Consider the following 144,179-nt stretch of genomic DNA (forward strand, 5'->3'; position numbering starts at 1 on the left):
TACAAAGGTACAAGATCGTTTAAATTGGGTACAAAGTTATAAGATCGTTTAGACTGGGTATAAGGGTGCAAGATCGCCTAGATTTGGTACAAAATCATTTATATTGGATACAAGATCGTTTAGACTAGGTACATGAGTACAAAATCATTTATACTTGATACAAGGGTATAATATCGTTTAGACTTAAAACAAGGGTACAAGATCGTTTAGATTTGGTACAAAATCATTTAGACTGGGTATAAAATCGTTTTTTCACGTGTGTGTGGCCGACTAATCGCAAGGTATTTTTGTTATTTCACGTTGTAGATTCGTGAGTTTTTTTTAATTATTCTATACGAAGTAAATATTTTTAAGCTTTGTTTTATTTTTGAAAAACCTCAAAGATATAAAAAAAAAAAAGTGTATAAATAAAGTGAATAAGTTGTGTGGGTACGAATTTATTTAATATAAGATTCCAAAATGACTATTTATGGACTAAATTCGGTGTTGATAATCAACATGAAGTGGTTGACCGTTGGCTGAGTTAAAATACGTGTCCACTTTTTTGGACGACCACAAAAATCTTTTTTATTATATCTTTTTCTTTCTCAAATATCTAATTTCTTAATTAGACAAAATAGTCAATGTTAGACTTTATAAAACTTTCATGGATGTTTCCTTTTCTATTTCTTAAATTTGGAAAATTGCATCCTAATTCTCAACTTCCATATTGTTCAAGAAAATTAACTCGATATTCTTTTATTTTTTTGTGTCGGAGAATTTGAAACCTCACTTCTAAGATGGTAGATCATATCAATTAACGTTAAACTAAGTTCGTTTTCGTACGATTGATCTAATATTTTTATTTTGCTCAAAATCAATACTTTTGAACTTTGTATGTCCCGAGGAATGTGAAAGTTTTTCCCAACATATCGTGTATGGAATTTTAATTTCTCAAAGAAAACAAGGGTGATCATCTTACAAAAGCCTTCAACGGATTGAAAATTAAACAAATAAAATTGGATTGTTCTGTAGCAGTCTGAATTTGGTGGGTCAAAATTAGGCATTTTCAAGGAAGGTGAGCGAGTGACTTTGACTAGTGGCAATTTGACAACCAAGCAGCTATACTAAAGTTAAATGAAACCATTTAGAATCATTTCAGAAACCCAGCGACTAAAATATTTCTTTTGAGACTTTAAGTATCAAATAGGAAATCAACCCTAAATTTAAGGGACCAAAAGTGCTTTTTTTCCTTTAATTTAATTCATTCAAGTTTTAACATTACTGTCACCCCAAAATTTTCATAAAAATGGAACTTTTCAAATATGAAAATTTAAAATGGGGCATAATTGAAACCTATCTCAAAGAATATATATATATATATATATATATATATATAATATTTTCTTCCATTTTAATTATACTTTTTCTTTACGCTAAATTGCAAGTTTAATCCAAGAGTATCTTAGGACGGTGTTTAATACTAAGTGTTTGTTAAATCTTTAATTTTCTTATTTGTGTCTACTGGGTATTAATGTTTAGAACTAAGAAGTTTTTGAATTTTTCATTCTATTGTAAAAATAATCTTTTGGTGCATCCCAATATTTGAATTCGCTAAAACTTAGACATCTATTTTTGCCTCTTGCACAAGAAGGAACTAAATATACAATTGTTTTCAAATATAACAAAATGAACCAAGTTATTTCTAAAAATGAAATAAGAATTTGCCATATAGTTAGACAATTTGGTAAGCTAGACAAAAATAAATGATGTCAATAACGCATGCACTTATTTTTAATCTTTTGAACATAATCTTTCAATTTTGTGTCAATTAAGCCTATAAATTTTATAAAATGTCAAATTGACACAAACAATAAAGCTTCAAGACTTATTTAACATATAAATTCTAAAACTTACATATTAAATGATTTTCGTAAAACTCTGAATTTAGGAAGAGTACGTATGGATAAATCGATATCACATCTAAATAAGAGTGGTTACGAGGACATAAAAATAAGATCAAGAAATATATAAAAAAGAATTAAAAATTATTATTTATTAATCAATAAGGTGTAAAGTTTTTTTTTTTTTTTTTCCGATGACCAAATTGTAGGAACTTTAAGGATGAATAGGAGGGAGCAATTTAAGATATTTAGGATAAACAATTTCATCCCAATCTTCAAAATTAAGGTTGAAAGCAAACCGTCCAAATTATTTAAAATTGGAATCCGTACAAATCCCAGTTCTTCTATTAAATTAGTTAATTGAAAAAGAGAGAGAAGAGAAATAGAAAAAATAATAATAAATAGAAGAATGTCCCTTGGAGAGGTCAAAGGAGTAAACCTAGTGGGGTTTGGCAAATTTTATTTTTAAATTACACAAATTACTTTCTTTTACTTCCACAAAATTTGCATTTAATTAAAACATTAATTTCCTCAATTGTGATATTATTCTCTTTATGCTGGAAGCCAAAGTTTCAAAATAAATAGAAACAATTTTGACATTTTCTACTTTCTTTTACCCTAACATAAATATCTTAACATTATCATGACTCCAACTTCTAATCATTTAGTCTGCAGTACGTATTAGTACATAAATGCATCTGATCAATCCTGTTGTATTATCAATACTTTTATTTTTTATAGATCGTATTGTTACAATTTATTTTATTTTATGCATACATCAATCTCTTTTTTTTTTTCTTTTGATCTTTTCAACAAAACATTTTCCAATCTAATTAGCAAACATTAGAGAATGATGGTACATTAATTTCAGATAATATGTGTAATTTATAAGCATAAATTTTGAAGGATGTTTCCATTTAAATTCTAAACCAATAATCCTACTAGTTTTAATTTTCAAGTTATATATTATATGGATTAACTCAAAGAGTCTTTTAAAAAATATAACAAAGCGTCTAAATATTTAGACTGTATAAACAATTTTGTAAACGGAAAAAGTTCACAGGTCCACCGTGGAAAATACCAAAAATGTCATATCAATCACGCCGTCAACAACGCACGCATAATATATTTGGTACACGATCGTTTAGATTTGGCTATTATTTGATACACGATCGTTTAGATTTGGCTATTATTTGATACACGATCGTTTAATTTGGTTACACGATTCTTTAGGTTTGAACCCAAATCTAAACGATTTTATTTTTAAAATTTGGAACACGATCGTTTAGATTTGTCTACATGATGATTTATTTTTTTTACACGATCGTTTACATTTAGCTACTCCAATCTGAATATTTTTTTCAAGATTCTTTGTAAATGATTTATACATGATCTTTTAAATTTTGCTATTTTTTGTACACGATCGTTTAGATTTGGTAGCCAAATCTAAATGACGTTTTTTTCAAATCTCTTATATTGATATTTAGTACACTATCTTGTGAACAACCAAATAAAAGTTTGAAAAAAATAGATTTTTTTATATTTGATACAACCAAATAACAGTTTGGAAAAGAAGAAAGACGATGGAAAGAAAGACGATACAAATTCGTAAATGAAGAGGTGAAGAAAGACGATAAAAGGGAAAAGCAAACATAGAATATTTAAAAGATGGCTAACTATATAGGCTTTGTTACACAAATCGTAAATATTTTACCCGTTTATTATATTTATAAAAGTTTTCCTTTAACTTAAACTAGGTAATATTATATTTAAATAGTAATCATTTTGAAAAATAGCAAAATTCTTCCTTCCAAAATTTAAATAACAATTTTTGATTGACCAAAGTTTACAAAAAGAATTGCAAAAGTAAATTATTAGGTGACCTAAGTGAGAAAATTTTCTAATTACCCACTCCAAATTTCTATGAAGTTGGCAAAACTTTTTAGAGTGTTAAATTAATTTTTTTCAAAAGAAAAAACATTTAAACCTTATATTTTAATTAAGTAAAGTTAGGATTAACCTTCATTTAACTTAAATTTTAAAAGAAATTTTAATCTATCTTTTTTTATATATATAATAAAATGATTTTTTAATTATATTATAATGTGAAGGTGAGTATAGCTCAAATATTTTATTAAATTAAAAATAGGAAAAATCTACTCTTAATGAATTATCATAAATGATATATAATGCATGAAAAGATAAAATTGAAACTTGGAAGATATAGATCATGAAATTGTTGAAAATAAAAAAACTTAGGGGTAAACAGTTTTGAATAACAAGTGGGTGATGACATGATATTAGAATTAAATAATAAGGAAAAAAGATGATTTGATTATGTATAGAGAGAAGGAAATATCATGATATCAGATATGTACTCTGCCTACCCCTAAAGCCTCTGTTTTTCAGCATTAGGATAAACCCTAATCCAAATGATTATTAAAAATTGACTAAAAATCCAGAACTTCGTAAAGCTTCTTTTCTTGCTTTACCTAAAAGGCATTCAATTTTTAATAGAAACAGCTTCTAATGCTCAAGTTTATAAAGGTGTTCAATCACGTGATAAGCAAAAGTGACTCTAGCTTAACAATAATCGATAAATAATTATTTTTCAAATTTAAATGTTCAAATTTTTGTACTAAAAAATTGTACGAGATGGGTATACTTACATGCCGACGTAATTAAGTATATGATTCAATTGATTTAAACGTATAATTGGTTTTGAAGTTGGAGGTTCAAATTCGAATTTTATCCATTTCATGAGTTTGCTTCTTTTTTTTTCATATGAATTATTGTTAATTATTAAATGCAATGACTTGGGCGGTACCGTGTTTTGATTTTTCGTGGTTGTATTCTCACATTCTTATTGGATGTTTGTGTTTGAATTACGCATTAGAAACAATAGTAATATTAAGAACAATTGAATGACTCGATACTCTCATTTTTATTGCATGTCAATGTTAGTGTTATTTCATTGTGATCGGGCTCAAACGATTTGGAAGCTAACTATCTCATTTCGGCTTGGCATCAAATTTGGTACGTTGGTTATGGGACTTTCTTGTTAAGTTTGTTTGGTACGTTGGGGTCATTGGTCATGTATGTGGATGTTGAATGCATTTTACTTCATGAGTCGATGGAGGTAATTAAAACTGTAAAAATAGCTTGATCATATGGTTAAATATATATTATAGGGAGCCTTTTATGTCTCTTAATTTATACGAAAACTCTAGCCGTTTAATTAAGATGAGAATGAGATGTTGGTAGCTTAGTTCAAATGTGACTTCCATTGTTATTGTTTTCTCTTATTCTAAATTGTTAATAGATACGATTAATTGAATGATTTGAGTTCTATATGTAGCTGATTAATTATTACTTTTTCCATGCAAACATCTGGCACTTGAGAATCCATTTCCAATCTCTCTCTCTTCATTCATTCTTGTTTGTGTCGAAGATTGAACAAGATGGTTTACACAATTCAGCTCATATCAACTTTTATCATACGCCTCATTATCTTTTTGTGAATTTCTAATTTTCCTACCTAGGTAATTGGCTTCTAGTTGTAAACGTGATTTATGTATATATTGAAACTTTTTCTTTATATATTTTATAAATTAGTTGCAAGTACAATGAAGATATGACAACATGTTTTGCCTATAAATCATATATATATACATATATATATATATATATATATATATATATATATATATATAATTTGTTCCATACTCACAAATTGGATTGATTTTCTTGTGTGTGAAAAATATCATAAATTAAATAAAAGTTTATATAATTGAATACTGGTTGTGCTCTCATTTCGTTTAGAATTGGGAGATTAGATTTGCGTATCATGTCGTACTAAAAGATAATCAAATACATTTATTTTATAGATTTTTTTATTATATTTAACAAAATAAGTTTAAAAAATTAGGTTCATAACCTAAATTTATTATTTTTACAAAAATGGCAACAAAACAAGTTCAATTTATGAAAGTAAAAGAAGTACGAATACAACCGATACATCTGATACATTGTGTATTTGAGACACTTGATATCATTGATATACTTCCTACAATAAAAAGTGTCATATCTGCAAAATGAAAAGAAAAAAGTGTTTAACACACTTTAAATATCTTATTCTTAAATTGCAATCCACTATCATATTCTTTATTTGTTAATACTAACAAAATAGAAAAAGGCTAAAATGTCCAAAAATGACATACTATGTCAATTGGTCAAAGAAATCATGTTAGGGGTTTTTTTTCTTAGAACAAATGATATTAGTTTAATAAATATATGAAAGACTAGATGCAATGTTTTATATGATGATATTTTTCATAACTTTTAACCCTCCTTGACAGCAACGGTCAACTCCATTAGAAAAGTCTTCCAATAATGTCCAATTGGGCCACCCCATGTGATTTATGTTATAAACCTAACTTTAAATATTAATTAAAATATTTATACACATTAGTTGGTCCTTAATTAATCAAAAGTGCTTTTATTGTAACATATACATACATATGCATTTGCTTCAATAATATCAAACAATTGTGTATTAATATTCTTATGCATTGATTATATTACCATTAATTAATATTCTTGTTATAGAAAGAAGATGAAAAGGGTTACACTTAATGAAAACCACTAAGTTATTATTTTGATTTTTGGATTGATTAAATTTTGAGACAGTTCTAATCAATGCAATTATTAATTTTAAATTTTAACTAATACGACCCAAAATTGAAGAGTACTATATCTTCTTCCTTCCTTGTTATTTTCTTTTGTGAAAAATAAATATAATGGCAAATCAAGGAGAGATTTACCAGCTACTGGGTACGTTTACTTCCATTAATTGATGGTAATTAAAAAAAAAAAAATCAAAGTCAATCGAATATATACATCTTTTTAGTATAATAATGAAGATAGAGAGTTTGGACCTCCTACCGAAAAGTACGAGTGTAAGAATAACCCGAACAACCCGATAATCCGGACTATCCAACCCATATTATATGGATTGGGTTGGGTTAGTTTAAAATGTGGGTTGAGTTGAAAATTTTGGTTTTTTTCAGGCTGGGTTGGGTCTCGAGTTGGGAGTTGAAAAATTCGGATCAACCTAACCCAACCCGAATTAATAATTTATATATATATTTATTTATATTTATATTATAGATATTATATTACTTATCTAATATTTATAGATAATGTTTAAAATGTTGAACTTTTATAGATATTTGAAACTTTAAATTTATAGATGTTTGAAATTTTGGATATAAGTGTTTATTGACATTGTACAACAATTTTAAACCGTACAAACATCAAGAATGAAAAAATAATAATACAACCCGGCAACCCAACCCTTAAAATATGGGTTGGGTTAGGAATATAATATGGGTTATTCGGGTTGTCAACTCAACCAACCCGAAAATATGGGTTGGGTTCGAAATGTCCCTCAACCCAACCCAACCCAACTCAACCCAACCCAACCCGTTTACACCCCTACCGAAAAAATATAAGATCATATTAACTTACTGCTAAACTAAATTTAGTTGCTACAAAATTCAAATATTACTTTAGTCTCCTTTTAACTCCGATTCATTTTTGTCTTTGTAGTTTTAATTTTACTTTATTTTGATTCTTAAACTTTTAAAATTTGATCATTTTGATCCATTAACATTAAAATGAAGGAAAAATGAAGATGAATGAACTAAAATTGTCACTTTATAAAAGTATATGGGCCAAAATAAATATTTTAAAGGGATTTTCTCAATAATAAAACAACGGTAAAATATTTACGCTGTACAAAAAAAATTTAGAAATGAAAGAAGCCCACAGACCCACGAGTAAAACCCAAAAATATCCCAGTAAACACGCGATTAATCGGTCACGCATGTAAGTAATATTATTCTAAACAATTGTGTACTACAATAGTCTAAACAAATGATCTACGATCGTTTAGATCTAGACCTCTTATAATTATACGGGGTTCGACTATCCACTGACTTCGCTAGGCCCTTGTTCATTGAGGATTGAGAGTTGCCTCATGATACACAATTTTATAGTTCATTTTAAATAATATACTTTAATAATACACGATCAGCCACACTATCATTTACCATAACTATATTATCGTTTAAAGATATATTACAATGATAGACGATCCAGCTGTGAAATAATATATTGTACATGGTGACAATGGTAAACGATCGAGCTAATCATGGTAAATGATTATGTTGATTATGGTAAGCGATCGTGTAGCCCAATGTAAATAATCGTTAATAACTTCAAATCTAATGATCATGTTGATCATGGTAAACGATCATGTTAATAAATTAAAACGATATTTAAACCATGTCAAAAATGATGAAAGATAAAATAGGATATTCAAACAGAAGAGTATCATTTAAAAATAAAAGCAAGAAAATCTAGAAAATGAGATGAATAAATTACATAAAAAAAAAAAAAAAAAAAGTGAAAATCCATCCGCAATACTCAAGAACAATATTTATAAATACACCAATTTTAAAAGTAGAAGCGTGAAGTAAAAGCAAAAAGTATATAAACCAAATAAATATTTTGAATGGTGTCCAACATAGTCTCCCTCATAATTAATTGTTGTAAAAAAAAATCAACCAAATATAGTTTTGCTAACAATTTTATTTTGTAAATAAAAGATTACTTGATGCCAAAAAAATAATAAATAAATAAATAAAAGAATAATTGTACCAATATTATACTTCTAGATAAAACTTAGAAGTACAATAAATATACCATAATAGTTTAAGACCAATATTCCCAAACATATGCCCACGTTTTTTCTTTTCAAAATTGATAATTTAAATCTCCCTTAGAGTTCTGTACTAAAAAAAAAAAAAATATTAAATTAAGCTCAATTATATTCCATAAATATGTAAACCATTTTTGTAACATCTTTCTTATTTCCATGCCTTTTGTCTGATCACTATACAATCCTCAAACCTTTCTATCGAGTTCTTGATACTCTTCCCCTACGGTTTATCGTAGAAAAAAGAAATATAAGAGATGTGAAGTAAGCTGTTTATATTGGACTACACCATCCCCACATTTTTCTGTATCCACTCCAACATGACAACATCATCCACCCAACATAGAATTGTTCCAAACTAAACACACTTATTTAAAGTTCCTATGATCGAATCGTCGGAAAGGAAGGTGTAATTTGTTGGTATAGATAGTGATTTTTTATTTCTTTTATGTCTTTTTTAATATTACTTTCATGTGTCCTCAAAATTTCTCACTTAAATGTAATATCAGTTCATTTATATCTCCTTTTAAAACTCAAAATTGCAGTGATATTTATTTATACGTTTCGATTTTAATTCTTGTTTGGTTTAATTTTTTCTCCACCTTCTTCTTTTTTTTTTTTTTTCTTTTAATTTACTCCATTCAGAAACATTGGAAACTTTATAAACAAAGAAAATCAAATAGGAAAATACAGTAAGATATGATGGTCACATAATGAGTATATATAACAACAAAATATATGATTAGTAAGATTCTACCTAACTAATTATAATAAACAAAATTGAAACTAAAATGACTTTAAAATTGAAGAATTAAATCTTGGTAGTGTATGATTGTTGATTGAAACTGATTAAATTAAATCACAAAGAACACCATATCCATTTGAAGGAGATCAAAAGCAACAAAATTAAAAGAGAATCTTTTTTATTTTATTTTAATTTTATATACTAAAATATTTAAGGTTGATTTAACCCCCACAATATCTCATAATTTCAATCCTAATCAGAAATTGATCTAGAAGGACACAATTTAATGGAATACAAAATATATGTTAATATATATATATATATATATATATATATATATAAATGATGAAAAGAATTTGTAGGACATCTTCTTTTTAATTAATTATGCATAAAATCAATGCTTAGCTGTTAATCAACTTCAACTTCAATCTCAAATTCAAATTCAACTTTTATGCTAAGTTCTTTTGTATTCTTTTATTAGGAGCAAATCCTTTTGTTCTTCCCTTGTCCGTACTAAAAGTATGATCAAATCAATCATATATAATAATCCCCTTCTATGCAAATAATAAAAAATATATATATTTATATCTGTAATCTTCTAAAAAGAGATGATGATGGTCAATTTGTTCTATAAGTTTATTATATATTCCATATCTTTGGATGAGTTTTCCAAATTACAAATACACTAAAAAAAAAAAAGAAACATCAGCATAGCTGTCAACACAAACGTTGTTTCATACATAAAATTTTAAATATTAATTGCTGTGTTAAAGGTGGATGATGAGTTGATCTCTAACCTCACAATTTCTTACTCAAATATATATATACACAGATGAGCATAATTTAGTGGGTGATATAAAAACATGTACTTCTTGTTTTGATGTTGAAATTATAAATTTACATATATCACATTATTCATTCTCCTAAAGGGAATGAGAAGCAGTATCCTCAATTTCTCTAACAAATAACATCAATTGACGTACCAAGTGTCAAAACAAAACTCAATTGGCATACAAATGTCTTAGTAATCTAGAAGTATGTGACTTAAATCCTCCGACCCCTATTTATGCTTTAAGAAAAATATGTGACAACTAACTCAATAAACTTACCAAAATGACCTTAGCTCATTTGGAATACGAAGGTGCTAGTAACCATAAGGTTTATAGTTCGAACTACCTATTCCAGTTGTACTCTAGAAAAAGACAAAAGAAAAAACTTAAAACTAACTTAGTGACCGGTCCTTTCAAAACAATGGGAGTTTAGTAGATAAATTAACCATACATAGCTTTATTAATACAAAAAATTGAAATTCTTTCATTGGTGTAAATATCGATAACTCAAATTTATAAATATATCAATAGATACTTCAAGAAAAATCATGAATATCATAGAAATTAAATGCATATATATATATATATATATAGTGAAATTTTAGAACAAATTTATCTAAGTAATAAACTATAACTTTTAGCATATAAATTAATAATTAAAGTCAAATATGATGGATAGATAATAAAAATGATTATGAAATAAATCTTTGGTAAGTAAAGTCAATGAAGATTAAATAGTAAAAAAAGGAGGAAGTACTAATTCAACACTATTAGCATAATTATTTGGTAATAACAACATTCTTCCCAAGTTATGGTATATCTTAATTTTTATTTAAAAAAAAAAAGATCAAATTTAATAGCGGTAATTCTTGGATTAGAAATTGAAGGAACATTTTGGAATATAAATTAAAGGAAATAAATGATTTTGGAATTTAATAAAGCTAAGTCTTAAATTTAATAAATTAACTAAAATATATTGATATTTGGAGAAAAAAATTTATATTCAATTGGGAAGAAGATAATGATTTTAAAAAAGGAAAAAAAGTTTGGATATCAAATGAAATATCCGTTTAAAATTCATATAATACTCGCAATATTAGATTAATATATTTATGATACTTCGACGACACGATATTTCTCAGTATATTTACGTCTGTCAAATTCTTAAATTGTTAAACAATGTATATGATTTGAGTATTTTAATTAATACCATTTGAGTTGTGTTCATTTCGACTACCATTTTGATTTTTTGGAAAATTAATTTAACACATTATTTTCTTGACAAAATCTGAATTTGTATTTGTTTTCAAGGTTCTCCACGTACCCTTTTTGAGTATTGATCTTCATAAAGTGTTTGTAGATCATAACATAATCAAACAAGGACTTCTTAAATATATAACTGTTTGATTTAATTAATTAAACATTTATGTTAATGGAGGAAATCTAGGGCATATTAATATTAAAATAGATATGGTTGGTGAAATTCCATATAGTAATGATTTTGTGCATAACACGTTTGCTAGAAGACGATTTTTAAGCAACTCCAAAGGTGAAAATCACTTGGAATATTATTTTATCTCTTTCTTTTACTTACTTTTCCTTTTAATGAAGAAATTTAACATTTCTTTTTATTCAAAGCTAAGAGACCCTTTCAAGATTAGGAATTTGATTTTGGTGTGAGATATTTTGTCAGAAGTATGGCACAGTCAAATCTCTAAAAACCTTATCCGATAGTTAAAAAACGATTGGATGGAATTACCTATTGTAAATTCGAGCATTCTCATTTTATGTCGTTGTGAATAAAATTTTAATAAAATAAAAGAAGCACAAAGTTGATAATATAGTTTTAAAAATAGTCATTTTAAATATAGTAAAATTAATCAAAAATTTTATAAATATAACAAAAATATGAGAGAAATTTGTTATTTTGAAAAAATAAATATATTGTCTTTTTTGGGGGAAGTCCATGCAAAGACATTCTATCTCACATAGAGAAATAGGAAAGAGCCATGTGTCCAAATGACTTCATTTTAATGTCTCAAAATGGCATAAAAATATTCTATTTAAAAGAAGACATTATAGATGTTGTACATGTCATCTCTTCTTGAGCAAACAGGTGGCATAATTGCATTGGACTGCCAGTAATTTTCATATTAAAAAGTTCATCCACTCTCACATTTTTTTAATTACTCAAAATTTATTTTTTTTTAAGGAGAAGGGTTTACGTGGCCCTAAGAATTTTTTCCCCTTTTTATTAAAAATAGTTTCTTTTCAATTTGATTATTACAAGAATTATTATTGGAGTTTTCATGTCACCTAATACTTTGGCAACTCCAAGGTTTGTCATTTCCTTCATGTGTATTGTTGTGTATTATTATCGTCAATTCTTCATATGATATTTTGGATGTGGTTTTTCTTTTGGAACAAATAAATATCTTGATGTTTAAGAATGAGAGATAGCTTATGAGACGTCTCAAGTAAATACAAAAACAAAATACTAATAAAAAAAAATGGCTAGAATTTGAAGCATATAATGTTTGTATAACCTAAGTTAGCATACTAAGCTAACAAAAGCTGTGATGAGTCTTGACCCAGAAAGAATTTCAAATGTGAAAAAAGAATAATACAAGAAGTTTACATACTTTCATAGTTGATTTAACTTTTAGAACAAATAAAACAATTTTTCTTTATCATCGTAAACATGTAAATAATCCTTTCAAAGTATGATAAAATAACATTTTTTTGCAAAACATTCTAGAGTTTTTTGAAACATCGAGTTAAGTTCTAAAGTTTGGAGATAATATGTTGGAAGTTAGAAGTATATGTTTCAAGTGCAGGATTCTTTTAATCAAGTATTAGAAAACATTAGAGGAAGAGAAAAAGAGAGGAAGAAGAAATTCTCTGATAAACATGCAAACTTCAATAGTAAACACTCCTCGAATTGACAAAATTATTTAACACCGACTACGATGTGGTTGGGCTAAACACAACGTAAATATATTAGTAATATCATTTCTGTGCATAATGATGCTACTTCTAAATAAGTCATGTATATACATATATTTTGTAACACTCAAAGACAACTCTTAATTTAACTGACATTAAGTATATGCTATTGATCTATAGATTAGATGTTAAATTCTCCCATTTGCATATAGTAAAAAGAAAAACACTCTTATAGAATCTACTCAAGCCAAAGGTTGATGTGGAAACAATAACCTGCACTGAACCATTTTCTCATCTTGAAAAATCATAATGTGATTTCCTGATAAAGATATGCAATCTCAGTCTATTTAAAAGGCCAAAGAACCTTTTCTAGTTTAAAATTTGGAGAGGATCTACATATAATCTAGACAACTACAAGCTCATCACTTTATAATATTTTTCTAAAAGCAAGATGGAAAACTAGTTAAAATAATCAAATGGGTTAATTTTTTAATATGAAGAATAAGATTAGACAGTCCCAAAAAGGAGTTCCAAAAAAAGGGAAAAGAGCAATACATAATAAAATATTGTCAAGGACATACATGCCATTTTATAATCTTGTTTCAAAGATGATGATGATCACAATAACTTGAACAGTAAAAAGGTTCAGAAAAACTCTCAAATGATGAGTGACTATATAAATATGGAACAAACATTAACGCAATATGCCATAGAAATCTGCAAGAGAGAGAGAACATCAAAGATTCTTTGCATAATACTCAGAAGCATAAATTTGAAAGGCAGAGCTGGAGGATGATGATGATGATGGGTGAGCATTTTGGTTGGGGCAAAGTAGCAGCAGAAGGATGGAGAAAAGGGCCTTGGACTGCTGAAGAAGATAGGCTGCTTATGGAATATGTGAGAGTTCATGGTGAAGGAAGGTGGAACTCCGTGGCTCACCTTGCAGGTAAAACAGCCCCTTTTGTCTTAAATTTTCAGTACCGGAAAATTGGACCGACTTATCGAACATCAAATACATTAACATACATTCCTCCCAAAGTTGGTTCTTTTCGAGTATGGGAACTTTGTTACTCACTTTAAATTGAGTATCTGTTTCCCTCTTACTACAATTTTCTTCTTCAGAAATTTTTCTTGATTTGGAAGGTTATTTCATTCTACTCTGAGCTACAATCGAGTATCCATTCCCCCCTCCTTTGCCCTTCCTACGTTTTCCTTTGGCATTTTCCTTGATTTTGTCTTCTTTTCATTCATTGTCTTAAGCTTGTAATCCAAAATGCCTCTCTCTTATAAGTTATTTTGGTGCATTCAGGATTAAGAAGGAATGGGAAGAGTTGTAGGCTGCGATGGGTAAACTACCTGAGGCCGGACCTAAAGAGAGGACAGATAACCCCACATGAAGAGAGCATAATTCTAGAGCTTCATGCTAGATGGGGTAACAGGTAGCCCTCCCTTCTTTTTCCTAAGTTTAACAACAAAAATTTGGGGGCTACGGAGAACAAAAAATAGTAAAACAATAATATCTGGGTACGGTATGATTGTTAAAGATATGAAGAGGCCTCAACAAACATTTATCACCTATAGATTTTGTAAATTATGAAACAGCTAAAAAGAACTAAACATTTTATTTGTGACTACTACAGGTGGTCTACCATTGCTAGAAGTTTGCCAGGAAGAACTGATAACGAAATCAAGAACTATTGGAGGACCCATTTCAAGAAAAAAGCAAAAGTAACTTCCAGCCGCAACGAAAAGCCTAATGCTCGTTTTCTAAGAAAGCATCAATATCATCAACAGCAGCAGCAACAACAACAGTATTGGGAACTCTTACGACAACAACAACATCGAGAACTCCTAAGACAGCAGCAGCAACTGAACCGACAACCTGCTATGAAAGCTGAACCTATAAACAATTCTCAGCCTCAAATAAGGCAAGAATCTTGTACTTGCATAATCAGTAGCTTCAATCCCCAAATAGATCATGACCAGCCAGGAAGCCTCTTGTTGTCTCTGCCTGAGGCAATTTCGATGGAGGACCATCAATTATGGGATGGATTGCTGTGGAATTTTGAGGATTTTCACACCAATCTCACACCAAATTCTGCATTTGGCAAAGCTAATGTACACAATCTAGTCGCACCCTTTTGTTAAATATTTATAAAAAGATAATTATGTTAACTTCGTGGAGTCTTCACTGTAAAAGTGCTGGAACGTGGTCCAAATCTCACCTTAAAACTCTATTTTGTGAACTATTATATGCAAATACACGATAAGCTTAGTTATGATGTATGCTTCTGGGTAATAAATAGGGCGACATTTTTTTTTTATCTAATGAATAGGGGAATTGGATTCATTATCGTTCAAAGTTCATTTCAGACATTATTTTCCAGATGTTCTTTCTTTTTATTTTTTCAACGATGTAATGAGTAGAGAGACCATTTTTTTCTCTTTTTTAATGAGAAACCTTGTGTGTGCGTGTGTGTACGAGTAACCACCCAAAGGCCAGGGGAGAGAAAACCCTATCCCAAGGAAACTACTAACAAACAGCCTTCCAATCAAGAAGGATCCATGAGAAGGATCACTATACCAACTAGATTCTGCAAGTGATCACTGGTGACAATAAATGATACTACTAATCAACCAACATTTATTGTACGATCACAAGCACTGTGTTCAACATATTAGGATAATGCTAACTCTCTACCTATTCATCAAAATCTCAATTTTGATATAGTGCTCCACGAAGATCTGGTCCTAACAGTATCTCTAGTTTGATCACGATTGAATCAAAGAAAGAATTTTATTTTTTTCATATGCTCAATCTAAAAACTAGTACCAAGTTGTCCGGCAACTCAAGGATACAAAAGTCATGTCTTCAATGGAAACAGATATAATGGTACTTCTACACCCACTTAGTATTAGTTTATGTTATTGCTGTTTGTCCTTCTATTCCTTATCCACAGCACAAACAAATGATGCCTTGTTTTATATTTATATTTTAGTAAGATAACCATGGTTTAAGATAAGAAAGTGATAGATTCTCCATTGTCTCGTGATTTCATTATTGTATTGATTGTCTTTTCCTTTTTCTATCTATTCCACATTTGGACAATTTGTTTTACGGATAAGTCTCTTGTAACTCCGTTGACTAGGGCTATTGCCCTTCTTTAGTGAATTTCATACCCTAATGAAATTTATTTAAGAAAAATTATTATAATTTAAAAATTAATAAATGAATAAATAAATTAGAGAGAAATTCTCAACTTCCAGTTTTTCACCCAATATTATAGGGGATTTGCCACTAATAAACATGAATTTTTTAAAACTCCATTTTAAAAGGGGTATCGATCTCATATTATTATTCAAGTATGGGTAAAAATGATTTTTCCCAAAATAAAAACAAAAGGATATCGTCTAAAAATGTACTCACAATCAAACTTTTCAATTTCTACCGACAATGCAAATTTATTAAATTTGACCTAAACAGATGCACGGGAAACTTTCATTCTCCATCCTTATGATGCTTTAGAAGACTTCAAGTTTGCCAATATTAGCATTTGGTATTGAGAAAGTGTTATTTACTAAGAAAACAATTCTTAAGGCAACAATAACCAAACCCCATCAGAGGCAGGATCATCTGCCTCAGATGTCACCTAAAAACTATGCCTTTAACATTCCAACAGTTCTCCATCTACAGAAAATTGGCATAAAATTATAGCCAATGTAACCATCTCTGCAGAAAATTTTGATGTCCCCCTATAGATCACCAAAATTGGCAATCTTTTATGTTCATAATTACCAAAAAAAAAAATCAGACCTAAAAACTCAAATTAACACTAGAGCACTGTATCGTTATTCATTAGTTCTATGAACTTTAATGCTCAGTTTACCAGAATGATCAATTTTCTAAATCCTGCCTTTCATTTGTTTCCGTTTATTTCTCCGCTGATCCCGCAAGCCTGCGAAGAAAATAATTGTGAAATGAGGAACCTGAGAGCAGATTTCCAACGTTCTACAGTTCTTTAGAACTGGAAATTATAAAGATGACAATTTGAAAACCACCAAAGAGTCCCATTCAATATAAATATGGGTTATATTTATATTTTAATAAGATAATCGCATTATTTATGTGTCAGCGTTTCTGTTATCTCCATATTTTCCATCTCGTTTTTCTTTTAAAAGAATGTACTTTTTATGAGGCTGCTTGCATATGACATCTAGAATGTTTTGGTATTTTTGGTTTCTCATTGACCACTCATTTCTTGACATTACTTAGTTGAGAGGAAGAATTCTGAAAAAAAAAAGTCCCATTCAATAAAGATTTTAGTAGTTTACGTTTTTTCTCCTCTTTTTTCTTTCTCCTAACGTTCTCCATTTTCCTCCGTTTTTCAGCCATCTCTTTTGCATTCATATGTACCTGTCAAAGAAAGGATACTGTTAGGATCCTAACCAACAAGAGATACTCAAGAACACACAACAACTCAAGAACAATCAAATATGAAAAATATATTGGCATATAAGCTGTAATATCATAAGAACGAGTAACTCCTAGCCTTTCAAGAGGGCTAGACTCTCCCGAATTCCCACTCAAGAAAATTCCGGTACAAAATTCTTCATACCTTTTCCCAACCCCTCTCCTACTATTTATTACTAAAAAGCCCTAACCAACTTACTATCAAATTACTAATATGCCCATTCTAATAACCATACTAATAATCCTACTCTTATATAACTAGGGGTCTTGCAATACTCCATCCTTCAAAGACACCTTGTCCTCAAGGTATGTGATAGGAACCGAAATTCAAAGTGAAATTCCAGTAACCTTTTACTAATTGATTTGATGAAAGGATTGAATTGAGGAGATCTCAATTCAATTACAATGCTACAATCTCTCTTGCTTTCTTCTCTCAAGAAATGCAAGCCTAACTTCTACACTCAAAGTCTGCCTTTCTCTTATGCCTAAGACCCTTTATATAGACTCTTCTCCTTCTAACTGCTCAACTAACTAACAACTTCAACTAATTCTAACAACTTTCTTAACGGTGATCATCTTATTACCTTGATGCCCCTCTGTTTCTAATTCTTTCTTTTATTTTTTCTGCTATATTGAAACAATATTGGAGGTCTAACATTACTCCTCCCTTCCAAACTCACCTTGTCCTCAAGGTGGAAGTTCGAGTATTTGTTAGCAATATCATCATATTGTTCCCATGTTGCTTCATGATTTGACAATCCCTCCCAACGTATCATAACCTCTCATTCTTTTGCCTTGTTCCGCCGATAATCTAGAGCTTCCGCTGGGTGCGTTGTCCAAACAAGATTCTCATCCAGCTGTTGTACAGTTGGTTGTACGTCGATATGTTCTCCCACCAGCTTTTTTAATTGGGAAACATGGAAAATGGGATGGATTAATGTTCCCTCGGGTAATTCCAGCTTATATGCGACTGGTCCGATTCTTTCCAGAATTTTATAAGGGCCAAAGTATTTGGCTGATAGTTTTTCATTCCTCTTTCGTCTCAATGATAGTTGACGGTAAGGTCGTATCTTCAGAAAAACACGATCTCCCACCTCATACGCCACATCCCGTCTTTTTTTATCTGCATGTTTCTTCATTTGATCTTGGGCTAATCGCAGATGTTCCCTTAATGATAGTATCATTTCATCTCTTTCTCTCAATTGTTCATCTAGGGTAGCATTAGAAGTGACTTGTGTTCCATAAGATAATAAGGGGGGAGGTTTCCGTCCATAAACAACTTGGAATGGTGTCATTCCTAATGCTCTCTGGAATGTGGTATTGTACCAATATTCAGCCCACGCTATCCACTTAATCCACTCTTTGTGTTTATCATTACAGAGGCATCTCAAGTACATCTCAACTCCTCTATTCACTACTTCGGTTTGTCCATCGGACTGTGGGTGATATGCTGAGCTTCTATTTAGTTTCGTACCGGCTAAGCGGAACATTTCTTTCCAGAAGTTGCTAAGGAACACCCGATCCCTATCCGATACAATGGAGGTAGGAAACCCGTGTAACCGAACTACCTCCTTGACAAATAAGTCTGCTACTATTTTTGCTGAATATGGGTGTTTGAGTGGTAAGAAATGGGCATATTTACTCAATCGATCTACTACCACGAAAATAACTTCGAAACCCGCTGCTTTAGGTAAACCTTCCACAAAGTCTATAGATATATCATTCCATATTAGCGTAGGGATGCTTAACAGAAGTAGTAGGCCTGCTGGTGATAGACATAGTGTTTTATTCCGTTGACATATCAAGCATTTGGCACAATATTTCTTAATAACAATCTTCATCCCTTTCCAATGTAATTCCCCCGCAATACGTTTGTATGTGCGAAGAAAACCTGAGTGCCCTCCCACTGCTGAATCATGATAACTATGCAACACTTGAGGTATCAATTTAGATGATTGTGATATTACCAACCGATCTTTGTACTTCAACATTCCATTGCATATGTTGAACTTGCTGTCTTGTTGGTTGTCGTTGCTGTTTAGTTCAGCTATGATTTTCATCAGCCTTGCATCTTTTTCCACTTCTTCCTTAATAATTTGCAAGTCAAGGGAGACTGGGGTTGTTACGGTGTGTGTCTGAATAGTGGGTGTTACTCTTGACAATGCATCAGCCGCTTTATTCTCAACTCCCGGTTTGTATTCCACGTCGAAGGTATAGCCCAACAACTTAGCTAACCATCTTTGATATTGTGGTTGTACCACTCGTTGTTCTAATAAGAATTTCAATGATTTTTGATCCGTTCGCACCACAAATCGATTGCCCAACAGATAAGGGCGCCAACGCTGCACAGCTAATACCACAGTCATCAACTCCCGTTCATATACTGGTCTGCCTCTGTCTCTGTTGGCTAACGTATGGCTGTAAAACGCGATGGGGCGTTTATTTTGTATTAAGACAGCTCCTACTTCATATCCTGAAGCGTCCGTTTCGATTTCGAATGGTTTATCAAACATGGGTAAGGCTAATATTGGCAAGGCTATCATTGCTTCCTTGAGTTTCTCAGAAGCCTGTTCTGCTTCAGCATTCCATTTAAACCCTCCCTTCTTTAGTAGATGGGTTAGTGGGGCTGCTAAAGTGCCATAATGATGTACGAATTTTCTATAGTATCCAGTCAACCCAAGGAAACCTCGAGTTTCTCGTACATTTGTTGGTTTAGGCCACTTAGTTATGGCTTTAATTTTCTCTGGATCTACTTCTACACCCTTGTTTGAGATGAGGTGCCCCAGGTACTCTACTTTAGCTAGTCCAAAACTGCATTTCTTTCGGTTTGCAAACAACTCGTGTTTTCACAGCACCAAGAAAACAATCTCCATATGTTTTAAATGATCTTCCCAATTTCGGCTGTAGATTAGTATGTCATCGAAGAAAACGAGGACAAATTTTCTCAAGTATGGTCTGAAGATCGAGTTCATCAAGGATTGGAAAGTAGCTGGTGCGTTAGTGAGTCCGAAGGGCATTACTAGGAATTCATAATGTCCTTCGTGTGTTCGGAATGCTGTCTTCTCAATATCCCCGTCTACCATTCGGATTTGATGATATCCTGCTTTCAAATCGATCTTAGTAAACAGTGAAGCTCCTCCCAATTCATCAAATAACTCTTCCACTACTGGGATCGGAAATTTATCTGGGACAGTGACGTTGTTCAGGGCTCGGTAATCGACACAGAATCTCCAGCTCCCGTCCTTTTTTTTTACTAACAACACTGGGCTTGAGTAGGGACTCGCGCTTGGTCTTATGATCCCTGAAACTAGCATTTCGTTAACTAGTTTTTCCATCTCTTCTTTCTAATGATATGCATACCAGTATGGTCTGACATTCACTGGGTTGGTACCTTCTTTGAGATGTATTTGGTGTTCTATGCTTCTTCTTGGTGGTAATTTCTCGGGCCATTCAAATACATCACTAAACTGATTTAATATTGGGATCAGTTTTTCTTCTTTATGGGAGGTTTTCAGTTCAGCCACTTCAATGGATCTGCATTCAATCAAGTAGCCGTGATCATGTTCTTCCCAAGTTTTCACTAGATTTTTCAAGCTTACTCTTGCTTTAGTGAGACTTGGGTCTCCCTTTATGCAAATCTGCTTTTCATTGTCATAGAATGTTAGTGTCAGATTTTTCCAATCACATGTTGTTACTCCTAATGAATACAACCATTGCATTCCAAGAATCACATCGACTCCTCCAAGTTCTAGTGGCAGAAAATCTTCCTTTACTGTCCAGTTCTTCATTTGAATTTCCACTGATTCACAGATTCCCTTCCCTTGTATCGCTGCTCCGGATCCGAGGATTACTCCATAATGGGCTGTTTCTTTAATTGGTAATTGTAATGAAGTGACTAACTTTTCAGACACAAAATTATGTGTAGCACCGCAGTCAATCAATACCACAACTTCCTTGCCTTGTAATGATCCTCTGACCTTCATCGTTCCCGGATCATTCAATCCTACCACTGAATAAATTGACAACTCTATGCAGGTTGTCGCGTGTGGCTGTACTTCTGCAACTTTCAACTCAGCGTTTTCAGCTTCTGTTTCTTCAACGATTTCTAACTCCTCATTATTATTTTTTACTACAAACATTCTAAGCTCCCTCTGTTCTCTCATTTTACACTTATGATCAGCAGAGTACTTCTCATTACATTTGAAACAAAGCCCTTTTTCTTTTCTCAATTGGAATTCTGCATCTGGTAATCTTTTTTAGGCTCCTTCCTTCCGTATTTCTCCAGGATTTGGGCTTTTCAATGTAATTGTTCTTATCGGAAATGAGGCATTGGTCTTATTTTCTTTATTTTGCTGATAATAAGAGTGTTTCGTACCTGTTGATAAGGTCGCTGATTGTTTCCCGCCGATATAGCTATTCAAATTTGCCGCGTTTCTCAAAATTTCTCTATCTTCCACCAGTTGAGCAGTGAGCATCATTTCTGCCAATCCCTTTGGTCTGCAGAGAATGACTTCAGCTCTAATCCAAGGAAATAGACCAGTCATAAACGTTTCTTCCACGACTCGATCTTCTAAATCGGATAGAGGTGCGACTAATTTATCGAATCGGTTCCGATACTCCTCCACCGTCGTTTCTTGCAGGATTCTCAAAAATCGGCCGCAGACAGTGCCTTCTCTGGTCGATTGAAAGCGTACCATCAATCTTTCTTTCAAATTCGTCCAACTCACGAATTTCTCCCTTTCTTCCTGTGATCGGTACCAGTTCAGTGCTGGTCCGTCGAAGCAAATCGTCGATACAAGCATTTTTTCCGATTCCGTCAACTTATGAATCTGGAAATATCTCTCTGCTCGGAATAACCACGACTCCGGGTCTTCTCCGGTGAATACCGGCATCTCTACTTTCTTGAATTTACTTCGATCACTAGTGTTTTCATCCGAATCGGCTTTTCTTTCCGCACTGGTCTCCCCGATATCGTGACTGGAAGACACCTTGCCATCCTTCGATTTCGTCGCCAGCGAGTTCTGAATATCCGATTCGTTCATTCGTTCTCCGGCCATCGCCCTCTCTTTCGCATTCGCTTCCATGTATGACAGAATTGCTTGCTGTTGTTTTTCGGACTGTAAACGCATCATCTCCATGTTTTTCGTTATTTCGATCAGCGTCGATTCGATCACCGGCATCTTCATCAATTCTTTCTTGATTCTGACTATTTCTTGTTCAAAGGATTCCATTCTTTCTTCAATTATGGTCTGCACCATTCTTCCTCTGTTTTATGGACCATTTTGGCTCTGATACAAATTTGATAGTAGCCGAAATTCAAAGTGAAATTCCAGTAACCTTTTACTAATTGATTTGATGAAAGGATTGAATTGAGGAGATCTCAATTCAATTACAATGCTACAATCTCTCTTGCTTTCTTCTCTCAAGAAATGCAAGCCTAACTTCTACACTCAAAATCTGCCTTTCTCTTATGCCTAAGACCCTTTATATAGACTCTTCTCCTTCTAACTGCTCAACTAACTAACAACTTCAACTAATTCTAACAACTTTCTTAACGGTGATCATCTTATTACCCTGATGCCCCTCTGTTTCTAATTCTTTCTTTTATTTTTTCTGCTATATTGAAACAATATTGGAGGTCTAACAGTATGACTACAAAACACAATCACAAAATTGAGCTACTTCTCTTTTTTTTTTTTTTTTCAATTATATATAAACTAAACAGACCACCTGCCCCATTGTCACCCTCTTCAGCTTTGGGAACATTTGAGCTTCAATCAATTCACTTGGATTCGGCTCAATAAGCACCCAAGGACTCCACAATATTTCCACGAGCCTATCTCCACCCCATTGGAAGTGTTGTTTAAATAAGATATTCTTCCCTAATGGACTAGGCCTATAACCCATTGGTTGCTCTAAAATCAAGTCAATCTTTTGGGCCCATACTCCTTTTTCTTTGAAAGTAGCAATGAGCTTTAAACAATTTGATGGAGCCCTGAAATTGTAATAGAACACAGAGATAGAGATAGAATGTTCTTATTCAACGGTAAAGATGAATGTATTACAAGTTCGAATTGATGAAGGAATCAATTCAAGAAACTGTGAAATGGAAATTCAAAGGAAACTCTCTCTCACTTTCTGTTATCCTTTCTCTCAAGGATGAAACAGAGTTCTCACAAAAATACCCTCACTCCTACTGAAATTCTACTTATAACAGACACAAAGACTAACTGCCTTAGGTCCCACTGTGGTCCCCCTTCTCATTGTCTAAGCTTCCCTTAACACATGTTATTCCTTTCTTTCTCTTTCTTCTATACTGTAGAATAATAGGTGGTCTAACATTACTTTCCCTCTCCAAATCCACCTTGTCCTCAAGATGAAAGTCTGGAAATTGCTGCTGGAATTCATCACAAACTTCCCATGTAGCTTCATGCCTCGGTAAGCCTTTCCAACTTATCAGCACTTCCAACACTCCAAATGCATTCTTTTTATAGCCAAATACTTCTTCTGGTACTGCTTTCCATTCATGGGTTGGACTATCTATTGCACTTCAGTATGCCCCTCTAACATCTTCTTGAGTTGAGATACATGAAACACTGGGTGTATTGCTGCTGTAGTTGGTAATTCTAACTTATAAGCAACTGGTCCAATACTCTCAATGATTCTGTATGGACCGAAAAACTTCGGAGACAGTTTTTCATTTCTTCTCTTCCTTAGAGATACCTACCTATATGGACAGATCTTTAGGAAAACCATTTCTCTCACCAGAATCTCTAACATGGCTTCTTTTTAAATCTGCACATTTTTTCATCTTCTCTTGGGCCACAATGAGGTGCTCTTTCAATGCACCTAACATTACATCCCTCTCTTTCAACTCTTCATCAAACGTAGAATTGGGTGTTTCCCTATTTCTATAGTAAATCAGTGGTGGTAGTGAGCGGCCATAAACAACTTGGATTAGAGTCACTCCTAATGACCTTTGATACGTGGTATTATACTAGTACTCTGCCCAGTGCAACCATTTAACCCACTCCTTCAGTTTTTACCCCAAAAGCAGCACAGATAAATCTCCACTCCTCGGTTTACTACCTCTGTTTGTCCATCTATCTGTGGATGGTGAGTTGATCTTCTGTTCAATCTTGTTCCAGCTAATGGAAACATTTCCTTTCAGAAGTTACTCAAAAACAATTTATCTCAATGTGATACAATTGAGGTAGGAGAGCCATGCAGTCTCACTACTTGTTTCACAAAAGTATCAACTACTATCTTGGCGGTATATGGATGTTTAAGAGCTAAAAAATGTGCATATTTGCTCAATCTGTCTAACACTACTAGGATTACTTCAAAGCCAGCAGCCTTAGGTAACCCTTCAATGAAATCCATTGAGATGTCACTCCATATGTTGTTTAGAACTTCCGGTGGCCATAATAGCCCTGCAGGAGATAACGCTAACGACTTGTTACGTTGGCAAACTAGACATTCTTCACCATATTTCTTGACGTCTTGTTTCATTCTCTCCCAATACAGCTCCCCTGTCAATCTTTTATAAGTTAGAAAACCGAACTATCCCCCAAAGGCTGAATCACGATACATATGCAGGATGGTAGTATTAGTGTTGAAGATTTCGATATTACCAGCCTTCCCTTGTATCTTAGAATTCCATGCTGCATAGATAATTACACTCCATCTTTTTCCAACTTGGCAATTATTTCTCTTAAGTGAGTGATGCAGAACATCTTAGATTCTTAATGTTTCTTTAGGTTCTTGATATTTTTTTAACTATTTCTTAAGTTTCTTGGATTTAGTTTAGGTTTATTATTCTTGTTTCTTGAGTTAGTTCAAAAATAACAAACACTTAACATAGTTAATTTACAAAATAACTGACTCTTAACAACAAAGTTAGTTCACAAAATAACTAACTCATAACTAATTCTTGTTTAGCTTTCAGCCTATAAAAGGCTCCCATATTCATTAATAAAATCATATCTCGAGGTATTATCATAAGAACTTTTCATGCTTTGCATCGATTGGTATCAGAGGGCTCGATCCTAGCTCACTTCCTTCCAAAATTTGAATCTTCGCCATTCCGAACCATGGATGCAGAAGCCTCCGTAAACCAACGCTTGCAGTTGGTGGAACAAGCCATTGAAGAAATCCGAAAGGGACAATCAGATACATAACAATCAATAGTCAATTTGACTAACCTGATCACTCGAGTTCATGTGCAACCCTTAAAAGAAGTAGCACCAATTCAACCTCCAAGAAACCAGGCTGCGGCAAATCAAGAACGGCAAGAAGGTAGATCTTCCTACTTCAACAGCCGAATGGACGTGGAAAAAATTCTTGATTAGATCAAGAATGTAGAAATTTTTTTTGACTATGCCAATACCCCATAATACATGAAAGTCTGATTGGTGACCTTCAAGCTCCAAGGTGGCACTAGTGCGTGGTGGGATCGACTATAAAATAACAGGTGGGTATTCCGTAAATATCCTATTAGAAGCTGGCCAAAGATGCTAAGGCTCATGAAAAAACAATTTTTTCAGATCAACCACCAACAACTACTCTACAGTCAATATCAACAATGTCACCAAAGTTCTCGAAATATCATGGACTACACAGAAGAGTTCTATAGACTAGGCGCTCGCAACAATCTTCATGAAACTAAACACCAACAAATTTCTAGACTTGTTCACAGTTTGCACGATGAAATTAAAGACATTGTCAACTTACATCCACTTACTTTTCTTTCGAATGCTATTTCCTTGGCATCAAATATTGAAAAGAATGACAAGATCAAGAAAATCAAGACTTATCAAAGAAAGAACAATGGGGCAAACAGCAACAAAGAACTAATCCCACTAACTCATTTAGAAATTTTCAACAAGGAAGCTCATCAACACCTTCACGGCCCATCAAGAAGAATGACATTCCACCCAAAAATCCAATCACCGGGTTCCATAAAAGCAGGTGAAAGCTCTAGTAAAAATAAAGTTGATAACATCTATAATCGTCCTACTTTAGATAAATGCTTCAAGTGTGGTCAACAAGGACATCTCTCTAACGAGTGCCCGCAAAGAAGAGCTTTGACAATTGAAGAAGAGCAAAAAGACGATTATTCAGATGACAATAACTATCAAGTTTCAACCCCGGATGAGAGAGATCAACTACCTTGTGTTATTCAAAGAATCCTTCTCACTCCAAGAGCTGATCGCATACCTCAAAGAAACTCTCTTTCTAGAACAAGATGCACAATTAATGGTAAAGTGTGTCAAGTTATTATTGATGGTGGTAGCAGCGAAAATCTAGTATCTAAAAAGCTCGTTATTGCCCTAAATTTAAAAATTGAACCCCACTCAAACCCTTATAAGGTTAATTGGATAAAAAATGGGAGAGAAGCTATTGTTAGTGAGGTTTGCATTGTTTCTTTATCAATAAGACAACACTATGAAAACCAAATTATATGCGATGTTCTGGAAATGGATGCTTTCCATATTCTTTTAGGACGTCCTTGGCAGTATGACACAGATTATGTACATAGGGGTAAAGCTAACACCATTGAGTTTGATTGGATGAGTAGACGAGTAATTCTTTTACCTATAGGCAGCTCTCCCAAAACAAAAATTAGCTCTAATAAAGGCAAACAACTTTTCACAATTCATAAAGGTAAAGATTTCTTGCCGTCAGATACCACACCTCTTTTAGCCTTTGTCATTGAAGGAACCAACATTACATCCACAGAAACTAACCTACCTATTCAGATTACTCACCTTCTAGCCGAATTCCCAAAAATCACATAATCAATCAATTCTTTGCCACCCCTTAGGAATATACAACACATAATAGACTTAATGCCCAATACCATATTACCTAATCTGCCACACTACCGAATGAACCCTAGGGAGTACCAAACTCTTTATGAACAAATAGAAGAACTCCTTAGCAAAGGTCATATCCAACCAAGCTTAAGTCCTCGTGCTGTCCCAGCCTTGTTTGCATCGAAAATAATGGTAGTTGGAGACTTTGTGTTGACAGTAGAGCCATAAACAAAATCACAATCAAATACAGGTTCCCTATCCCTTGTTTATCCGATCTCCTTGACCAATTAGGTAACGTCTCTATCTTTTCTAAAGAAGATCTTAGAGCGGCTACCACCAAATTCGAATTAAACCAAGGATGAGTGGAAAACAACATTTAAAACCAATGAAGGGTTGTTTGAATGGTTAATTATGCCTTTTGGTCTCTCAAATGCCCCTAGCACTTTTATTCGTCTAATGAACCAAATTCTCCTACCTTTTTTGAACCAATTCATTGTGTTATACTTTGATGACATACTCATCTACAGCTCCACTAAAGAAGACCATCTCAAACACCTCCATTAAAGAAGACCATCTCAAACACCTCCATTTACCTTTTACTGCTTTACAAGAAAATGAGCTACAAATTAACCTTAAAAAGTGTGATTTTCTATGTTATAGCATTCATTTTATTGGATTTATCATAGTTCTAATGGTGTTGTTGCTGATCTTAAAACAATTGATTCTATTAGTTCTTGGCCTCAAACAAAAACTCCAAAAGATATACAATGTTTTTTAGGCTTAGCTTCCTTTTATAGAAGATTTATAAGGAATTTTAGCACTATTGCAACCCCTTTGACAAATTGTTTAAAGAAAGGTAGTTTCGAATGGGGACAAATTGAAGAAGACAGCTTCTTGCAATTGAAAAAAGCATTAGCTAGCCCCCTGTCTTAAAATTACCTAACTTTGATAAACCATTTGAAATCATTGTAGATGCCTCGGGTTTAGGAATAGGAGCTGTCCTTAGTCAAGAGGGCCACCCTTTAGAGTATTTTAGTGAAAAATTAAGTACCTCTAGACAAAATTGGAGTACCTATGAACAAGAATTGTATGCCCTCATGCATGCCCTCAAACAATGGGAACATTATCTCCTTGCTAATACTTTTATTTTACTTACTGATCACTTTTCTCTTAAATTTCTGAATTCTCAAAAAAATATTAATAAAATGCTTGCTCGGTGGCTCCAATTCTTACAACGCTTTGATTTTATGATTAAGCACACTTCAAGTAAGACTACTAAGGTTGCTGATGCCCTCAGCCGAAAAGGTATACTCCTTACCATCCTTCAATCTCAAATAATTGCCTTTGATCACTTTCCTACTTTGTACCCTACTGACATTGATTTTAGAATTATTTGGGAGGCTTGTTCTAATCATAAACCTTGTAAAGATTACCACATTGTTAATGATTTTTTATTCAAAGGTGATGTTCTATGTATACCTCATACATCCCTAAGAGAGGCCATATATCAAAGAAGCCCACTCTAGTGGCTTGGCAAGACATTTTGGCCGAGACAAAACCTTAACTGCAATTTCCACTAAATTCTTTTGACCACAACTTAATAGGGATGTCACTAACTTCATTAAAAGATGTTTTATTTGCCGAACCGCTAAAGGTAACTCTCAAAATACAGGTTTGTACACCTCTCTGCCTATCCCTTCCACTATTTAGGAAGATTTAGCCATGGACTTTGAGTTAGGCTTACCAAGAACTCAGAAGGGTCATGATTCGATTTTTGTAGTTGTAGACCGTTTTAGCAAAACGGCTCATTCTATCCCTTACAAAAAACTTTTGATGCTTTGAATATTGCTAATCCGTTTTTCGAGAATTGTTAGATTACACAAAATTCCTAAAACAATAGTGTCGGATCATGATGTCAAGTTCTTGAGCCACTTTTGGAGATCGTTATGGAAGAAATCTGACACCAATTTACTATTTAGTACCGCCAGCCACCCCCAAACTAACGTCCAAACAAAGGTTACAAATCATACTCTTGGCAACCTCATTCGATGTCTTAGCAGGGATAAACCTAGACAATGGGACCTAGCATTGCCTCAAGCTGAATTCGCCTTCAATCACATGGCAAATCGCTCAACAGGGAAGTCTCCATTTGAGGTTGTATACGCTATTCTCCCTTGAGTTACTTTTGATTTAGCTCATCTTCCTTATGTCGTTGATGTCACTATGGAGACTGAAGCCATGGCTGACCGTAATTCCAAGTTGCACCAAGAAGTAAAGGATCATCTACAGCTCGCTAATGATTCTCTTGGCAACCTCATTCGATGTCTTAGCAGGGATAAACCTAGACAATGGGACCTAGCATTGCCTCAAGCTGAATTCGCCTTCAATCACATGGCAAATCGCTCAACAGGGAAGTCTCCATTTGAGGTTGTATACGCTATTCTCCCTTGAGTTACTTTTGATTTAGCTCATCTTCCTTATGTCGTTGATGTCACTATGGAGACTGAAGCCATGGCTGACCGTAATTCCAAGTTGCACCAAGAAGTAAAGGATCATCTACAGCTCGCTAATGATTCTTACAAAACAGCCGCCAACTCTCACAAGCGTTCAAGGAGTATCAAGTGGGTGACCTTGTTATGGTATCTTGGCAAATCGTGTTTCCCTGCTGGTCATCATTCTAAAATGACCAACAAACGCATTGGTCCATTTCAAGTTTTGGAAAGGCTCGGCCCCAATTCTTACCGTTTAGATCTTCCAGCTACCATGAGGATCAATCCATCATTCAACGTTTCTGATCTTTCTCCTTACCATGCTCCTGATTCCTTTTCTTTGGCCCTCTAATGTACACTCGAGAACGAGTTTTTTGCTAAGGGAGGGGTTTGATGTAGAACACCTTAAATTCTTTGATGTTTCTTTAACTGTTTCTTAAGTTTCTTGATTTTAATTTAGGTTTATTATTCATGTTTATTAAATTAGTTCAAAAATAACTAACTCATAACTAATTCTTGTTTATCTTTTAGCCTATAAAAGGCTCCCATATTCATTAATAAAATCATATCTTGAGGTATTATCATAAAAACTTTCCATGCTTTCCATTAGTGAGTATCTCCCTCCACTCCTTTAATTACCACCAGGTCTATTAATGTTGGAGCGATCAAATTGTATAAATGCACTGTGGGGGCATCCGTGATAAGGCATTTACAGCTTTGTTTTCCAACCCGAGCTAGTAGACAACCTCAAATGTATAGCCTAATAGTTTAGCTATCTATTTCTAGTGTTGTGGTTGTATGACTCTCTACTCTAATAGGAACTTTAAAGAACGTTAGTCCGTCTTAACCAAAAACTTCCTTCCTAACAAATAGGGCCTCCATCTCTGTACTGCCAACACTACAACCATTAATTTTCTCTCGTATACAAGCTTTGCTCGATCCCTTATTGCAAGTGTATGGCTATAATGTGCTATAGTTCTCTTAGTTTGGATCAATACCGTTCATATTTCATACACCGGAGGCATCATCTCAAACGACAAGTTGAAGTCGGGCAATGCCAACACAGGGAGTGTCATCATCGCATTCTGTAATTTCACAAAAGCTTATTGTGCTTCTATTGACCACTTGAATGCTTTCAACTTCAATAACTGTGTTAAAAGGGGCAGCCAAGGTCTCATAATGTTGTACAAAGCGCATGTAATACCCAGTCAAGTCGGGGAACCCTCTTACTTCTCTTACATTTGAAGGAATAGGTCATTCTTTTATTGCTCTAATTTTTTTAGGATCCACCTCCACTCCTTTTCTTGATATTATCTGCCCTAAGTATTCCCTCTCGATCTTGCAAAATTGCAGTTCTTCTTACTTGCATATAGTTCATGTTCTCTCAGTATCTCCAACACAAGCTCCAAATGTTGCAAATGCTCTTCCAAGCTTCTGATGTATATCAATATGTCATAAAAAAACATCAATACAAATTTCCTCAAATAGGATCTAAATACCGTATTCATTAATGACTGGAATGTGGAAGGGGCATTAGTCAACCCAAAGGGCATGACTAAATATCCAGCTTTCAAATCAATTTTCGAAAACAATGTTTTGCCATTTAGCTCATCAAACAGCTCTTCAATTACCGGGATAGGAAACTTACCCGGAATTGTAACATTATTCAAAGCCCTGTAATCTATGTAGAACCTCCGACTTCCATCTTTCTTTTATACATTTTTTTTAAACGGAGATGGTCTCTTTATTAATATAATAATATTGAGACAAAAGCCCATAGTATAAGAGAATTATACAATGAGCATGTAACCAAGGATCAGGAGGTGCACCTGGGCGTCTCAACTAGGTTGACACCCCCATAGCATCCTCATCATATCCAAACAAGCTAAAAACGAAAACACAGGAGTAATGTTCAAAGGCAAAACAAAACCAAAAGAAGTACAAAGAAATACAAATACAAATAAAAAGACTAAAAGACTACATCAGACTAAACATCCATCAACTTGCATTGAGACAAACTTCAGATCCTTGGAGAAGGAACACCATGAGGAGGCTAAAAGTTGATGACTCCATCAAGGTCTTATGTTGAGAAGCTTGCTCGAAAAAAAAAATCTCTAGGATCTTCCTAAACATAATTCTGACAAGGAAGCAAACAAGTTGAGAATAAGCAACCAAAACCAATTCTATGAAGTGCTGCTAGCGGTAGAGCAAAAATGCAGATTGAAGGAGACAAACACAGACCAAAAGCCATTTTCCAAATTAGATTAATGATTCGATTTAGACTTCCATAATCCCATAGAATTACCATCTTTAATTCAAAGGAATGAATTAACTCAAAAAAATTCCAACAGGAGCCAACGACCACTAACTTCAGTTGATTGTAACCCTTTCTTTTCGGTGTGACTAAAGCCCCTTAAGAATCTGAAACTCACTCACTTCTTCAACCTTCAAGTTTTCTTGAAACTGAAAAACTCAACAAACTACTTTCTGCTATACATCTAATCAACTTCTTCTTTCACATGGCATATTGTCTGCTGGAAATCGGCTAGCCACACAAAATTACCTCCAAAAGATCAAGGCTCAAAAACAAACTTTGCTGAAGAAATAAGTTCTAGCCAAATACACAATTACTTTATGATCATACAGACCATAATCATTAGTGATCTAGAAATCTTTATACAGATAATTCATAATCATCAAAATTACAAGAGAACTCACAAGGATTTGAAGAATCTGGATAACTAATCGATGTCAGCTTATTTTGCTTCCTAACTACCAATTTTTCAAATTTTTTCTTTTTATTAACCAAACCCTAGCTCCCTTGTACACTTTCCTCCACAAATAACCCGCGGACATCGCTAATTATGTTCTCCAAAATCTCAGAATCTTCAACCTCTTCCCCTGCTTTGAACTCTTCTAATTCTTCACTACTGACACTTGGGACTGATTCAACATCTGGGTCTTGATCTTCGAGACTGCCATCTTCCTCTGGATTAGTAATCCCATATTGCACCTTACTTGTATTTTGCTCACACTTTTGGACAGTTAAATGTACCTAACTTGTTATTGTAACCCGTAGCTTGGACTAGAGCGCTGGAAACTTCCAAAGGATTTACTTCAGTGAATGAAGACTTGAGAGATTGATGACCTTGGAAATGCTTCTCTTGAGCCTTGAAGGAACAAGCTCCAAAAGTTTCAGATTTGAAAAGAGCAATCCAAACATTGTTGAAGGAAGTCTTTTTTCTTATAAAATGCTTCGAGAAGAACTTTGGGGGGCAAGAAATCTTTTTAGATTTGTTAAACCGACCTAACAAGGGAGGAGAAGATATGACTTCTTTGTTAACTGACTTGCTGACGTCACTTTATCAATAGGAAAAATACCGCTGCTTTTTTTTTAGAGATGGGTGACCTTTGCTCTCCATTTTTTGCCTGCTTGCATCCATGTTTTTAAAATCAAAAGATGTTGAAAAGAGCCTGGACCCACTAAATTAATAACACAGCTGTCTTCTGCACCCTTCTCTTTCTTCTTTAATAACAACTTTTCGTTTTCTAGCAAAGTAAATGCAGCTCCCATCTGAACTTTATTACTTTTGTTATTGCCTTTCGTGGAGATTAAAGTCTTGCTAGCACTCTTAATCATAGAAACAACTTTATTATTATCTTTATTGCTGCAAATAAGTCTGTTGGGCTCCTACGAGTGATTTTTCAAATGGAATAAAATTAAAAGAAGTCTCCTTCGACGGGAAAACTAAGTTTCTCCTGATTGATGGTTCTGATTTTCAATGGCTCTTGGAATTTTCAGATTTCCGATTGTCTTATGCCCACTGTTTACTAACGAAACTACCATTAGCCGAACGTTAAAGGGAAGAATTCCCAAAATATGTCAATGCTTTACAGTTCCGGAGAAATGGTCTTGGCCTCTGACGAAGATGTTTGAACAGCCTTTCAGACAACTCATATGGGTTCCTTTGCATACTTGGGATAGAGTTCGAAGGAAGGAGATAGTCAAACTTTGGAGCTAAATGAACCTTCCTCAAGCCTTCATCCTTCATAACTTGGCTTAATCTGACAATATCTAAAGAATTAGAGAAATTGTGTGTAAATAAATCACCTAATACTTTGCTGGGTGGATTGAATAATGAGATAACCCCAAAATTCAAGAAAATGTTTCCTTCTCTTTCATCAGAAATCTCAATGGTTGCCGGAATGAAACCACACAAATTCTCCTTCGCTTGAATCTTCGCTTCTGAGACATTAATGAAGTTGATAGTTTCAAATGCAATATTTTCTAAACCTCCAAAATGAGCTCCAATCACTTCAAAAGTTTTATTATACCAATAATCAAGTGGTAGGTTTTTATTGTAATCCACCCTCCATAGCCTTTCGAATATAACAGTCTTTCATGGATGAGATTGTTCCACTTTTCAAACTCCACTTTTCTTTTTTACTAACAGCACTGGACTTGAATATGGACTGGTACTTGGGCAAATACCCCAGAATCAACATTTCGTCTACTAACTTTTCCATTTCGGCCTTCTGTTGATACGCGAATCTGTAGAGCCTTACATTCACTGGGTCTGTACCCTTCTTCAAGTGAATATGCTGTTCAATTTCCCTCCTTTGGAGGTAGTTCTTCTAGCCATTCAATACGTCTTTGAATTTTGCTAATTCTGCTGGAATGAACTATTGTATGGTTGACACATCATCTACCCCATATAATTCTGCCAAGGTCAGTTCTCCCTCCAACGCTTTACATTCAATTATAAATCCTTAATCAGAATTAGACCAAGTTTTCATCATGCTTTTCAGACTTACTCGAGCCTTAGTTAGGTTGGGATCTCCCCTTATGACTACCTTGATATTCTCATGATAGAACACCATGGTAAGATTCTTCGAATCCATCTCTATTTCACCTAATGAATATAACCACTTCATTCCTAGAATGACATCTACTCCTCCAAGCTCCAAAGGCATAAAGCACTCCACTACTTTCAATTCATTCAACAGGAGTTCTATTACTTCACATACCTTCGTTGGCAACTACAAGGTTGAAACTATCTTCTCAGGTATGAAATTGTGAGTAGCACCATAGTCAATTAACACGATCACTTTTTCACCTTTAATCCTCCCCTTCACTTACAAGGTTCCCGAATTGGATAAACCAACTACAGAGTTAATAGACAACTCTACAATTGTTCTGACCTCTTCCTCTATCTCCAACGAAATCATTTCCTTCTTCCTCTCAAAATCATCTTCTATAATTTCCACTTCTTCATTATTCTCTCGCACTACAAACATTCGTTACTCCCTCTGTTCTTTGGCTTTCGTTACTCCCTCTGTTCTTTGGCTTTACATTTGTGTTAGGAGTGATATTTTTTATCACAACAAAAGCATAATCCCTTTTCTCTTCAAGCTTGAAATTCAGCATCAGAAAGCTGTTTCGTTGGACCTTCCCGCCGATTTTCTCCAACCGCCACCCCTCTAAGGTAATCATTCTCATAGGGAATATATTTCCACACTTGTTCTCATTCGTATTCATCGAATGAACAAATTTATTATTATTCGAATAGTTGGATTGAAACGTACCTCCGAGATTCTCCTTTAAATTTGCCTCTCTTCACGTGATTTTTCCGATTTTCTACTCTTTGGGGTAATTTCATCATTTGTGCTAGCGCAACCAATTCCCAGCATTCAACCTCAACCTTAATCCATGGAGTAAGCCTATTTATAAAAGTTTCTTCCAAAACCTGTTTCAGTAATAGTGGTAATGGCACCACTAATTTATCGAAAAGATTTTGATATTCTTCCACGGTCAACTCCTATTTAATTGCTAAGAATCATCCATAGATTGAACCTTCCCTAACCGATCAGAATCTCACCAACAACCTCTGCTTTAAGTCCGCCTAGTCTTTAAACTCATTGCATTCTTCTTGCGATCTGTACCAATCTAATGATGCTCCGTCAAAGTTAATGACCGCCACAATCATCTTCTCTAAATCAGTGAGTTTGTGTATTTGAAAATATCAATCTGCTCTAAACAGCCATGAATGGGGATCAATAGCTCTAAATACTGGCATTTCTACCTTCTTAAACTTGCTTCGATCGCTCAAATTATCTTTGATTTCGATTTTCTTCGATCGTCCTTCGCTTCTGATTCCTTTCATTGGAGTACTTCCTGCTTCCATCGATTTCGTCATTGCTGATCCTTGACTTGTAGATCATGTTATTCCTTCGCTCATCCCTGACTTTTCCTTCGTCGTGCTTTCGACATACTTCAACAATAGTTGTTGTTTCTCAACTTGCATTCCCAATCTCTCAATACTTTTGCTAAGGACATGAGATTTTCTTCAATGGCTGGTAACTTGTGCAATTCCGTTCAAATTATTGATATTTCTTGGTCGAACGTCTCCAACTTTTCTTCAATTCTCTTCTGTGCCATCCTCTTTCGATTTCTTAGGAAAAAAAAGCTCTGATACCAATATGATGGAGCCCCGAAATTGTAATAGAACACAGAGATAGAATGTTCTTATTCATTCAATGGTAAAGATGAATGTATTACAAGTTCGAATTGATAAAGGAATCAATTCGACAAACTGTGAAATGGAAATTCAAAGGAAACTCTCTCACTTTCTGTTATCCTTTCTCTCAAGGATGAAACAGATTTCTCACAAATTGCACACAAACTTCCCTTCTACTGAAATTCTACTTATAACAGACACAAAGACTCACAAATTGCACACAAACTTCCCTTCTACTGAAATTCTACTTATAACAGACACAAAGACTCTAACTGTCTTGGATCCCACTCTGGTCCCCCTTCTCACTGTCTAAGCTTCCCTTCACACGTGCTATTCCTTTCTTTCCCTTTCTACTACATTGCAAACATGCTATTCCTTTCTTTCCCTTTCTACTACATTGCAAAATAATAGGTGGTGTAACACAATCCCAACCCAAAATCATGCAGCTACATTTTCCATACCATAATCCTACCTCCAGCTTCCTTTTTCTTCCTTCCAATCCTTCCCATTTTCGTGTGTTGCAACCCACCCCTTCAGTTCGCATCTGCACAAAATAATGGTCTCAACCCTTTCATCACCCAAAAGCCCACATTGAATTAATACCCCCATATTTCACGTGGGCAGCCCTTATCTCTCCCTCCTCCTCACACAATTTTTTTCTCTTTTGCAATTCATCTTCTTTGTACTCTGTATGCTGACTCCCTTTGCAAATTTCAACCGTCTTTTCTCCGTCTGCCAACCTCTTTGCTATTCCGAGCCATAAGCTACTAGCACCATCTCCATCCGTACACCACCCTCTACGTTTTATAGTTCCATTTTCCTCATTGCCATCCATTTTATCCTTTTACAGCAATTCTGTCTATCAACTTCCATTGGTGAATTTAGCCATCCACCACTGTCGAACAAAGTCTCCACTTTTTCTTTCCTCAAACAATGCTCTCTATTATGATTCTTCTTCTCCTTCTAACCGTCGATGTTTTCCTCCACGTCTGTCATCCGTCGCGCCATCTTTCCATCTCCACGTCAATGTTGGTCAATGGTGGTTTTAGAATGGTTGGTTGGGTGTAGTGATTTCTTGATTTGTTTAACTTTAAATTTTTGGTTGGTTGTTGGTCGCTGGCTTCTTGTGTCCTGTATGGATATTTTTTTCTGCTTCTGCACTTGTGTTTTGTTCGGGTTGTTCTAGATTGGTCTGTTCAGGATATTGTTTTTCTGCTTATTGGGTTTCCTCTCTGTTGGATTATTGTTTTTGGATTTTAGCTGGTCCTCTACTTGGGTTTATGTGCTTCTTGATGTGGTTCTGTTCTGTTTCTGCTTGCTTGCCTCCGACTATATGGTTGTCAGCGTACTTTCCATTCTCCGTCGTTCCTCCTCCCATCTGCCACTATGAACTATTTCATGTACCTTCCATTGAGGCTCCCCATTCTCTATAGCTTTAATCTGCAAATCTTCCTTCAACTACCCAACCATAAGTTTTGGCACTTTCGATTTCTTGTTCATCTTCCCCATTCGGTTTTCGCCACCTATGTTCACTACCATGTCCTCGTGAGTTAGAATGTATTTTATCTCATTAAAATACCCAAACCCATGTTTAGAAACTAAGGCCCATTTTTCCTCAAAGATAGAAAAATGGGCCTTATCTTTCTTAATCACTAGTGGTCCACTAGAACCCAACTTGTGCAGTCCACGACAGAGAAATCCACAGTCCTAACTTCTCTCCTCTCCCCAGCCCCCTTATTTGGTAGGTGCATGGATAGAATAGGGTTCTTCGACGTCAAGCCACCGCCAACTTTCTCATTTTTCTCTTTCTTCTTTTGGGACCCATCACCGGCAGCAACGAGACCTCTTTTATGCGTTCTCTATACAAGGCTTGCATCTACATTTTCCCCAAAAGAACCATCACCGGCTGCCGATTCCATTGTTGTCGATAATGGCCTCCTCTTCTATATTTTTCACAACTATCATTCTCCAAACTCTTCCCTCTCTCCCCCCCGAAACTTTCAACAACGCTTTCCCCGAAATATCATCTCCACCCATCTCGACATTGCCACCCCTTCTTCCACTTCTATCTCATTTTTCTGCCGGTACTTTTTTCCTTCTTCCATTCTTTGTCTTGCTAGTCGCCGCCGTTTTCAGCTTTTGATCTCACTTCTTTCCCTCACCTTGTATCTTCTCTGACCATATGTTCCCTAATAAGTTCTCCCTCCACTCATGAAGCTGCTTTCCAAATCTTGTCTTTTTCAATGATCGCTTTTTTTCTTCTCTCTCTTGGCTTGTCGATTTGTTTTTCCTCACTTTTACGAAGGCATTTTTGGATAAAATTGCCAGCTAGCTGTCACTCAAGGTTTTTGGAAGCAGAATCTTCTCTTTCCCACTCTTTCTGCACATCTTTGTTGATAATCCTAAATCATTTGTTGCATTGATTCAAGCACCTCCAACATCCTCTCTACCATTCCAACTATTGCATCTGAATCCATCGTAATATTCCCAAAACCAACGTGCTCTAATACCAATTTGTTAGGATCCCAACCTAACAAGAGATACTCAAGAACACACAACTCAAGAACAACCAAATATGAAAACTATATGGAAAATATCACAAGAACAAGTGCCCCTAGCCTTTTGAGAGGGCTAGACTCCTTAAATTCCCACTCAAGGAAATTCCAGTACAAAATTCTTCATACCTTTCCCCACCACCTCTCCTACTATTTATAACCATAAAGCCCTAACCAACTTACTATCAAACTACTAATATGCCCATTCTAATAACCACACTAATAATCCTATTCTTTCCTAACTAGGGGTCTTACAGATACATAGTTGAAATTTTGACTAAATGGATGGTTCATCATTCAATTATCCTACAAACCATTTTGACTAAGAAAACTAATTTGCAAGGAAAGTAGAAAGCGCTTGATACCTGTTGACCACCAGTTCGAAGTGCTTGAAGTGGTTCTGTAAGATCTTGACCAAAAGCAGCCAACTTCCTCCTTTTGTTATCCCCCATAGTCTGAACAGAAGCGTTCTGCTTGGCCAGTTCTTCAAATTGATGTTGCAGAAGAGGTGAAACTCCAGCCTGACAAGCAAGGAGGGAATACACTCATTGTCTAAATAGTAATTTATTATGAATAGTTGTTAGAAAACAAATGCAAATAATCAATAGCTGAAAACCAGAGATTATTCAAACCCATGCACCCACTGACTGGGGAAACAGGTACATAAGCACGGGTAAAAAGAAAAGGATATTTCAAGAAAACCAACAAAAACAGGGTAAATCATGATCAAAATATTTTAGGATAAGCTGTTGTTTGAATAGCAAAGACAGCGGTTATTTTCTTTCTCTCACTTCCTTTCTTTACATAGAGGAACTTTTTCTCTTGATGCAAAGTATCTTATCATATTACAACATTTCTCAAAAAGATAATCCTTAATCCAGAAAATTTATGAGAAGAAATGGGGAAACTTATGAACGGAACATTTAATAGTAGATACTTACACCAGCCAAATATCGGTGTGAAAATGATTTTGGTTGCAAAGGGTGGGAAAGCAGCTTGTCGAGCTCCTGCAATTAGTAATAAGTTATGAAAGGAAGGAAGATATTACTAGTGGGATTTAACATAGCCACCATATCACCTAATTAAAAAAAAAAAAAAATTAGCCATTGCAGCTAGTACCTGCTGCAGTTTCTTTAACTGGATGCAGCCTACTTTCTTCTGCTTATAATTGTTTGCTCTCTCCTCTTCACTGTCATCGTTGTCCACAACTAATTCCACTAACTCTGCATTCCGCTCAAACCAAGTTTTACTTGCCTTCTCCTAGAAATCAGCAGCATAGCCTTAAACTCATTAACAACCAAAAAAGCAAGTGAACATGTCTAACTCTAGGATCAGAACTATGGTAATAAGCACAAACAAATCACAGCCAATTACACCAATTAGCAGGAGCATAAAAAGGAACTAGGAAGTGCCGTGCCAGGACACAAGTTTCCACGTGTAAGCAATATATAGGCATGGAATTATGCCTATGTTTACCTGGGATTCCTTCCGCACAATCTTGTCAATCTGGCGCGCAAGAGACAAACGTTTTAGAACCTCTGGCATGTATGAATTATCGACAGGAAATCGCTGGAAGCTTTCCTAACGGAACAGAAACAAATGAAGCATGTATAAGGAAGATAGCCCAAAAAACATGGCAGCTATTCCTGATATATCCAAAAAGGCTATAAAAGTTAAAGAGCCTCATATTGGCAGCTGCTATTTCTTTAAATCACAAGTCAGATAGAGAAAAGAAAACAAAAACAATAGTCTGGCAAATCCTCATGGTAGGAACAATAAGTAATCATTATAAATCTGCTACCGTTTTTTACATGATTATAGATTTGCTACCTTAGAGAATGATTTGCACAGAGATGCAAATTTGGAAGTTTCATTGGCTGAGACCAACGCGATACTGCAACCATCGGCAGAAGCTCTGGCTGTTCTTCCACTTCTATGAACATAAACCTACTTCCAAATTAGACATTTAGCAACAGTTGCAGAGAAAAGGTAAAAACAAGGCAAACTGTGTCTTACTAACCTCAGCCGAATGTGGTAGTTGATAGTGGACAACAGTTCGAACACCAGGAATATCGAGGCCTCTAGCCGCAACATCAGTGGCAATCAGTATCCCATTTTGACTTCCACGGAAACGATCAATTGCCTGGGGTGAACAAAAATAGGAAGTCTCTGAGTTTGTAGCTCTGATGAAGCGCCAGTGTTGTATCAAATTTCTTCTTTTATTTTGCACAAGTATAAATTTTCTTAAATAGGAAAACTAAGGTAATTTGGTTTAATGCTATTAGAGCTACACACTAAAATGTATTGGTTGAAATAAATAAAAGAATTGGCAGGCTCTCATGTTGTAGTCTTTTTGAGAAGGGACCTCCTCGTCCCCGTCCTTAGGTTGTTGTCTTTTTTTTTTAATATATTTTTTACATGTCTTACAAAAAAGATAAATAAACAAGTGAAAGAAATTTTCTGAAGGTTTATAGGGTGATAGAGAGGGAAGACCACTCCAAGATAATATTCTTTTTAGATATTCCATTTAGAACTGTTGTTCCTACACTCACTTTCGTTACTTTACTCTCTTTTTTATCATTTCCAAGTGGATTTTTTATGTAAATAATGTAATAAGATAGCTACTAATAAGTCTGTTAATAGCCTAGCTAAACAGACTGTTAAATAACCCAAACTAATCAGCTGTAACTGATTAGTTATCCTAACTTCCCAGCTGCCTAACTACTTGTAACAAACTCCCATGTAACTACTTATAACTACCCATCAAATTCATCAATAAATACCAGCTTTCTCAGTCATTCTAGGAAGAGAACTCTTTTGGAAAAAAGTATCCAACTTTGAATTACATCGAAATGGTATCAGAGCAGCCCCGATCTTTGGGACGGATGGCTGGCCGGAGAAGAAATAACCCAGCCGCGGAGGATGACCGTGAGCAAGAAGAAGCGGAGGATATCGCCGCCCTCCCTCCAAAGACATCAACAGTTCGCTTGCTGGTCGTCAAGGAATCCTTGGGAGATCTTCACGAGAAGTTTAATAGATTGTTAGAGAACTTTGAGTTGCTGAATCGAAGAATGGATGGAATGTTGGCGCCACCGCGTATAGAAGCTGAAGTAGTAAACGGCCGTAATTGTGATGATAGGCATGGCAGACGAGCAAGAGGGAATTACAGAAACCTCCACAACCAACAACACGCCCGAAGGGAAAGAGCTGATTATGATCCACCACAATTCTTTGAAGAAGATGCTCAAGAAGGCCAAGAACCATGGCAAGAAATTCAAGATGACGAGTTGATGAGCAGCAATGAACAAGGTTAACTTGTGGAACTTTGATAATGAAGTACGAATGGGCCGAAACAAACAGGAGGAATGATATACGAAGAGAGAGGCGCACCATGACTACAAGATGAAAATAGACCTCCCAACCTATAATGGTAAACAAGACATAGAATCCTTCTTGGATTGGATAAAGAGTACTGAGAATTTCTTCAACTATATGAAAGGGAAAAGGTGCATTTAGTAGCCTTGAAACTCAAAGCAGGTGCTTCAGCATGGTGGGATCAGTTGGAGGTCAATAGACGAAGAAGTGGGAAATAACCCATCCGTACTTGGGAGAAGATGAAGAAATTATTGAAAGTTCGGTTCTTACCCCCAAATTATGAACAGACTTTGTATAATCAATACCAGAACTACCGCCAAGGTGCTCAAAGAGTAGCTATTATATTGAAGAATTTCATCGATTGAGTGCCCAAACAAATCTAAGTGAAAATGAGCAACACCAAATAGCAAGATTTGTGGGAGGTCTCCGCTATGATATAAAGGAAAAGGTAAAGCTGCAACCTGTTCGTTTTCTTTCTGAAGCAATTTCTTTTGCAGAAACTGTAGAGGAGATGATTAATATTAGAACTAAGAACATGAGCCGAAAGTCGACATGGGAGACATCATCATCTAAGAACCCGAATTATTTTAATAAAGCAAGTGATCAGCCTTCCACATCATTGCAAGGGAAAGGGAAGGAGGTTGATACACAAGAGCTAAATAGTGAAAAAAGGAAAGAGACAGCGAACAGAAGCAAGTCTCAAAATAATTACACTCATCCATCATTGGGCAAGTGTTTTCGGTGTGGCCAAACAGGTCATCTATCCAATACATGCCCTCAACAAAAGACCATAGCCTTAGCGGACGAAGAAGAAGACTCAAAGAGTGAAAACAGCAAAGATGCAGAAGAGGAAGTTGAATTAATTGAAGCTGATAATGGAGACAGGGTCTCTTGTATTCTCCAAAGGGTACTCCTTGCCCCTAGGGAAGAAAGAGATCCTCAACGCCACAGCCGCTTTAAGACAAGATGTACTATCAATGGGAAGGTCTGTGATGTGATTATAGATAGCGGCAGTAGTGAGAATTCCATTGCAAAGAAGTTAGTAGCCAACTTAAACATGAAGGCTAAACCACATCCAAATCCCTACAAGATAGGGTGGGTGAAGAAGGGTGGAGAAGCTATGGTCAACGAAATATGTACTGTTCCTCTTTCCATTGGTAGCGAGTACAAGGATCAGACTATATGTGATGTCATTGAGATGGATGTATGTATGTCACATCCTCCTAGGAAGGCTTTGGTAGCATGACACTCAAACCTTACATAAGGGAAGAGAGAATACTTACGAGTTTCGTTGGATGGGGAAGAAAGTGGTTTTGCTCCCATTAACAAGAAAGAATGATCGAACCAAGGGGCAGTTATTTACCACTGTTAGTGGGAAAAGATTACTCAAGGAGAGAGAACAAGACATTTTGGGAGTAATAATAGTAGATAAACTCAACAGAGAGCAAACTGAAGATGTAAAGCCTAAATTGCAATAACTATTTAATGAGTTTCCTCACTTGAAAAAAGAACCCAATGGACTGCCACCACTTCGAGATATTCAGCATCATATAGACTTAATTCTAGGAGCATCTTTACCGAATTTAGCTCATTACAGAATGAGCCCTAATGAATACCAGATCCTCCATGAGCATATTGAAGATTTGCTAGAAAAAGGGCACATCAAATCGAGCTTAAGTCCCTGTGCAGTACCAGCTCTACTCACTCCCAAGAAAGACGATAGCTAGAGAATGTGTGTAGACAACAGAGCTATTAATCGCATCACTATGAAGTATAGATTCCTCATCCCACGGACTGGTGATCTCTTAGACCAACTTGGCAAAGCCACTATCTTTTCGAAGATTGATTTAAAAAGTGGCTACTGTCAGATATGCATCAGACACGGTGATGAATGGAATACAGCATTTAAAACAAACAAAGGCTTGTTTGAATGGATGGTCATGCCCTTCGGACTATCTAATGCCCCTAGCACTTTTATGAGATTGATGAATCAAGTGCTTCATCCCTTCTCAACAAATTCATAGTAGTCTACTTCGATAATATACTTGTATACAGCAATGGAAGTGACGAACATATGCTCCATCTCAAAAAATCGTTCCAAGTTCTGACTGAAACAGAACTATACATTAACCAGAAAAAGTGTGCATTCTTAAAAGAGGAGATCTCTTTTCTTGGATTCATTATCAAGCAAGGGAGGATAAGTATGGAACCTAAGAAGACTAAAGCCATCTGGACTTGGCCAAACCCCAGCCTCTATCAAAGAAATACAAGCGTTTCTTGGATTTTCTACAGAAAGTTTGTTAAAAACTTCAGCTTCATTGTTGCTCCACTTACCGATTGTTTAAAGAAGGAAAACTTTAAGTGGACTCTACTGCAACAAGAGAGCTTCAATGACATCAAAAGAAGATGACTTCTAGCCCTATATTACAACTTCCAGACTTCATTTCACCTTTTGAAGTAGCAGTCGATGCATGTGGAATGGGTATTGGGGATGTCTTATCCCAAAAAGGCCATCCAGTTGAATATATTAGTGAAAAACTAAGTCCACCTAGGCAAACATGGAACGCATACGAGCAGGAACTATATGCTCTTATTCGGGCATTAAAATAGAGGGAACACTACCTACTCTCTAAAGAATTTGTACTCTTAACCGGTCATTTCTCCCTTAAATACCTTCATTCACAAAAAAAACAGCAGAATGCACGCTCGATGGATTTCTTTCCTACAAAGATTTGATTTTGTTATCAAACATCAAGGTGGAAAGGAAAACAAAGTAGCCGATGCCCTCAGCAGGAAGAGTTCCTTACTTACACACCTATCCTTAGAAGTTACAGCCTTTAAGCACCTGCCCGATCTTTATAAAGAAGACCCTAACTTTGCGGATGTTTGGTACAAATGCAATAACTACTTAAAGGTTGATGACTACCATGTTGTGGAAGGATTCCTCTTTAAAGGAGAACAACTATGCATACCACATACCTCCCTACGAGAAGCTTTATTAAAAGAAGCTCATTCAGGTGGACTAGTCAGGTACTTTGGCCAGGATAAAACATTTGAAACAATATCTAAAAGATATTATTGGCCCCAACTAAGAAGAGATTCCAAAAACTTTGTGAAAAGATGTTCCATTTACCAAAGAGCCAAGGGCCCATGAACTAATGTCGAGTTATACTCTCCATTACCTGTTCCGAACTCCATCTGGGAAGATCTTCCTATTGATTTTCCTGGTTTGGCTAAGACTCAAAGAAACTACAACTCAGTGGTGGTTGTAGTAGACCAATTCAGTAAGTGACTCATTCGTGGCTTGCAAAAAGACAAATGATGTTATATACATTACTAACCTCTTTTTTAAAGAGGTAGTCCGACTACATAGAGTACCAAAAAAAATCGTCTCTAATAGAGATGTTAAATTCTTAAGTCACTTTTGGAGAACTCTATGAAGGAAGTTTGATACTACACTCAAATACAGCACTACAGGCCATCCACAAACAGAGGTGACAAACCAAACACTAGGTAATCTGATACGCTACCTTAGTGCATCTAAGCCTAAACAATGGGATTTATCCCTTGCACAAGCAAAGTTTGCTTTCAACATTACGAGGAATCGGTCAATAGGCAAATGTACATTTGAAATTGTATACACTAAACAACCAAGGTTAACCTTCGACCTTGCCTCACTCCCTACAACCGTGGACATCAATCAAGAAGTAGAAAGTATGATAGAAAACATTGAACAACTGCACAAAGAAGTTCATGATTACCTCATACAAACCACAGACTTATAAAAAGGCAGCAGATATGAAAAGAAGACAAGCTGAATTTTCTAAGGGAGACCTAGTGATGGTGCACCAAAGAAAGAACAAATTTCCCTCTGGCACTTGCAACAAGCTAAAAGATAGGCAGATCAGCTCATTTCGCATCCTAGAAAAATATGGAAACAATCTTTTAAAGTAGAACTCCCACCAGATATGCATATACATCCAGTGTTCAATGTTGCCTATTTAAAGCCATAACTATGCACCGGATGACTTCAAGCTTGCACACTAAAGGACTCTGGGGTGGAATGATGTAAATAATGTAATAAGATAGCTACTAAAAGTCTGTTAATAGCCTAGCTAAACAGACCGTTAAATAACCCAAACTAATTAGCTGTAACTGATTACTTATCCTAACTTCCCAGCTGCCTAACTACTTGTAACAAACTCCCATGTAACTACTTGTAACTACCCATCAGATTCATCAATAAATATCAGCTTTCTCAGCCATTCTAGGCAGAGAATTCTTTTGGAGAAAATTATCCAACTTTGAATTACATCAATTTTCTTTTATAGTAACTAGGAATTGCATTGCTGTGGTAAAATTCACTATTTTAAACCTGCACTTATTTCTTTCAAAAAATTAAATGAAATGATAGAAAACAAATTTTGATAGCATGAGTTCTTGTCCAACTCAGCACACATATGAAAGGACTGTATGAAAGATACAAGCTGTCTAAATAGTAAGCTTACCTTCAAGCGTGCTCGTTGCTGCCTTTGAGCATGAAGAGTCAAGACGTTAACACCAACAATGGATAATAAAGCAGCAATATGCCGTAATGCAGCTATGGATGTACAAAACACAATAGTGCGACCTTGTCCATAAACAGACAGAATGTAATACAAATAAGCATCTTTGTCTTCTTCCCTGCATCTGCAAGTAGGTCATGATTCAGTAATGACTCAAACACACTGGAGAAAGATTTACTCATGCAAAGAAAACATAAAAAGACAGGCACAAGCATAGTTGATGGTATGCCATACCAAACGCATAACATAACTGTTAGCACAAAAATTGTCCAATTAATAATATTATAATCTGTTAACAAAATTAGGAAGCATGGACGCCAACGACAGATGCAGCTGATTGTAGCTTGTGGACAAAAAGGGGATAAGAGATGGATGTCGATTACTAGGAAAGCTGTACCATACATTCCACAGTACTAGCTAAAAGATAAAACCAAGTAATGTAGACCATAATCCAATAAGCAAGCATGTACAAGTACTACGACTGGAAATCAATGTTGTTAAAAAACTTAGAAATGAGGTAAAATTTTGAGCTGCCCTACTACAAAAAGAGGTAAATGGGATTGGCCTTCCTCTATCACAATACATCATTTACAGAGTCAGTACAAAAACATATACTCAGTTGGCAAACATTTTGAATATTCCCTGTGCAATTATTATATGATATAAATTAAACATCCAATAGAAATAACAGAAGAGTTACATTTTCGATGTATTTGCAGTTTTGAATTTTTCTTTTTCTTTCTCTCCCCATTGTCTAAATAATAATAATAATAATAATAATAATAATAATAATAAACAAAAAAATACAAAATGTTAGTTATACAATGAAAAGGTACGTACTCTATAAATGATTCTTCAAGATTATTTGCCAAAACTGATGTGTTTGTCAGATTTATAACAGCAACATTAGGTCTTATTCCAGCTCTCTCAGATAGAGCTTCTATAGAATTCAAACCATCCATCCCCGATTGGTTAGGTTTGGATGATCCACGCTTTAGTTTCTTACGGAAATCGGAAGATAGTGACAATGTAGCAGAAAACACAAGTGTTTGCCTTTTCTTTCTTTGAGAACTTGGAGTGGTCAAAGAGTTCTCTGTATTTTGTAAATTTTCTGCAGAACCATTGGTCACAGGAAGCATATCTATAATGGACTGCAACTCACGAAAGTGTCCATTTTCTATCATCCTATCAGCCTCATCCAACACAAAGAAAGACAATGCCTCCAACTGAAACAGAAAAGTTGAAGAGCGTCAACATCACCATCCTATTTATTACAGGAAAAGAATGAAGTATTTGATATTTAAATATCACCAAGAATAAAATCTGGCAACTTAGCGCTTTTACAACTACTCCTACTCCCTACTACCATACAAGGAACGTTTCAGAAGTGCTCAAGAAAAGTTCCATGCTGAACATATAAAAGGCTAATGGAGAAGAGGGAATAAATGAGATAATTTCACAGGAAAAAAACATACGGAAAAAATAAACCACAACATTATGGAGGTAAAGGAACTTATTGATGAAGGGTGTTTGCAAAAATAAGTATCCCGATCGATGAGCTTAGATAATACATGGTGGAGACTGGAGTCAAAAGGTTAGGAGGAATAGAAAATTGGATTTTTTAACTTTTATGAGTAGAGGATAAAGACATGGACAAGGTTGATCAATATCATGAAGTGCTCACCTCTACAAGATGCTTTTCTCCTCCTGACATAAGTTCCCACAACCGTCCAGGAGTTCCAACTACAACCTCGGGCCTCATCCTTAAAAGCCTTTCCTGCTTTTCGGTGGACATTCCACCAACAATTGGAACCACCCTGATATCTATACCTACTGCGACTGCCTTGAGATGATCAGTAACCTGATGGTGAAAGACCAAGGAGAGGAAGTTAAACCCCACATTCAACACATACAAAAATCCAAATAAAATAAGTTCAGTTAATAATTTGCTTGTGTTTGATCATTATGGATCTGTGAACTTAAAATTGAAGATACAAAAACGAGAGTAAAATAGAATTACATCTTGACATAAAAGGAACTTAAGTAGGTTGTTTTTTTTCTTTCTAATAAGAAACAAACTTATCAGTTATCAGTGATGAATAAATGGAATGGAACGTAAGTGAAAGAAAAATACAAATATGAAACAGGCCAAGAAAGGGATATGAACCCATCCCAATTAATCCAAATATCATTGCAAGTATAAATAAGAAACAAACAAGAAATGAGAATGCCATTTTGAGACCTTGAACATTATTTTAAGGTAGGAAGTTTTCTTAAACTCTAACTACCCACGCCAATATTTCTTATCCTAATATCGTCGATCCTAGCATGTTTTGTCTCCTGTAGCCACTGCAAACATATTTGTTTAGGCCTCTAGCCATGAGTGGGCATAAAGAAATCACCTGAAGAGCAAGTTCTCTAGTAGGAGTAATAATTAAAGCCCGTAGAAGGCTTTTGGGAGCATATTTTTTTGCATCTAATCCTTTTTCTTCAGACATCTTTCCAGATTTCTCCCGTTCATCCAAGAATCGTTGTAGAATTGGCAATCCAAAAGCTAGTGTTTTTCCAGATCCTGTCTCAGCAGCACCAACAACATCCTGTCACATAGCAAAACTCAATGCCAGGCAAAATATGATCCGTTTTCTACCCTTGCAACAAAAGAAAGACAAACTAAGAGCCATCATGGGTTGGTCTGGTGGTAAAAAAGGAGACATCGTCTCAATAACTAACTAAAAGATCATAAGTTCAATTCAGGGTGGCCACCTACCTAGGAACTAATTTCCTATTAGTTTCCTTGACACCCAAATGTTGTAGGGTCAAGAGGGTCGTAAGGGAAACCAAAAAAAGAAGAAAGAAAGAGAAACCAACCTTCCCCTGGTAAGCAGCAGCTGGAATACATGCTTTCTGGATTGCTGTAGGTTCCTTAAACCCAAGTTTGTAGATCGATTTCATAAGCAAAGGATGAAGTCTTAACTCATTCCATGCATAATATTCTGTTTCATCAACTGCATCCTTTTCAACTTCATCCCTGATTTCTTTATCTAAATGCAAATCAAAATTATGTCATGTGCAATACGTCAAATAATATCATACGCAATATGTCAATATATGCAAATCAAACAATATTATTTTAGAACTCAAGGACACTATTGTACAACTCAGACAAGTATGGATCAATCCTAAAAGAAGGAGATTTTTTTAGAGGAGAAATATATTGTTGAAAAAATTAAACAACAGGAGACCACAAGCACCAATAGGTGATTACAAAAAGGATTTTCCATTGGAAACTAAAAAAGAAAGATAAAAATTCGAAGGGTGCTTAATTTTGCATCAATACAACTCTGTAGATAGAACAAAGTCCATGAAACTATGAAACAAGTAGAGGAATCTCTAAAGAGACGCTTATTAGGCTCGCCCTACAATGTCTAGAAAAAAGCACGTAATATGGCAAACAAAACAGTCTTCTTCGTACCTTTTTTTTTTATGAAAACAGTCTTCTTTGTACTAAACAAATGACCCACCAAAAGAGACACCAAGATGTCAACAGTATTATTAGAGTTGGCTAATGACCAATCAAAAGCAACCAAATTAATATGCTAGAAACAAGAGGCAAAAAAACAATGCATAAACAAACAAGCAAAGGACTCGAAATGACTCCAACACATAACATACCAAGATGGAGAGAGATAAGGCATACAACATAGACGATCAGTAGTATCGATAGCACTCGAGCTAAGTTCCCATAAGAAATTTTTTATTTTCATAGGATAATGATCCCAATTCCCTCCAAATAACAGAATAAAGATCCTTTGCAAGGGGATCCACAGTGGCCATCAAGTCATCCAAGAGATTTCACATAAAGATATGAGGATGGATTGATAGACCACCTCCATGAACCAAGAGAAGCACGAAATCTGACAGAAAACAACAGTTGAGACAGGGAAACCCACTCTAAAGTTTCAAGCTCATTAAGATTCTGACAAAGACGTAAATCCCAGCTTCTGCATCACCATTGCATACATCAGCCACCTTAATATCAGGATAACGAGCAAGATGAAACAACCTAGGGAACACCATCACAAGGACACCACAATTAAGCAAAGGATCCTTCCAAAAAGAGGTGGATGAACTCGAACCAAGGTAACACAAAATACGAGAGGCCACTAAATCAATAGTCTGACAAATAAATCACCTCAAAGGTTAAGAGGAACCATAAGTAACGGTCGGCCATAGATAGCTAAAAGAATAGAACTTAGCTGCAATTAGCTTCCTCCATATAGCATCATTTTCATGTAAAACCACCAAATGCCTTTGGCTAGAAAAAGCTAAATTACAATGATGAAAGTTTCCAAGGCCAAGACCACTCATTAACTTTGGTCGTTGTGTAACCTCCCAATTATGTGTTTCACCATCACCACAAGAACCTCCCAAAAGAAGGACTTTGACACTTTTAGTGCAACTGAACTTCCATAACTATTTGAATAGGTCCTCCAAAGTGGAGGGGTGAACAGATAGAAGGTGGAAAATCAACAACTTTACGGAGAGCATTTTGCTATTGTCAACTTTCCAAACCCAATTATTACATTGGTGAGGGAACTAAATACCAAGGATAAGCTGCGTAAAGGAGGCTCATCAAATAACTTCATCATCCTTGGATTCTTTCTTAAGTCAAAGTTGGGTCATTTCCATTGTTCCACACTTCAGCAATGGACCTAATTTTAGATTCTGCAATAGTGAAGAGTATAGGAAAGCCTTGTTTGGAGGGATTACTGATTCGTAGGTCAGTCCAAAAGGTTTTGGAGGTGGCATCCCCAATAAATGTTGCTCTGAATGAGGTCCCTTTGTTTGTAAATGAAGATACATGGGCTCGTGGAGGAGACCTGATGGTGACTAGATGATTTTAGGTCAATTTTATGAGAATCAAATTTAGCTTTGCTAAGTTTTCTCCAAATGCCCCTTTTTCCAGTCTAAAGTGCAAATCCATTCCACCACTTTTGAGGGAACTTGAAAGAGAGATACGTAGTATAGGTAAATTGGACAGTGTGGCAACCATAAGAAAATCTTCACTTTCTTAGGAGCCAAATTATTATAGTCAAATCACATTAAAGGTGGGGTCTATTTCCAACAAGGTTGGAAAAGAGGGATTTTAGTGAAAATGCTCCAAATGGCTCCTTTCAGGAGGATGAATGTGTTAGACCCCAACCATTCACACGTATAAGCGTAAGAGCAAGGCCGGTAGAGGTAATATGGGTATTGCACAAAAGACAGCTTCTAGGGCGGTTAGTGGAGAGGTAAGAACCAGTTAAGGGACCCACATGGGAGGGGATATAAAAGGAACGTTTTGGGGATTGCCGAAATAGGACATAATAGGGTGAAAAGTTGCTGATAGCTTTTGGGAGAAGAGGCCAGACTTCTCGAAGGAGCATAGCAACGGGCATTTCCTTTGTTATCTTGTCATTGTTTCCTTTTCTGTTTTATCTTGCAATATTTTGCGTTGTTAATTCCCTTTTGTGAACTCTTGTTGATTTCCACTCAATATTATCTTAGGATATTGTCTCTGTTTCTCTATTTATTGTTGGGATTTACTGATTTTCATGAAATAAATCCTAACAAATTGGTATCAAAGCCATAAAAATCCTGATATTGACGCAAGCTATGACGCAGATACAAATAGAATAGAGATTAGAGACGAATGAGAAGGAGATCAGGGATCTGAATGAGATAATCCTGGGGCTAACAAAAAGTGTGGAAAGATCGGTTAAGGAAGTACAAGAAAATAGCGCTAGTAGGCGTAAAGAAGAAAGGGTACTTGCGAAGGCTCAGTCTTGAAAATGAAAGGAAAAATAAATGAAACTAATTAGACGTTGAGTGTGGGCAAGGAACAACAAATGGGAAAATACAAGAAATTAGAAATGTTGATATTCGTGAGGGAGAATCTGAAATCGTGGGTTTACATGGCCAAACACTATTTCGAGATTAATGATTTAGCCGACACAGAGAAAGTCAAGGTTAAGATGAAGTTAATTGATTTAGGTGAAGCAACAACCAGAAGAAGGTGACGTCGTAGGAGGATCTCAAAACTCGAATGTTTGAGCATTTCCAACCCACCGAAGAAGGAAGCTTAGAAGCAAGGTTGATAATGATTAAACAAAACAGGAGATACGTTGAATACCTGAAGAAATTTCTAAACTACTCTGCACCATTGCCAGAGATGGTCACGAGTGTGTTGATGGACGCATTTGTGACAAAATTAGAACTTGAACTCTAGGCAGACGTGGTGAGCCGTCATCCGAAGACGTCAAAAGAATGTATGAAGGAAGCCCAATTAGTAAACGATTGGCTAAATTCCTTCCCGAAGTTGATTGTATGAGGTTTTGTGTTGATTGTCGTAAATTGAATCAAGTGACAGTCGTTTCTGATACCTGTGATTAAAGAACTACTTGATGAATTACTTGGGACGGCTGTGTTTCCGAAATTAGATGTTGACCTACATTCCAGTTATCATCACATAATGAAAAGAGCAACATTGAGAATAATGATTTCCCAACGCATGAGGGGCAATTACAAGTTCCTAGTTATGCCATTCGATGACAAACGCTCCTACCACCTTCCAATCTCTAATAAACCAGGTTTTTTGGCCATTCCTGAGACGCTATGTATTGTTGTTTTTTTATGACATCCTGGTGTAAAGCACAGACATTACAAAGCATGAAAAGCACTATAAGGTCGTTTTCAGCATTCTCAAGGACAACCAATTGTTCGCTAATAGAAAGAAGTGTGTAATTAGGCACTTAAGGATTCAATACTTGGGCCATTGGATTTCAAGCAAAGGTGTGGAGGTAAATAGGAAAAAGGTTTAAAGCAATGGTGAGCTAGCCCCAACCAAAAGATGGTACAGTTCGTGGATTTTTAGGTTTAATCGATAATAAAGGCGTTTTGTAAAGGGATATGGGGATATTGCACAACCACTTACCAAACTCTTATAGAAAAATGTGTTCAAGTGGAATGATGAAGTGACTGAGGCATTCAAACAACTGAAACAAGCCATGATGTTTGTTCCTGTCTTAGCCCTCTCAAATTTTTCATCGCCTTCCATAATAGAGATTGATACTTTTGGAGTTGGATTAAGACCGGTGCTAAGCTAGAATGTTAAGCCTATTGCGTAAAATAGTCAAAATTATCCCCACAGGAACAAGTAAGATCTATATATGAGAGAGAGTTGATGGTCATTGTAATGGCAGTGCAAAAAATGGTGTCATTACTTATTAAGAAGTTTATGGTGATCTTTGACCAAAAGCCATTAAGGTTCCTCATTAAGCAAAGGGAAGTACAACCACAATTTCAAATATGGTTGACATAGTTGTTGGGTTATGATTTTGAGATCTTATCCCAACTTGAGCTTCAAAACAAAGTCGCAAATGCCCTATCAAGGCTCAATCATCAAGTGGAACTATCAGTATTGTCAAGCATGAATAGTGGATATGGTGGTAGTCCTAAATGAAGTCGAGAAGGAAGAGGAATTGCAACGAATAGTCAACATATTAAAGGAAAATTCGAAGGGGAAACCTAATCAATCAATGAGTAAATAAGAGGTCACTATACAAAGGGTGGTTAGTTTTATCAAAGTCGTCATCCTTAACACCATCCCTGTTGCACACGTTTCATGGCTTCATGTTGGGAGGCCATTGCAGTTTTCTTCGGACATACAAAAGAATGAATGGGGAATTGTATTGGATAGGTATGAAAAATGACATAAAGAAGTATGTGGAGCAATGTGAGATTTGTCAGAGGAATAAAACGGACTCACTGTCACCAGTCAACCTCTTACAACCACTACCACTTCCAGACTTAACCCTTGAAGATTGGACAATGGATTTTATAGAAGGTTTGCCAAAAGCAAGAGGGTTTAATTCTATGATGGGATCCGATAGTTGAAAAATGAATATGATCTTTATTGATATATCTGAATGTTGAATTATAGAATACAATGTAGGAATTAAGGATGAAATGAATTGAGAACTCAATTCGGTAGGCTAGGGTTTCTCTCCTGTTATCCTGTCTTGCAAGGATGAAACAGAAACTAACAACATTTCAAAAATATTAACTCCCCTCTCTTCACACAGAAGGGCTATTTATACCTTCACTTACAAAACTCAGTACTAACTATATCTTTTTTTTTAAACGGAGACAAAAAACTTCTTTATTAATAAAAACTCAAAGTACAAGAGATTTATACAAAGAGAGCAATAAAGAAGTAGTAATCAAGGGAGTCCTATAGGGATCAGGAATAAAGAAGTAGTAATAAGAACTCGGTACTAACTAATTAATCGTAGCTTCTGTGCTCTCATCCCCTTTCACACGTGCCACATTCTTCTTTCCCCTTCTACTATATTGTAATATGATAGGGGTTTATCATTTCTCATCCCCTCCAAACTCTCCTTGTCCTCAAGGTGAAAATATGGATACAATTGCTGAATTTCATCATAGCTTTCCTAGGTGGCCTCATGTCTGGTTAGTCCTTTCCAGCTCAAAAGTACTTCCCAACTTCGTGCCTTGTTCTTCTTATATCCATATACCTCATTAGGTATTGCTTTCCACTCATGATTCTTTGTTAAGTATTAAATAGTAGGTCGGACAGCAACATGTTCTCCCAACTTCTTCTTCAATTGCGTCACATGAAAAACTGGGTGAATGGATGCGAAGTGCTAGGTAGTTCCAGTTTATAGGCTATTGGCCCTATCTTTTCAATGATCTTATAGGGACCAAAGAATTTAGGGGATAACTTCTTGTTTCTCTTCTTCCTCAAGGACACTTGTCTATACTGCCTTATCTTCAAAAACACCGTATCTCCCGCTTGGTATTCTACATCTCTTCTTTTCAAGTCAGTGTACTTCTTCATCTTTTCTTGTGCGATTTGCAAGTGTTCTTTTAAAGCCTCTAAGGCCACATCTCTCTCCTTGAGTCCTTCATCCAACGTTGAGTTTGATGCTTCCCTATCCCCATAATAAATCAAAGGAGGTGGCAGCCGACCGTACACACCTTGAAAGGGTGTTACCCCTAAAGTTCTCTGGTACGTTGTATTATACCAATACTTTGCCCAAGGTAGCCATCTCACCCACTCTTTTGGTCTTTCACCATAGAAACAGCACAAGTAGCTCTCTACTCCATGGTTCACAACCTCAGTTTACCCATCTGACTAAGGGTGGTAAGCAGAACTTCTGTTCAGTTCAGTTCCTGCTAGCCTAAATAACTCCCTCCAAAAGTTGCTGAGGAAGACCTTATTAGTGGTTTTTGTTTAGGTCTTTTTGTAATCTACCTATGATAGTTTGGTTGTTCGCCATCGTGTTTGTATATTTCTTCCAACAATGAAACCTCATCAGTAGTTTCCTCCTCCAAAAGAAAAAATGTTCTCATTGAAGTCATTCTCTTCCAAAAAAAGGTCAAATGATCAATGATCAAATTCTAACCTCAAAAACACAAATATGAAAGAAATATATTCTTCCTGAATAATACATAACAAAATTCAATGAATAAATAATAATAACAATATTTAATGATCAAATGTTGTACAAAAAACAAAGAATATGATGCTCCACAAAATTATGTATGATAATAATACTAACCAGTTCCATGGTTCTTCATTTCTTTTTCTTTCTTTTGTTGCTTACTCTCTGTCTCCAAATGATCACCATCGTCCATTTCATCTCCAATCTCTGTCTCAATCCCATCATTATTATTGCCACCAATATCTTTAGCTACAGCTTCCTCTGTCGTTGGGACTTCAAGAATGACCTTTTTTTTCTTCTTTTTCTTCTTCTCCTTTTTCCCTTTTTTGCTAGTTTTCGTATTCACGTTGTGCCCCACAGCTTCCTTATCAATACTATCATTGCTACCTCGTGATGCATCCCCACAGAAATCAGCATTATTTTGCTCCTCTTTCCTTGAATTTCCACTGGCTTTTGGTATCAATTTGTGTTTCATTGTGTCAGGTTCAGGAATCACCAAGCCATACTCAGCTTCGTCAATCTCCTCAAGGGAAAGAAAGCCTATAGTATATTAAAATATTTGAACTGATTACTAAAGGGTTCAATTGAACAGTAAAACCCAACATAAATTTTCGTTCAGCATCAATAATATGTGTCAAGCCAATTTAAAAAATAATAATAATTCAATGCCCATCCCAATTATTTGTCAGCACTGCCGATTAAAAAAGATATATAAAACTATAAACTGAATAATAACTTGACAAGATGAAGAAATGTTCAGAGGTTGTAACAATAAACAAACGATATAGATGCATACATTTGAAGACTGCAGAAAGTAATGGTCACAGACACAACTGTATTCGTTTAGAATGCACACAAATATAACGAAAACCTCTAAAGAAAAGCATACAGAAGAACGAACAAACAAGTACAAACCTCCTTCGAGATCATTGGAACCAATAAATGCAGATAAAGTGTCGTCGATAGGGATCGATGAATTCCATGGGAGTGAATCGAGACGTTCGAATTCTGGATCTTTCTGGGTTTTCTTCCTCTTTAGCCTTCTCTTTTGAGAAGACATAGACTGCATTGATTCTGCGGCCATGGACAGACTATCCCCTGTTTCGAACCCTTGAATTTGGGAGAATATAAAATCAGTTCAAACGATTGGTTATGTGATTTTCTTCTAAGAATGCGGGGTGGCGCGACGACGGACGGCGGGGGTTAGGAGCTGAACCACTGTTCTGTTTCTGAGTAAGCTAACAACACGACCGAAATAAGTGACTCTGATGGAGGGAGCGGCGGTGAGTTCGTGGGTGGCAGAGACTGTGGCAGCTGACAGGGCAGCGTGCGGCGGGGAGGTCTGCAGTACCTGGTAACGAGAGAGAAGAGGATTTTTCGACAGAACAGAACCCGCTCCGATGGTGCCCCGCTGTCTGTTTGGTGCGAGCTGTTCACCGCCGTGCAGAAGGAGTCGTGTTCGAGAGGTTGCAACGTGGAGTAGGTGTCGCGAGGGAGAAATTGTGGGTTTAAGGGGGTTAAAGACTTGCACGAAACTTTTGGGACAAATAATAAGCGGAATGCCCGAATTGTCCCATGATTAAATCCTAAAGCATTGAAATTAGTAAAATTGGTGTTAGTGTAATCCTAACTTCATTGATAAAAATAGTTTTTATCCCACTTACTTAAAAATTATGAATTTATCACATTTATTTTTATCTTCGTTTACTATTTAAACCTAAATGGTAACAATAAAATAAATATAAATGTCACAATTCATGTCTCCTGCAAAAAAGAACACATGTCCTTTTTATCAAAAGAAGTTATTACCGAAAAACAATTGATCAATAAAAAATTAAGAAATAATACTAACAAAATAGAGAAAACAAAAGAATTAACTACAAATGGACAAGAAACGCAAAAAAGCTATAAGGTGGTGGAGTAAACTTTTCTTAACGGGTAGGGAAAGGTGCTTCACATCCTCCCGATGTGACTTATATAAAATCTAACTATCTTAATGATAAAAGAATTTCTCGTTAAGTTAGGCTATTTGTCTTACTTAAGAGATCTTTCTCATTCACATCCTAATCAAGAAAAGCCTATGCAACAAGACCTTCAACAAATACAACATTCTCAACTGAAAAAGCATGAAGAAAGTGAAGCTAAGATTCCACGTACAAATATTCCTTCAATCTCAGGCAAATTGGGTAAAGATGAAGATGATAACTTGTAGAAATACAAGTTATTTTAGCCTTTTAGGTAGAACGATGTGACCAAAATGTATAAGAAATATGTCAAAACGTGTAGCTTATGTTATAAATTCATAAATATTTGGAAATACACTTTACATAAGCTTTCATGTCTGTTTCACCATATTTTTAATGTTTATACGCAAGATTATGAACAAAAAAAGAAGCTTGGTGAATCGTAGAGGAACTTACAAGAAGATTAGACGAGAAAAGGTTCGCTAGAAGACAAGTGAAGCTAAATCTGCCTATATAAAGGACTCCATTACCATCAAGCAATGAGGTCTGAATGGACCCAAAGGGGCCCGAATAGCCCAAGTCCACAGAGAGTGGTGAAGGAATAGCCTTTCCACCATTTGTAAAGCCTTTCGTCATCTTCTCCGGTCAGTCAACGAGTGAGAGCTTGAGGTTGAATGAAAAATATCCCTTTTCCATCTTTCCCCTAATTTGTATTAGCATTTCTATTATTTTCATTTTTGTATATTTTGGTGTAATGTATTCATTCATATTGTACAGTCGCCTAAGGCCTATATTATTTAATACATTGCATACTTATACCTCTTCGATCCATTCATCTCTTCATTATTCACTCATCTTTGTGTTATCTATAGTTTAAGTTTTACGATGAGTTTTTTATAAGAAGGTTAGCTTATATTTCTTATCGCGTTAGTTAAGTTTTTTCATCACTTGGCCAGTATATATCGCCAACTACTCGAGAGGGTAAGTAGCAAGAATATAGTTAACGCGCACAAGGAGGAGTTTGGAAACAAACTCCACCTTGGTGAAATGACTTCGATCATTTGTATCCCGAACGGAGAGCAAGTGTAGGTATTAGGCGCCTAGAGGTTGTCATCCTTAAATGTAGAGTTCTATAAGGCTTGTAAGTAAAGTGTTACAGCTATGGCTTGCTTAATGCAGCTTGGTCATTTGGATCCCGAAAGGTGACCATGTGTGGCGTTTAACGACTCCGAGAGGAGCACGTCTTAAAGGATAAGGCATCTCACACCAGAATACATAGCAAGTGTGAGGCATTTTATAACATGGGGTACAAAGATCATTTCATACCTTTATTAGTTCTCGTACATTTTCCAGAAGATATCATTCCAATTTATAGTAATCCTCTTCGTTTATAAATTATATGATTTTAACAATTTGAAAGCACAAGAAAAATCATATAATTCGTGGTCTCAACAGAAATATAATTAAGGATTCAAACACATTCTAGAAGTTCTTTTCATTTGGAAATTTTGTAAGAAAAAACACTCACAATCAGAATCAACTAGCTCCTTAGCCTAGCTTCCTTGACCAAGAGTTTCCTCTGCACTTTCTTGCAAATCTTGTCGGATTCAAGCTTGTTTTGGATATTTGAAAACCTTCGAAATCTTCTCAATTTTCTCTTAAGTGAGCTCGAGATAAAAGCAACTTCTGAATACCTCTATTTATAGGTCTCTCCGGAGAGTTTTCCTATGTCGAAACGATTACCCTTGCCCGTGGCGAGAGGTGGTCCAATCTCAAAATGTCATGCATCTCTGTCCAACCCTTATCCTGTTTTGGATTTGGTGGCAGGGTTCAATCAATTGTCGACCTACTGACATTAGGGTCGCATCACTGTTTCTAGGTGAAGTGGCCCCAACATGTCAAGTTGTCCATCGCGCGCTCTCTTCGCATAAAAACCTTCCATCACATAATCGTTTTGGGAAACGCATTTTACTATCAGAAATCTCTTCGTATAGCATCCTTATCACAAGGCCTTCGTCTCATTAGAAGGCGGGGGACGCGATCAGGGCCTTACAAAAATAGTTGTGTCATAGGTTTAGTAGAACCTCCCTACCTAAAATCCTAGGAATTTTCTTAATAGTTAGAATATATTCAAAGACCAGGTTAACTGATTCGTTTTAAATTGAAAATCGTTTTATAGAGTCCTTTCATCTTTCCTCTACTTGGTAGGGTTAATTGCTTCAATGAAAACGAGCCAATAGTCATTACTATAAAACCACTTCATGTAGTGGGGCTCTTCCATACTTGTTAAGAGAACACGATTTTACACAAACTTTTTATTACTAATTAAGTAATACAACAACAATCTCATCTTATAGCCCAATGCGACTCATTGGTTTTGAATTCGCTAGATATGAGAGATTATTATCTAAATCCTTCTTCTTAGTTAGAATAACTGTGTTCGAGAGTCATTTTTTTTATTAAGGCTCGCTTTTGGCACTCACAGTTTTTTACTTTCCTAAAATCATGAATATTTTGCCATTGTTAAAGACCCATCTCAGTTAGAATTAGTCATCTAGAAGCATGGTGCCAAACCTAGGCCTTTTGGACTTGTGTAATGGTTGGGCATAAAATTTGCTAATGATTTTGAGTTTTGCAGAAAATAATCAAAGGTTAATTTTCACAAATATAACAAAACTCCAAAAAATTTACGACTCATGTAACAAAATCAAAACGCACATAAAGCTGATAAATTTTTTTCATAAATTCTATATTTGCCCTTGATATTATAGACCATTCGTCACTTCTCTTTCTTCTTCTTTGCGATTTATTCATCTTCTCTTCATGATTTCTTTAGTTCCTCTTCCATATTTGAGACATTTTTTTCATAGTTAAAAATAACTACACAATCGCGTATCCTAATCATTTAGAAAAAGAAATACACGAGCACGTGTGGCCGATTAATTGAGTGATGACCAAGGGCGTATTTTTAGCATTACCTATTATGGACCTGTGAGTTTTTTTTTTGTTTACAAAATTGTTCTATACAATATAAATATTTTACCATTTTGTTATATTTTTGAAAAAACTTCAAAATAAAATGTATTACAATAACCAAAAGTTACTCCAAATAGTGTCAAATACGTTTTATTCTAATTTTAAAAATCCAAAAATTAAAATGACATAATTTAAAATTTTGGACACTAAACTCAAAGATTAAACACTAGTTTTTTTTTCTTCTAAAAAGTCATTTAAAAGTATTAAAAACACACTCAAAACACAAAAATCTTTAACTATTTTTCACAAAATATCAATATTAACAAACATTTATTGTTCAATAATAAGATTATTAAATAGAAACTTGGGTTTTTTTTTTTTGGGAAAACTGCTGATGCAAAAAAAAATTAAAAAAAAAACAGTTGAATATGTCAAATATGACAAATAATTAATGATATCATACGACTATCATAGGAGTATCCGCTTTTAAATTTGCTATTTTTGCAAGTTGGAAAATGTAGCGACATAGACCTTATTATTATAATTTTTTATGTTATTTTTACAAACGCCCTTTTTTTCCACTAAGTTGGTCCTAACAACAAGATTAAAACATTAAAAGCATACATGTTCACATGCACTACCATGCACCCACCCAAACCAAAGCATATTGTTGATTGATAAAGCTTTTATTTAAATTTCAAAGGTTGCAAATTTTGTTAACTTAATAGTAACCCTTCAACACTAAATACATAAATTTTCATTCATCTTAGGTTTGGTTTTGTAACCATTATTCTCACAACCCCATAAATAGAGGTCGTAGAGATCATTTGTAGACACACCATAATTGAGTTCAATTGTTTTATCTACTTCCTTTCTTATTTATTCTTTTATTCTTTTCTTTGTGTTGTTTATATTCTTCTCTTTGGTTGTTTATTTGTTCTTTATTTTCTAACACGTTATCAGCACAAGTTTCTACTACTTTGAAGGCTTTGTAGAAATTGATTTTGATTCATGTTAAAGACCTACTAGAATTTTCTCCATAATTTTTTAGGTATTTATAATTTCATTCAAATATGGTGAGTATTTTGTTTTTGGTGATTTTGTTGTATATGCATGTATTTGGTGTATTCATCATTGATCTTCTCATCACCATCATTCATATTTCTTGAATTTAAACATAAAGTTGAAAGAAGTTTAATTTAAACATGTGATAACCAAGCATGTAATATATGTGAATTGTGAAATTGTTTGCTAAGGTACATTTGTTATTAGTTTTACAATTTGATTTGATCAAATCGAGAAACCTTACTCATATTTTTATATGTTTAAAAGTTGCATGTACTTTATCTTCCTACTTTGGTAGAATGACTAAATAGAAAAATTTGCAATAGCGTAGATTTAATGAAAAACGATCTTTAATTTGGTTTCAAGTTATGTAAGACATTTCATGGTAAAACTTTTTGATACTAAATTTTGGGTGCATGAGACATGTATATCCTGACATGTGTGTTGGATAAGTCTATATTCAAACTTAAATTCTACTTGAAGTATATGTATATATATGTGTGTGGTTACTATTTTAGACCATAGATAATTTTCATATTTGTTAAGGAATAAAATTTATGTTTGAGAAATATAAATAACCTTTTTTTGAGTGATCCAAAATAGAAAAGATATTAGAGGTTTTTTCAAAAATATAAAAAAGCGACAAAGTATTTACAGTATATAGAACAATTCCGAAAATGGAAAAAGCCAAGAGGTCCAACGTGTAAAATACCAAAAATGCCCCATCAACAATGCACGTAATATATTTCGTAATGCTATTTGATACACGATCGTTTAGATTTGACTAATTTGTTACACGATCGTTTAATTAATTAGGTTACATTATCGTTTAGATTTGGGGTTCCAAATCTAAACATTTTTTTTTCAAAATTTGGTATACAATCGTTTAGATTTGGCTACACGATCATTTAGATTTGGCTATCCCAAATCTAAACGATTTCTTTTTCAAAATTTGGTATAAATGGTTTTTTTGAATATTCTTTATACATAATCTTTTAGTTTTGGTTACCCTAATTTAAATGCCTACCAATTTTTTTCAAGATTCTTATACACCATCAAATCATTTGGTTACCTAATCTAAACGTAAAAAAGAAAAGAAGAAAGACGATACAATGCATGCAGTAAATGAAAAAAAAAAGAAAAAGAAGAAAGAGGAAGAAAGACATGCACGCATCTAAAAAAGAGAGAAAAACAAAAAAGATGATAGAAAGAAATAGATTTGGTTACCCAAATCTAAAAATAGAAAAAAAATGGAAGAAATCGTAGCTACAAAAAGAAGAGTACAGGAAAAGACGATTAGTACAAAGGAAGACGATTAAAAATTCGAGAAAAAGATGGAAGAGCAAACCTGAAATATTTAAAAAATGACTAACTTTATGGGCTTTGTTAGACGACCCATAAATATTTGAATAGTTTGTTATATTTAGGAAAGTTTCCCCATATATTAAATATCAAGTATTTATTGACTTTAATTTTTTGGTTAAATCTTATAGATTTATCAAATATGCTATATCAAAAGATCTTTGCTCTTGTGGTAACAATTTGAGAGAGAAAGTTTGAAACATTATATTATATATTGAGCATATGTTTATATGGAAAAATGTTAAATTTCGATCAAATAATTTAATAGCATTCCCTGAAGTGAATGTTACAATATTTAGTAAGATCAAAATTATGTTAATAGAAAAAAGTGTTTATTTGATTAAAACCATACATATTTATATGAGAATTTTATTTTTCAAATATGTTTTGGAAAAGATATACGATAATATTGTCTTTAATAATCTTGTACAATATTAAAATCCTTAACGACGAAAAAAGAGAACGATGTATGAATGCAAACTTTCAGAAATTATTTGTACCTATCAAAGAGATTATTGTTTTTATTTTAACCTTATAAATATAATATTATTTAGATATCACAAATTATTTACAATCTCCTGAATATATGATTATTCTTTTTACCCAATTATATAGAGATGAAATATTTGAATTTCCTTTTAATCTTTTGGAGAGGATAAGAATATTTATGTGTTGCATATAGTACATTTATGCATATTATACTTAAAACTAAACAATACATCTTCAAAATTTGATAATCTTGATAGTGTTGATATACTACTATTTTTGTAAATCTATCAAAGAGAAGTTTAGCAAATTGGAGAGGTATATGTTGTAATCGATATCATATCTAGGGAGATTGATTATAAGAATAATAATATGCATATATTATATATAATCTTCTGCGGGTAGTGCATATATAGAAAATTTGTCTATTTTTACTTCTCAATTATATTACACACACATTTGTGTAATTTATATATATGCAACAATAAACCTGAAGTTCGTTGATCCAAGTATAATTTTATTTAATATGAAAGTCATTTTGGGTTAATAATGAAATTAATGTATGATTGAAAATATACATTGACATCCATTGGAGAACTAGAAGATTTTTTCATGTAATAAATTGTCAAGGGGTTTCTTGTTCTCGAGATGTTAATTACCAAACTATCACTAGCGAAAATTGAAATTGAAACTCTTTTTTTTTTTTGAAGAGATTCATGGTTTATTAATTATTGTTGGTGCATCCTATTGATGGTCATAGATATACTTATTATGTTGTTTTAAAAATACTAGTGAGTTTGCATCCCAAACATTTAATAATTGATTGAGATGAGTGAACGAGCATCTTGTAGCTTATGTTTGAATAGCAAAGCTTCTAAATTTGTATGAGATCATGTTAAAATGACATAACAATTAAACCCTGGATAGATGATATATTTACTATGCAATTTGCTAGTTCTCATTAATGAGACAATTTTTCCAACATTAGAGGGAGAAATAAAGAAAATGTTGGAAAAAGAAATTGAATAAAATGCATAAGTATTGTCTTATTTTGACCATCATACAGATTACCTTAAACTAGAAGTTCAAAAGATATTTCATTTGTAATAAAATAATATCAAATCAAATGCAGATGCATTTACAGAACATTTACAATTGTAAGAAGGTGACGAGTTATAATGGTTACAAATATACCACATAAGAATGATATATCCCAGTGCAACAAGTTATCACGCTTGAAGCGTGATAAACAAATGTGAGTTCCAAAAAGAAAGACCCTCGAAAAAGAAGTAGTCAATTAATGCTTCAGTTAAGAATATGAATATTCTAGAAGAAATCATGAATATGAGTACTCATAAAAATCTTAAAGTAAAAAGGGATTGTAAAAAGATCTCGATAAAATTATATGTCGTGACAAGAAATGAAACCATACTTAAATAACTTAATAACATTTTTGCATACAATGTTGCTCACGATATTATTTATGACAGTAAGTAACTCGTACTTAGACATATTGAACAATGTCACGACAATACATAAATGATTGACTTATGTGAAAATAAACAATCCAATCAAAATGAACTTATGTTTCAAATCGTGATAACTAGTTAGACACTTTGAGAATATTGAACATGTAGAATACAAATAAAGTATTTGTAATAAAAACAAATAGAAAGTGGGGCAAGTTCCATAATAATTATCGCAAATAATTGGTATTGATTATATGAGAGATACATATTCTCTTATGGTGGATATAATACCATGAGATATCTAACATATCTTACTGTGTATGAAAAACTTAATATACACCTTATGGATGTAATCATTATACATTTATATGAATTTATTAATAATTCTATTCCTCAAGGATTAAAGGTTATAAAATCAGATGATTCAATAATAAGTGAGTTATAAAATATTTCAGACGTATCATCATCTTATTACATTTTGTTGATACGAGGATATAAAAGTAACCCCTATTTGTCCACACGCTTTTAAAAGAAATCACAGTTTGAAGATTTGAGTAGAAATTTCTAAAAAGATTTCAAAAACAATAAAATTTCTCTAGAAAAATTTTTAGATAATACGTTTTGTCTTTTGCAAATAAAACATAAAGCAAACGACATTGGACTAGTTCTATCATTGAACTTTCTTAGGATGGTTCATTCACTTGTCCACGTGGAAAAAAAAAATCATATGGTATCAGAAAGATAATGAAGAACTTGATGTCTTGAAGAACTATAATTTTGAGAAATAAGTGCACTCATATCTAACTAGTTTATCCACTATCTGTTGTAATATCTTTAGTAATTTTGTTACATAAAAATAATATCGAGTTCAATTGTCTTATCTACTTCATCTCCTCTATATTCTTCTATTCGTGTGGTTTATATTATTCTCTTTCATTTGTTATTCATTTTATAACATATACAACATTTTAAATACAAGCGCACATTAGATGTTCTTAAAAGTTGGAAATAAGAAAATAATAATAATAACAAAGGACTAAACTTGCAATTTAATCAAACTCAAACAAAAACACACAAAGACTTGAAATGGTAAATGGCAATTTAATGCAATAGCAATATGAGTAATTTGATTAAATAGTTAGGAAAACACGCTGTCAATACAAGACACGGGCTTTTCATAGTTGCATGTGCCTCATCATACGTTTTCGTTTCTCTTTTCACTTCGGGCCTCGTCTAACGTTGCCGCCGGGTCTTTTGTTCTCACCACTAGCCGCTGCATCGACAACCCACCAGGTTTGTTTTCATCTGCTACGAATCTCGTTTCATGTCGTGGATCTTTGATTCTGCTCTCTCATTTCATCTTGTAAATGTTAAGTTTGTTTAATTCCATTGAATTTCGTGCTGGAAATCTGAAATTTCGGATTCAACGTTATTGTTAATCTGTTTGATGGTCGATTGAGAGAATACGCATCGATTTCGTGATTGGCTTCTGAGTTTTTACGGAGGCCAAATGGGTGTAATGAATATGGGAATCGAATCTTGTTTGTGTTAGATTTCTGTGGGAATTCGGGGATTTGGGAATTCTTTTATCTTATTTTTGATTTGGTGTGTTCTTGCAGAGCTGATCTGGGTTGTTGAACCCGTTGTGCGTATTTGTATAGAGAAATTCTATTGAATTGGCGTAGGAAAGTTTGGTTTCTGAGAATCTGGTTGATCAATGGCAGCTCTTGTGCCTCCAGGGGCACCTCGGCCCAATGAAAGCAACAGCAATCAAGCTTCTCCACCACCGCCTAATTACTACCCCAATTCTCAGACAAATCCTGGTTCTTTAGCCGATAATTTTAATAATATGAATCTCAATCGACCTCCTTCAATGCCCAATTCATTCCCCAGACCTCCATTTGGTCAATCGCCTCCTTTTCCTTCCTCAGCACCCCAACCAGCTGGGATGCCTGGTGCGCCACCTCAATTTTCACGGCCAGGTCCACCCCCAGCTTCAATCACTCGACCTAATGTTACATCGTCAGGGCCTCCATCTGCATTACCTCCAAACATGGCTCCGATGAGACCCAGTGGACCTCCTGTTGGACAGCCATCTCCATTAGTATCTAGGCCTCCTCCACCAGGCGTTGGGGGTCCAGGCCAACCTGCTTTTAGGCCACCTTCTAGCACTGTTCCTTCCTCTGGTTTTTCCAGTAGTTCAGTTACGCCTCCACTTAGTGCTCCTCCACTTGGTGCACGTCCAAATGCAGCCTTCCCCCCTTCTGTTAGTAGCCCAAGCATACCTCCCCCAAGTGCTCAGAGTGGTACGTTAAGTAATGGCCCTCCAGCATTTGTACAGAGCAACTTCCCTGGTGGGCCGCGTTTTCCTCCAGCAGTCAATGCACCACAAGGCCCTCCTCCATTTGTAGGTCCACCACCAATGGCAGCATCTGTCCGGGCTCCATTTATGCATTCTGTTCCAGGTGGCTCTGAATTTTCTGCTCCACCAGGTCCTACCGGACAACCGGCATCACCATTTCAGCCGGCATCTCAAGGAGTATCCCCACCATCAGGTTCCCCATTTGGACCACCATCATGGCCTATGCAACCTGGTCAGGTACCATTCATTTTTAACTTGTTACGATTGTGCATTAATCATTTTGTGTTATTCTGTTAAAGGCATCCTGTGATGACCAACTTTATTTGTGTAATGTGCATTTTGTCAGTTGAAGTACTGTTGCTGTCTCTCTAGGAAGTTCGAGTTACATTTTCTAGAAATTGATAGGTAGATTATCCAATTGTTTGAGTAAATTATATTAATTAAAACTCATTTGAGTTTAGTGGGTAGATGTAAGTTAGCACGATGGTTGTAAATTTACTTCTCAAATAGATATCTGACTTTTAAGGGCTCATTTATTGAAAAGTAAAATAACCGTGTTATCTTATCAAGAAGTACGAATGCAGTTTCTTTTTCTAAAACAAGTTCAAATTTTCGAGAGCCTTGTTTCCTTGCTGTATTGTTTAGAAGAGAAATAAATTTCATTGATGAATGGATTATAGGGAGCCTCAAAACTCCCATTCACTAAACATACATTATAAGAAAACTGTTGACTAGACATTAAATGATGTTTACCTTTACACCAATAAAAATCATGAAAGAGAGCTTGTTGAGTTTGTTCATGATGAAACGGAGTTTATCCCTGATAATTTAAGGCTTATCGTTCTCTGTTTTTTGTTCCACAACAAGAAAAAGAAAGGAAAAAGAGATTGTTGAGTTTGTGTAATGTGTAGTAGTTAGTTGAAGTCACAGACCAACGTTCATGTTTTTTTTTGGGGATTGAATTAGAGAGAATTTACAAGTTATATTCATATGGTACCCCCTATTCTTCTATATAACTCTTATCCTTAGACGTGAGGAGAATTATTGGATTTATCCTGAACTGCTGAAAGTCAATAATTTATCGACTGATTTATTTAAAAACAGAAAACACTGTGCAAGAAGGAGGTAGAAGTTGTCCATTGTGTCATAAACTTCTTTCAGTTTTTTTACAGCGGCATGTTTCCATTCTGTATTACTTCCTTTCTGTCTTGCCCATATTTTTGTTATTTAATTTTTCTTCGCAACAGCTGGGTTTCCTCATATGGGAAAAAAAAAACTTGATTGTTTGTCTTATTTGAACACAAGGCTCCAGCTCCTCCACCTATTTCGGGTCAATTGCAGCCGCCTAGAATGTTTGGGATGCCACCACCTCCACCTAACCAATCTATGACTACCATCTCACCTGCTATTGGTCAAACCGGATCTCCTGCAGCCACACAATCAAAAATTGATCCAAATCAAATACCAAGGCCGGTCCCAAATTCATCAGTCATCCTATTTGACACTCGTCAAAACAATCAGGCCAATCTGCCCCCGGTACTTTCTGGCTATAAATGGTGTTAATCATGTTCTCCTTTCAATTTTCCCATTCTTTGATTTCTTGTCCAAGTGATTCTTTTACTGTTAGTGTTGTTGCGTGAACATGAATTTCAAATTCATTTACTTCAGCTGGTGTTTGGTTCTTTCAAGCTCTAATTTTTACAATTTTCATTCTTTGCACTTTGTGAAGCCTTCATCAAGTGAGTTTATTGTGAGAGACACTGGGAATTGCAGTCCACGTTTTATGAGGTGCACCATTGGTCAGGTGAATGACTTGTATTCATTTCATCATTTTCTCATTTTTATCTTTCTTTAATATTCTAGTTCATGGCTGCCTTGTGAAATCTCTGTATCTTGATATCATACATTCATTGAATTTTCACAATCTTTCAGATCCCGTGCACTGCTGACCTTTTGAGTACATCAGCCATGCAATTAGCTTTGCTAGTCCAACCGTTTGCTCTTCTCCATCCTTCTGAGGAGCCCATCCAAGTAAGTAATGCATCCGTTTGAGTTTGACTTTATAAACCCAAAATGTAATAATAACAGTTAGAGTATATCCTTTAAACATTTTCCTTTTTCATTATATCAATAAGTCGTCGTTTCTTGTAAAAAACATCACTGTTGTGTAAATTTAGTTTTGTTTTCCTTTTTCTGTTCTTTTTTCATTTTTAAATACTGGGGAGTTGACTCTCCTAAACTTGGGCATACCCGCCCGCCCTAAGGCCCCCCTAACCCGACGGACATCAAGTGTTACATTAAGCTCAGTGGAAGGTTTGAAATTGGGACCTCTAATTAAACATTATAGCAACTATCAAAGCCAATGAACTATTGTAATCCAGCAAAATGACAAAGTTCTGATGAATTTATTTGTTCTGCAACAATTTTTAAATTTATAAATACACTCTTACTGGCTTATAACTTATTATATTTTCTTGGAGAATATTGTTACAATCTTTTGGGTTTTTATTCAGTGGATTTTATATTATAGGTTGTGGATTTTGGGGAAAGTGGGCCTGTCCGATGTTCTCGCTGCAAAGGCTATATAAATCCTTTTATGAAGTTCATCGATCAGGGACGGCGATTCATCTGTAATTTGTGTGGTCAGTAAAAATGTTTCTACTTTTGATAGTGGGATATTTTCATTTTCTTAATTCTTGGACATTTACGCTCGATTGACGTAGGACTATCATTCATAATATCTGAAACTAGGTTGAATTACCATCTTTGTTTATTTTCTGGATTCGTGATGTCATCATCCTTGGTAATTTTCTGGCTTCTTTTCTTCCAGGCACCTCCTTATTTAGTTCTTATAAAATACACAGTACTGATTTTTATTGGATGTCAAATGATGTCTTGCATATGTGGAATTCTATTTGTCATTTCTTCTGTAGGTGGTGACTTAAACGCTCTATGTCATTCCTTTTCCAGGTTTTACTGATGAGACTCCTCGTGAATACCACTGTAATCTTGGTCCTGATGGTAGAAGAAGAGATGCTGATGAAAGGCCCGAACTGTGTAGGGGAACAGTAGAATTTGTTGCTTCTAAGGAATACATGGTATGGTAGTTGTTTTATGATACTCTGTTTGCGTGGAGTTTGTTTCTTGTCCTGGCTGTTTAGTTATTGTTTTCAATCACGTTGACCAAATTACTCTGTTCTTTTTATTGGTATGAAACAAACAGCTAATAAATAAAAGATGAGAGAACTAGTCTAAAGGCCAGTGGATAAGGAAACCCTTGCCAACGGAAACTAAGCCATTTAAGCTTTCCAATCATTCAAAATCTTTAGGAGGCTATAATAACAAAAGAATTTGTTGTGATTTGTACACCATCAAGTAGTATACTTTATGTACTCCAAAGATTATCAACTGGCTCAGATGTAGACCAATTTGTAAAATGAGTGACATCATTTGTGCTTGCCAGAGTGGAATGCTTCTCCCAAAAAAAAGTTTCCTTTCCCTCCCCCACGACACAATGAACTAAATGGGAAAAAAGAGGGGAGCTCGAGGGCGATAACCCAGGCTCCAGAGGAGATTCTTTGCCTTCGGTAGGGTCCTTCGGGTCCTTCCACAAATTCCTATGTTTATGCGTTAATCCCACCGGATAACCACTCAAAGAGTAAGATGTGAACTTACTCGCAATGATCCTCCACTAGAAGGTATTAGGCTCAGGGAAAATGTCAGAGCTATTTTGCCAACAAGGGTTTGTAATGAATCTTTTAATTCCCTAGTTTTAGACCATCTAAGTTCTCAGGTTTTCCAATTATACCTCAGCTCACAAGGTGGGTCTCCTCTCCATCAACTCCTTGCCACAAAAAGCCTCTCACGAGCTTCTCAATACTCTTACAAACTGAACTAGGTACTCCGTAAGATTCATACTTACTCGCAATGATCCTCCACTAGAGGGTATTAGACTCAAGGGGAAAATGTCAAAGCTATTTTGCCAACAAGGGTTTGTAATCTTGTAACTCCTTAGTTTTAGACCTCCTAAGTTCACAGGTTTTCCAATCGCCTCTCAGCTCACAAGGTGGGTCCCTCCTTCATGAACCTTACCACAAAAAGCCACTCCTGAGCTTCTCGTTTCTCTTACAAACTGAACTAGGTACTCTGAATGGGAGAATGTAGTTTCGGATGCCATTCAACACTGATCTGATAAAATTGAGTTTTCCACCTTTTGTGAAAAAGCTGCTCTACCCGAAGACCAACCTTTTCCTAACCTTGTGTTGTGCGCATGGTTTGAGAAAAATCACACCTATTGTAAGGTAGAGATTGAGGGGTTTTTTCCCCTTCCACTTACACCTTCTCCTTTATGGACCAAACTATGCCCTCTCTGGCCCCACTTTGTGTCCACAAAGATTTTTGTAATTATTCTCTAAATGTTTTGATATCTTTGGCTTTTTGGAACGTGTTCTTCCAACAACTCTTGCCTTCCGAGGTTGGATTTTCACTCTTTTCTAGCTTATTCTATTGATCTATGAGTTTCTATTTTATTGATAAAGAAAAGGATAAAAGTAACTGAGCTCGAGAGATAAGCAGGATTTTTTTTTTCCTGCTCTTTTGGTCTCTTAACTCAAAGCACTTGTGTGTATACATGCATATAAATATTTATGCCTACTGTTTCTTTTGCATCTTTTACTCCAGGTGCGTGATCCAATGCCAGCTGTTTATTTTTTCCTCATCGATGTATCCATGAATGCTATACAAACTGGTGCAACTGCTGCAGCGTGCAGTGCAATTAGTCAAGTTATTTCTGATCTTCCAGTAAGTTCTACATTTGATGGGGTACATTATTTATGTCTGAATTTCTGTATAACAAATAGCTGTCAATGGTATTCTGTGGTATTCGTACTTGTTTTTACAAGGATTTATGAACTTTTTCTTTCTTGCAGTATATGTGTGATGCATGACCATAAATTATCGGTATCATGTCACCCTTTACCCTCCACCCCACACCCATACACACGCTTGCGGGTGCATCTATTTAAATTAATTATTGTGTATCATTTTAATTTGAGTTTTATTCTCTTTTTGTTGCATCAATGAAAAGTCCTCTTTTTGTTAAAAAAACCATATAATTACTTGACTACTCTGAAATAATAGTATTCTGTTGGTTATATTTTGGAAGAGCAATTTCTTGCAAGCCTGCTTCCTTGTCTTCCATAAACTGAAACTGCTGTAATATAATAGTCATCTTTGATATGTTCAATTGGTGTATGAACTATTGTGTAACACCTTGAGGTGATGGGAGCCTTTTAAGCTCATTTATCAACTGGTGCATGAATTTTTGTGGCTGGCTGGGGTGTGTGCTGTTATTTGGGATATTGGGGGGGGGGGGGGGGGGGGGGGGGGGGGACAATAGGGTGCTTCGTGGTAGGAAAAGGGATCTTAGTGAGGTCTAGTCTTGGTTAGATTTCAAGTTTCCCCTTGGGCTTCGATTTCGAAGACCTTTTGTAACTATTCCATTGGTAACATTTTATTGAGTTGGACCCCCTTCTTGTAGTTGGGGTGTTTTGTTGGGTTGACTTTTTTGTATGCCCCTGTATTCTTTCATTTTTTCTCAATAAAAGTTGTTTCGATGAAAAAACTCATTTATCAGTGAAATTTGTTTCTCGCTAAAAAGAAAAGAAAAGAACTTGACTTTCGTCTCTTTTTTACTATCAATTTTGTACTGTTTAAACTTTTAATTCCTAGGTGTTGGGAACTGTTGTATCAGTTTGTGAGCACTAGGTTTTTGTTCTATTCTTTTTTGAGTTTTAACATTTGGTTTATGCAATTGAACTTTGGACCGTTGCATAGTTTGCCTGTCTCTGTAGTTTTGCTATCTTCTGATGCAGTTATCAATGCAACCTATGCTTAATTGTTATATTGTTCTCTCGGGGTTTATCTTGTCTCCTTTAAGTGAATACATTGTCTTTTCCATTGTGGATTGCCATTTTTGTTAACTGGACTCATTACAATAATCTAAATGCTGTGAGAAATTTGGTAAATTCTTTTATGCAATCCAACAATCTTTTACTCTAAATGTTTCTGCTATCAACCCCCCCTTGATAAATTGGGTCCCATGTGAAATTTAAGCACGAACTTTGAGGTTGAAGATTTTTCTATTTGTTTTGCTTGTCTATGTTTTCTGTATCTTTTCCCTCCTTTAGAGTGTTCTTTATCATTGTTTTCTGTCCTCCTTTTCCCTTTCTGTATTAGTGTGTGGATGTTGGATTTGGCTTAAACTGGTGTTTACAAATACAATTTGCGTTGATGATCTTGGCAAAAATTTGATTTCCCCTGTTTCATCCAGCTTCACTTTTTATGAGCTTTATTTTTACTATCCTAGATGACTGATGACACTGTGATGTTCCAGGAAGGTCCTCGTACATTTGTCGGGATTGCTACATTTGACACAACAATTCACTTTTACAATCTGAAACGTGCATTACAACAGGTCACATTTCGATCATTGTTATCTATCTCCATTTTAGGCATTTCTTTTGATGTTCCATAAAGGCATCTTGTTGATGGATGTAATAACTGTTATCTGGAAAATTGGTGGAAAAGAAACTAATCATATCAAAAGATAGATGAAAAAGTAGTATTGTCAATCTAGTGACATTTGTTGCCCTTCTGGCTCCTTGTAATTAATTTATTTTTGGAACATTTAAATCAACATTTTTCTTTGAAACCTAGCCTTGGATAGGCAAAACCTCTGAGGTGAGATGAGCCAAGAGCAATTCTGCATGTGCCCATTTTTGAGTGGTTAAGCTTTCATCTGGTCCGATGCTTGTAAAAGAGAAAACCCCAGAAGGCAAAAATGATCAAATTTTCACCTGGTCTTCGGTTCATACAGGTTTTGCCCCCTCCTAAATACCACAGCTAAAACTAACTTCTGAAACCCAGCAATCCTGATCTGGTCAATACTAATTTGACAGTTGACTGACACTATACTACTTCCAGGTCAAATTAGGTAACATAGTTCCAGTATCATTATGAAAAGCTATAACTAATCATCAATGTTCGTACAAAATTTAATGTAAGTGTCACCCAGTTAAAGTAGATATTCGATCCTAGTACTATTTGACAATCCCTGCCCTTGACCTTGATGGAATCTTTGGGGAGTTTCTTCTTTGAGAGTATATGGCTCTTATTAGGAACGGTTAATAATAGTCTCTGATTATTTATTTATTTATTGGTGTCCATTTTCTTTCTTCCTTTCAGCCTTTGATGCTCATAGTCCCTGATGTACAAGATGTTTATACTCCTCTGGAATCTGATGTCATTGTTCAACTTTCAGAGGTTAGTTTCTCCAAAATATTTGATTTTGATTATGTCAATCATTTGATTTATTTTTTTACCTTTCATATTTTTTTATTAATGTCACTTCTTGTTTGTGGGAACAGTGCCGCCAACATTTGGAGTTGTTGCTTGATAGTATTCCGACAATGTTTCAGAGTAATAGAACCACCGAGTCAGCCTTTGGTGCTGCAATCAAAGTATGTTATCTATTGCTCTATGATCCTTGACTACTCTGCAATTGTTTTCTTTTCATTCTCTGAACAAAAATGTCTCCAAGAAAGGGCAGTTGCAAAATTATAGTAGAGAGGAAAAAAGCCAGCCCAAAAGTCCCCTAAACCACCTAAACAAAAGGTTGACTGGTAGACCCTCCACTTGTTAGTAATAAAATGAAGAGAGATTTTGAAACTCAACAAAGATAAACAAGGCTTTAGAATGTGCTTAGCTTAAGAATCTCAAAAGCATCGCTTAGAAAGTATTCCATCCCATGTACTTCGCATTGATATGTCGTTCAAAGGATATGCCAAGATCAATGATCGAACCAATTCCACAAAATGAAAGAGAACTTGGCATTTGTTTTATTGCTACGTAACAGTGTAGTGGACGAGTAGATGCGTGGTGCTGATTGCTCAATATTTTTCAGGTTTTTGAAAAAGTGTTGGCTGGGTTTCACTTATGGTATAGGCTAGACTCTTGCAACAGTTGATTCAGTAGCAAAAGTTAGATCTTGCTTTTACTCGTAATAATTTTTTTCCATGCAGCTCCGAATTTTGCTTTCAAGGTCAATAAATAGAAAGCATCTCACTTGAAAATAAAACTATACTTTATATTCTGATAGTAGTTTTCTGGACCTATTTTTAGGCAGCTTTCATGGCCATGAAAAATACTGGAGGCAAGATTTTGGTATTCCAGTCAGGCAAGTTCATATTACATATTCTTTTATCGAGGACATATTGCTGCTTGCCTCTTATTTTGTTCTTTTTGTTCTTTGTTGTTTTCTTTAGCATGAATACAACATGAAAATTATTACTACTATTCATGCACTGGAGATGTTACCTTGGATAAGAGTGTTGTGAGCAAGTTCGGCATGATCGCATGGGCACTTGAATGATGTACAAAATTTAATCACCTATGAGAAAAGGGCTTCATTTTTTCTTGGCACTACGTTTCCATGCCAATTACCAATTTCATTTAGCTGAGCTGCATAATATTTCAATTTTTCATCTGTGTGACTGGAGTTCTTGTATTGGGATTTTGTCCTGATTTGTGCATGATTTGTGCTTCTTGGCATGATTTGTGCTTCTAGTTGAATATATTTTTCAGAATGTGGTACAGGAATTGGCGATATGAAAATAGTCTGTTCTATCTCATTTCTTTGCTCATTAGTATCTAAGTCCTATCGTTCTCCTAAATCTTTGTCTTCACAAGTTAGTTTTCCTTTATGGGTGTATTGCAAATATCCCATCAACATTTGACTTTATGCTACTTTCCTTCCTGCATTTTTTTTGGGGGAGAAAAGAAACAGCTCGGTCTTATTAGAGAAACTTTTTCTATAATACTAATGGGAAAGTGGTACATAATTTAAACTATTTATGATGTTGTTGTTTGAATCCAATTAATCAGTAGTAAGTAGTTGAGCTTTTGTTACGACTACATCTTTTCTTGTTTAGCACCACCTAGTTGTTTTGCTGAGTATATTATTTTCTTCCTAATTTAATTACTTTTTGCGAAATACAGTCTTGCCATCAATTGGTATTGGAGCTCTTTCTGCCAGGGAGGCTGAAGGGAGAACAAATATTTCTTCTGGGGACAAGGTATTCTTCTGAACTTTGAAACTAGGTACACAATATTATCGGTTTGAAGGAAAGTCACCGGTTGTACAAATGTTCTATTGGGATTTGGTCTGGGTGTGTGGATCCTTCACAGTTTACTGTGTGGTTGAAATAGTATGTTAGCCTCTTAGTTTTGTTTGGATATGATGAGAACGCTAAGCGGTGTCATCCTAGTTGAGATGTCTAGGTGTCTATTGATCCTAATTTTTCTTTCGTTTATTGTATAATCCTATTGTACTATGAGCTTTTGTCTCATTAATTTTTAATGAAGGAGACTTGTTTCTCTTTAACAAAATTAGATAAACTGTATTTCTTGGAACAATGTTACTACTACCAGTTTCCTTTAGAGTGTAAAGACTCTTCACCCAAGAAACGACATATAAGATAACCAGTAACATATAAAATCTATGGTTTTCTAAGTATGAATTAAAGCTTTCTGGTTGTGGTTGCCAGTGGAATCAGTTTTTTTTTTTTTTTTTTTTTTTTTATTTTTTTTATCATTATTGTGTTGTTCAGTGTTATTTACAACCGCATAAAGGTTGTGTGTATGAAAGGTCTCATTTGCTTTTCCAAAAAAAGAAAAAAGATCCAATTGCATAAAGGTTGCAATCAATGATTAATCCTACCCCTTGTGTTACTTTTCACCATGTATTGGTCAGTTTGTTGTGTTTTACTTCATAGTTCTTTGTTTCACGCATTAGTATATCGTTGTTCGGTGTAGAAATATAAAGTACATTTTATGCTTAATTGGAAATTGAAATCCTTCATTTTCATAAAACATTTTTATTTCTTCAGGAGGCTCATAAATTACTACAACCAGCTGACATGTCTTACAAGACAATGGCAATTGAACTGGCCGAGTATCAGGTGAGTGTGGTCTTTCATTACACGTTGTCATTGATATATGGCAGGATTTGTCAGCTCGAAGCGAGTCAGAGCTTTATGATCCATTATTGTCTTCTACTATTGTTCTAGGTCTGTGTTGACGTGTTCCTCACTACCCAGAATTACATTGATATTGCTTCTATTTCTGTCATTGCAAGGACCACTGGTGGCCAGGTATGAGTGTTTGTTTTTGGCAACTCTAGAGATATATATTTGAGGTATTTTCCTTAAAATATAATCCTCATTTTCTGTTGATGGGAATTTTCCTGTTATCTGGGGATGGTTTGGTGGGGTTGGTCTTTACACATCTGGCTGTTAGTCTCTTTCTTATTAAATCAGTATAGTCTCAAGCCCCCTTTATTCTTCGTACTTCATGTCTTTTTTGCATTCTATTACACGACCTCTTTGAGTCATTAATCTATGTAGTATCATATTTCTGGTTGAGTTCTTGTAACTTCAGTTTTAAACAGGATCAAATAATGCATTTGATTATTGATTTTTGAATCTTTTCTTGTCAACTATTCCTTTAAACCTCCTAAAGCAAGGTGGAACTTCTTTTTAACCATACCCTACCTAATTGGTTATCTACTGTGTGACAGGTATATTATTATTACCCTTTCTCAGTTCTTTCTGATCCAGCCAAGCTCTATAATGATCTTAGATGGAATATCACAAGGCCTCAAGGTTTTGAGGCTGTGATGCGTGTTAGATGCAGCCAGGTATTATTTTTGTTTGACTTTCATTTTCGTCAACGAGAAAGATTGCGTGGCTTTCATTTTCTTTATTTTGTGAATGAGTAGTAATTTTATCCTTTTTCAGGGAATTCAAGTACAAGAGTACCATGGAAATTTTTGCAAACGCATCCCTACAGATGTTGACTTACCTGGGGTATGCTAGTTTCTACATATTACTTTTATAAAATACTAAACAAGTCTTTAGAATAGTCAGCGATCTCTACCAATCTTGTTTTGGATAGAGCCAACTTGTCCTTGATGTCATCCTGTGTTAAGTAAGGTTTAAAGAAGTGTAGCATGTGCTACAATTATGTACTTCAATGCTTCCCCTCTATTTTGCAAATTTTCATTTCTATTTTTCTTACAAGGTAGGATCAACTTTTGATTGTCGTATTTATTTAGTACTTGTACCTTTTTCACTTTTCACTTTCATTAAACTGGTTGTTTTTCTTTGATAAGAAACATCAAAGGTACAACCTGGGGGGGGGGGGGGGGGGGGGGGGGTTGGGTAGATTAAGCTGGTTTTGTTAGTATTAGCTATGTTCTATTTTGCTAAAGCTTAACTCTTCCATAGTTGTTGAGTATCAGCGTGATGCTATTATTTCTTTGTTGCTAGTAAAATTATGTGCCGTTTTGTTGTTTATGGTGGTTGTCTTACCATGGTCCATGATCCTCTTTGTTACAGATTGATTGTGACAAGACTATAATGGTAACTTTAAAACATGACGACAAGTTACAGGATGGCTCGGAATGTGCTTTCCAGGTGTGTTTTTGTCTTTCTCCTTTTTTTCCCTTCTCCCCCCAACCCCCACCAAAAGACCTGTCCTTTGAAGTTATAGGTGTTGATACGTAAAAGAATTATGAATATAGTGTTCCAACTGCCGATGACGTCAAAAGGTCTTAGAAAAAAATGGATTGAACCAATACACAAAAAATGGGTCTTCTTGGTCTTGTTTCTTAGAATTCTTCTCTTTATCTGCAGAACTTTTTATGTGTTTAATGGATGTCATCTTAGAAATTTATGGTCTGTCTGTACTTTCTCATTCCACTTCTCTCTGGTTGAAGAACATGTGCTGCCCCAGGGGATTGGATTTCATGATGATGCTTTTAAAGAATTGGAAGAGACATATCTAATCTGTACTCATGCCTAAGACAGCAATTCTAGTTGAGATAGTGGCTGTCTAGTTTTAACCATATTTTTGCACTATTATTATTGTCTTTTTTAAGAAACATATACATTGCATTGATATTTTTGCACTATTATTTTGTCATTAAATTGAAACTGCTGGTTAAGATTGAATGACTTATTACATATTTCATTTATATTCTTTTACTATTGTAGTGTGCGCTACTCTACACTACAGTATTTGGTCAGAGGAGAATTCGTGTCTCCACTTTATCTCTACCTTGCACCAGTATGCTGAATAATCTCTTCCGATCAGCTGACTTGGACACTCAGTTCGCATGTTTTCTGAAGCAAGGTATCTTCACTTTCTTGGGTTTTTTTTTTTTTAAATTTTGTTATAATAAGTCTCTTTTGCAGTTTGTTGCTGTAGTTATCTTCTTTTTTTCTCGTTTCCTTTTTAAAAAAAGTTATCTTCTTCTTTTCTTTTGTGGGGATAAGAGACTGTTGCTACTTGCTCTGCCATTATCATTGGTCTCACATATACATTTATTTTCAATAGAAGTTCTTGTTTCCTTCCTTTTCAAAAAAAAAGAAAAGGTCTCACATCTACATTTAGGACTTCCTCATAGTTGATTGATTGTGGTCAGATGACATATAATCAGCCGCGCGAACAAACTGTTAATGTCACTGGAATCGATTTCATGCTTTGCCCTTTCAATGCTATATGCGACCTTTAATATTTCTTTCAATATGAATTCTCTAGTTAATTAGTTGCATTATGTTTTTACATTTTTGTCTAACTTTTGTAGCGGCAAATGAAGTACCTTCATCTCCACTCCTGCAAATTCGAGAACGTATTACAAATCTTTGTGTCAACGTTTTGCTTTCATACCGCAAGTATTGTGCAACAGTATCATCATCTGGACAACTCATCTTGCCAGAGGCTCTAAAGCTACTGCCACTTTATACCATTGGTGTGTATTTTATGCATTTAATAATGTATCTAATTGACCCACGATTTTCTACACATATGTCAGTAAGTTTATTTGCTTCAAAATCCAGTTTCTCCTTATTAGGTTTTACAAACAACATTTGTTTTGTGCATTAATTCTGAACTCGTACATCAATAAATAGTATTATCTGGAGAACACACAGGAGCATCTTTATAAAGACTTGGTGGTTAATAATCTTTGGATCATCTTGGGAAATTGGAGAATATGGGATTTAACTAAGATATTTAGTGGAATTTATCGAATGGAGAGAATTCAGTTATGTGTTCATAAGCATAAGACTAAAGTATAAGCATATTTGTGCTGATAATTTTTGGTACATGGATGGGGATCAATGATATTATTCTATTGGCTTCTTTCAGCGTTAATAAAAAGTACAGGTTTGAGAACTGAAGGGAGAATTGATGATCGATCTTTTTGGGTCAACCATGTTTCTTCCCTCCCAATTCCTCTGGCTGTTCCTTTGGTCTATCCTAGAATGTTGGCTATACATAACCTTGATACGGAGGTATGACTTTCACTTTGTTCGTATATTTTGTTTCTTTTCTTTCTCAGTGGTGCACTGTTCTCAGTTGGTGTTAACTCCTCTTTATTGGCAGGATGGTGATTCAACTCCGGGTACTCCAATTCCTCTTTCCAGTGAGCATGTGAGCGAAGAAGGAATTTATCTTCTTGAGAATGGTGAAGATTGTTTAGTATACGTTGGGAACTTGGTTGATAGAGACATACTGCAGCAGTTATTTGGTATTTCCTCAGTTGACGAAATTCCGGCTCAGGTATTACTCTGCTATGCAGAATTGCCTAGCATGTTAAATATGCATATTATTCATTTATGGGATGAGAAACAATTTTATTGATTGAATGGGATTATAAAAGGGGAGGTAAGCCCAGTGTTCTGAAAGGCGCACTCGGGCGCACACCTAGGCATGGATAATATTGTTTATACTGCTCACAGAGTTTTTCATTTTTAATCACGTAGCCAGCAAAAATCATGTAGAACATAAATTCACTTGGTTTTACAAAAAAATATAACATTTCTCACTTCTATAACTTTCTTATATCTGAGTTGGTGTAAAATTAAATTTATCTCCTTTTTTTGTAACTAAAGTTTAACTAATCTTAAGACCAATTGGAGAAGTTTCTGTAATCCATTGGATAGGTGCCCCTACATCGCATCGATGAAGTTATTGTTTCCCATCAATTTGTATATATATAGATGAAGTAAAATAATATCTGGCCATTGACTCTAGAAAGGAGATGATGATAGAGGGAAAAGAGAACTGCTGTTATTCTTTTTTTCTTATCATGGTTCTGGTATATAAAATTGCTGCGAACTTGATAAATTATACATGAGATGTCTTAATTGGATTCATATGTTGGATGGAATCTAATGTCTTTTAAATCTTTCACGTGCTCAGTTTGTGCTGCAGCAGTACAACAATCCTCTATCAAAGAAACTCAATGACTTGATGAATGAGATACGGCGTCAAAGATGTTCCTACCTACGGTAGACTCATATAATACTTATGCATTTTATCATAAATTCATCATTATTTATTACCTTTTTAAAGTTTTGGATCCATTTTTTGTGTTTGTTGGGGAGATATACATTTAGCCTAAATGAATGAATGCAAAAAGGAGGGGACATAGGGTATAGCCTACTATATGATAGATAATGGTGGTCAAATAAAGTCCTATCTTTTAAAATCAAAAGGAGAGGAATGTTACAAAGCTCTGGACTAGAAGACAACATTGAAGATGCAGAGAAATCTTTAACCGTGTAGGTCATCTTTGATGACCCTCTAACAATTGCCTGCACCGATAGTTTTATCCCTAAAGACTCAGCTATTTCTTTCTTTCCATAATCACCCCAGCAAATTGCCAATGTTGAAGCAAGCTGGCGCGGTCCTTCCTAAGCCTTGTACTAATACCTCAAGAAAAAAATCTTCTAGTAAATCTCTCAAGGTCAAAAGTTTCTTTGCTACCTACGTGAATGGCTATATGTTTCACTATAAAATGCAAGAATAGGTGATTAAACTCCTCTATTGAGCTTTTACAGTAGGGATATTAATGTGAATTGGTATATGCTCTGAGCGCTGAAGGGAAGCCTATGTGTTAATTTCTCTGGGATTCAAGTAAGGAGTTGGACCCTTTAGGCACCTGAATCCCAGATGATATTCACAAACCCATATTTTCAATTCGGGATCTATGGCTTTAAAAAACTTGCATAAAAATCTCAACGGACCCATAGCAAGAGTTGAGACTCTTCAGGTGTCTTTGGTTGCTAACAGTATTCACTAATCCAACAGGAAAAATTTGTCTAAAGACTTGTGCTCGAAAAATAACTTGCATAAAATTTCTTTTGTCCTTGTACACAAAAACAGTGATGAATTGAATGATACTCAACAAGGATGCCAGATCCAAGTGTAATTCAATTGATTCACATAAATGAAAAATGTCCAAGAGGAATATTCTGCCGAAAAAGGTAGGAATAAACTTTGACCCATACAAGGCCGCTTGGATTGAAATGAAAACATGAGGGAAACTCTCTCCTTTCCTCCCAAAATATGTTACTCTCACCATTACTATTTTAGTTTGGTGCATGATGGAAGAGTTGGTCAATACTTCCATGGGCTCCGAAAACTGCCCCTTATTTAGTGGAGCAAATTAATTTATTAAGGTGCTTAAATTTCCTTTTTCATCTACTTTTTTTTTTACTTTTGATTAACATTTACCCCCTCCTTTTTGCAGCTTGAGGTTGTGCAAGAAAGGAGACCAATCAGGTAATGTTGCATCCCAATTCCCTGCCCCCAGCTGAGCATATCTTTTTAGCAATACTCGTGCATGCATTATGAGTTGCATCTATCTTGTTTTAGTCCATCCCAATTAGTCAACCATGCAGTAGAGAACTCTGAAACCTTTTTGTTTAAATAAAATAAAATATATTTTTGTTTTAAATAAAATAAAATATATTTTTTTTGTTGGTAATTATGGTTGGACAACACGGTGGACTGCAAAAAGATAATTGCAACCTAGGAGACACACTAGTATTTTTCATTTTCTTTTTATGAATGGCTTATTTTTTAATTTTTTTTAACTTAAAAAATATATGGTGCTAGTTTTAGTTTGGATTCATTGTGTATATTTAGATGTTTGAGGTGACTTTATTCTTTTGGTCTTCACTTCTCCAGGGATGCTATTCTTTTCGAATATGATAGAAGATAAAAGTTCTACTGGCCCTTCATACATCGAGTTTCTTGTTCATGTACACCGACAAATTCAGATAAAAATGTCTTCCTCATGATCTTATACTTCAGCTATGCAAGTTCTCATCTTCCTCTGCTGCTGCCAGTTCGTCTGCTTCAGAGGAACTCGTTAACAAGAAACCAGAGTCTCATGGCAAAGTGGAAATGAAATTTTCGGTATGAACGGCATTGATCAACAGTCCATTTCTCTTTAAGAAGTTAGATGAGTGAATTTTGATGGGTAATTATTGTTTGGATTTTGTTTGAGGGAAGATTTTGGTAGTGAACCCAACCAGGATAGTTTCTTGATAAATTTGTTATCTTCACAGCAATTTTTTCCTTTTTAACCCAAAATACCCTGTTGTTACTTTTCTCTTAACATACTCCTTGGGGACGAGATGCGATATATAATATATGATAGATTTATTGACTCCTTTCTAGTAATCTATGTGGATGGGCCGATATTTTACTTGTTTAAGGTGAGTTTGGACTGGGAAGAAAAAAAAAAAAAAAAACAATTTAAACTTTTAATGGGGCAATTCAATTGAGTTTAATTATATTTAATTTAATTGTATTATCTAATCAATAGAAAGTAGTAGACATGAGCAGCAGAATACATATCAAATTATACTTAATTAATTTGCATAATCTTAGACTACATAAATTAGGGTATAAAAAGATCATACCTTTGTAGGGTGTAAAAAGATCATACCTTTGTAGCTCCCATTCGTTTGTAATCCTAGTGGAACTTGATAAGTGGAATTTGATAAGTGAAGGATAGGAACTTGATAAGTGGAATTTGATAAGTGAAGGATTTGAGAGAGAGGTATGGATGGAAATTGGAGGAATATTAAAGGTTGGGAATTAATAATATTAGTGAATATTTTTTAGGAAAAGTAAAAATCACCAAAAAGCCAAAAGTTTTTAAAACTATGAAATTGCCCTCTTTTTATAAACAAATAACATGCAAATTTGGATGTAATTGATTCATCAAAATCCAACACCTCACAATCTATTAACCATTAGTGGGCTTTGTGTCAACATCTCATGCAACCACATGTTAAGTTAGTGAGATTATCCAACAAAATGTTGGATTTTTTCCATTAACTTTGGTCAAAAGGGCAAGATTGTCTTTTCACATTTTTAGTCAAAGTCAAACTTTGACTTTGAATTCAAAAGTCAACCTTTTGACTTTTTACCCATTGTCCGTTTTGACTAACTTCGACCTCTTAAGCATGAATATGTATTCATTTTTTCGAAAATCAAATCGCAATTGAATCTATGGCCAGTCAAAGTTTGAATTTTCAAAGTCAAAAGTCAACCCTTACAACTTTGACCATTTCCATCATTTCTGAGCTTCTAAATATGAATCCACATTCATATTTTTAATATATAAATCATATTTAAATATAATGTTTTATTTCTAAATTAAAAATTGACCAATATACCATATATATTTGTTGATTTTTCTCTCCTTACCTAATTCAAACTAATCTAACATATTGTTTTAAGTTGATTCCATATGAGCTAGCAGAGGAATATAATGGATTTATAAATCTTGGGCTCCAATAATACGAGATTGACTAGCTAAACTCTTTTAAATCGAGCTAATCAGCATTCGTTAACTAACGGGTCATTCCACTAATTTGTGTCCATATGATATAACCATAATTAGTAAGTTGATCACATACAGTTGAACTTTATATTTCTCAACCAAATTTATTCAATTCAGCTTGAATGATAGAAGATATTAACAAGTTTGAAACTCGTAATGAGGAAGATAATTGTTTCGACTCGACTATCACTCCAATTGCAGAGGATGCTGAAGTAGATGATGATGGTAGTGATCTAGATCAGCCACTTGTTGAGCTATTCGGTGTTCATGATGTCCCTGAAGCTTTCAACTAGATAGATTTGAATGATATGAATATTGGCTTTGATACTAGTCTTGATATAGAAAATTTGAGATCTAATAATTTGATGGTTGGTATGGTATTCAATTCGAAAGAAGAATTGAAAAATTAAGTAAAAAGATACACAATGCGACACCAAGACTTTGAAGTCCTTAAGTGAAAAGGCTGTAAGGTTTAAGAGATATGCCATTGATTACACGTGGAGACTTCGTGCAATCCATAGGAAAAAACATGAAAAATTTAAAATTACACAATACGATTGCCCTCATTCTTGTTTGTATGCAAGATTGAGCTAGAATCGTAATCAGTTGGACTCTATTTTGATTGCAGCCGAGTTAAGTATCATCGTGAGAAAAGATCCATCTATTAGCATTCCAACATTACAGGACATGATCTTGAAAAAGTATGGCTACTTTGTTAGTTATTGGGAAGTATGAGATGGAAGAAGAAAGGTAGTTCAAAAGGTGTACTGCGAATGGAGGGAATCATACAATTTGCTGCCTAAGTGGATGAGCGTATTAGACAAGACAAATCCCGATACATTAATTGTTGAGTGGAGGCTAATTGAAATTGAAAGTGATGATAGACTTGTCATGTTTAATAGTGTTTTTTGTTCATTTGGACCTGCTATTGAGGGGTTTCAACATTGCAGACTTTACTTCAAATTGATAGGACTCATTTGTACGAAAAGTACAAAGGAAAATTATTGGTAGCTACCTTAGTCGATGCAAATTCGCACGTTTATCCACTTGCACACACCATTGTACCAAAGAAAAGCATCGATTTGTGGGGTTGGTTTTTAAGAAATGAATGGGATCATGTGGTACATAGAAGATCTAAAATGTGTCTTATCTCAGATAGACACAAAGACATTTTACCTGTCCTGCAAAACCTCAATAATGGTTGGTAAGATGCACACCATCATTTTTGTTTATGACATGTGGCGAGCAATTTCATTGACAAGTACAAGAACGATGTGCTTAAAGTATGGTGTACCGTGCAAGATTTAAATACTAATTTAAGAAGTTTAATTAATGCATGGATGAACTTCGTGAGGTAAACCTCAGATGTTTACAATGGTTTGCTAATTTAGATGTTAAATAATGGATGCAATCACATGATGGTTGTTATTGTTATGGATGGCTAACTACGAATGTGGCTGAGTGTGTATACATTGTTCTAAAGGGGGCTAGGAAGCTACCAATTACTGCACTCACACAAGCCACATTCTACTGAATAGTTGCTTATTTTGCTGCTCATTGGGTAGAAATAGAACCTGCTCTTGAATCTGGCAAAAGTTTTACAAGGTATGTTCATCTTACATCTAATTATTTAAAACTTCTACCATATGATTACTCAATGTTCAATAACTTTGTTATTGGTCAACATAATAGGTATGCAATAAATAAATTACGTTGCAGGGAAAGACATGCAAATACACACGAAGTTAACATATACGATTATCAGACAGGTTTGTGCGATGTAACATCTAGAGTTAATCCGTTAACACTAAAATGTAGATTGACACACCGAGTGAAGCTAAGTGTACAAACACGCACATGAAACAAGTGGCAAAGTTACGGAATTCCATGTTCCCATGCCATTGCAACATGTAAAGATCTTGGTGTTGACTATTTGTGTTACATAGAACATTATTATAAGCTTTTCACCTACATGTCTTGTTATTCACCCCAATTTGAGCCTATCCCTGACAGACAGTGTTGGCCTGATCCCAACTTTTCATTCATTTATCTAGATGAGACAACAATAAGGAGTGTAGGCAGACCATACCTCATGGATACATAACGAGATGGATGGAGGGACACAACGGTCCCTCGCGTTGCACTGTTTGCAGACAAGGGGGATATAATCGATGAAAATGTCCTAAACGAGGTGGAAATGGGACATAGTTAATGTAGAAATGCCAGGATTAATTATTGTGTTTTGTATTTCACTTCAATGTAACCTCAACGTAATTTCTATATTATTTGAATAACCGCAAATACAAAAAATTAATTTTATTTCTAATCTCTAATGGTTTGTTGTCAAGCTCCCTCCTAGATCAACTACTCTATCCTCAAACATTTAAACATTTTTCAAGCAGAAGTCTTTTACAGTCATAGAAAAAAAAGTTAAGATCCACCCAAAGTAATAAAACGAATTTTTTATAACTTTAATACATTTATAGAAATATTTAACAACAAAAACCCGAAACTTTCCAAAATGCATGAATTATACTTAAGACATATGGATTTCAATTCCATTGAATACTTAATCTTCAATGTTCTCGGACCAGAAATTGGTCTGAGATAGCCCTGAGATCCTTTAAATTTCCTATTTTTACCTTTAGTCTTCGTCGAACTCGTGTCCGAGATTGAGTGAGATCCCTTTAATTTCCTTTCTATTCTTCTAAGCTTGACCAAACTATCACCAACATGGCTCGATATCTCTTTACATTTATATCTTTTCTTAAAATCTTGATCGAATTAGAATTGAGATGGCCCGAGCTCTCTTTACATTTCTCTCTTTTCTTTCAATCTCAACTGGACAATCACCGAGATTGCCTTGGGATCAATCTTTCATCTACAATCTTGCTTAGGATTCAATATGACTACTCGAGACACTACAAGAGACGTGGGTACTCCCGACGCACAAATACGTCGGCGAAAATGCAAAGAACGTCGGGAAAGGATATCCCGACGTACAAAACGACGTCGGGAAGAACGTCGGGGGAAATGCGTCGCGAGAGGCTTTCCCGACGCCGAATTGGTACGGCGTCGGGAAAGGCTTTCCCGACGCCGTGGGATGCGTCGGGAAAGCCGGCGTCGGGAAAACCTTATTCCCGACGCCGTTTATGCCGACGCATCTCACGGCGTCGGGAAAGCCTATTTTCCAACGTTTTTTTCCCGACGTAATGAACGTCGGGAAATATTTTTTATATATTTTTTTAAATATTTTATTTTTACTTTTTTCCTTATAATATTTTGCTCAAACATTCACAATGATGTTCGGATTGCTCAAAAAAATTTGGCGACGTTTTGGATTAAATTAATAAATATACAAACACAAATTAAAAAATGGAATTAAAATTAATAATACGAATAAGTTGACTACAAGAAAATATAGTTTTCAATATACAAAAAACATAAACATAAGACCCAATCTCCCAACGAGGTGCGTATGCGCGTCATTCTACACCTTCGGTCCTAAAAATGGTATAAAAATAACTAAGTTTAATACATAATCATATATTGCAAAAACTTAAGAATAATAGAGACATATACGACGTACCGCAGGGCTAGGGATCATGTGGTGGTCCCTGTTGTGCACGAGTTAGGTCTTCAATCATCTTTTTCATAGCTTCCACTTGTGAAGCTAATGCTTGGTGTTTTCTATCTTGTACTTCAATCCGTTCCAAAGCTTCATGAAGTTTAGCTTGTAATTCAATCTCTTTTTGTGTGGACTGCGAACAAGATGTCGACGAACTGCTTGCACTTGCCGTTCTGCGGGCCTTCGGCTTGGGTCCCCAACCAAGGCCTTTTGAGTAGCCTGGTCGTCGACCCAACACCTGATCGCATATCTCATCCTCAGAGAGTGGCTGACTACCCTCTGGGGTAGGCTGTGATTGGAGTTCCAGCATTTGATTCTGCAACAAATTTAAAAATTATGTTAGGTAACGCGCTAAAATATATAATAAAAGTGGATAATTAATAAGGGTATAACTTACATGCGCATCCTCGGCGGCCTGCGACACGAATGTCCCAGCTCGAACGTGTGTTTCCCGGAACAATTCCACACGATCGACCGGCTGCCCTCTTCTTTCAGCGAGCTCATACTGTCGTTGTAGAAACGACTTCGACCCGCTACTATGATTGTAAGGCTGCTTCTGTCGAGCAGCCTTGTTTGTCCGTGATTGCTCCTGCATTAAAACAATTATATTGTTTATTTCTTATACATATAAAAACTTGTTATCATAATTAATCATGACAAATACCTGGAATGCACGGCTGATATAATGGTCGCAGAGGAAGTGCCAATCCTCATCACGTCCAACCAATGCGTTTGGTGGGTTGGCACGAGCCTCCTCCGGGTCGCTGTACTTTTTGAAATGTTTATGACAGTCGGCCCGGAACTCTTTAAAGGTCGTGAGCATCTGATGCTCAACAAACCTGTTCATTGCTTGATCGTTGAAATCAAGCACAAAGAATCGCTGCACATTACAAACATAACACATTAGATTGGTTAAAGTTAGATATGTTTCAAATGAAATCATATATAAATGTGTAGTGCATTTAATTACCTGGAGGTCGCCCTTGACGACCTCAATGTATTCTCTCCCAACGTCCGTCCACTTAAGACAGCGGACGGGAAATGTCTTTCGCACGCACACGCCTATCGCTTGGCTGAAGCGAACGGCGTGTGGAGAAATAGGCTTCTCCGCTCCAGGGGCGATCGTCATCGGAATGCGCCCATTTATTGCAACGTGGCGCTCTAACTCCAAGAGTCGAGACTGCGCACGTCTCCTAGGAGTCGGGGTCGTTTGTTGAGAAGAAGACCCTGCTCAATAAATAGACAATAAGATATAAAGTTAGGAACCCCTACATGAAATATTTGTAAGTTAAAAATGAATAAAATTCTTAGACTCACCCGTATTGTCGCCCACAGATGACGATCCTCCCGCAATGTTATCTAAATCCTCCTCAAACTGGAGGAACATATCGTCCGTCTCCATAAAACTTGATCGTCGATATGACATAATGACTATGGACATATAAAAAACAAACATTCAATAACCAAATACAAACACATAGCTAGAATCAAAATATATAAACTAGATATAAATATGTGCATACGTGGTTTAATTTGTCACTATAATTCCTCATCGCTTGCATGTGACAAGTGTTCATCCACATCGTCGATGAAGTCGTCAGTGACATGACGCACAACCGGTCTTTCAACGATTGTGGGATCAACGTCATTTCTGCATAGAGTGTCATCCTCGATGTGGTGATCCACTTGGTGGCTTACAACAACTTCTACTATATTAATATGGTCATTCTGAACATCCTCCACTTCTGGCACGTCCCAAATACGCTTATTTTGGATGACTTGCACAACTTTCCAATTGATACCATTTTTTGGATCATCTACATAAAAAACTTGATGTGCTTGAGTTGCAAGAATTACAGGTTCATCCGCGTACCAAAATCGGGATGTGTTGAGAGATTTGTACCCTACTTCAATGTGTGTCGTTCTTTGACTTTTGTTTACGTCCGTGTCATACCACCGACACTTAAATAGCCATACATTTCTTCCCAACGGATATTGTACGTGCAACACTTCGTCCAGAACACCGTAGAAATTATTGTCTCCAGTTCCACTTGCATCGCTTTCACCAATGACCATTATTCCACTATTTTGAGTAGTACGTCGAGAATCAAGTTCAATAGTGTGAAATCTTACACCACCAACGATGCATCCATTATCCTCAACTTAATTGCATTCTGTCTTTATTTTGGACTAAACAAGACTGAGATTTAACTTTTCTGCCTCGAGATTCCTTTTACCTTGTTGCCAACTTCAATCAAAATGCCTGATTGTAAATTTTGGGGTTTTACAATTCTCACCCCCTTGAGAAATTTCGTCCTTGAAATTTGACCATCACTTCTTTACTCAAAACTTATACTACATGCTTCACTTCTCACTTGGAATTCTAATTAGTATTATTTGTTGTAATGTTTAACTACTTCTGATTTTATTTGAATGAGATGGAAGGTGACATTAGTATAAGACCATATGACCATTCCATTCTACACCTCTAGGGGAGCCATCGATCATAGGGCGTATAGTAGATGAGCATATTGATGCTATGCATTGTAGTCATTGGGAGACAATTATCCGGCAACAAAAAGATCCATACCCATATATGTTTTACTATTTACGTGCATATGGATTCTATGAAGTTGCGCGTATTAAATTTGTGCGACTTGATTGACATCTCATCATAACATTGGTAGAGTGATGGCGTCAGGAGACACACATCTTCCATATGTTGCATGGAGAGTGTACGATCACCTTACAAGACATAGCTATCTAGTTCGAGCTTCTCATTAGCGGATGAGCACTTACTAGGTCACTTAACTATAATTGGGCCCAATTGTGTTACGATCTACTAGGAGTAGAGACAAATGACAATGTTCTTAAGGGTGATCGTTTCAGCTTGTCGTGGCTAGCATATTAGTTAGACAATTTTGACCATTGACTTGACGTGTTCAAGTAAAGAGTGCATGCAGACCACACCTCAAGGACAAAGTTTATGTTTGACAATTGCTGATACATTTACGAAGACTCTCACTGCTAAAGTGTTCAAGGGTCATCTAGAAAGTCTAGGTCTGCGAGATATGCACAATAGGTAATCAAAAGCAAGTGGGAGATGTGTAATGGGTATGAGGATGCCCTAGTTTATTGTGTTTGTATATATACGTTTTATGTAATATACTTGTACATTTTACCATTTCCAATAGTGAAGGATTAATTTATTATGTACATCCTACGAGACTAGAGTTTTGGTCTAAGTGGGAGTTTGTTGAGTTTTATGTCCTAAAACTCATAGATAGTAAATATTGTCCATTGACTATTATTATTATAATTTCAATAAGGGTTATTGATTATATTATTAGTTTTGTCTTAATAACCTAAATCCAATAAACTAACATCATAAGCTGATCAGAGTCTTGAACAATATGGAGATCAATGTTTGAGATACAACTTAAAGGGTCTAAAGTATAGGGATAAGATTGGGTACCTTATATTAGTAACACTATGGATATGACTCACTTTGTATTTGATATAAACACAATGATCCAACGCGTATTTGTAGGTGACATGAGAGTAAGAGTATCCTATATAATGAGTTTGTATAAGACCAGACCACGAAATAGTAACCACTAAATGAAGTTTGCATAAGACTAGACCACAAAATAGTAACCACTAAATGTAACTCTGTTAACTTGTTAGGTTTCTATTTCATTAGAATGACCTCAGTAACTTAGTCTTAATTCTGAGTGTAGTATGAACTCTTGTTCTTTGATTTTGTATGGGTGAGAGTGGCCAGATTACCGACTTAATGTGCTTATAATTTTGGGGACAAGACCGAATGACGAGCTGGGCACATAATCACACTAGATGAAATTTACTAATTCCCTACTTTAGGGTAAGTAGATGAGTGTTCCCTTAGATGATGTCTCTGGGACTTGAACAAATGGCACTACCCTCTCTATGGTACGAGAGGGGTTTTTGTTTAGTGGTTTGACCATAAACAGGTTGTTCTTTAGAGAAGCACTAATATTTAAGGACTAGAAGTAACTAAGGGGTAAAGTGGTAATTTGACCCAGTTGGGGTTATGAACACTTGTGAAGGAATAACTTATTGTTATTGGTCTATATCTTTGGACACAAAAATATATCTACAATGAGAAGAGTTTAGCTGTGAGTTTTTAGTGCTGTTAACAAATATTGATTAATGAGGTTAATGAGTTTAGCCAAATAATCTCATATCGTTGTAGCATCTAATCTGTAGGTTCATTAGATCCCATTCCTAGCTCGTAAAGGGTAATGAGATTTATATATATTGGTTGTAATTTAAAATGTTTAAATTTACTTTGGGAATTAATATAATGTATGGTGATATATTATAATATAAAGTTTGTATATTTTAATTAAACTTTATTATATAAATTTAATTTTTAGATATGATTCAAAATTAATTATGAGAAAATAAAAACTTGAATGAGTTTAAATATTAATTTAATGTGAATTAGGTTCATACTAAAACTATATGTTAAAATTCAATGTGTATAAAGAAATTAATAATATAAAGCTACCTAAATAAGCTAAATACAACAAGAGATAAAACGAGATTCGACCACCTCCTACATATTTAATACTTTTTGCTACAAAAAAAATTAAGAATGCCCGCATTGGTAATTCCATCAATTATCCGTCGATAAAAAAAATAAGTTACGAATATTCGGCAAAAAGCATCAGTGTAACCAAGATTATATGACCAATTATTTATTATATTTATAATTTTTTCATAAAAAAATTCTTAGTAAACTTTTAACAAATGAATTACAAAAATTCAAATTTTGTAAAGATGAATAAGTGGGCTTATAGAAGAAAGACGCTATAAATATTTCGAAATAAGCTATAGTCACAAAAAAAGTTGCATTTTTATCAGCATCCGAGAATATCCCGATTCATTCTTGCTCAGGCTGTTAAACACAATGCAATCGTTTTCTACATTGGCCAGCTTCACTCCACCATATAGTCCTTTTCTACATGGCTGTCATTACTCCTTATGTGCACGTAATAGTTAACTCATTGATAGGAAATAGACTAATGATTTAAACACCATTTCACAATCATTGAAATCACATAAAACATGCTTTCAACATAACATAAGCTTTTCATGAAAATCTCTTTGAAACAATAAATACTAAAATCATTATTTTAAATCAATAAATACTTCATAAAGAAAGCTTCAAATCATTTAAATACTTTAAAGAAAACACTCACATTACTTAGCTACTCAAACTTCAAAGGCTTCTCTTCTTCTTCTTCTTCTCGCGTAATCTTCTCGCAGAGACACTTTGACAGTACTTCAACACTTAAACTTTTCTCTTCAAATTCTCAGAATAACCATGACTAATAATTTGGCTGAAGACTCGTATTTATACTAATCCTTAAACAAACTTAATCACCCTTAAGCTCTTGATAAGTTGCCACCTCCTGCTTCTTAGTGGTACACATGTAAGCTTAAGGTTTAGCCTAATCATGATTAACTTAATGTTTACACATGACCCATTTAGGAAATTCCGGAAATTTCTGAGAAGTTTTCTTGTTTCTTCTCGCTAAGAAATTTTTGGATTTCCCAAAGAGTTTGAAGGGATGATTTTAGATGAAGTTAAAATAGGAAAGTAGGTTTGAAAAGTGTCATTATAAGTGTGTCATGGTAGGTGGAAAGAAATAAAATAATGGAAAAATTTGGCAATGCTCACACCTTAGGCGTTTTGGACTAATTAGTGGGTGGCCAAAAGAAGGAAAATAACCTCTAAAGAGGTTAGTAAGTGTTTTGGACATGTCTAGGTGGCTAAGGCTTGTTGCTTGTGCATTAAACGTGAAGAACCTCTAAATGAGTGTCTTTGGGAGAGAAAGGGCGCTGTCACTTAGAGGTTATTTTAAGTCTTGAGAGGTTACACGAGGAGCATGTCACGCGAGAAAGGCTTGGAGGATAGCGATGCGTTGACCTTAGGTGTTTGGGCTTGTCAAGGGATATTGGGTTTTTTGGTTGGACAACCAAGGCTATGTGAGAAGCACTGTAAAGGTTATTTGAGCATTTTGACAAGGCTAGACGTTTTGAACAAGCTATATGGCAAACTTATGGCAATCGGTTAAAAGTTATTCCAGGTGTCTTAAGCTAATCACATTTATTTTTGTAGCCAAATAGAAGGTGGATTAAGGAGATTTAAAGCTGATTAAGCAAGTTAGATGTGTCCATTCATTTTTATGCAAGGCTCTACTATAAACAGGCAACTTCATACAAGGATTTCTCACAATCCACTCGTGCCATTTCTCTTAAATTAAACTCAAAAGTTTATAAATTGTGTCTAATTCATTGAAGAGGTCTGCTATTAAAATTGGAGGTAAGAAGCTTGGCGTTTTGATTAAGAAATGGCGAGAAGGTCCGTTTTAGAAGCAATCTGAGCAAGGTGCACTTTCAGAAGGCTACAAAGCACATTTTTTGGCACTTAAGCCTGAAATTTTGAATAAAGAATTTTAGACGTTTTCCAGAAACTTTGTAGAAGGAAATATTTTCATTTGAGTTCTAGATTTTAAGATATTAAGCTCTAAAGTGAAGTTAAAGTTCTGGTCGAAAAAGGATGTTCTGGACAGTGTTGGTGGTTGGTCGAGGGTGAGTAGTTGCTAGGCGAGATGAGTGTGCATTTTTGGTTGAAAAAGGTTAGTGATGAGCTAATTGGCTTGTTGGACGCACAACCCGCACGTAAAGCAAGCCATGCATAAGCCTGCGCATGGCCTAGCAAGCGCACACGAGAAGGACCACACGAGAAGCAAGGCGCGTGCGACATGCTCCTTTTGCGAGGTTAGCACGTGGTAAGGCCTGCCCAGACCCTGCACGCGTGTGTCAGCCTTGCTGCCTACCCTCTGCGCTCTAGCCATGCCAAGTATGTGTTTTTAGGCTATTTTTGGTGTTTTTGGGAATTTTAAGAGAACTTTTGGTATTTTTATGAGAAAAGAAAATTAAATGGAACTATTTCTCATTATTTAAGGTTAAGAAGAGATCGGGCAAATTTACAGGCCAAGGGTTTGAACTACCACCAATGAGTGATAAAATGAGTTTAAAGTTGATTTCTAAATATGATTTATTATCAAATGTTTAAAGTATACTTTGATGTATGAATATTTGAGTATACAGATTTAGAAAGTGTTCCAAACGCATAAGATTTGAAATATTTGATAAGCATGTATTTCTTAATGATTTTGCTGATGAGATTTACAAGCAAGTATGTTTATGATAAGTTTTCAAAGTATTTAAGTTAAAGAATGATTTTAGAATGTTTTAGACTATACCGTCTGATATATATATAGCAACCCTTCGGGGGATATTGCTTGTGCACAGAGGTACCTTTGATAATGGTAATCAGTAGATATCTAGTATCCTATCATTATGACAAATTAATGAGATGAAGGTTCTACAGATGATTAGTTTCATCTTAAGAGATGAGGGGTTGTATGATCGTCTAGTCTCCATCTCATTCTAGCTATAACGAGTGAGGGCACAATGATGCCTAGATTTTGTCTCGTAATATTATATCATAGGGTGAGGGCTCACCAGAGTGTCTATTATTCCATCCTTGTAACTCATGTAGTATAGCAATTGAAAGGAAGTTTTAAAGGTTTTATGTTATGTTATGTTTCACAATTTATTTATGTAAAAACAAAGTTTAAATTTTATTTATTTCAAAATATGCTTTACAAAATCGTTATTCACTGGGCAATTTAGCTCACCCTTTTCAATTATTTTCCCACTTTCTAGGTAGAGATCGTGATCCACAAACTTGACCGTTGTCTCTAAGTCTACTGTGCAAAGGTTGTAGATAGTTTTGCTGCTAATTTTGAGTACTTAGGTTTACTTTTATGGTGTACGTAAGGCAAGGTGAAGTCCAATTGTCTAGTTTCTATTTGGTTTGAAAATATAGCATGTAACCAATGACATCTAGCCTTGACTTCTTTTGAGTTTACGTAATGAAGTTTGTTTAAGGTATGTTTCTCATGTTATTTCGCTACGTAAGTTTTAAACTACTTAAGTTATTCAGCATTATAAAAGGATTTAGAATCCAAGTCAACTGGTGTTGTTCAGAAGGAGAATGATGTCAGTTGACTTCACGTCGTTTCTCGGGTCGGGAGTAGGTGATCTGGAAGGGGGTGTGACAGTTTAGTATTAGAGCAAGAGTTTAGTCCATGGGAAAAGATGTCTAAAAGTTAAGGAACAGGAAAGTAAATATCTATGTTGAGTTTAATTCGTCTAATGTTGAATGGATGTCAGTATGAGTTTGTTTCCTTGGGTAAGGAAGAGAATTGAGTCTAAGTTACGTAAGTTTGGGAAGAGTAAAAGCTAAGTTTCATGCATTTAAATAGAAGTTATCTATATTATATCTAATGAGTTGATATGTTATAGGAGTCATGGTTTGCACAACTGGCAGATATAGACGACGGGAAGAGGAAAGGAAACGAGACTCTAACTAGGAAGAATCGGAAGGAGAGTCAAGTGCCCCACCTATACAGATAGAGAGAGAAGAAAGAATTTTGGAAAGTTTTTCCCAAAAGATAGTTGAAGCTTTAGGATTTGCATCGAAAGATTCAACAAAGAAATATGGAATAGAACGGTCAAAGGCTTTAGGAGCAATAGTGTTTGAAGGTTCCACAGATCTTTTGGATGCCGAAGCATGGTTAAACTTAGTGGAAAAATGTTTAGAGTGATGGATTGTCTTGAGGAGAGGTAAACCAGACTAGCTTCATTTCTATTACAGAAAGAAGTTGAGAATTAGTGGAAATCCATCGAGGCCCAATGTTTAGAGTGATGGATTGTCTTGAGGAGAGGTAAATCAGACTAGCTTCATTTCTATTACAGAAAGAAGTTGAGAATTAGTGGAAATCCATCGAGGCCCGACGGGGTAATACAGATACTATGGATTGGAAAACTTTTAGGTATATCTTTGAAGAGAAGTATTATCCAAAGACTTATCGTGACAAGAAATGAGAGGAATTTATGAAGTTGGTTCAGGGTTCAATGTTAGTAGCAGAATATGAAAGAATGTTTACTGGGTTATCAAAGTATGTTGGTTCAATGATAGGAACTGAAGAAGAAAGGTGTAAGAAGTTTGAAAATGGCAGTAACAGCAAGAGCGAACTTTTCTCAGTTGATTGATAACTTTATAAGTTGAGCAAAGTCTGAAGGAGAATGACCCTGAGGAGGAGCAAAAGCAATACACATCCTCTACGATAAAACAAAGACATGATCATTTTGTTTTAGGAGTATTAGAGAAGAAAGATTTCAAGACTCGTTCTATTGGACAACTATCACGAGAAATAAGCACAGAGAGTGCCTACTCAAGACAAACACAAAGAAGTTTTAGTCAACCAGTAACGTCTACTACAACAACGAGATCAGGACAAAAATCTGTAGCGAGCACAGATAATAGATCTTTATGTCATTGCTGTGGGAGATTTCACTGAGGTCAATGTTTAGTTGAAGTAGAGATTTGTTATTAGTGTAAGCAACCCAGACATTTTAGAAAGGATTGTCCTTAATTGAAGTTTGAAGGGCAAACATATTCACAAGTTCAATCATAAACTGTTAATCAACCAAGAGTCACCACCACTGGAGAAGGAACAAGTGATGTCAAGCAAAAAGGAGTTGTTGGTAGACCACGGCAATAAGGAAAGATGTATGCTTCAAGTCACTAGGAAGTAGAGGAGACACCAGACTTCATTACTGATAAGTAATTTATTTAAGTTTGTTTATTTAATGTTAGGTAGAATGTTCTGAGCTGAAGTGTTTGAAATTTTGTGGATGAAATTTCTTAAGGGGGAGAGGATTTGTAAACCCCGAACCATAAGAAATTTGGATTTTTCAAAGAGTTTGAAGGGATGATTTTAAATGAAATTAAGATAAGGAAGTAAGTTTAAGAAGTGTCATTATAAGTGTGTCATGGTAGGTGGAACGAAGGAAAGTTAAGGAAAAATTTGGCAAAGCCCACACCTTAGGCGTTTTGGACTTAATGGGTGGTCAAAGGAAGGATAATAACCTCTAAAGAGGCCAGTAGGCGTCTTGGCGTCTTGGACATATCTAGGCAACTAAGGCTTGTTGCTTATGCATTAGGTGTGAAGAACCTCTAAATGATTGTCGTTGGGCAAGAAAGGGCGCTGTCACTTAGAGGTTATTTTAGGTCTTGAGAGGTTACGCGAGGAGCATGTCACATGAGAAAGGCTTGGAGGTTAGCAATGCGTTGACACTAGGCGTTTGGGCTTGTCAAGAGACATTGGGCGTTTTGGTTGGACGACCAAGGCTATGCAAGAAGTCATAGAGGTTATTTGGACATTTTGATAAGGTTAGGCGTTTTGGACAGGCTAATTAAATTAAAACTATAGGTTATTTGAAAGATATTCATTTAAATATAATTTGAATCAAATATTAATTAACTTTAATTTAATTAAGGGGTGTTTTTTAAAAAATATAACAAAGCGATAAAATATTTATAATATATAGAACAATTTCGAAAACAGGAAAAACCCATAGGCTCACAATAGAAAATACAAAAAATGCCTCTGTCAACAGTGAGTAATTGGCACTCGCGCGCGTAATATATTTGTTACACGATCCTTGTACCAAGATCGTTTAGATTTGGCTACATGATTGTTTAGATTTGACGACCCAAACCTAAACGATTTATTTTCAAGATTCCTTTGGTACAACATTGTTTTAGATTTGATTATTATTTGATACATAATCGTTTAGATTTGACTATCCAAATCTAAACGATTTTTTTCAAGATTTTTTGATACACGACCGTTTAGATTTAGATATTCTTTGATACATGATCGTTTAGATTTGGGTAGCCAAATCTAAAAGTTTTTTTTCAAGATTTTTTGGTACATGATCCTTTAGATTTGGTACACGATCGTTTAGATTTGACTATTTTTTGTATACGATCATTTAGATTTGGCTACCCAAATCTAAACAAAAATCTTGTACCAATATCCCAACGATTTGTTTTCAAGATATTTTATATTTGATATACAGTCTTGAATAACCAAATAACAGTTTACAAAAAATAAAAAAATAGATATTTTATATTTGGTACACGATCTTGAACCAAATAACAGTTTGAAAAAAAAACAAAAGAAAAATTGCAGAGGAAGAAGAGAAAAAGACGATGAAAAGGAAAAGAAAAATTATAGAAAAAGAATATGGAAAGGAAGGGCAAACATGGAATATTAAAAAAAAATAGCTGGCTTCATGGGCTTTTTGATTTTGTTATATGGGCCGTAAATATTTTAGTATTTTATTATAGAAAGATTTAGACAGAAGACCTACTTTACACATGAATTGACACAAATATATCAAAATTTCATTAATGTTCTAAACTAAGATTCGAGACTTTTAATGATCATTTTATCCCTTACATTAATTACAAATAATATATATTTTCGAAATTATATAATAATACTTACCATAATTAACTTGCATCTCATTTATTATGAATCTTAAAACTTATCTATTTAATAAATTAGACATATAAGAATTTAATCTTATTTTTATTAGATTATATGCAAATTAATTATGGTATATATTTTAGTCAAATTTGGTAATAATATATTGAATATTTTACAGAAAAGTAACGCTTTTGTCTTAATTGCACATTGAACAAAGGTTTTCTAATCTACAGTTTACTACTTTTGGCATCTTTCACCATTTTTTCGTCCTATCTTTCACTCGATTCCGTCCGATTTGATTCAAATTTCGATCAATATTTATTTTTTTGGTCATCTCCTATTCGGCGTCTTTTACTATTTTTCCGTCCACTTATCCGATGAGTGTATATATCATATTATTTTATTCGTTCAAGTTTCTGATAAAAAGAAATTTCACTGTGAACTTTTCGGTCATCTCCTTCAATTATTAGTTTCATGTTATTAATTTTCTTTCTTGAATTGTGAAATATAGTATACAATGATTCTATGTTGTACTCATTATGTATACTAGCATAATGTTAATGAACTTTTTTAAATATAGTATACTAATATAATGAACTTCTTGTCCCTTTCTTAGTTTATATGATTCAATTCTATTGTTAAAATGATTCTATGTTGTACTCATTATGTATACTTTCATTTGTATAAGAATACATAAGCAGTGACACATATTTATTATATACAAGTGCACACTTCAAATATTGTTATTATATAATCATTACCTACTCATGCATATTTGCAATAACATGTAAGTAGTGACTCATATATTTGTATTATTTCTTGTCAGGTATGCATACATACATTGTTATCTAATATTATGTTAAATATAAAGAGTTATATAATGATATATTTAAATCAAAAACAGTTTAAATCACGGTAAGATTTTACAAATTAACTTCCAATATATGAAAATTAATGCAACTTTGATTAAATATAATAAGTATATATAAGAAATTATTGAATTACGTGGAATATATGAAAAACAATGCAAAATGAAAAAAAAAATGAAATGATATATATAGTTGACTGACTATAAATAGGGGTATATATTGTAAATTATATGACATATATACTCCATTCACCGTAAATTTTCTTTATCGAAAAAATTTATTAGAAAATTTTACTGGCGTACTATATTTCACAATTTCTTACAAATAATTAATAATATGAAACGAATATGCACTCATAGAAAAATTTTGAAGGAGATGAATGAAATAAGAAATAATGGATGGAGAGAGATCGAATGGAGGGAAGATTTTTTGAAAAAATCATCAAAAAAAAAAAAAAAGGATAATTTTGATTATAATATTACCATAATAGAATTAATCACTTACATATTTACAAAGGATATCTAAAAAATATAAATCTTAATCACATGCAATTGGTCCACTCTTCTTATTTCATTTTTCTATTTTTTAATATATTATTAATAATAAAAATGAGTAGTTTGGTTTGTGAGTTCTACATTTAGGTAAAGTTGAAGCACATTAGGACATTTATGAAAAATTTGGCAAAATTAGGTCCAACTTGTATGACGACGCCCCTATTTAGGCTATAGTAGTTGAAACCCTGTTGTTATATTTATGAAAAAAATTCATTTAATTAATTATTAACAATTAACTTAATATTAATTTAATTTAAGTTGTTTTAAATTAAATTATAATGGGAAACGTGGGTGACTGTTCTACGTAACTCAAAGATCTCTCTAACTCCCTCCTCTCCATCTCGAAGAAGTGCGAGGTAGAAGTATATCTTAGAAAAAAAAGTTTTTTCTCTAGAAGTGCTTCTTTGGTATTATGCAATTCTCTCAAAAAGAAAAGATTTCTTTCTCAACTAAATTTTTATTCCAATTTTGTTTCCTACAAACCAAACTCTCTACTTTGGTGTTTGGCAAATACAAAGTCGTCAACGAGAGTAAGTGTTATTTTCTATTCTTTGTATCTTTTAAGCATGCTTAGCGATAAGAAAATTAGTTTCTGTAATTGCTTTTGCCAATGTACTGGTATTTTTAGATCCCAATTAATTTGAATATGATTCTGTTCTTCCGTTGGGTAGAGCTCTTATCCCTTTAGAAGTGGCATTATCCAGATCGATGTAATGTGTCAGTTTGAGATGATGCAACAAATCCTTGAACCTTGTGACACAGACACCCAATTGCATTCACATGATCTAAGCAGTCAGTGTGCTTGGTTTAGATATTTGACCCCTTAAATTTTGTTTTGGAAAGATCGAGAGAATTTGATTGCAAGTGGGTTTCTAATCAACAATGACATAGATGTTAGGCCTGAGTACATGAAATGGTACTCCAATATTAGTCGGTGATACATCATAAAGGTAGGAGCATTATACCATTTTTTTTAATGGTTTATTATTTAATTGATAGAGTTAATTATTGTTTAGTTGCATAGTCTAATTGTAAACATAAAAATTGTAGGAAAATTTTGCACATTTGGAAATATCTAGTACACCATCAAATGCAGTAGCTAGAATGGCAAAAATTGCTCTGCTTAATTTGACATCTATATACAGACTATGATATTTTGAAGGTTATGTTTCGAATGAAGAACAAGGTAATCCAGCTAGGCAAGAGAATGTTCCATTTCAACTTGGTATTCAAAATCAATACGCAATATACATAGCTGGTCATTTCACCAATACTCCCATGATGCCAACACCAATATTTAACTTCTTTTCGATTAACCTTGACTTGCTAAACATGAAGGAAAGTCAGACCTCACAATTTCGTACATATGTGAGACAATCAACAAATGTAAGAGGTCATTGTAATCATGGATACTACATGAACCAACAGGGTTGAATTCGACGTAATATGAGGTCTTCTTCTACACAAGTAGGAATATATGTATTAATAAGATTTGTTTGTTGATTCTTTTAATGTTTTATTTAAATTTGAATTTTATATACTTATCTTTTGAAAAACAGAGTCGATTTAAGGTTCTCATATTTTCCTTTGTATAGAATAATTATAATAATTATTACCTAAATTATTGGCAAACCATTACAAAAATCAAAATGCTAAAAAAAAGTTACACAAGAGTCGTTACAAATCAAATGATTATGAAAATATTACAAATCAAAATGATAAAAAAGATCACAAAATTTTTTGAGAAAAATAGGGGGCGCATTTCAATAAAGAAAAAAAAAAATAGTTTGGAAACCACCACTTTTCCCAATTTATTTTTCAAACCACCCCTGTTTTTCAAATCTCCATGATGCTTGAGTACAGTTAAAAATTTATTTTGGTACTCATTTAACAATGACAATTCACGGTCTGTAACTTCTCAACACAATTTCAAGTCCAAACTACTACACAATGTCAAATAAGTAGTCAGTTGGTCTAATCTAGATTGATTCTAGTAAAATCTTTTGACTTATCTTAAGTCGTGCAATGTGACTTGTCACCAAGCTATCAACAAAGATTTGAATTACATCCAGACAAAAACATTGTTATGAATTATCACCAAATTCTATTAAAGATTCGAACTTCACTATCTAATGTTTCTTTTTCTTGGCTTGGAGCTTATTATTCACAGAGAAGAATCAAGGAGATACTTCCTACCTATCCATCATATACCTTTTTCGACTTAATAAGAAGTCATGTATACTTTTAAAGTGCTCTATATGATCACCCGAAAAGACAGTTGAAACAAACCATCGGCGGATATGGATTATATTTATTGATAAAGAGTAGAACGTGCAAGGTTCAAAGGCAGGCCATTAAGCATGAAGAAAATAGGCTATATATTTTATGATCAAATGAAAAAGACTACAGTTTCGCAACATGAAATGATAACTCCCCCTAGTCTCTGACACTAAGCTACCCACCTTCCACATGAATGGAAGCTTTCCTTGACAAAAATAAATCAAGACTTATGAAACAAAAAGAAGACATCTTCAAGGTCCGTAAAATGTCAAGATCTCGGAAGCAAGCAGAGCTAAAATTGATTTGAATTCATCCAACTTTTGATCGCTGCTCGGTTTAGTCTTGAATTTAAAAAATGGTTGATGGCTGCTTTGTTTAGTAGTCCATTCCCCCCATGCCGCCACCCATTGCTGGAACTTCCTTTTCGTCCTGGGGCAGTTCGACTACAATGGCTTCCGTTGTTGTCATCAAAGAGGAAACACTATATACGAAAAGACAATACCTTAGGATTGAAGAACATAGGGAGTTCCGAAACAAAACACTAATGAAAACAAAGTTCCTTCAGCTTACCTAGCGGCGTCAACAAGTGCAGTTCTAATTACTTTCAGAGGATCGATGATGCCAGCTTTGACCATGTCTACATATTCACCTGTTCGTGCATTTGAAAGCCATACTTTATTAGCAAGAAATGGAAAACGTCAGCTGTTCAATTTCTTCTGTTTTCTCATGCTGGAATATATATAGAACTGACCTTTTGCTGCATCATAACCAAGATCGGGGTTATCCTGCTCCAAGAGCTTTCCGACCACAACGGCTCCCTCAACTCCAGCGTTTGATGCAATTGTGTGTACGGGTGTCTGAATTAAATATTACATGTAGGAATGAGTGAGGTTTCTCACAAACATATCTAGTCAGTACACTATATGTTTGGAAGTAATTTTTCCAAACAAGCCTATAATCATTCTACAGCAAAAATAATTGTATGAAAATTGTGAACAATAATATCATGTTCAAAATCACTACATGCGTTTCGTTAATATCAGCGAGTAAACAATCATGTTTGAGATTACGACCTTCAGAGCATTCTGAATAATCTGGACTCCAATCTTCTGATCGAAGTTGGCAGTTGGAAGTTTGTCCAGTTCTTTGGATGCATATAAAAGTGCAACACCACCCCCTGTGGAGGGAGCCATTTTGTCAGTATCCTTCAGTTGTAATATATAAAATTATAGCTAGCACGTGGAGAAATAACCTACCTGGTACTATTCCTTCTTCAACCGCTGCTTTTGTGGCATTCAAGGCGTCGGTGACTCTATCCTTCTTTTCACCCACTTCTGCTTCACTTGCTCCTCCAATCTGCAAAAGGTATTAGTTTATTGTATATGAGGTTTCAAAACTCTCCCCACTAAGTGCAAAACAAATTCAAAATCTAAGAGGAAGGTAGAGACCTTCAATACAGCCACGCCGCCAGAGAGTTTCGCCAATCTCTCCTGTAACTTCTCCTTGTCATAGTCCGAAGTGCTTGCTTCGATACCAGCTCTTATCTGTAAATTACATAAGACCAAAAACATGAAATGAAAGTTAATTTTCTATATTGCAATGAAAGTTAAACAATGGGACTGCCGAATGTTTCTGAATGTCACAAACCTGTTCACATCTTTCCTCAATAGCTTTCTTGTCACCGGCACCATCAAGAATAACTGTATCATCCTTTGAAATTGTGATCTGTAATATCAACCTATGTTAATGCAGATATGCAACTAGCAGCAGAAACTTCGAGAGGTTTAGAAAGGATTTGACACTCGGAAAATAATGAGCCATAGGTTGAAATAACAAAGAACATAGGTGTCTAAAACCAAAAAATTACGCAAGTTTCCACAAACATGTCCAACATTATGAACCCAGTGAACCTATTTAATATATCACACCTTCTTGCAAGAGCCAAGCATATCCAGATCAACTTTCTCAAGATTCATTCCAAGCTCTTCAGTAATGACCTGCAAATAGCACACAAAGAGGACTCTGAGAAATCACAGAAAAGTTCCAAAAGGAAGGATGCAGTTGCAATTACAAATGACCACTTACTTCACCACCAGTGAGAACTGCAAGGTCCTGCAGTCCAGCCTTCCTATTTTCCCCAAAACCTGGTGCTTTAATGGCACAGACCTGCAGAAAACAGTAAGCAAATAAGCAAGGCCCAAACCAGACTAAAAGTTGATGGTTCCATAAATTTCAATAGTTGGAAGAAGGCTCAAACCTTAATTCCAGCACGGAGCTTATTCAGGATAAGAGTGGCTAGTGCATCACTTTCAACATCTTCGGAAATAATAAGAAGGGGTCTTTGCCTCTGAAGAGATTCAAGAAAAATACAATATTTACCGTTCATTGGCAAATATAAGCAAATAACTGTCAACTATCAAAAGGTAGCCTACCTTCAGAGCCAGCTCTAAAACTTTCACCACAGCATTTATGCTTGAGATTTTCTTTTCATGGATTAGAATAAGAGGATCCTCCAATTCCTGCCAGGGCATCCCACGTGGTAGATAAAATTAAGAACCATATTAATGATTAGGCTCATGATTAGAAAATAGCGAAATAGATTTTGATAGAAGGTGCATACACATTTCTGGTTCTTTTGGTTTGTAATGAAATAAGGGGAAATATATCCCCTGTCTAACTTCATCCCTTCAACGACTTCCAACTCATTATATAATGTCTTCCCATCCTGCCAAATTGAACACAATCAAACTAAGCACCGAAGCCCGAAAGAGTTAAAAATCGGGAAATTAAAAAAATATATTGAATAGTCCTTTTATTATAAAAAAAAAAAACTAGAGAAGGAGTAGGGTGAGGCATAACCCATTATAACATACAGAAAATGTACAGATGTGCCAGTAACGAACTTACCGAGATGGTGATCACACCCTCCTTGCCAACTTTCTCCATGGCCTTGGCAATTAACTCACCAATTTCCCTTTCTCCATTGGCAGATATTGTCCCGACCTACAAGATTACAATAAAATGGAATTAAGGTTCTTCAATATAAAGTCACGTAAAGGACATCGAAGAATCTGTCCAGCTAACAAGGCCAGATAGTCCTGATCAAAAGTAAGAACAAACCTGAGCTATCTCTTCAGATGTGCTTATCATTCGTGCTCTACTCTTCAAGTTTGTTACTACAGAATCAACTGCCATGGAGATGCCACGTCTTAAATCCATGGCATTCATTCCAGCAGCAACAGACTTGCAGCCCTCCGTAAATATTGCTCTTGTAAGAATAGTAGCACAAGTGGTCCCTGCAATCCCCAAAAGTCCTCACTTTCACTTTGTAATTTGGTGTGTAATACAATTGTGCATAGTGCACTGTCCGTTAGCAAAAAAAATTTCTTCCAACCATCGAATATTTCAGGAAACAACCAATTATTAAATACTGATACATATTCGTGGGTGTATAACAGAAACTTACCATCGCCGGCCACATCATTGGTTGCATTAGCAACCTGCTTCACAAGACTGGCACCAACATTCTTGATTTTATCTTTAAACTCGATGCTCTTAGCAACAGTCACTCCATCTTTTGTAACTTTGGGAGCCCCGTAACTTTGTTCAATCACTACATTGCGCCCCTGCAGCAGCGCGAGATAGAATCAACATTAGTAAACAGAGGGCCAAACTATATAGAACAGAGATTAAATAAGTGATGAGATTGGTTAAATTGAGCGAGAGAGGAGATTGTATAAATGGAAATCAGCTTTCATTCTTCAATTGAGATGAAAAAATAACCAATGAAGATCAGTAAACTACCGAAACTAAATTCACCATTGATGACATAGAAATCTCGACATTACCTTCGGACCCATTGTGACTTTAACCGCTTCAGCAAGATCTTCGACACCCTTGAGCATAAGACCTCGAGCCTCCACCCCAAATTTAACATCTTTCGCAGCATAGTTTCTGCTCCAGCTAGACCGACTAGCAATCTAAAGATCAAACACATAAAACACGAAACACAAACATAGTTCAAGAAAAATCATATTTTTACGTGATAAACAAACTCATAAAGTAACAATCATAACAGGAACTCACCTGATTGGTACTGTTCCTAGCAAGGCTGAAAACCAGAATCCATAAACAAACAAACAAACCAATAACGCTTGTAAGTCAATAGTACAATTCTCAAAAGAAGCAGGAAAAAAAAAAAAAAAAAGAGGAAAAAAACACCTCAAACCCCAATCAACCCATATTTGTTCATCAAGTATCAATTGAAAGATCCAATGTACCAGTAAGCCAAAATAACAACATCCCATTTCAGCCACCCGTTCATAACACAGTCTAGTCTAGAGCTTGGGAACTAAAAGGAGATCAAACTCAAACATACCGGGCTTTGGAAGCGAGGCCTGAGGCGAAGCGGTGCATTGTAGACGTTAGCTGAAACCCAAAAAAAGGAAGGAGATGGGAACAGCGAGCTGAAGAAGGAGAGCAACAAGACGGAAAGTGTAAGGCGAGGAAATGTGGAGATTGAACGGGTTTAATAGTGTGGAGAAGAAGGCTCTAGAAACTAATTCAAAATCACAGCACCTTCTAGGGTTTAGGGTTTAGTCGGAAGTGGAGAAAAAAAGACATTTTCTTTTTCCTTTTAACTTTACTGCTCACGTGGCCGAGGGTTTTACGTCCAATTTCTCGGCAATGAACCGGTTCGAACCGTTAGTTTTTTTATGGTTTATTTTATTTCTATATTCTTTGGTATCAAATTGAAGAACGTAGGCTTCATGGATCATCAAAGAGTTTACGTCAGCTAAATTCATCTTGATAGTGACCATTAATATTATTTATTTGAAATTAGTATAGCACGCTTTTAAACAATTAAGTAGAAAAATTGTTTTACCCCTACACTTTCGATCCGACAAATGATGTGAAGTCAACAAATATCATGACGTCGTCTCTTAGATCGAGAGTAGGTGGTTCGGTGGGGGGTGTGACAACTTGGTATTAGAGCAAGTTTGTTTTCTCAAAAAAGTAAGAATAATAAGTTGAGAGTAAGTAAGCATTCTAAGAAACTTGAAAATAAGTAAAGTTGGTCTCCAAGATTAATTGAGTCAAGGTTAAGCACAAGTTTTAGTCCCACTTAGGAAGTGGAAAGAGTTATAAGTTAACTCTTAAGTAATGAGTATTATGCATCACTATTTACCAGATTGGCAGGTAGTATAAGTAAGCCGTAGACGGAAGACGATCTTACCTAAAAGCATTGTAAGTAAAATTATATTTCCTAAAATTTTAAGCTCAACTTTTAAGATAGGAAATTTATATAAGTTTTATTTTCATGATTACACAATAAAACTTTAACATTGTATAAAACAATAAATACCAAGATCTTTGAACTAAATGATTTTCACAAATTAAATTTAGTTTGAGAAAAACATACCTTGATCCATGAATGGTCTTCTAAGAGATTGTGTTTCTCTAACTTGACCTTCCTTTAGAACTTAATTAGGTTCTTGATAGGGAAGAGTGGACTTCTTGAATCAGGCAGCGAGAAGACCAATCCCTAGGATTCTATTTATAGACACCACCCCATCATGGTGTTTAATTAGGGTATTATCTTTTCACCTAATGTGCCTAGTAAAATAATACGTCTGAAAGAGATAAAAGAACATATAATGCACATGGGTTACATTAATAATAATATTATATTCAGAATAAATCTAACAATTTATGCTACTCGTAGATAGACTAGGGTTAGAACGAAAGAATGGACCTTAGAACTAAATTTTTAAATGGAGTATTGGAAGCCTTAGAAATTTATAAATTTAAGGGTTCCATAAGTCGCGCGAGGCAAACAAATGGATTAGTAGATTGACTGGATGTTTTTAGGCTACTAGATGCCCTAAAAACCAGAAAGTAGAATTAGTTGAAGTAACATTACAACGGGATGCGAAAGAGTGGTGGAAGATGGTCAAACAAAAGTTGAGCAATGAAGAAAAGTTAAGCTGACAAATGTTCTGAGGCATATTCGAGGGAGAATTTTTCTCCAGACATTACTGTAGTATGAAGGAAAAAGAAGAATTCTTCCAAGAGTCAGATTTTGTTATTGAGTACACTGAAAAATTTACAAGAAAGAATGGAATATGTAACTATTCCCTATGTTCTAAAAAGGGAAATTGATAGATTGCCAAGTTGTGCAAGTAAGGGGTTGAGTTGACCCAGCCCAACCCGATTATGTATGTAATATATATATAAATCTAAAACCTAAAAGTAAACCTTCTTTTGAATAGAAATTGTATACTTGCAAGTTGAATGTACATATATATATGTATATATATACATATATATGTACATTCAACTTGCAAGTATACAATTATATGTATATATATATATACATATATATACTATATATATATATGTCGCCTTGCACCTTGAATGACAATTTATTCACCTTGCATATTGAAAAACAATATGAAAATTTGTCTAAATTATGGAGAGATGAAAAAAAAAATCACCGACCCAATCGACCCAACCTTGATTTTTTGAGTTGGGTTGGATTAGGTTGACCCTTGCATATTGAATCGATAAGGTTCATTTTTTGCCAACCTGGATACTTTGGGTCGATCCATAATTTTTCTCCAACCCAACTTCTGTACGCCTTTAGTAGAGATCGTGTTTTTAGGGCTTGATACACATATGCCATTTCTGCTATTGGATCCCATCTTTTCTTTAGTATGTTGTTGGGTCATTTATACTTTTATGTACATACACTCTTGTAAATATGCCTAAGTTATAGTGAGTTTTGAGTTGTGGGTAGTGAAGGTTGGATCGTTTTAAAGAAACTGTGGTTTGTATTATTAGTCTATGCAAGACTTATCTTGAAATATCTTATAAAAGGGCTGCACTTGAGTCCTTTCAATATATCTTTATCTAGAGTTGTGCTACTTGCTTCCGTGTGAAGTTAAAAAAAAGTGTTAGAGGTTAGGATCGGCAAGTATTATTGAGAAGAGAACGATATTGATTGACTTCACGCCGTGTCTCGGATCGAAAGGTGGTCTGAGAGAGGGTGTGACACAAGAGCTTTGGAATTTTAGAGAGTATCATAAGAAAGTCAGCATGAGTTAGAGTTGGCTGAGTAAGTTGCATGGAAACATGCCCATTGTGGTTGATAACTCATGCAATCTATTAAAGGAAAGCATGACAGTCTTGGTGGTTCAGAACGTATGGCTAATGAAGTTGAAGTTGAAAATTAATCACACACAAGCTGGGAAGAATTTTGGTGAGTCAATTATGTCTAGTTTTGTGAGGCCGTGATTTAGAAAAAGGGAGTCCTATTGAAAAGGAGCCTTACTAGGAAGTTGCCTTAGATAAGTCTAAGTATGGGGCATCCTACGAGGAAGGATGCGAGAAGAGAAAAGGCAACACAAAGTGAAATGTTTCATTTTAAGTTCTATCGCGTTAAGGTAAGCGACATGATAAGAGTAGTTGGCAAGGAAGAAGCATGGGTTGGATGCCAAGAGCTAGGCGTTTAATGTAGTAATTCTGGAAGAAATGCCTACACCTAAGAGAGTGTGGCAATAAGTAGGTGTCCCGTTGATAGGACTAGACAACTCCATAGGGAAAGTAAATGTGTGTTGCTTCCCGAGAAGATAGGAAGAGTCAAAGGATTAAAGAGTTTGGCTTTTCAAAGAGAAGGTTGACGTCTTAAGGGAACATCCAATCACCACTGGCATTTTAACCTATGTGTCAGGTTTGGGTTGGTTGCATGTCACGATGAATCGGTAAGGAGACACATGTAAAGAGTGAAAGTGACCCTTGGATGTGAAAGACCACATCAATAAGGCCAAAGGCCAAAGGAAAAAGGAATTTTCCAGAAAATCATAGATTTTCTTATGAAAACGACGAGAGGAAGTTCTGATTGCTGAAACAGCCAGTTGAGAGAACCATTATACGAGAAGATAAGCCGAAAGCAAAGAAGGAAGGAGTTTAGGCTAAGTATTTTTGTGAGTGATCCTTATGACGATCAAACGTTTGTGAGTGACAAAATAGATTTCAAAAGTGGTTTCTAAACTGTTATTTATGTTTAAATGTTTTCTATGTTTGAATACAAGTTTATGAATAAATGTTATGAATGATTCTTCCTAAAGTAAAACAAGTATTTCTGTACGATTGAATGGTTGTTATAATAGAAACATTTGCATCTATGATCTTTGTTTTGGAGAGAATTTTTTTATAAGTGTTGTGTTACAAGTATTCTTTCATAACCGTGTGTTTATGCTTATTATATGACTTTGCTATTTCTGTGATAATTTATTTAGGAGTAAGCGGTGAGCTAATACTCCTTTATTATTAATCGTGTGGTTTGTGCGCTGTGATGTGGTATGATATATCGCAAGACTCTGGTAAAAATCTCAGGTAACTTCTATAACACTGGTTGAGTGTGAATTCTGGGTCTCAGCGAGGGGAGAATCCTAGGTCAGGGTGAGTGGTGATGAAATCCTTGACATTGGAGACTGGTTGAATGTGAATCCCAGGTTTGAGAAAAGATTGAATGTGATAAGATGCTGGTTGAATATGAATCCCAAGTTTGAGAAAAGATTGAATGTGATGAAATGTTGGTTGAATGTGAATCCTAGGTCTGAGAAAAGATTGAATATGACGAGACGCTGGTGGAAATCCCAGGTAACTCACGTGACGCTAGTTGAATGTGAATCCCAAGTCCAGGCAATGATAGAATCCTAAGTCTCGAAGATGAGTTAGAATCATGATGGCTTGAGCACGTGGAACTTATTGTGCTTGTGGTAATTGTTGTTGTGGTTTGATGTGATGAGAATCTTATGTTTGTGATATGATTTTTGTTATTATTTATTATCTGAATCTTATTGTTTTCCCATAAAGGTTTTCCTCAACCACATCATTCTCTAAGTCCTTTTGACTTACGTTTTAAGTTTTTCCCTTCCCAGGTTGTTAGGTGTTGAGGCCAAGTAAATGATGGTTCTCAGGCATGGAAGTCAAGTTAAGGAGGGAAGGAAGGGTTGTTATGTAAGCTCATGCGGCATCTAACCGTGTCATCTGATCTCGCGTCTATGGAGCTGATTCGAAAGCGCATCGCTCCTTAGAGTAGATGGTCCAACTCGGAAGGAAAGCGAGTGCAACACCTAGGCTGGTAAGGATAAGCCTGGAGAGTCAGAGAGCCGAAGAGCTGAGTCAAAGAAAGGTAGCTTTAAACACTATCCGTAAAGGTGGGTTGTTAGGTGACCAAGGTGAAGGACGAAGTAAGGCCTTTACACCTCTAGGTACCTCGCCATAAGAAGCAGTGTTTAGTGGTAAAGAAAGAAAAGGAGTCGTATACTTCCAAACACCTTGGTGCAAAGAGGCAGCATCTTGGTGGAAGAAGAAGGACGTGAAGATCAGACTTGGTTTTATTTTATGCAAGAAAGAAAAGGAATGTATTTGTAATTTGAGAACTATATGTAAAGTGTTGTGTAAATAAAGAGAGGAAGTTGTTTTTATTCTGTTATATTTTATCTTTTGTGCTTATCATCTAAAAGCTAAAGTTGTTTAGAGTTAAGTGTTAAGAGCTAGGCGAAGGAGCTACGTTCTAGAGTTATTTTTCAGCTATAAAGTGTTGTGAAGGTCTCTAAGGTTCAAGTAAAGAAGTTTACCAAGAGACTTGTGAAGGAAGTTGTTTTCCTTACTAGACATTCGATGCATCATCTCGCGGAGGGATATACGATAGATGTCTAGGTAGCATGTCTTCATCTGGTCGTATGGAGTGGCAGTTGGGGTGGGGCGTGACATGCTTGGCTCAAGAAATTGTTGTTTGTATGAGAGTTATACAAGATAATTTTGATAAGGACTGAGGAATGGCTTCAATGGAGTTTAGAGAGTTGAAAACTCAGCACAAAAACTAGTAGATAAAGGGTACATTTGGCTTGGTGTTCCTATATGTGGTGCACTAGTTTTTGTTTGTTAAGAAGAAAGATGGTGGTCTACGTTTAGGTAATGATTGGCGACAACTTGACAAGTTAACAATCCATAATAAATATCCATTGCTACGTATTGGATGTGAGGCCAGATCCAAAAAAGGGAGTCTTGTTGAAGAAGAGAGGCATCGAGGAGTGGGATGATCCTTTTAAAATAAAAAGATTGATCATTCTAAAGATAAAATTCAAATGGAAGGAAGTCATGTTTGAGAGAAGGCGATGGAGGGAGAGTTGTCACGACGAAGGAGTTCTATTGCAAGAAGAGTTAGACAATCTGGTGAAGTAATGGGAAGCGAAGTCAGAAAAAAAGTGGGTGGTTGTGGTCTATCGTGAGAAAGAGAAGGCGAGGAAGAAGAAGACAAGAAAAAGAGTTTAGTTTCATGAGAAAGAGAAGGTGAAGAAGAGTTTAGCTTCTCGAGAAGATAAGGTTAGCATCTCGAGAGGATGTCTAATCTTGAGTTGATTGTTGGCTTACGTGTTGAGGTTAGATTTGGCTACATGGTGCAACGAGGCAGTAAAGAGACATGTGTAAAGTTGTATTTCAAAATTGGCGGGTAAAGGAAGTAACTATTCTAAAGGATTAGTATAAATAGAGGCAAAGGCCCTAAGAGTAGTGTTGTTATTTGGAGGTTTTGTTGAGAGAGTGCAAAGAGTTGAGTTGTTACTAAGGGAGTGCTAGGCAAGGAGAGGCATTCAAGGAAGAAGAGGATCAAACATTTGCGTGAGTGACTTTCTTAAGCTAAATACTCTTGCGGGAGTGACTTTCTTAAACTAAATACTCTTATGTGAGTGATTCATAAACTAAATGTTTTCTCAATATATTCTTTCTAAGTCTGAATTATGCATAATGCATCCTTATATCTCTCCGTGTTATTATTATTGTTGTTGTTTGAAAAGAGAAAACTACTGCTTCTATGTTTTGATTTCTATGAATGTTTGCAAACCATTAACCTTATTCCTATCAAGTGAGCAGTGATTACGTGGTGTCCACGTAATGTAAATGGCATTGTGCGAATGGCTGGTGCAACAAGAAATGAATTGGGAAACTTCCCAGATGCTGTGGATGGAGTGAACATCACAGTAGTTCAATCGCAAGATACTAGCGAGAGTGAATCACAATACGCTTGACGGGGGCAAGGATTCATGTTCTTAGTAAAAAGGAATAAAAGAAGCTAATGTGAAATTTCTGTGATTTATGAAATAAGGCGTTGGCAGACATGTTTAAGAAATGAAAATGAATTTGTGCTTGACTTATATTAAAAAAAGGTTTTCTAAAATCTTCACTCACAAAGTATTTGACTTATGTGTTTATCTATTCCTTCCCTAGGTGATCAGACGTTGAGGTCATGTAAGGAAAGGTAAGATAGGTTGTGATGCGGGAAAGCTGATCAAGTTATCCGTCTTCGGATGACTTAAAGTTATTATGTTTGGACTAGATTGCATGCTAGTTTTGTGTGTGGGATGAGGCTTGTCTTTTAGATGAGTTGTTAGACAATCAATGAGAAGGACAAGAAAAGGATTCTTATACTGCTAAACACCTTAACGCGAAGAGTAGCATCCTAGTGGCTGAAGGAAGACAAGGAGCTTAAAGCTTAGGGGCTGTTTGGGGGAAGGGTTAGTATTGTGGGCTTGGGTTAGCCCAACCCTAACCCCCGTTTGGCCCACGGTTTGTGAAAACCCTAGGGTTTCCTAAACACGGTTTCCTTCTCACCCAACCCGGTGTATGTTTCGTCTTCAACGCGTGTTTCGTCTTCCCCTCAATCGTCGTCTTCAACCCGTGTTTTGTCTTTCCTCATGAAATCCCATCAAATATAAATTAAAATAATTATTAAATAATTAGGTACACGATTTGGCTACCCCAATTGTTTTTCAAAATTTGGTATACGATCGTTTAGATTTGACTACACGATCGTTTAGATTTGGCTACACGATCGTTTAGATTTGGGGTTCCAAATCTAAACGATTTTTTTTCAAAATTTGGTATACGATCGATTAGATTTGACTAGAAGATCGTTTAGATTTGGCTACATGATCGTTTAGATTTTGCTACACGATCGTTTAGATTTTGCTACACGATCGTTTAGATTTGGGGTTCCAAATCTAAACGTTTTTTTTTTTTAAATTTGGTATACGATCGTTTAGATTTGGCTAGAAGCATTAATACATGGTCAATGCTAGAGGGAAATAAAAGCTCCTTTGAATAAGTATATGTGGGAGAAACAAAGTCTTGTATATCAATTGGATTTTATGCCTAAACTAAACAACATGTTATTTTATCTTAATTTCTTCAATTTAATTTGCATATAACTATATCCAATAAATTTCTTCACATGCACCATTGTATAAGAAGGGTTCTGCTTATTGGTAGATTCGTAGTTAGTCAAGTCAGATAATAACTCATTTGAGGTATTTATTCTCGAGTCCTCCGTAGGTGGCAGACTTGATTAGATCCTTTTCTTTCCTCCTCCCTTTTATTCATATTTGTAAGGTTTGTAGGTTTACCATTATACAACTTTCTTCCCAGCCCACAAGCAGACACTAAATTTGACGCCAAAAGTTGAGCAAAAAAAACGCATACATGACAGTACAATGAATGATTTTTTTTTTAACAGAGAAAGAACGTGTGGTATACAAAAGAGAAAACCTACACCTCAATTTAGTGCTTGTCACACACTCTATAAATATTATGAAAAGTTCAAACCAATAGAAAAATATATAGATTGATTATAGTTACGATTTGACATCGTATCAAAAGTTAAAAAGTTTGTCATATATAGAAAAAACAATATAGAATGGCTACAAATATAATGAAATATAGATACAAAATCAATACTAAATAGATAAATGGAAAATGGGATTGAATGATGTATATTAAATAAACAAAACATGTGTAGTCTACAAAAACACGTATCATATTGGTTCTCTTCCATCACTTTATAGACAAGAATTTTCTAGCCAAATTTTGAAAAAAAAATCGTTTAGATTTGGAACCCCAAATCTAAACGATCGTGTAGCCAAATGTGAACGATCGTGCAGCCAAATCTAAACGATCGTGCAGCCAAATCTAAACGATCGTATACCAAATTTTGAAAAAACAAATTTGTAATTTGGAACATCAAATCTAAACGATTGTGTAGCCAAATGTGAAGGATCGTGTAGCCAAATGTGAACGATCGTATAGCCAAATCTAAACGATCGTATACCAAATTTGAAAAAAAAAAAGGTTTGGATTTGGGGTAGCCAAATCTAAACGATCGTGTAGAAAAACTAGACGATCGTGTAGACAAATCTAAACGATCATGTACCCAAGTAATTAAACGATCGTGTACCAAATTGTGTTACCAAATATATTACGCGCATTGTTGATGGGGCGTTTTTGGTATTTTACACGGTGTCGTTTCGTCGATTGGAGAGGATTTCGTGTAGCCGAATCTCTATCTACACGATGTCCCTTCAATTCTTTGTTTTATCTTTTCATGTCTACTTGGCTGCAGAATAGCTTCCAATATCTAGTTTGGTTTACTTGTTGGATAGGTTTTGTTTGTGTCAGTTTAGTTTGTCTTACTTTTCATGTCTACTTGGTTGCAGAATAGCTTGGTAAATCTACTTTTGACTGTTGTTTGACTTATTTTGTAGCCTACTTTTACAGAGATTCCCCTGCCTTTTCCTGGTTGAGTTATTTATTTGCATATTTAATCCCCATATCATCTCTATATAAACCTTCTTTTCTGCTTATGATTTACCACTTCCATTTATCATTGCTTGGCTCTTTTCTTCATATTCTTCTTCTTCTTTTGTAGGTAAATGGCTCTCTCCTTCATATTCTTCTTCTTTTGTATGTCCACTATGTTTGTATGCCTTGTTCTCTCACGGTTTGTATGCCTAACTTGTTCATTTTTTTCAGAACGTCCCCGGTTATCCCACACTTATAAGAGGTATTATGGCTTAGGCATATGTACATTAAACTTCCATGTTCAATTTCTTCATTTCATTACATTATAAATTATGTGTGTACGTATTTTTACAGACTATTTGTTTTGTAATAATTTATTTCGATGAACATTTCATTTATATACATTCAATAATATTATTTTTCTTTCCAGTGTATGTTTTCAATATCTGTTTAAATTAAACTTTCACGTCCAACAAACGCCCTTTGAACAAATTTTCATACCAATGTTTATAACTAAGAGAAATAAAGCAAATAACTTAACAAATTAACATACCAATGTTTATAAGTTCACAATTTTGTTATGAAATTTTTTTTCAAAGTTTTAACGATCCTTGTAAGTAAGACAAATAAAGCAATTAATTTAACACCATACTATAGTTATAAGTTCACAATTTTTTTATGAAAAAAGTTTTCAATGTTTTAATAATCCTTCTAAATAACACAAATAAATCAATTAAAAATGGACGAAATATTTACTTACAATCAAAGTTACTTTTTAACCTTTTTCAAATAAATAAAGTTACTTTTTAAATTTTTTACTTACAATTTTCATACGGCCTTTAGAATGCAACTCGTATTTTAAAATAACGTTCAAAACAAGTTATTTGTTTTATGTTACACAAACGAAGTAAGATTGAAACATTTGTACATATGTTATTTGTTTTTTGTACGTAAGTTTTAAGTAAAGTTACAACTTTTTGTACATAAGATGGAAACATTTCATACATGTCATGTATCGCATATTAAATAGGGCGGTTTAACAAATTACTAAGTTTAGGGTATTAGTAAGTGTGTAATAAGCTTTAATTAGGGATGTTTCACAATGTATATGGATATTGTACTAATTCACTTAATTAGTACATATTTTTTAGGAAACTTTACATAGTTTGTAATGGACCACCAAACACTGCTTGGCGTCCTAACTGCGTTCACGCTGGCCTAACGTCAGATCTTACTAACATTGGAGCTACTAATGAACGACAATAGGTGTATCGCACATACACCGTCCAATACATGCGAAAGAATAAGGCAGCTTGAGTACTTTCGAATGATACACGAGTTAGATCTTGTGTGTCGCCAAAGCACGCGAATGGACAGACGAACATTCATAATTCTATGTCATTTACTTCAGACCGTATCTGGTCTTTCGTCCACCGAGATTGTCGATGTTGAGGAAATGGTAACAATGTTCTTGCACGTCCTTGCCCATGAAGTGAAGAATCGCGTCATTCAAAGGGAACTTGTACAGTCTGGTGAGACAGTATCGCGACATTTTAACCTTGTACTATTGGCTGTCGTTTGACTATACGAGGAGTTGATAAAGAGACTTGTTCCGGTGACAAACAACTGCAATGATCAACATTGGAAGTGTTTCGAGGTGGACATGGTACAAGTTTAATGTACATAAAGGTGAACGTCCCCGCAACAGATCGGCCTACATTCAGAACGCGTAAGAAGGAAATTGTCACAAACGTACTGGGCCTGTGTGACACAAAAGGGGATTTTTTTTATGTCCTCGCCGGTTGGGAAGGATCTGCGGCAGACTCGCGGATTTTACATGATGTGCTTTCATGAGAAAATGGACTACAAGTGCCAAAGGGTATATCTTATTTATAATAAAACAACGCCGCTTTCTACTTACCTATTCAAAGCGCTTAAACGAATGTTTTAGTAACGAGATATTATTATCTGTGCGATGTGGGTTATCCAAACCTGGAGGGGTTTCTCGTCCCGTACAGAGGCCAGCGGTACCATTTGCAAGAGTGGCATGGTGCTGGAAATGCACCAACAAATGCAAATGAGTATTTCAACATGATGCACTCCTTGACAAGAAATGTCATTAAGTGCACCTTTGGTGTTCTTAAGGGTCGTTGGGCCATTCTTCGTGAGAAGTCGTACTATTCCCTGCAAAGCCAGTGTCGTACCATACTAGCATGTTGCTTGCTCCACAATTTGATCAACAGAGAAACGACATATTGCGACGACGTTGACGACGTGGACGAGGGGGACTCCAGGTATGCGACAACCACCGCTTCAGAAGACATTCACTACATTGAGATGACAAACGAGTGATCTCAGTGGCGCGACAAACTAGCAGGATCGATGTTCACTGATTGGCAGTTGCATAACGCTTAGATAAAAGAATTTTACATTACAAGTCATCGATTGTATACGAATTTCTATCACCTGTAAAATGTACTGTTGCATATGAAATGTATGCATGCCTTTTTTTTGTGACTGTTAAATGTGAAATTGTGAAATTACTAACGTACTCCATGTATTTCTTGTAATTTGTCATTCTTAGTATGTTAACCTCAAACCGTGCCTCGAGACATGTCTGGACGAAAGAGGAGGAGGGCACTCTTGTGGAGTGTTTAATGGAGTTGGTGTCAATGGGGGAATGAAAATCGGATAATGGTACGTTTCGGCCAGGTTACCTGGCCCAGTTGGTACGCATGATGGCAGAGAAACTACCTAGATGTCAGGTCCACGCAACAACTGTAATTGATTGTAGAATAAAGACACTGAAGCGGACATTTCAAGCCATCACCGAAATGCGGGGGCCAGCGTGCAATGGCTTTGGGTGGAACGATGAAGAGAAATGTATCATTGCGGAGAAAGGATTATTTGATAATTGGGTTAGGGTAAGGAAAATAACATAAACATCACACAACGTTCGCAATGTACATTTACTTAACAATTTTTCTATCAGTAATCATAAGTGATCTTTTTTTCCCCACAGTCGCATCCTGCAGCAAAGAGACTCCTAAACAAACTGTTTTCGTATTACGACGAACTTACATATGTGTTCGGTCGTGATAGGGCGACGGTTCGATTCGCTGAGATATTCGCCGACGTGAGGTCTAACGAGCCTAGAGGGTATGACAGATTTGATATGGGGGATGGAAATGAGGAGTTTCCACCCGTGTACAGCCAGAGGATTGACTTGTCGTAGGACGATGTACGCACATCACGACCTTCTCGTGCTTTAGAGGGTAGGATCGGATCGAGTGGATCCAAGAGGAAGAGGGGAAGTCAGCGAGAGGTGGATGTTGAAGGCATACATCTGGCACTCGACCAAACAAACGACCAACTTAGGATGATTGCAGAGTGGCCTGCATGCGCCCTTGCCAATGACAACCATGTGCGCACAGAATTCTTCCGCATATTACGGAGATGCTAGAACTAACGAGTTTGGATAGGGCGTTATTGCAAAGACATCTTCTGTCTTGTATGGATGACCTTCGGGGTTCCGTACTCATGCTTGAGGATGAGGGGGGATTTTGTAGAGTCCTCCTACGAGACATCACGAGATAGTTTATGTTTGTACCGACCTGGGTTGCTTCTTATTTGCTTACTTTTTTTTCTGTATGATGTTGACTGTTTATGCTTTTGCTATTGTAGACAACTATTTTTTTCCTTCATAATGTTTATTTAATTAAGGAAAATAGTCACAATGCTATTGTAAAACACTTAACTTTGGTGAATCGTGCATTCAGCTGAAGAAAGTGTGAAGAGGTTTAAGGTACTAGAGCAATCTGTGCTTGCTTGAACTAGCCCCAAGGTTGAGTGCATTTTTCGGATGGTGAGCGATTCAGCAGAATAAATTAAATTAAATTTAACTACGCTGCTGAGATCCTCAAATGCCTAAGATCTTACATGCATAATCCGTTTAAATTTAAGAACACGATGGAGGTGTCAAAGAAAGTTTCCATGCGGGGAGTTTAGTGAGATATATATCTTTACTAACTACGCGATTGAAGACCAAGAAAGATCATTTGAGCATTGCGATGAGCAATCAAGATGCAGAGAGCCATGTTTCAAATAATTCACAAAGTTCAGAAGACTACACGACTAGGGAACTATGAAGAGTAGCACGCGATGAAGCACAACATTCCTCGCCTAAGAACCTGAACGCAAGGATGCACTATAATGTATCAATTTCCTTTATCGTCACTATTATGTACAACCTCAATTTTGTATTCTTTGTGTATGTTATACTTGTAATTATTTGATACTTGTAAGTAATTTTGGTAGCTTAGATTTGTAGATTCTTCCTCTCAAGTTGGGGAATGCGAGTTATCTCACGAAACCTATAGGTTATTAGGAAAGGATGAATACAATGAAGCCATTTTACGAAAAGGATCGCATTAAGATGCAATAGGTTTCTTGATATTTTTGTAAGGCATGGTCGAGTTTAAGGTTTCATCAGGAATTATTAGGGTTGGTAGAGAGCATGAAATGTCTAATCATGCTTAAAAGTTCTTAAATTTCTAAGAAGTAATGAATGTGTTGTACCTCGAGCATTGAACTGTCTGTGTTAGGTTTACACACCACCTTTATTATGACACATTAACCGTACGGTAACCAACCCTTTAACCTTGGTCAAGCATGTCTATATAAACCACCCATAAACCTTGAATCTGAACCATCAACCAAACGTAATGCTTCACTTAGCTTTAAACACCCATATTCTCCAATCATCAATAGTTCTTCTTTGCTTTCATTCTAATTTATTCCTTTATATCGAATTCCTTTCTTCTCTTAGTTATCATGAATTAGAGTATTTTCCTTACTTAAGCCTTACAAAATTGTCAAATCCCAGAGGGCAAAGCAAGCCCGTCCAATGAGGTAGTTGAGCATTCACCATCCAACGGACCTGTGTCGGAAGACTACAAAATGGTTACGATCAATGGGGTGTAGGTTTGACTACCCAAAAAGCAATTGTACCGCCTTCTCGCCTTAGTATCTAGTAAAATCGCAGAAGATGAAAAGGGGCGAGAAAGGTTAGGGAAGATTGAGGGAGAAAAGAGAGGAATAAAAGAAATTGTAAGGGAAGGAGTAGAAGAAAGTGAAGATACAAAGGAATAAAAGATTATAACGAAGAAGAGGGAGAAGAAAAGAAAAATAAAGAAGCAAAGGTGAGACAAACATGTGAGGAAAGAGCAACAATTCTCCCACTAGAAAGCATTTTCTCACTTGTTGCTAAATTTAAAGGGTTGGGCATGGAAGGAGAGAAGGAAAAAAAGAGGAAGAAGCTGCCGAGGGAGGGTTTGAGAAGGAAACTGGCAAAATCAAGTTCCTTGGTGGAGGAAGTGTTGAGACGCAAGAAGAGGAAAAAGAATAATGTGAATAAAGTCCTAGTAGACACAATAAGAGGCGAGGTGAAAACAATAAAATCAAGCGAAACGCTTCAAAAAAGGGAAGAGGAACAAGACGAGGAGGAAGCCTTAGGATAAAAAAAAAAAAAAAAAAGCTAAGGGTTCCAAGGAGATCTTGTTGCAAAGGTCTAAATGGAAGAAAAGAAATACAACCGACCTGACCTTTTCCCCACAACCCAAAATCCTCCAAAGACAGTATCTATCAAACTCCCCACAAATTCAAAATGACAACTTCCCCCTAAAATCTAAAAAGTCCAATCCCCCCAAATCCAAATAGCCTACCTTCTCCCAACAATCCAAAACTTTCTTTCGCGAGAAGAGAAAAAATCCTCTAGCTCTTGTCGCTGACTCAACCAACTAAACCAAATTGGCGGCAAGATGCGACATGCAGTTCAATGCCTTATTGGAATATCAACATAAGTTAGTGTGTGCCGCAATTCCAACACTACAAGTTCCACAGAGTTGCACGAGACCCTTGACACCAGATTCCACCATCTTCTCCACTGCAAAACTTAAACAGGGGAAAATTTTAGAATTTTGTAACTCTTCTTTTTGTAATTTCATCTTATTCTTATGTAGTTTGTACTTCTATATAATTATGCTCTCTTCAATATAAAGTACAACTTTTGATGCAATTCTTTCGCGTTTAGTCTTTCTTGTACTAGTTTAATTTTAGTACTTTAATTTTTCCTTGTATCTCAACGCAAAATCCCCTGCAAGTATAATAAAAAAAACATTCTTTCGTTGAACAAAAGGATTCAAAAATCTTTGGAAATTTAGCCATTTTTTATTTTGAAAATAAGATTCTTGTGGGAATGAACAAGGGAGTTTTGATTATTAAGCTTGCCACATTTTGAAATTAGAAATGTTTTCATAGCAAAAAGTAAGCGACGAGAGTAAACTTTGAATAACAAATAAAACTTGATCGCATTTCGAGAAATTTAGAAACTCAAGGAGGAAGGTAGGTCTTTTATGAGGACTTGTGGTTGAGGACAAACATGATACAGAGAGATGCTTGAGAACAAGCATTATTCTAAATGCGCTCCTTTTACATAGACTACCACGATGTCCTTTTCATCAACATGCTTTGGAGAATTTCCTGGTTCACATCTTGTTGAGCCATTGCTCATATTGCTAAGCTTAATGCCCTCCTTTTACACTTTGGCTAGCTTTAATCCAATAGGCAGTCCCTTTCTACATGGCTGCCTTTACTCTTTATGTGCACATAATAGTACCTCATTGATAGAAATAAGACTAATGCTTTACAATAAACATAGCACACAATGCAATCATTAAACATAAGACAGTTTTTCTGCCAAAATTCTTATTTTATAACATTAGCACATGAACATCATTACAAATTAACAAGAAATTAAGAAGAAAGCTTTAGAATTTCTAAACACTTTTAGAAAATCACTCACTACTCAAGTCCCTTTCTTCAAAACACCTAGCTCCCCAAAGATTTTCTTCTCACCTAGTGATTCTTCAACAAGACAATACTTAATACTTTTCCTAATAAAAATCTTAAAGTAACCTCTTTCTCTTCTGGTCCCTTCTCCTCTTTATACTAATCCTAAATTGGATTAGTCATCCTTAAACTCTCATAAACTCGCTAGATCCTACTTATTGGATCAGTAAAGAGACTTCATAGAGAAGAACTCTATTGTTATTTCTAAAAAAACATTTTTTCAATTTTTATATTCTCATCCCTAGTTAAATTGATGAGTATGCTTTGAAATTATTATAGTATACTCTGTAGATATTGTTCTGAGATCCATAAATCCTGATAAAATTATTCTTAAGAAGCGATGTAAGCTAAAGTTCAAGTCCGAAGCTAAGAAAAAGAAAATTATGAAAATGAATTTCATGGAGTATCAACTACGTCTAGTGGTCCACGTAGTAAAACCAAAGGAGAGGCAATAAGACGAAGAGATTAAGTTCAACGTTGTCAACGTGATGAAGTTCCCCGTTGATGTTTAGAACTGCAGCGCGATAGAATCTCTTAGATGGGACAATTGTAAGGAAGAAGCATATTATAAGCTATTTAGCACTGAAGAATTCCATGAGGAAGATAAACCAGATTATATACAGGAAGAAGTAAATGTTGTGTCTCGTGAAAAGAAGTTTAAACATTTGGATTTGCAAACCAAAGGTGAAAAGAAGACAAAGCCATCGATTGAAGAACCACCATAATTAGAGCTCAAGCCTTTGCCTAACCACCTGAAGTATGCGTATTTAAGGGAGAATAACACTTTGCCTATCATCTTCTCTGCCCACTTAGATGCTGCAGAAGAGAAGGCATTATTAAATATGCTGAGACGCCATAAGAAGGTGATAGGGTGCACCCTAACGGACATCCAAGGCATAAGTTTATCTTATTGCATGCATAAAATAAGCTTAAAAAGGGCCAAAATGGCCACCATTCAGTTATAGAGGCGATTTAACCCTAAGATGAAAGAAGTTGTTAAAAAGGAAATCATCAAATGGCTTGACGCGGGAGTTATTTATCCAATTGCAGATAGCGAATGGGTTAGCTCAGTCCAATGTGTCCCTAAGAAAGGTGGGAAGACTGTTGTTAAGAACGAGCAAAATGAGTTAATTCCAACGTGAACAGTTACGAGGTGGAGGATTTGTATGGACTACCGCAAGCTAAATGTGGCGATGAAGAAATACCACTTCCCCTACCTTTCATTGACCAAATGTTGGACAGGCTTGCGGAAAAAGAGTTTTATAGCTTTCTGGATGGTTATTCTTGTTATATATAACCTAACTACAATTGCACCGGAGGATCAACACAAGACAACCTTTACATGCCCCTATGGTACATTTGCATTTCGTTGAATGCCTTTTGATTTATGCAATGTACTAGGGACATTTCAAAGGTGCATAATTACTATCTTCTCAAACTTCTTGGAGAGATCAGTTAAGATATTTATGGACGACTTTTCAGTATTTGGGGATTCTTTCAAGGAATGTTTAAACAGCTTAGAAGTAGTTTTAGAGAAGTGTGAAGAGACATAACTCATTTTGAATTGGAAGAAGTGTCACTTTATGGTTAAAGAAGGAATTGTGCTTGGGAACAAGATCTCCCATGTGGGATTAGAAGTAGACCCCGCAAAGATTAATATGGTAAGTAAATTGCCACCACCTTCAAATGTCAAGCCTTTGAGAAGCTTTTTGGGTTAAGTAGGATTTTACAGAAGATTCATTGGAGGATTTTCCCAGATCACCAAACCTCTCAATAACCTGCTATGCATCAATCAACCCTTTGACTTTGATGAGGAATGCAATTAAGCGTTTCAAACTATAAAAGACGCGTTGACCTCAACATCTATCCTTATCACGCCAAATTGGTCACAACCATTTGAACTTATGTGTGACACGAGTCATGTGGCAGTAAGGGCTATGCTGGGTCAAAAGAAGGATAAAATGATCCACCCTATCTACTATGCGAGCAAAACCCTTAACGAAGCTCAAGAGAATTATACTACCACTAAGAAGGAGCTGCTCGCAGTAGTATTTGCGATAGAAAAGTTTAGGAGCTACATTGTAGGCTCCAAAGTTAGAGCATTCTGATCACTCTTCGATCAAATACCTCATAGCAAAGGACACCAAACCACTATTGATAAGATGGACTTTATTGCTTTAGGAATTTAATTTGGAGATTGTTGACCTAGGCACCGAGAACCAGGTGGCAGATCACTTTGTCGCGTCTTCAATATGAAAAGTTTCAACGCGAGAAGAAAGACATTGAAGATGGATTTTCGAATGAACAACTATTCAGCATTGAAGTAAAGGAGCCTTGGTATGTAGACATAATCAATTATCCGATATATAAGATATGGCTGCAAGACTTCAACAGCCAGCAAAGAAAGAAGTTGTTTCACGAATGTTGCTTTTATAGATGGGATGAGCCTTTCCTTTACAAATTGGGGTAAGATAAGATATTAAGGAGGTGTGTCCCTAAATATGAAACAACTGAGATACTTGACAAGTGTCATGAAGCACCCTATGGGTGGACAAAAGACAGCTGCAAAAGTCTTGCAGAGTGGGTATTTCTGGCCTACTCTCTTTCAAGATGCGAGGAACTTTGTGGTCAAGTATGATCGGTACCAGAGGATGAGAAACATGTCTCTTTGCGATAAAATGCCCCAGAAACCCATCTTAGAAATTGAACTCTTTGATGTGTGGAAAATAAACTTTATGGGACCATTTTCTCAATCTACTGGCCCCATCTACATCTTGTTAGTTATGGACTATGTCTTAAAGTGAGTTGAAGCAATCTCCTGTGCGAAGAATGATGTGATTGCAATCAGTAAGTTCTTGAAGAGAAACATCTTGAGCAATTTGAGACACCTAGAGCCCTTATCAGCAATGAATGATCTTATTTTATTAATCGCATCATGGCCAAATTGCTCGTGAAGTACAACATACCTATAAAGTAGCCACCGTCTACCATCCTCAAAAAAATGGTCAAGCGGAAGTATCCAAAGAAGAAATTAAAAAGATATTGAAGAAAGTGGTAAATTCATCCCGCAAGGACTAAGCGGATCACCTGGATTCCTCGTTATGAACATATCACACCGCGTATAAAACAGTTCTTTGAATGTCTTCTTACGGATTAGTATTTGGGAAAGCATGCCACTTACCACTAGAGTTGGAACACAAGGCGTTATAGGCGTGCAAAAAGTTGAACTTCAATCATAATACCGTAGGAGAAGCCAGATTACTACAATTAAATGAGCTTCAAGAGTGGTGTTCTCAAGCTTATGAGAATGCCAAAATTTATAGGGAAAAGAAGAAGGCATGGCACGATAACCGCATCCGTATACACAAATTCAGAGTTGGACACAAAGTGCTATTATTCAATTCACGTCTATGACTGTTTCTTGGTAAGCTTCGTTCGCGATGGTCTGGACCATTTTTGGTCAAGCAAATCTTCCCTGGTGCTGTGGAAATCACCTCGCTAGATGACAGTAATGTGTTTAAGGTAAACGGGGAAAGACTCAAGGCATACCTTGAAGATGAACAATGCAACAAATTCTCCATGAATTTATTGTAAAACGCCTTTATGAACATTACCTTAAAATGCATGAATTCTTTGTATCTTCTCGCAAGATCATATCAATTATGCAAAATTCTTTATTTTGTGCATCTTTATTGCTTTGTTTTCTTTCATTCTTTTTCCTCTCTTATTTTCTTTATTTTGTTTCTCGCAATTTACTGCTTTACTTTATTACTTTCTTTTATTGCTTTCTTTTATCGCTTTCTTTTATCGCTTTCTTTTATCGTTTTATAATCTAGTTTAGTTAGAACATTTTGTGCCTCCTTTACGCGAGATGAGAGCTTCGTAAAAAATAATAATAATAATAACGTGATACAAGAATAGGCGACAAAGTTTTTAAACATCTAAATTCAAATTGCCTAGGGAAATGTATACCGCGTGAGAGAATGGAAGCGCCATTATCATCTAACGGTCATATAGGGTTTTAAAGAGACGGGTCGACTCTGTGTCACGCACATTTATTGACGTGACTAGTGTAATGATTACATTTCGCATATAAATAGGGAAGAGAAACCCTTTTAACCTTTTTAAGAACCCTTCAGAGCTCTCGCATGAAGATGATTTTCTTTCTCAGTCTCTTAAACCCTCACTGAAAAACTCATCCTTTCATCGTAAAAATCACCGTTAACTTCATCCTCTTCACATCCTAATGGCCGACCGACACAAAAAAACCTCTAAAATCTCTCATACCTCTAAGTTCACCTCGAAAAAGAATGCTTCATCCATTCAACCACAAGAGAAATGCCCTGAAGCATCCATGAAACTTGAATCTTCTTACGAGAAATCCAGACCTGAGGGTTCTGAGAAAAAGATCTTCCTCAAGCCTTGAACACAAACATCGTCGTACCAAGCTCACTCCATTAGATTGATTCAGAGCAAGCACAAAGGCCTAAAAAGGGAACCACAAATTCTGTTCTCGACGCAGATGAATAAATGAGGCGAAAAGAGAATATTTATAAGAGATTGCTAGATTTTGAGTTAGGAATGGAGATGAATAAGATGAGTGCAAGGTGGGGACATCCAAACCTAAGGATGTCCAAAGAGGGAATAAGATGAGTGCTCAAGATTTAAATAAATTGATCAAAATTGAGAAGGGGTTGCTCCCATTCAATGGTCTCGTACCAAACTTTCTCCATGGCCCCATCAAAGCAATGAAATGGGAAAAGTTCTTCATGGGCAAGACAAAAGCCAGGTTGGATATAGTGGATATGTTCTTGAAAGGTTTGAAAGGTTTAGTAGTGTGCATTTTGAAAGGTTTAGTAGTGTGCATAAAAGAAATCGCATGGCCAAGGGCAACTTGGATGCGGATGCTAACTGAGAGGCTTCAACTCTTTCCACATCAATTCACAACTAAGGCTAATGTCTAATTTTTCTTTATCAAGAAGAAGATCCTCCTAACGAGCAATGATAGCACAATCCTCATTGAATACGCATTGCTATTGTACTACATTATAGCAAAGCAACCATTCAACTTGGGGTATATAATGAATGGGGCATTCCTTGGCTAGATAAGGAACCCCAAAGGCGCCCAACCATTCCCATCCATGATGGAGAAGTTGTGTCTAAAATATTTACCTACCCTCGCGAGATACCCGCTGACTGTTATGGTGGGAGGCAAATGTAATTTGGCGGGTTTGAATCGCATAAGAACCCTTCATCTGAACAAGAAGGAAGAACGTCGCCTAAAGACACAATAGTTAAGAAATGAGAATGATGAAGATGATGATACTTTCTCCACCCCTTTCGTCGCTTAAAATGAAATCAACAACTGCAAGGGCAGTGGTTGATCCAACCCAAGAAGACCAACTCATCAAGGAACCACCGCGAAAGAAATGAAGAAATAAACTATCAAACAGATCCTTGATAACGACTCCTACATCGAATCTCCTCGCCAAGATGACTCAATACCCTCTCCCTCTCTACAAAATGAACATAACCCACCTCTCCCTCGTCAAGACATTGAAAACCCTTCCCCGCTCCCAAACAAAGAAAATTTTGACCCACCTTCACTAACGTCCCCCTTCCCACCTAAATCACCTATTTACCTCTGTCAGTGCAGCCCTTGCCTGATTGTTTGTTCCAAAATGATTCACCTCCCTCATCTCTCGCCTACCATGGACCCCTCGCATTTTCACTCTCCTTCTCCCAAGTTCCAAACACCTCAAGGCTCTCCTTCGTGACGATCATTTGTGTTGCCTAGCCATGCACCCACCAACCCACCCATCATTAACTTGGATCTCGAGCATATGGATTTAAATGTCCCCGTTGTGGACTTGTCTGAAGGGGATGTTTCAGCAGAGAAGGCATAGATGAGGTAGAGATAATCAACCCTCAGCTTCCTTTGACCGTTTATGACCCATTCTTTCAAGACATTTCTATTGAGGTAGATGCAAGCGAGACGAGTGCGGAGGAAGAAGCACCTCGAGAGAAAAAAGACCCCTACGAAGAAAGACGTTGATCTTTAGGATGTATTTCACAATGTCATCGTGGAGCCCATAAACGCAACTTTCAAAGAAGTGCTCTTAGAGAATATGGTAATGAATGATCAAATTGCCAACTTTAACACTCAGGTGCAAGGCTTGGAAGCCATAATCTCCACCCTTAACTCCACGGTCGCACAACTCTCCTCTACCCTGACCAACTTGACCAATTTGATGATAGCCCACTGCAACCAGTCGCGGTGTTTGTACAGCATGTTCCCCAACCCATCATCACACCAATTCCTCCCATTCAGATTCCAGATCCTACTCTTGGTGAACCTGACCCTTACCCAGAAAATTAAATTTGGGGGTGTATTGTTGGAAGTTTTTGTATTTTGCCTTCTTTATTTTATGTTCTTTTGTATGGAACTCTTCACTAGTATCAAACAAATCTCTATTAAGTCTCTTTTTATTATTTTTCATGCGATGCACTTTTTTTTACACATGCTTCATTAATATATTATTTGCATGCTTTCTTTTGTTCCTCGCAAGGATAACCTTCGTGATGAAAATTATGGTAAGTGTAATTTAACTTGTACTTAGTGATGAGGCTTTCCCTAGCGAAATGAACTTAGTAAATATTTCTTGTAGTCTTTAGGCAAGCAAGCTTTACCTCAAACCTCTTTTGTCAATTTTTCAACGTTTACCTTATCGTTCACTTTTTCGAAATTAGGACCTTGCGAGACTCTAAATTTAGGGGTATGTGAGGTTCGAGTCAAAACTTTCGAAAAATCAAGGAACCCATTCCTTTTAAAAGAATAAAATAAAACAAAACAAAACAAAACAAACTCATTCGTTGATTCTAAATTCAATTGAAATAAGAACTCTCATGTTGTCGCCTATTACCAAAGTAAAAAAGAAGCAAAGCTTCATCAAAAACTGAGAGTAAATAAACAAATGGCGATAAGAGTTATAGTTGATGAGACGAACAGACTCATAGAGTACCTATGATTTTTCACTTAACGCCTAATGTAAATAAATAACTTGGTTAATATAAGTGTTTACAAGAAAAAGAAAGGAACTAAGAGTGTTTGAAAACAATGATCATTTTGAAAAAAGAAGAAATAAGATTTTTTTGAAAACGAACAAGGATATTTTGAGACTTAAGCTTATCACGTTTAGAATCTAGAAATATTTTCAAGTTTAGAGTAGGCGAAGAAAAGAAGAAATGTTAGAGTGTGAGATAAATTAGAAAAGCATTTTGAAAGGTTTAGTAGTGTGCATAAAAGAAATCATGTTTAGAATCTTGAGATTATGCTTAAGGACAAGCATTATTTTAAATGTGGGGGTATGATAGCTTGTAGAAATACAAGTTATTATAACCTTTTAAGTAAAATAATGAAGTCTTATCAAATGAAAATAAAAGAAAACAGAGGAAAAATTAGGCGATTTGATTATTCTGCAAAATGCATGATACAAAAAAACCTATCCCTATTTTACTATGTTTTAGTGCTCTTATCGTAGGATTTTAGGCAAAAAGGAGTAAAGCTTGGTGATATCACATCTACACGAGAAGACCCATCCAACCTTTACGACAAAAAGAAGTATAAGCTAGGTGTTTGGGGCACTAGCAAATAAAAGTGGTTGGCGGAAAATTTATATAAAGGACAAAAGGACATTTGCGCAATGTCGTTGCAGCTTTTCAGAGGACTTAATGGCACGTGGCATCCTGTCAACATCAACTTTCGCCTTCAAATAGAGCCTCTCACTCCAGAACAAGGTGTGCATATTTGGATGGAGAGCAAGTTCTTACATCGTTCATCTTCTCCCTTCTCTTGAGTTTTAGGTGAAAGCTTAGAACAAAAGAGAGAGAATCATTCCCTCCATCTTCCCCCTCATCAATAGGCAAAAATCAAAGCCAAAGGGTATGTGAAATTAGACTTTATGGCTTAACATCTTCTATTGTATTTCATTTTGTATTTATGTTGTATTGTTTTGTAAGATGAACACCATGACCAAGAGACCTAAAGTTGTTTGTATTAAAGCAATGCATTAAAGCAATGTATTAAAGTTGTTCAATCTGTTTGGTTAGCTAACTAGTAATAAATTGTATTTTTCATACTGAGAATCAGAATGGTTGTACTACGAGTTTTGTTAAGTTAAACGAGAATATCTTAACATTGTGCATTCAAGAGAAGAGCAATGATATAGATCATAATTGCCTAACAAGTGAGAACTGCATTTAGCTAAGCGAGTGGCGAGAAGATTGTAGATATGCTAATCTTGTAAATAAACTATTTTATATGCAACACAACACAGCAGAACCTAGACCAATATAGACATACACGAAGTATAGCTCTGAAATAACTAATTTAGCAAATAAACCTGATGGAGACACCATAACAAAAAACATAACCAACAAAGGTTTACACAACTGCAACACCTGGAGATTACACAAACTGTAGAGCATCTATATCTTACAAAGACCTATACAACTTAACAAAACAGACTCTATGTACAATTTCAACCACGTTCTGACAATCGATCTGAGAGCTTTTAACATACTAAGGCCGTTTATCAGGCATCGGGAGCTCGATCTCTACCTGGAAAGTGGGAAAAACATTTTGGAAGGATAATCTATAAAGCTCAATAAGTGACTTAGTTTAAAACTATAAGTCTAGAGATCAAAGCACGTGAAAACTTTACACATATAAATCTGTTTAATCAAACCATAAATCTAACGTATAATAATAATAATAGCTTTCTTAAATACTCAAGATGTACGTCAATGAAATCTAGTAAGGCATATCAAGTGTATCAAAATATTTTAACTAACATGAAAAATCTATGTTGTGTAGGACACATCCAGTACAACCAACGTTTACTAGCTCTATATATAGTAAGGCCTGCCCAGCACTTATGACCACATTGTTGTTACGAAGTACACTCAACGTCAACAACGGAATATAAACTATGTGCACACGGTACCATATAGCCTCGGACTCAATATCTTAGTCATGTAGTTAACAGAAATCTCAAGAAGTCATATGAAAATGTTAAAATATGTTTACTATCTTTATCTTTCGTAAAACTCAAGCTTACTTTGATTGTTCGTGGAAAACTAAAAATCAAAAAATAATACTTGATTAAAATGATATTGTTTCAACTACTTTTTCAGAAAATGATAATAACGTGCTTATATATAAATTTCATCATAAAACCTAAGTTTGAAATTTATGCTTGAAACCATTCATAGAAATCATGTGTTATTCATAAAATCATATTCAAAAATAGAAACACAATCATAAATAACAGTTAAGAAATAAGTTTTGAAATTCGATTGACATCATAGCATTAGGCTAGTTCCCTAGTGTATACTCGACTTATTTTCTCTTGGTCTGTCAAACAAACAAAAACCGAGTATCAAAACCTTATATAGTATTTTATCTCCATACTAACTTAAGATGATACACAAAAGATGACATTCAACAATTTCAATCTTAGACATAAAAGAATATTTCATCTATTTCCCCAAAATTTTCCAGATTCAACAACTTAACTTCCAACATTCATAACTTTCTCAATACTTCACCACAATTAATGTAATTTATATCAAACTCTTAGTTTTGAATTCCCCTACAACTTATTTGAAGAAAAGAAAACGAGATTACCTATAAATTACTACAGAAATGGTCCAAAACAAAGGTAGTCCAAAATCGAGTCTTCTGTTAACCCTTGATTGGCTCCTAAAAAATTAAGCTTAACTCCAGTCATTTTTTGCTCATGACTTCTTCATAAAAGTTGTAGGACATTTGATAAGAGTTTCAACCATACCTAATAGAGCTTCTAACTTCCTCTACAAAACCTAAAAAACTGAAAAACTATAGACTCTACGTATTTACACACCAAACTTGTGACCTGAATGCCTCTTTGAAAAACACCAATCTAACATCAGAAATTGAATAAAATTACTAAAAAAATAAACTTCACCTTTTAATTCATTTTGAAAAGTATAAACCAATTCAAAAACCAAAGGATGTATGTGTGAATTCAATCTATCTAGAAAATGACTTGAGCTTGTTGTTTCCTATCTTCTTCAACCTTCAATCTATAGAATCTTTTCTTCCAATCTTCTTAAATCCTCCCTCAATACAGCTTTGAAGTTGAAAAACCCAAAAGAGATGAGAAATGGGATAAGAATGGTTCGGCGGTGGAGAAGAAGATTAATAAAAAAACCAAATGACACTTTTAAATTCCTCTCCTTTCTTTCCACTTTCTTTTCTTTAATTCTCCTTTAAAAAAACAAAAAATATATAAAAATAATATATATAATGTTTATTTCCCTTTCTTTTTCCTTTCCTTTCTTTTTCTTTCTCTTTTCTTCTTCTCTTTTTTTTTTTTTAAAAAATCCAAAATGATTAACACAAATCATTGCTATTTTTCTTCAACAACTTAAATTCAACTTCCTATATTATATGACAATAGCAAAGAATCCAAAGAAAATCTCAGGTTTACATCAATACCTTAACACGTGCTGAGAATAAGAAACATTGTATTAGTCTTTACTTATTCATTTCGCCTAGACATTGGACCTTCTCCATGCATAGCCTACTATGATGGTTATCATTTCATCACCAACATCCTTAGAGACCCTAATTCAATTTCAATTGCTCGATGGTGGCTCGAATGCAGACCATATCTAAACGCATGCAGCCACCTTCTCACCATCACCTACTTAGTATTTCATACGTATAAGTTTAACATTTCTTTTAATCATGCTTAACTTCAACCCAACACATATCATATTGACTAATCCAAAGGAAAGTGAGTCATCAGAGCTTCTCAATTTTCTTTCCTCACCTAGCTCAAAACGCAACACACCTTATCCAAAATGCATTATTAACCCTCCTCGCATAGCACAATCAGGACGCATACTCCTCCTCAAAATGCATAATACTTAGTTCTTCATATTTACAACTTCCTTATTTGCAGAAGTCCTTTATAGCCCCTCTACTTCAGAGTGTGACTTCACATTTCTCCCATTCTTTTAAGAATTTTGTCCTTCAAATTATATTTCTATCAATCTTTTTCCTTTGTCCAAAATTTTGTCTACCTTGAGTTTGTTGTTGAACCGAGTGGGACATCACTCCTAAATTCGTTTGCTCCTCGTCAAGCTTTGATTTTTTGCATGCTTTCTTGTAGTGACCTTTCTTCTCACAATTAAAACAAACTGTGGTGTTTTACCTACACAACCTTGCATGTCTTCGATCGCAATCCACACATTATGGTTATAGTCACTACTCTAATGCGATCCTTGGCTAAAACTTGCCTTAACTCGCTTGTTACCTTCTTGCCGATCTAGACTCTTCCTTTCCTCTTCTCCACTAAGTTTTGATGCCATCATCTTCTTCCCTTTTATCAAACTTTTCTCAAATTGCAATGTCACCTCAACTAACTACATCATGTAGCAAAAGTTATGACTGGTGTCCGTATCTCAATTCTTAAACAAAACTCAAAACACCTATATTTGTCTTCTCCGTAGCCACCATCACCAACGCATTCTTGGTCAACTCCATAAACTTCTTCTCATAGTCTGTGATCGTGAGCTACCCTTGCTCTAGGTTCAAGAATTCATCTTGTCTCTCATCTTTATAAGCCTTTGAGAAATACTTCCTATTGAACGTTGCCTTAAACTCTTCCTAATCTACCTCACCACGTCTACGTTTTTCTAATACCCACTAGTCTTTTACTCCCTCTTAGAGTAAGAAAATTGCTAGATTTACCTTCCTTTCCTCTGAGCATTGCATTACCTTAAGACACTTATTTATTGTTCTTAACCATTTCTCTATTGATCTGGTTCAACTGTCCCTAAAAAGTCTTTGGCTCCTAACGCCTTTAGCCATTCTATTCCATTTTTCTTCTCTGGGCCCCTTGACAACCCATCTATCAATTTTTGTGCTACTCAATCATATAATTCGTCTTCCACTACTCTCACAACATCTGGATTTACTATTTGAGCCTCTGAGTTCATAGTGAGCTTAGTTGTTGTGTGCGACCTGAGCTTAGTTGTTGTGTGCGACCTATTCCCCGGTCGTCCATGTCCTCGTCCTCGCGGCATGATGCATTTCTAGTTTATGATTAGTGTAAATAGTCCTTGTGACCTCAAAGGAAAGTTACAAAGAAGTTCTAAAAAGTGCTAAAGTTTTGTCAAAAGAGAGCCCAGGTAAGAATAGGAGAGCTTGAGTTAGGCTTTAAGAGGGGGGAAAGAGGAAACATTTTAGCTTAGTGAGTAACCCTTCCAAAGAAAAGAGCAAAGTTTTCTAAAAGCTTTTCTTTCAAAAGTCATTTTATGTTATGTATAGTGTAATACTTGTCGTAATCTTGTTTATGATTTATATGAAAATTATGACTATTTGAAAGTATGTTTACAAGTTAAAGTATATATTCTTATGATGTTTGTATGGAAATAAATCATTAACTTTATTCCTATCATAAGTCACATGGCAAGAAGGTGGCTGGATGCTTTAATATACTTTCTAAATCTGAGTGCAAATCAAACACTTTAAACTCAAAGCATGCTTAAATATTTAGCTAGTAAAACATGTTTAAAAATCATTTTTAAACTCAGTTTTGTTACTCACAGTTTGAAAGCTAGAACTCTCGAGTTTATAAATTTGTCCAATTTATTCTTGACCTAAAAATCAAACCATATTTGGATAGTCAAACCTTCTAGTATAGTAATTCCACTTTTATGACAGAAAAATAATGACAAACAAAGGTCATCATCAAACTCTAGCTTAAGAAAAAGTTATATATTTCGACTAACTTTTCGATCACATTCCGGAGATCCAAACACTTCATTTCCAATTAAATTAATCAAAATAACCTATGCGAACAAGTTTAGCTCAAAATTTGGACACCTGAAACGCTCTCAAACTTCTCAAATCAACGAAACTCTTTACGTGTAAAACCTGTTTTTTTTCCCACCACAAGCATTCACAAAAACTTGCTTATCTCCCTCATTTCTTAACCAAATAACCTCAAATTTATTTCATAAAACTCTTAAGATACCCCTTAAGTAAGTAACCTTTGAATTTGTAGCTTTAAAATTGCTTGGATGGATCAGAATGAACCTCAAAACAACCTTGCTCTCATTTACCCGAAATTCTGTACAGAATTAAGTTCCTTATGATTCCAGCCATTTCGAGCACCAATTAGCTTTTATATCCTTCATGAAAAATGTATAGAAGATGTTTATCTTACTAACCTCCAAATTTAAGATTCTAATTCCTTCTCTACATTTCAGAATCGTCAAAACGCCAAAATGCTACATATTAACCCAAAAATCTGCTATGTTTGTTGTTTTCCTCCGATTTGCTTTAGCTTCCTAAGCATATCTCTCCATGGCAGTTAAGATCCATCTTATCAACCAATTCTCTTCACTTCTCCTATAGAAAGCAAGATGAAAAAGTAGGTAGAATTTGCACCGAATGGCCTAACAAATTTGCTTCTTTTCTCCTTTCATGCCCGATCTTCACTTTTCTACTTCTCCTTTCCATCTTCCACCGCCTTCTTCCTCCAACTTAGTGGCCACCCTTACCTTTCAACCAAATTCTAATTTACTTTGCTTGACAATTTTAAGTTAAACATAACTTATTTAAATAAATAATTACCACCTTTTACTTTTAAAGAAAATCATAAATGATCATGGTTTCACCTTGGTAGCTTTCAAAATTTCCTTTGTCCAAACAATAAATATTTTTTTCTTAGCAACCTATATTTAGAAAAACTTTTCCTTAAACAAATCACACTTTCGAATTAAACTTTCAATCTTTAATGAATTAAAAAAGCTCAAGTTTACACATAACAAGGGCCTTAACATCCAAAATAAAGCAAGACAGCTCAGACAAATCAACCCCCACCATATTGATAACATTAGTCAGCTCGGCGCAATCCAACTCCACAAAAACAAGGGGGATAGAACCAAAGTCAAACCTAGTGATAATATCAAACAACTCTTTAATCACATAGGGTTTCCAAGTGTTTGATACCCCAATTTGACAACACCTTCTCGCATCCAACAAGGATAAGCGATCCGGCATAGTCACAAATGATCCAACCCACACCCTTAGCTCCCTCACGATCACTTTGATACATGTCGGTGTTGAGCTTCCAACAACCAAACTTAGGTAGGGACCATGATCCATGACTCAACCTACTCACCTCTCTACGGATAGGAGGGTCCTATACAGTGCACACCCAAATTCCTTGGTATGATGAGATTTTTCTTGAGGTAAGTCGTTATCAAAATGCTGGGTTGTTATGGATGTAAGTATGCAAAACAAGAATTTATTCCTAGTCTAAAATAAAAGAATACAAAAATAGAGAAAGACTAGATGAAATATGAGGGTTAGGGATTACCTCAATTACCTTTCAAAGTTATCTTTTTAACCCTTCTTACCTTGGTAGAAATTGAGAGTAATATGGGGAAGAAAAGTGTCGAACCCTAGAGAGCACTTAGGATTCAAAACTTCAAAATTTACAAACAAGGTCGATTAGTAGCTTCAGGACCTAAAAGAAAATTAGAAACACAAAAATGGTGGGAGGTTTGTGGAAGTAATTCTTGAACTATAGTAAAGAACAAGCATTAACGGATGATTAGTGACAACAAGTAATTCAAGTAAAGTTTTTCTTTCAAATTTAGTAGAGGGACTTTTTCTTGAGCAATTACCATGTTTCTTATCATTGAAAAAGAAAGAAGATCAATTAATCTTTTCTTGAATATGCAAGAATAGAACTTTTACAAAAAGAAAGTAACCAAATCTCTATTAAAACATGATCAATCTCAGCAACCAAAGCATGTTCAAATTGAGGCAAAATTCATCCTATTCAAGAATTGCTAAGGAGGGGATAGCCACTACCCTTAGCAAAATTAATGTCCACTTCAAACTTGTTATGCAAGAATCAATTAGTAGAAAAATTAAAGATAGTCTAACAATTAATTCATCATAACAAACCATTGCAAATCAAATTTAAGTTCAACACTTTAAGAGTTTGTAAAGAAATTTCAATGAAAAATTGATGGGAAAAACTTATTTGTTTTATTGAAATTTCAAAAGAAATTGCAAAGGGAAACAAGCAATCAAATAAAAAATTAAAAAGATATAGAAAAGAATTTAATTCTCAAAGAAAACATGGTAATTTAACCCGATAAAAAGTCTCAAAAGATTACCTTAGCCCATGAAGATTGATGAAATTCTTGAAGAGTTGTTGAGGAAAGAATCCATTTCTTTGACAAAAGCAATCTTTTATTGATAAAGTTTCAAGAATTTTGCTACAAGAATTGAATGAGAAAGAGGATTTTTTTTTTTTACATTCGAATTTCTCTCTTTTTCTCCCAAAAAAAATATGAGGAATTTTATAGAAGGGAAAATGGGAGAAAAAAATGGAACTAGGTTAAAAACTATCATTTTGCAGTTAATTTTGGAGAAGATGATGAACTGGGTCTCGAATGGGCTTGGGTCGGGTCTTGGGTTGGCCCAATTGAAGAGAAAAATAAAAAAGAAAACGAAGCTGTTGAGATTCGAACTCAGGACAGGGGAGAGGCACGCACGCACGAGGACTCGACACGTGGCAGACTAGGCGCGGGTCTCGAACCGGTTCGTGGATCGAGTTGTCGGATCGGGTTTTCGGGTCGTGCAAGAAAATGAAAGGAAAAATAGGGGCGCGCCTGGGGTTCAAACACGCGATTTTGAGGCGGACGCATGGTGTGATCTGATGATGTCACGTGGTGCGATCTGGTTCGTCCGATCTTTTTTAATTTCCTGGTTTTGCCCTTGAACTCGTTTTTTACCGTTCTTCTTCGTTATAACTCCGATTTAAGTGATTTTAGTGGCGTTGGACTCGTATCGGGGTGAAGTTTCATATTCTGCATAAAAATGACATTTTAGTGAGTAAATGGATAAATGTTAGGAAAAATTAGTCTAATAGTGTTAGGTCTAAAATAGCCCAAACAAAATACCCCCAACTTAAGACTTGTTCGTCCCGAGCAAGAGAATAAAAAATGTGCTAACATTCAGTCATTCATCATGCAAGGGATTCACACATTATTTTGTAAGAATTAAACTCAAACAATCATGCAAAATTTTGATGATGTTTTCAAACAAATATGCAAAAGATGTTACTCATGCCTTAACAATTCAACAAAGTAATTTTTTATTATCAATTAAATATTCAAGAGAAGCAAGTAGTCAATTTGAGGTTGATTTTTAATAAAGTTCATTTATTGAAATCAGGTTTAGATAAAACATCTAAGTTTTGCTATTTCAACTCACTAGACATGCTTCGAAAGAATTAAAAAATGTCCTATGCTTGTTTTCCCTCTACTCTGAAGTGGGAAGGATCCCTCCTTAAACTCGGCTCTCGGTCAAAACATTGAAACTAGCTAGAAAATTCTAAGATAGAATTGTACGGGTTTTACTAAGGCAAAGGATAGACTTTTTCAGTAGGGATTCGTACCTTACTAATATCGGGTAACCCTAACTGATCACGAAAAAAATCCTAACGTTCGACTTAATCGTACTTTTTTTTTATTCTATTTTTAGTAGCAAGCTATTTACTTAGCTCCTGCTTGGCTAACTCTAATCTTGGATTTAATCTATTAGGTTCTATGATTGACCGTTCTTTCGAGGTTACAACAAGCGAATTTAAGCATTCTATCATTTTCTAAAGACTTCTAGGTTCGTCATGGCTCGAAAATGAGTTTTTTTTTTTCTAATTCATGAGTCAAAGAGATGAAAAGTTTAAAAATTAACCTCAATTTCATAAATGATTCTTTATCCTATTTAAAATCAAAACAAAAATTGCTAAGAGAGGTGTATCATAGGCAATCATCATAAGAAACTTTCCAAAAAAGTTAACATCCATGCATTTTCTTTTGCAATTATTCATTCAAGCAAATAACATTCATTTCATTCATGCATTCAGAATAATACTAAAAAAAAAAAAATTGATCAATTTTAATCTACCCAAGTCATGTAAATGCTTAAAAGAAGAAAAAAAAATTAGCAACCTAGTTTAACTAGTACCCACCCCCAACTTAAAAACTTTGCTTTGTCCTCAAAGCATATTTATGTAAAAAATGTATGAATATACCGAGGAACAGAAAGCTCCCCTGGATTTCAGGACTTTAATTTTAAAGCTTGCTTCAAAGTGAAGTGGTTGCTTCCTTTTATGATTCTTTGATTTCTTCAAGTGAAATTGCCCAACATATTAAAAAAAGGGAATTTCTCTCAATTTTATTCAATGCAAAACTAATCTAGGAAAAACTAAAAATACGGAAATTAAAGAAAAGTAAAGACAGAAAGCGATAAAATCTTGACGCTTGGCTGCTTCCAGGAAGCTCAAAAAATTTTTAAGGTCGATTGCTCGACCGTGCTTTGGCTTTATGTGTAGAGGGGGAGAGAAAGTGTTTCTATAGAACATTGTTGTACGAATTGCCCTTCATGGAATATTTTTAGTCTATGCCCATTCACTTTGAAAATTTTTCCTGTGTCAAGACTTTTTATGGAAACTACACCAAGAGTAGAGAAATCAATCACAACAAAAGGACCAAGCCATTTAGATTTTAACTTTCCGAGCATGAGTTTAATAGAAGAATTATATAAAAGAACTTTTTGCCCTATTTCAAATTCTTTTCTTAGGATTTTTTTATCATTCAAAAGTTTAGTCTTTTCTTTGTAAATCCTAGAATTTTCATATGCTCCTAATCTCAATTCTTCTAATTCTAGCAAATCTAGGAATCTTTTCTCACCAGCTTCTAAGAGAGATAAATTGCATTGTATAATTGCCCAATATGCTTTATGTTCTATTTCTACAGGGAGATGACAAGGCTTACCATACACAAGCTTGAACGGAGATGTGCCAATTGGAGTTTTATAGGTCGTTTGATATGCCCAAAGTGCATCATTGAGGTGGAGGCTTCAATCCTTCCTTTTTGTGTCGACGATTTTCTCTAGGATATTTTTTATCTCTCGATTAGAAGTTTCAGCTTGTCCGTTCATTTGAGGATGGTATGGTGTGGAAATACGGTGTTGAACACCATATTTTCTCATCAAGGCTTCAACGATCCGATTGCAAAAGTGTGTTCCTTGATCGCTAATGATTGCCCTTGGGATGCTAAATCCTTAACTAAGTAGTTTACAATATCGGCGTACCATGGTGCTTGAAGATTTGTTTGAAAGAGATGTTCATCAGGGAAGTCTTCTCAAATTGGCATACTTTCTTGCTTTTGTACAATTCGACTAAGATGGTCGGCTACAGAATTGTTGGCTTCTTTTCTATCCTTGATGAATTCTTGCAAAAGTAAAATCCATCGAACAAGCCTTGGTTTTGATTTTTTTTTTATACAAGGTACCTAACCGCTGCATGATCAGTGTAAACAATTACTGGGGAGCCAACAATGTAGCTACTAAACTTATCTAAAGCAAAAACTATAGCAAGAAATTCTTTTTCAGTTGTGGTGTAGTTAGATTGTGCTTGGTTAAGGGTCCTAGATGCATAGTATATAGCATGCAATTTTTTATATATCCTTTGTCCTAAAACAGCTCCTAATGCTAAGTTGCTTGCATCACACATTATTTCGAAAGGTAAATTCTAATTAGAAGATTGAAGGATAGAGGTAGAGACTAACATTTGTTTGAGATCATCAAATGCCTTCTTACAATTGTCATCAATCAGAAATGGTACATCTTTTTGCAAGAGATTAGTTAGAGGCAAAGCAATTTTAGAAAAATCTTTTATAAACCGTTTATAAAAGCTGGCACTACCAAGGAAGGATCTAACATCTTTTAAACATGTTGGATATGAAAATTTTTGTATAACG

General features: G+C 35.3%; 5 protein-coding genes, 1 long non-coding RNA gene and 1 pseudogene across 7 annotated transcripts; 3 read left to right on the forward strand and 4 right to left on the reverse strand.

The window, feature by feature from the left end:
- Positions 1–13,829: 13,829 nt before the first annotated feature.
- LOC103499467 (myb-related protein 305-like) lies at positions 13,830–15,516 on the forward strand. Its single transcript, XM_008462477.3, has 3 exons — positions 13,830–14,131; positions 14,495–14,624; positions 14,826–15,516. The coding sequence occupies exons 1-3, from the start codon at positions 13,978–13,980 to the stop codon at positions 15,331–15,333; spliced, it is 792 nt and encodes a 263-aa protein (XP_008460699.1). The 5' UTR covers positions 13,830–13,977; the 3' UTR covers positions 15,334–15,516.
- A 1,206-nt stretch (positions 15,517–16,722) lies between these two features.
- LOC103499499 (DEAD-box ATP-dependent RNA helicase 13) lies at positions 16,723–58,022 on the reverse strand. The gene is made up of 15 exons (XM_017047102.2): positions 57,398–58,022; positions 56,600–57,022; positions 49,845–50,017; positions 49,379–49,573; positions 48,661–48,837; positions 47,817–48,202; positions 46,920–47,100; positions 41,057–41,179; positions 40,867–40,983; positions 40,513–40,617; positions 40,156–40,296; positions 39,978–40,043; positions 39,402–39,557; positions 17,518–17,599; positions 16,723–17,141 (listed from the first exon to the last, which is right to left on the reverse strand). The coding sequence occupies exons 1-15, from the start codon at positions 57,564–57,566 to the stop codon at positions 17,089–17,091; spliced, it is 2,547 nt and encodes an 848-aa protein (XP_016902591.2). The 5' UTR covers positions 57,567–58,022; the 3' UTR covers positions 16,723–17,088.
- Positions 58,023–66,951: 8,929 nt separating this feature from the next.
- LOC103499469 (protein transport protein Sec24-like At4g32640) lies at positions 66,952–84,748 on the forward strand. The gene is made up of 25 exons (XM_008462478.3): positions 66,952–67,097; positions 67,424–68,403; positions 69,472–69,702; positions 69,896–69,970; positions 70,099–70,197; positions 70,697–70,808; positions 71,137–71,264; positions 72,847–72,966; positions 74,561–74,641; positions 75,412–75,489; positions 75,594–75,686; positions 76,348–76,402; positions 77,224–77,300; positions 78,114–78,185; positions 78,294–78,377; positions 78,803–78,922; positions 79,023–79,091; positions 79,623–79,700; positions 80,280–80,418; positions 80,873–81,037; positions 81,436–81,581; positions 81,673–81,849; positions 82,492–82,580; positions 83,825–83,856; positions 84,265–84,748. Exons 2-25 carry the CDS (start codon positions 67,522–67,524, stop codon positions 84,375–84,377), a joined length of 3,315 nt encoding a protein of 1,104 aa, XP_008460700.1. The 5' UTR covers positions 66,952–67,097; positions 67,424–67,521; the 3' UTR covers positions 84,378–84,748.
- A 2,637-nt stretch (positions 84,749–87,385) lies between these two features.
- LOC127149530 (uncharacterized) lies at positions 87,386–88,153 on the forward strand. The gene is made up of 3 exons (XR_007821248.1): positions 87,386–87,538; positions 87,626–87,843; positions 87,988–88,153. It is a non-coding gene; the product is annotated as an uncharacterized LOC127149530 (long non-coding RNA).
- A 1,136-nt stretch (positions 88,154–89,289) lies between these two features.
- On the reverse strand, positions 89,290–91,710 carry LOC127149370 (uncharacterized). Of its 2 annotated transcripts, XM_051084580.1 has the most exons (7): positions 91,085–91,710; positions 90,879–90,992; positions 90,532–90,788; positions 90,226–90,441; positions 89,959–90,150; positions 89,523–89,877; positions 89,290–89,437 (listed from the first exon to the last, which is right to left on the reverse strand). In XM_051084580.1, exons 2-6 carry the CDS (start codon positions 90,985–90,987, stop codon positions 89,530–89,532), a joined length of 1,122 nt encoding a protein of 373 aa, XP_050940537.1. In that variant the 5' UTR covers positions 90,988–90,992; positions 91,085–91,710; the 3' UTR covers positions 89,290–89,437; positions 89,523–89,529. The 2 variants fall into 2 exon arrangements, with proteins under 2 accessions (XP_050940537.1, XP_050940536.1); XM_051084579.1 differs by lacking the exon at positions 91,085–91,710 and having other exon boundaries at positions 90,879–91,061.
- Positions 91,711–104,803: 13,093 nt separating this feature from the next.
- Positions 104,804–109,350, reverse strand: LOC103499470 (chaperonin CPN60-2, mitochondrial). The gene is made up of 18 exons (XM_008462479.2): positions 109,108–109,350; positions 108,816–108,840; positions 108,578–108,709; positions 108,196–108,355; positions 107,850–108,025; positions 107,637–107,732; positions 107,350–107,454; positions 107,162–107,248; positions 106,987–107,076; positions 106,815–106,895; positions 106,658–106,726; positions 106,377–106,454; positions 106,178–106,273; positions 105,986–106,085; positions 105,803–105,906; positions 105,481–105,586; positions 105,300–105,378; positions 104,804–105,210 (listed from the first exon to the last, which is right to left on the reverse strand). The coding sequence occupies exons 1-18, from the start codon at positions 109,143–109,145 to the stop codon at positions 105,105–105,107; spliced, it is 1,728 nt and encodes a 575-aa protein (XP_008460701.1). The 5' UTR covers positions 109,146–109,350; the 3' UTR covers positions 104,804–105,104.
- Positions 109,351–142,740: 33,390 nt separating this feature from the next.
- LOC127149437 (uncharacterized) overlaps positions 142,741–144,179 on the reverse strand; it is a 4,663-nt pseudogene continuing 3,224 nt past the window's right edge.

The sequence above is a fragment of the Cucumis melo genome, chromosome 5, assembly GCF_025177605.1.
Source record: "Cucumis melo cultivar AY chromosome 5, USDA_Cmelo_AY_1.0, whole genome shotgun sequence".
Taxonomy (NCBI): Eukaryota; Viridiplantae; Streptophyta; class Magnoliopsida; order Cucurbitales; family Cucurbitaceae; genus Cucumis; species Cucumis melo.

What these genes read in the sequence shown, in the direction of transcription:
- LOC103499469 (XM_008462478.3), top strand. Translation starts at nt 67,522, where the DNA reads ATGGCAGCTCTTGTGCCTCCAGGGGCACCTCGGCCCAATGAAAGCAAC. An exon ending in TTGCTTCTAAGGAATACATG is followed by an intron (nt 71,265 to 72,846) that starts GTATGGTAGTTG and finishes CTTTTACTCCAG; the next exon opens with GTGCGTGATCCAATGCCAGC. An exon ending in TTGACGAAATTCCGGCTCAG is followed by an intron (nt 81,850 to 82,491) that starts GTATTACTCTGC and finishes TCACGTGCTCAG; the next exon opens with TTTGTGCTGCAGCAGTACAA.
- LOC103499499 (XM_017047102.2), bottom strand. Translation starts at nt 57,566, where the DNA reads ATGGCCGCAGAATCAATGCAGTCTATGTCTTCTCAAAAGAGAAGGCTA. An exon ending in GAGAAAAGCATCTTGTAGAG is followed by an intron (nt 48,203 to 48,660) that starts GTGAGCACTTCA and finishes TTTCTGTTTCAG; the next exon opens with TTGGAGGCATTGTCTTTCTT. An exon ending in TTCGAACTGGTGGTCAACAG is followed by an intron (nt 17,600 to 39,401) that starts GTATCAAGCGCT and finishes TTTCTTTGACAG; the next exon opens with GTACATATGAATGCAAAAGA.
- LOC103499470 (XM_008462479.2), bottom strand. Translation starts at nt 109,145, where the DNA reads ATGCACCGCTTCGCCTCAGGCCTCGCTTCCAAAGCCCG. An exon ending in CAATGATGTGGCCGGCGATG is followed by an intron (nt 108,026 to 108,195) that starts GTAAGTTTCTGT and finishes TGGGGATTGCAG; the next exon opens with GGACCACTTGTGCTACTATT. An exon ending in AGCTCCGTGCTGGAATTAAG is followed by an intron (nt 106,896 to 106,986) that starts GTTTGAGCCTTC and finishes TGTTTTCTGCAG; the next exon opens with GTCTGTGCCATTAAAGCACC.
- LOC103499467 (XM_008462477.3), top strand. Translation starts at nt 13,978, where the DNA reads ATGATGATGATGATGGGTGAGCATTTTGGTTGGGGCAAAGTAGCAGCA. An exon ending in CTCCGTGGCTCACCTTGCAG is followed by an intron (nt 14,132 to 14,494) that starts GTAAAACAGCCC and finishes TGGTGCATTCAG; the next exon opens with GATTAAGAAGGAATGGGAAG. An exon ending in CATGCTAGATGGGGTAACAG is followed by an intron (nt 14,625 to 14,825) that starts GTAGCCCTCCCT and finishes TGACTACTACAG; the next exon opens with GTGGTCTACCATTGCTAGAA.
- LOC127149370 (XM_051084579.1), bottom strand. Translation starts at nt 91,017, where the DNA reads ATGTTTGTTTTTTATATGTCCATAGTCATTATGTCATATCGACGATCA. An exon ending in ATCTGTGGGCGACAATACGG is followed by an intron (nt 90,789 to 90,878) that starts GTGAGTCTAAGA and finishes TTTATTGAGCAG; the next exon opens with GGTCTTCTTCTCAACAAACG. An exon ending in AGGCCGCCGAGGATGCGCAT is followed by an intron (nt 89,878 to 89,958) that starts GTAAGTTATACC and finishes AATTTGTTGCAG; the next exon opens with AATCAAATGCTGGAACTCCA.